We start from the raw sequence: 136,859 nt of genomic DNA, 5'->3' as shown, positions 1-136,859 counted from the left end.
TTAATGTTTCCTTAAATTTATTATCCAAATTTGTTACAACTTTCTTATCAACTTGTTAAAAAATTAAATAAGGAAAAACATTAGTTTTTTGTTTTCTTTTTTGAAAAACGCCAACAAATAAGACTTACCTAATTAATGGTTTAGAAAAAAAAAAAAAATCAATAATCAGACTTACCAAATTAATGGTTTGAAAATGCAATCAATGAACTTCCTTTTAAAACAGACTTCCTTAGAAGGACGTATTTTGTCTGAATATAAAAAGGATATATCTTTTGTGGATTTTTTAAAGGTCATTATTGGGTTTTTTTTTAACAAAAAAAAAAAACGTTTTTCCTCTAAAAAAAATAGACATTTTCTTTTTAAAAACATAATTTTTTAATTTTTTAATTTTTTACATATGGTAAGAGAGTTGTAAAAAAAATTTGGATAAATTGAAGGACAATACATTTAATAAGGGTAAACTTGGAAAACAAAAGGTGGTTTGTTTGATGTATTAATGTCATTATTTTAAGTATATGTCATGAGGAAAAGGGAGAAGGTCCAAAAGAGAAGATTGGAGAGAAGGTTTGCTATCATTCCCCATCATTCAATGAAACAAACGCAAATAATTAGTTCTTTCTCATGTGGAAATTTTTACATTTCTCACTTCTTCATATGCACACTGACTTTCCTTAACTGGTCTGTCAATTTTCTATTATGTCTGAACTTATTGATGTGTATGAGTTCCTATCGTGTATTGGGGGAACAAACAAAAAGGAAGACAGATTAGTCAATGAAATAATGTATGGAATTTCCATTCTTTCTCTATGTAATTTTCATATTAAATGATGAAGAAAATTCTAGGGGAAGACAGATTAGTCAATGAAATAATGTATGGAATTTCCGTTCTTTCTCTATGTAATTTTCATATTAAACGACGAAGAAAATTCTAGAGGAAGAGAGATTAGTCAATGAAATAATGTATGAAATTTTTGCTCTTTCTTTATGTAATTTTCATATTAAACGACGAAGAAAATTCTAGAGGAAGAGAGATTAGTCAATGAAATAATGTATGAAATTTCCTCTCTTTCTTTATGTAATTTTCATATTAAACGACGAAGAAAATTCTAGAGGAGGACAGATTAGTCAATGAAATAATGTTGTTGTATTGTTAACTGACACAAATTAATGTGCAAACAACCAATTAAAAATACCCGCAAGTGCACGAATCTATTGATGTATAGATTATGTAAGTACGTGGTTTATCCCACGAAGAACTGTCGGCTTCCTACAAGTTCTAATTTGAGTACGTAAAGAACACTTATTTAACACACCACAAAAGCACAATACAAATTGGAAACTAAAAATGAGTAAATAAAGGTAAAAGAAAAGAAACAAAACAAGAAACCAAAGAAAAACACAAACAACACTTTCTATCACCCTTTTATCACCATTTGGACAGATTCGTTTCTCTGTTTTTCAGCTTCGACCTCTGTCCAGTTTTTGACCTATAACTTTCCAACCGTTTGTCCAAATTTCAAGTTCTTTATATGGTTGGATTCAGCACAGAAAAAAAAAGAACACAACGCGGACCAAAAGTCAAAAACAGTTACGGAAATAAACAGAATTCAAAGAAGAACACAATGTTTCAAACACACACACACACACACACACACAAGGGGGGGGGGGGGATTTTGTTGATTTTAGTGACCTATTTCTAATGCATGAAAGTAAATGAAATTTAAATTTAAATGAGAATGGCAGAGATGAGTTATCAAAGTGTGAAAGTACAAAGTAACAAACACTAGGGTTTCAGAATCCACCCTAAACAATCCTACTCAAGTTCGTGAATACTCAAGTGATGAACTCTAAACGTGTTGATAAAGATGTTCGCAATCAAGACCGGGTTTAGTGGCTCAAGATGCATGATTCTCTCTAAAATAAGTAGAGTGCAGGGTTAGTGCTACAATACTCGTGCCCTCCCCATAACCGAACCTAGGTGTGATTAGTACTTCGATTCAATTACAAGGAAAACCCATTAAGTTCAAAGAGAATATGAACATCACAAGAATCCTAATAGCATGGTGTTTACATTAGGCATTCAAGAAACCAATTCACATGGATGGTTCTTACTTCATCCATTTGTTACTTAGGAAAATATGAAGAATTCACACAATCCCAACAACCTCAAGAAGCATGCTTTCAAAGGTGATCAATCAAAGAAGAACATACATCAAGGATAGATTATTTTAGTGAATAGGAATTCATCAACAATATCTATAAATTCACACTTAAAGCATCAAAACAAAAGTGTAATCATGTTTAGGGCTTCAACCTAAGCCCTAGAAAAATAAGAAGTTACATTGAAACTAAGAAATTACAAGAAACAAATAAAATGAAAGAAACTAAGAACAAAGAGGGGAACGAGAATTGCATCTTCAACCCCTTGGATCCTTGCCTCAAGGCTCCCCAAGGTTCTCTCCAATTGTTATGCCATTCTCCCCCCTCCTTGGTTGCTCCTTGCTCTCCTCCTTCTAGCTCTCTCTAGCTCTTAAAATCTCTGCCAAATCTGAATGAATGATGCGTTCCTCCTTCTTACAATCTGCCCAAGTCAATTGCCTAAAGGAAGATGCCTTCTCTATGCTCTCATCTCTCTCCTCCTTTCATCATGGTACTTTTGACTTTGTTTCCTCCTTGTCTCCTTGCCATGATGAGTTTTTGTCTTCACAAAGATGCTCTTTGTCTCAGAAATTACACTCAATCAAAGTAATTTCTTGTTACCAAATGGTATGGTAACAAGAAGAATCAACATAACATTATGGAGGTAAAACTGGCCCAAGACAAATTTCCAGAGCTGTTGTAACATGTAGGATCGGTTGGATGGGATATACTTGTCCAATTGAGCTCAAATTTGGATATGTTGTAGTTAACATCCATTGGAACAAGTTTCATGAAGATCTTCATCTCATCCGAGCAACGGACCATGCTAATCCAAGGCCAAGTAGTTGACCTACAAAAATGAACAAAAACAGAATTTATAACCAATAATGCACTTTTAGCTCATTTTCATTCTAACCAAGTTAAAATCTATGAAAACACAAAAAGAAATAAAAAGCTATAAAAAGTCAAGAACTAACTCAAAATAATGGGTGAATAACATGATAAATCATGTGTAAAAATGAACACAACAAATGTATAGAATTTCCGCTCTTTCTTTATGTAATTTTCATATTAAATGACTCAGAAAATTCTAGAGGAAGACAGATTAGTCAATGAAATAATGAAAGAGCGAAAATTTCATACATTATTTCGCCATTTAAAACATGTGAAATCCCCAATCGAAACTCATATTAATGTGGCTATGTGCATAAGGATTTCCCAAGTCTAATCACAAAAATAAGGCTAACACAAAGATAATGTAAAGAATTATTGTCATGCTCAACATTTCTTGAAAGTTAATTGCAAATAAAATTCAATCTCATCATAGAATTGGGAAGTGACTACCACAAACAAATAAAAACAAGACTCAAAGTAAAAGAAAATATTTTTGGGTTTTATGACATTTTTTAGATTTTTTTTTCTTTTAGAGAAAAACAAAATAAAAACTAAAAGTTGAAAGGAATTGAAAATCAATAAACAAAATTGCAGTTCTGACCCAGGTGCAAAAAATTACACGTATCTCACAAAATACTTGGCCAAAGTTCACGTTCTTTATATGGTTGGATTCAGAACGAAAAAAACAAAGAACATACCGCGGGCCAAAATACAAAAACAACAGCGGACAAGAACAGAATTTGAAACAAAGACAAAGGGCTGCTGCATACATTATGAAACCAAAGAACTCAATCACCCACAACTTAAAACAAACATTGTCCTCAATGTTTAAAACAAAGAAAACTAAGTCATGCAAAATCAATTAAAGAGAGAGAGAGGGTGTGAGAACTTCCCGGGTTTGTGTAGGTGTATGGATGAGCAAAGCGTAGAATATGTCGAAGTGAGAGAGAATAGACAATGCGACGAACTTAAACACCCACAACTTGCTTCTTGGAATGTCAACAGACCCGTAATAGCTCCTAAAAGTCTCGGAATGCAATGAAATTGGAACGAATTTGAGCTGGATATGTAATCATAAAAATCTGGAAATCCGACTTTTAGCGACGAAAAATGTGATGAACATCGCTGCTAAAACCTCTTTGGTGACGAAAAATCTTCAAATTTTGGGCAAAACAGCAATTGCCTTTTTTTGTGTTTTAGGTCCTTTTTTGAGCTTCAAATCGTCCTAAAACATGATGTAGGCCACCGGAGACCCTCAAACCTGGTCCAAAACATCATAATAACCATTCTAAACACATCAGTGGCTTTAGATTGACCTGAAAAACAACAAAAAAGACATTTGGCAGAAATTTTGATTTTGACCAAAATAAGAACCTACTAAGCTATTTTGCTATTTTCTGGCATTTAACTTCAAGCACTGACCAAAAAATTACTGTAACACATCTGAAACGTGCTGCAAACATCCTAGGTCTAGAAAAATGCGAAATTTTTTCTTTGGAACACAAAATCCTGTGTTTGATGATGCAAAACTTAACAAAAACTAAAACTAAAAACAAAAGCGAAAACAAAAGTTAAGAATGCTTGGGTTGCGTCCCAAGAAGCGCTTCTTTATAGTCATGAGTTAGACTTTTCGAATGTCTATGGTGGTGTAGAAGTAGCAAAGAATGCTACTTCTTCCATGAAGTGATTGGGCTGCTGTCCAAACTCCTTGCAAACAATAGCCTTGTCTTGCAATGTCTTGGTGTGATCCTTGGCAAGGAGATGCCACAAGAGTTGGCTCATCTTGGAAAAGCTATTGATAAAACATTGATAAATTCTGGCATGCCCAATAGAAGTGCGCATGCGTTTCATGTATGGAGGGGGTGGCGACTTGGCTTTCAAGACATTCGTAGAGGTGTTTTCCAAGTAGTTGACATGTACAATTGGGTCAAGGAGATCTATGTGGCTGCACTCTTCCAAGTCCTCGGGTTTTTTAACAGCCTCGAACACCTTAAACTTAATGGATTCACCTTGAACTCTCAAAGTTAAAGTTCCTTATTGCACATCAATCAATGTACCAGCAGTAGCAAGGAAGGGACAGCCTAGCGAGAGTGGGATGTCGTGGTCTTCCTCTATGTCAAGAATCAGGAAATCAGCCGGTAACACAAACTACTTCACTTTGATAAACACATCTTCAATGATTCCTTTAGTATATGTGACTGATCTGTCCGCAAGTTGAAGAGAAACGGAAGTACTCTTAAGCTCTCCAATACCTAATCGCTGAAAAATAGACAAAGGCATAAGGTTAATGCTTGAGCCTAAATCTAAAAATGCTTTATCAAATTGAAAATCACCAATAATACAAGGAATTGTAAAACTCCCTAGGTCCTTTAGTTTTGGAGGCAATTTCTTGAGCAACACTGCACTGCACTCTTAAGTTAACATCACTTTTTCATGAGCTGCGAATTTCCTCTTGTTTGTACATGCATCCTTCAAAAATTTTGCATAAGAGGGAAATTGTTTGACGGTGTCCAGCAATGGAATATTGATATGGACCTTTTTGAACATCTCCAAAATGTCCATTTAATCTTTCTTTTGTTTATGGACTCGTTCGGCTGCTGGAAACGGAAGTAGGGGAACATAAATCCTTTCTTTGACAGGGGCGATTTGATCATTATTAGAGGTTCTTTCAAAATCGCATGGTTTGCCTTGGGTAGGTGTTGGAAGTAGTCATTTAATTTCTTCTCTACCTTTATCTTCTATTCCAGCACTTGTCGTGGCTTCTTCTCGTCTATCATATGACTTGCCACTTCTCAGAGTTCTAATAGACTTGACGTGCTCAACATTTCGAGGATTAATTTGGGGTTGGCTTGGGAATTTACCTTGCACCCTCTCATGCACAATAGTAGCCAGCTGACCTACTTGAGTTTCTAACTTAGTGATGGACGCTTGCATAGTATTCTGATTTTGTTGAGAATTCTGTACAAACCAAGTGATTAAATCCTCCAACGTTGGTTTCTCAGGCTCACTCGAAGGCTGCATTTGCTGCTGGAAGGGATGGCTAGAACTAGCTTTTTGTTGCTGGTTGCTCCATGAAAAATTTGGGTGGTTACGCCACCCCTGATTATAGGTGTTCGAATATGGATCATTCCGAGGTCGCTGAAACGAATTAACTTGGAGAACTTGCTCAGAACCTCGAGTAGTAGATGGACAAAGCTCCATTGGATGAGTTGGGTCAGAACAAAGGGCAAAAACTTGTTGTGGGGAAGGTGGAATCACAGCACGCATAAGAGTTTCAAGTTTTTTCTCAAGGCTTGAAATTTGAGCAGCAACCGCAGTGTTGGTGTCAACTTCATGAACTCATGCCTTCTTTGTTCGCTCACTACCCCATTGTTGATTATTATTGGCAAGTAAATCAAATTGATCAAACACTTCTTGAGGTGTCTTCTCCATCAATGCCCCTCCACATGCAGGGTCAACCATTCGTTTGTTTGCAGTCGTAAGTCCTTCATAAAAGAAGTGCATCTGCATCCAATCAATAATGCCATGATGAGGGCATTTTTGCAGCTACTCTTTAAATCTCTCCCAAGCTTCATAGAATGGCTCATGCTCTCTTTGAGCAAAATGCATGATGTCTCTTCTAAGATGATTCGTTTTCTGCGCAGGGAAGAATTTCTGGAGAAATTTTTGAGCTAATCCCTCCCATGAATTAATGGATTCAGCTAGCAGTGAGTGAAGCCAAGCTTTGGCTCTATCCTTTAATGAAAACGGGAACAGTTTCAGCCTAACCACTTCATCAGAGACATTTAGGATCTTGATGGTGCCACAAATGTCGAAAAATTCTCGAATATGCATGTCAGGATCTTCGTTCGACTTGGCATAGAAAGATGGTAACAAGTGAATCATTCCAGACTTGAGTTCAAATGAATTTGCTTCAACTTCTGGTACTACAATACATGATGGAGTGTTGGAAAGAGTTGGGATGGAGTAGTCTTTCATAGCTCGAGCAGGTTGTGCTCGTTCCATTGCTTCCTCTTGCGCTAATTGTTGTTCCCCAATGTTCTTGTCACTCTTCTCGTTTATATTTTCAACGGAACCTCCGTATTCTTGATGTTCCAGTGAGTGAGTGGATTTGTCTTTTCGTTTCCTAACTGTTCTTTCAATCTCAGGATCACACGGTATGAGGTCTTGACCTTGAGAGCGTCTTCCAGTCATACACTAAGCCGAACCTAATAAACAAGACAAACAAGAAACACAAGTCAATTCCAATAATATGAAATTTTCCAATAAATTAAAAAATAAATAAAAATAAATAAAAACTAAGAGAACGAAAATTAACTATTAATAAATAAATAAATAAATTGAAATTTAGTAAAATAAAATAAAAACTGAAAAGCGAAATTAAGTTTGAACTAAATTGTAGTTGACGAAGCCAATCCTCGGCAACAGTGCCAAAAACTTGTTGTGAATTTTAGACAACCTGAAAAATGGAGATTATAAAGATTAGTCTAAACACAAATTATACTCGCAAGTGCACAAGGTCAATTGTAATATAGTATAGCAAATACGAGGTCGTTCCCACGAGGATTGAGTTCAACTTCCAATTAGTCTAACCTAATTTCCTTCACAAAATACTTTAACTACTCTAATTATATAAACAAGAAATTAAACACGTAGCATACTCACGTAAACACAAAAGGGGTTTTAAGAATGATTTAATTAACAACGAAATTAAAAGACAAAATAAGTAGAAAGTCACGAAACACAAGGATGAGAAATTCAAATTGATAAAAGCACTAGGACAATGAATCACCACTAGTAATCCGATCTAGCCTCTTATTCACCTACCTATTTACTAACCATTTGATGTCGCCGCTTAGTTTTCCTTTTTCATGAATTACCTATAGTATTTAGGCTAACTCGTATATTTCCTACATGCAATTTACCTATGGTATTTAGGTCAAATATCAACACATAGAAACTCATTAAGATCAGTGAAAACCTCGAACAAGCATGTAAACCCTAGGAGTATGGTATTTACCCTAGACGAATTACAAATCCTAATCACAAGAAGCAAGCCTCAAATTAAGTATGGTATTTACTCTAATTTGCATCCGATTAACTCAATTAAAAGTCTAGATGGTGATCAAGCATCAATATAATCAACCAAGTTATTAAGCACAGTGATTAAGAATCCAACATCAAACGGCAATCAATAGATAGGTAAAATAAGAAAACTAGATTATCATACTAGGGCTACATCATGCCCTAGCAAAAGAAAATTAGTTACACATAATCATAGAATTCGACATAAACAAAAACATAAGGAAGAAACAGTAAAACTTAGCCAATTGGGGTACTCTTCCAGTGTCTCCAATTTCTCCTAGTCTTTGTGTCTCCCTGAAAGGAGTTGTTTCTCATGCTTAAATAAAACACTCCATGTCTATTCTTACCCTAGCTGGGCTCTTACAGCAGCCCAACAATAAAGAAAAACCTAATTAAAACATAAATCCAAAATGGGTAAGTAATTGACTCCTCTTCCTACTTGGACTGGGATAACACATCAGTTACTTTGCATGTACGTTTGGGGTTGTTTCTCCTCCAAGAAAATTTGGGAAAAATATGTAAATTGTAGATTTTTGTCTTATCTTTCCATCCATATATCGCACATCTTGAGGAAAAATCAGGAAAGTCTTCAAATAGTCATTCTTCCATAGCAGCACAGTTTTGACGGGATTGCATTTTATGCTGACTTAACTTCAGAGAATGCTCTCAAAATTCTAGAAAAATTCCACAATTATCTTCAAGATCTTAGCTTTTATCTCCAATTGGTCTCGTACTAAAACTCCACCAAAAAGTTGTATTTCCGTTGAAAATAAATTACTTGCTCTAGAAAGCTGAAAATTGAGAAAATAAAGTAATAAGTCCTTTTAAAATCAAATTCTCCTACAAAAACTAAGCATAAAGAATAAATATGTAATTTTATGGACTTATCAATGGGTTAATGTAGAAGCAAAACTAGTTGGGCCTAGCAAGGCATTGCTGATTCTTATCAAGAATACCCATAGCCCAAACAAACAGCGGAAAGGTCCATAATATGCCGCAAAACTTTTTGGTTTTTTCGGTCGTATATGCCCAAAAACCTATCAAACATTTGGGAATCTAGTCTCTTGTGTTTTCTAGGCTTACATTAGGCCATCCCCAACAGGGGCTCTATTTGGGGCTCAACCTCCACAAAGCTCCAATATATACAAACTCTCTTTAAAAAGGCATCCCCAATGGTGCAAATTTGGGGCTCTAAAACTTAAAGCCCAACCGGAGTAGTAGCTAAATGTATGAGCTTGGTTGAAGCCCTTGAAACCGAGTGGGACCCACCAATTGAAAAAACTGCAGCCCACTTTTGTGCTATTTCTCACTTGCCTGCGAATGTACAAGGCATACTTGCCTTAAATTTGGTTGTTCATTTGCATGTTGGCCCACATTAACCAAATTTACAAAGCTCTGTCAACAGCTCTATTCCAACGGAAATAAACTGGAAAATTTATGTCCAACGGCTATATTCCAACGGATATAAACGGCCATTGTATCTTTTTATTTTATTTTTTTAATTTTATAAATAAATAGATTTGCAACTCAATTCTCCCTATAAATATCCATCATATCTCTCATAATTTTTACACACCACAACATCTTTATCACTCTTGCTCAATTTGTCAAATTTTTACACTCACTAGATTATTTAATTTTTTGTAATTTTTTTTTGTTAATCTCTTTTCCACCAATGGCCGAAAGTTCGAAGCAAAAAGGTGCAAATTACTCCATCGATGAAGATGTTGCTCTATGCCGAGCTTGGATAATCATTAGTGAAGATCCAAATATCGGGAATTGTCAATCAAGTGGCACAATTTGGAATCGAATAAGAGATCAATTCATACAATTTCATCCCGATGCCGAAGAAGTTAGATCATCAAAGAGCTTGAAATTGTTTGCCGCGCAAATCTCACGGCCTGGAGTTCCGGGCCGAGGGGATATGCGTTGACACGCGGTTTCCTGCTTTTGGGTGCGGTGCGGTTGGGCGCGGGCGTGCCAGCACGGTCTACCGTGCGTCGAGATGTTGATGAGTGTAGGATGGATAAGTGGTGCGCCTGTTTGAACTCGTCTTCTAATCAAACGATTGTAGCCGAGAGAGGAACTAGTCTCGGCTGTTAGGTTCACGGCCTGAACTACAAGGCCGTTGAGTGATGGTGTTGGTGGTGGGTTTTGGGTGGTGCTCCGGCGCGTCGCTCAGGGAGCAACGGTCATATGATATATGGGGTGAGGGAACGAACAACAGAGATGGTGCTCCGGCGCCTTGAAAATCAAGGGTCGTATGATATATTGATGAATGAATTTTCCTTACAGTTTAACACTACTCCTAGGAAAGCAAGTAAAGATATTGAAAGTGCATTACAGGAAAAAATAAGTTGCTCCGTAGGAGGCTTTGGTTTGGTGTTTGAACCCTTTGAATGTAGCTCGAGCCTTGTATTTATAGGAAGAGTTCCTGGATGAGTAATCGAGGCTGAATTTACGCATAGTGGAGTCTTATTAGCGCAAGTGGGTGTCCAATCGACATTTGGGATCGTGAAGCATGGTGGTGTGACCCCATAAATCCTGGTGAATCTCGGCTGCCGCCCTAATCGTGGTTTTTGCGCAGCTGGCCGTGGAGACGCATTTATTGCTCTGATAGCTGGTGACCTAATCTCTCAAGCTGCAAGAATTCTTGTGAGAATGTCTACGTCTAATCACTCTGTCTTCTGTCGCCAAAACCTAACTTCAGTCACTTCCCATATTCCCTCATGCATTAAATGCTTATTTGTGGCCAGTGGGTTTGCTGCATTAAACAGGCGCTACTTCATTAAATGAAGCATGGGTCCCTGCTATCACGTGATGATCTGACTTTAATATTTCTGGCCGCGATTTTGCTTGGCCTCGGCCTCGGCCTGCACTCGAGGCCGAGATGATCATGCCTTAGCATTTTTCTTTTTGTCTTCAGGAAGGCAAAGCACCTTGGCGAAACGCTGCGTTTCAGTTTTACGAGTAAGTGCCAGGGCCGAGAAAAGGGGCTCCTTCGGCCAGCTCATGGCCGTGATTTATTAGGCACAAACAGAAATTGCGTTGGATGAACATCTCCCAAATGTGCAACAAATTCTCCGAGTGTCTTACTCAAGTGGCAAGGTTGAACAAGAGTGGCCAAAATGAAAATGACAATGTGAGTTTTTAAAATTTTTAATTTTATTTTGCCAACTTAATATTTTGTCAACTAATTTAAATTCTTGCATATAATATGTGTAGATTATTGATGTAAAACGACTTTTTTACGAGAGGACCAAGAAAGCATTCCTCCTTGACCACTGTTGGAATGTTGTTCAGCATGCTCATAAGTGGCAACCCTTTGAAGGGTTCCAATCCTCCCCCTCTGTGAACGCTTCTCCAATGGGTGAATCTATTTATGTAGATGATGATTTACCGTATGAATCCGTTTCAGAAACTTAAACAACTCATGCCTCATGCGAAATCTATTACGAAAATCTGAAGGGGGATACAACGGATGGTTAGAGAAGTAATTTTGAAAAAGGTTTTCATGGGCACTTACTCGATCTCTTGGTATAGTACGTCGTCGTGATGATGTACCCCCATGGACAACCATCGAGGTCTTCTCCTTCTTCTTCGCTGCTTTTTTCCTTTGGTAGTTTTCGAACATTTCCAAAAACATTATGTTGGCACCTGTCTCATCACTAGAAGAGCTATCATATCCATTGTTGGCCATTCTAGTGCGGTGGTAGAAGAATGAATATTGAGAACACAAGAGTTGGGAAGTGGTGTGTTATGAAAATAAGATGGTTGGTCATTTATAGAGGATGCGATGGTTTAAGAGATAACAAATATACGGATGAGATTCATATGAGGTAATTCAATCCAATGGTTATTGTAAGATGTAATCTGAAGAGATTAGATTTTTTATCTAAAGCCATAACGAATGAGACCTACATCCATCTACCACTATTATTATCTGACAAAAGTAAAAGGCATAAGGATGGAAGGCCATAACGAAGGGGACATCACCATGCCTACCACAATTATTATCTGACAATGTAGATAAGAGAGGGGTGGAAAGCCACAATGCAAGGGACTCATATCCAACTTTGGGATGACCATCGTATCTATGAAATAAAATGTTGATTTCCAAATCTTGTCCAAATTTTGATTTTTTTTTTGTTGAAATGTTCACAAAAATAAAATAAAATAACATAACATGAACAAACATTAAAGTAAAATAGTTAACCAAAAAAAAAAAACCACATAAATCAAATTACATCATAAAAAAATATAGAGCCCGCCATGAATATAGAGCCTCCCATTGTGGGAGAGATTCCTTTAGAGCCCCAAAGATTCCATCGGAGCTCTAAATAGGGCTCTATAAACCCTTTTTAGAGCCCCAACCATTGGGGATGGCCTTAGGAGGATGATGTTTTCTAGGCATCAAAGTTGATGTCAAAAGCCTTCTACACGAACATTGAGTGAGCACTGGTAAATCTAGTGGTCGATCAACTAAAAAAGTTTTGAACTTGAATTCAGGATGATCAATCATGTTATGCATTGCATCTTATGTGGGTTGAAGGCGATGCAATTGATTTGCCATTTTCTGATGGTCACTTTGATGCCATCAAGATGGGTTATGGTCTGAGAAATGTAGTAGACAAACATAAGGCCATGCAGGAAATGTTTAGAGTTTCAAAAGCAGGTTCCATTCTCTCTCTCTCTCTCTCTCTCTCTCTCTCTCTCTCGCATTGTAGTTGTTGGTTGTGGTTTACTGTTTCTCATTCTTGCTGGTGTTTACAGGCTCAAGAGTATCTATGCTTGACTTTAATAAAAGCACCAATCCAGTTATTGCCTTTACTCAGGTATTCATAGCCAGAAATTTTGAGTTTTTGATAATTTGGTCAATGTTTTTGTATTGTTAGCAACATGACAAACTGAGAGTGCTGGATGTTTCAACCTTTGCTAGGAATTGATGATTGACAATGTTGTTGTACCTGTGGCTTCTGGCTTTGGCCTTGCAGAGGATTACAAATACTTAAAGAGTTCAATCAGGGAATTTCTGACAGGTGCATTCATCTTGATCAACACAGCATCATGCTTTTTGCTCTTTATTTTGGTTACCTGTTAGTTTTAAGGCACCTGCACTGAAGTTGTTTTGATAATTTAAAGCTCTCTTTGTACTACTGCGTTTATATAATCCATCTTCAAATGTAGTGAATTTGAATGCCTTGGCAAAATTTGGAGGCCATTGTGCATTGGCTTAATAAGATGGATAAGGAAAGGTACTAGTTTGTTGATTAAAAGTTCTCTATGAATACAGGTAAGGAGTTGGAAGAGCTGGCTTTAGATGTAGGTTTTTCCAATGCCAGATATTATGAGATTGGTGGAAGCCTCATGGGGAACCTAGCCACCCGTTAAATCTTGTGTATTATCTTTCAGATTGTGTTTTGTTGAACATGACATGTGCCTTTGGTAGAGAGGAATGATGTTGGACTTGAACATTTCCTTTCAATTATTCTCTCATAGCTGTGAATAACAATCTTTAAGAGCATTACTAATGATCAATTTTACTTCTAACAAGTGAGAATGGTAATATTGACTATATACTGCATGATTCTGAAAAATGAGAAAAAAAATTTCTTTATTTAAAAGTCTGGCTCAACCATTCTTGGTATATCTACAAATCCTCGAATGCCACTTTGCAATTTATCACAGTGGCTCAAAATATGCCCCCTCATTAGATGTGTCTTCCTATTGAGCTGAGCAGGGCCAAGTTGTTACTTGAGATTCCTGGGCTCCTTCACTGGAAAAACGAAGTGCGACTCTGGAATTTTGAGAAACCTTTCTTTTCCATCTCTTGTGGTCACCTGGGATAGAAAGAACTATGTGAAACACTAGCAACTGAAGAAGCACCATCTGCATTTAGAGGGTAACCCGGATCGTCGCCGGTGTCATTCAGTTCCATGGTCTTTTCATCTATAAAAGGTGGATTGGCGGGTGCAGGAAGGTGCTGCTCCTTCTTTGTTAGCATCTGCAGTGCCTTTGACATTGTGGGTCGTAAAGAGGGACTCTCTTGGGTGCATAGAAGTCCTATTTGCACCACTCTCAGTATCTCATCCTTAACATCGTCATTGCAATTCTGCAGCATTAAATTTGAGTCGTATAGTTCCTCTGTAGCCCCTGCTTGAAAGTGCTTCCAAGTCTGTTTAGCCAAATAAACACAGGAGTGATAAAGTAAGTACAAGGACAAAATCCAAATTGTTTTATGATTGGAAAAAAAAATTGAAGAATTTATTGCGAACTTTACAATTGTGACTATGCTGTCTGAGTACTCTGCAGATTTGCTCCTGTTGTTCTGCCTTCCAGTGACTATCTCCAATATAAGCACTCCAAAACTGTAGACATCTACCTTCTCTGTCAGCTGGCCATGGGCTAGGTACTCTGGAGCCATGTATCCCCTGAGATTAATTACAAAAACCAGTAAGCTAAACGTTTTTCATGGTGTGATATGTTTGTGTTCAAAGACAATTCCAAAATGAGTTTGTATGTATATATTTTTACAATGTTCCTGCAATGGCTGTGCTGATGTGGCTCTTATCTTCCTCGAAAGACCTAGCCAACCCGAAATCTGCAATCTTAGCTCGTAGCCTTGAATCCAAAAGGATGTTGCTGGCTTTTATGTCTCTGTGAATGATCCTTGTTTTCGAGTTGTCGTGAAGGTGGACTAAGCCTTCTGCTGTCCCAACAATGATCTCATATCTCTTGTCCCAGTTTAGCGTTTTGCCTCTTTCTTGATCTGTTCAAATTTGTTGAAAAAATTTAAGATAACATGCATTGCATGAAATATCACGTCATTAAGACTGGTTTAAATAACATAAAAGTTATGAAATTACCGAAGATGAAGCGGTCAAGACTCCTGTTGGGCAGGTATTCATAGACGAGAAGGCTTTCGGGTCCAGCGCAACTACAACCCAACAGCCTGACCAAGTTTTTGTGTTCCACGCTGCTTATAATGTTGATTTCATTATAGAAATCTGCTGCTCTGTGTCTGTTGTTAAAGAAAAGCCTCTTCACAGCAATCTCTCTCCCATCAGCCAGAACTCCCTGCAAGGAGAAAACCACTTAGTTTCTGACTATGTGTTTGATAATCCTAGATATGTTCTGTTGCAGTGAGAGAGAGAGAGGCATTGAAAGATATAGGATTAAAGAAAGGGTACCTTATAAACTGTTCCAAAACCTCCTTGTCCAAGCTTGTTGGCAATGTCGAAAGATCCCGTGGCCTTTTCAATTGTTGAGTACTTGAAGTTTAAGCTGCTGTCATTGAGGGTTTTTGCCCACTTTTCTGCATCATTTGATCCTGCAGAATTACCAATGCTCATGAGAACAGAGTTGGGGGTTGACCTTCATGTCCAATAAATTTACTTTCTGGAAGCAATAACATATGGGAAACAAAGCCTTTTTTTTTTACCTCTGCGTTTCTTTTGTATGTATCTGTGCTTCCAGATATAAAATCCAATAGCTACTCCAACTACCAAAACCACCAAGGAGCTGATAACTGACACTACTATCACAATTATGGTACCTGCAAAGTCATCAATGTAAAATTTATCATGATCAAGCCAAACTTTTCGCTATAACAGGTCAAGAAAAAAGGGCAGCATCCCTTTTTACCTCTAGAACTTCCATTCCCCACTTCCTTGTTGAGAAAATCTCTATCTGAGTACCTCATGAAGCACCCTGTGTATAATGCTCTCCCCTCAGACCAAGGCAAGCATCCCAACATTGATACAGACGCATTTTCCAGACATTTCCTGCAAGAGTTCTCATCTAAAGTTCTCCAGCAATCGGCCAACACATAAGCTGATTCGTTCCCCGTCCCACTAACACTCACCCCACCCCTTGCATACCCTCCGTTGCTTGGAGCAGATTCAACTGCACGCTGCACAACCTGCCTTGCTGATTCTTCGAACGCCGTACTCTTCCTCGTAGTGTTCCCGCACACAGCCCTGTCGTCTGATCCTCTAAACTCCTCATAAAACGTGTAGTTTTCTGACCTCATGAAGCAACCGTCTAGGTAAATCCGACCCCCATTGTAAGGAAAGCATTGGGGAAGCACCGTACGTGCCTCAGCGTAGCATAGCACACAGTCTAGAAGAGAAAGATCACCATAGCATTGAGCTAGGCCATAGTTGGTGTCAGGGCCTGAACCAGTCCTTGCCACTCCAAAACCAGAAGTTCGCATTTGTTCACTGATGTTTTCCATTGTGCTCACAAAGTTTGGAACATACACAGTTGTGTTGTGCTCCCGTTGGTTGCCGCACATGATTTGGACCGTCTGGGTTCTTGGATCTCCTAGAGCCATTCCTAGTAGCAGCAGGATCTTCAGGAGAAGAAGATGTTGGGAAATGACTGAGATGCTGCATTTCTTCATTTTTGAGATGAAATGGGAACTTTGAGTTAATGGGCAGCTACCTCCATCCACTTTATATGAAGCTGTTTGACAATTGGGCAAAATGGAATTAGAGTTATAACAGAGTGACAGATGGCATTACAACATAGACCCCCAGTAGATCAATCAAAACAGCAATTGTAATATTTCAGTGAAATATGCTTTGTCCAACTCCAACAAATGCCTTTTATACAATAATCTTTGAAATTCAATCCATATTTTGATCAAATAAGCATCTTTCTCATTGAGATGGGTGGTTAGTCCAGGAGGAAAGATGGGTTGGACCAAAATCATCATGATCAGGGTGTGAAAGTGAAAGGACATAGATAGCATTCATATTTATTTAGGCACCGTCTTTAAAGTTTTGAGCAGGTGGTTGGTTCATTTTGCTGGACATCTTAAGTCAAAAGGGCAGGTCTCTTGGATTGGATCTGTCACCATAAAATTGTTGCAGCCCCAAAGTTTTTATCTGGGTTCACACTTTCACGGCCAATTCTGGAAGATGAAACGTTTCTATCAGCCCCCTTTAATTGGCTTTTGGATGAAAATTGAAATCAATCATCGCTATAACAAGAACAAGAAGGGACCCCACAAGAATTTCAAGTTGGGTCCCAGAATTTTGGATGAAGGTGAAGATGACGATTCTAGAAATAAACGTCGGTATTAAATTATAGAGGGAACGTGAAGCTTGAGAACACCACAGCTCTCGGAGCTCAGCTAACCTACACAAATAAATGTCCAACAAGATGAGACCCTACCCATCCCCACCACACCGTTGCCATCAACAGCTAACGGTCAACGTCTAAACTGCTGACTTTCTATACCGGTCTCAGGTGACTGAACAGAAGGGCAAGATGTTAAGCAGCATCGGTTATTATGGCACAAAAGAAAAGAGAAGAGAAAAACAGAGACCAGCACAAAATATATATGAACTATATATATATCCTTAAATTGAATGTCTAATTAATGTAAAGTAAACAAAAAACTATGTTGAAGACATTGGAACTGGGATTCAACAAACTGCATGAACTGTAAGTAAAGTATAATTACAGATAGAAATATACCAAAGTATCAAGGATTTCGTATCACTCCATTGAAAGGCGACAAAAATGATAGCTTTGAATCCATGAAAATGGATTTCCAAAAACAACACATACATAAATGTGTACATACCTTTTGTTGTTGCATTGGATCGGTGAGCTGAAACTTGGAGTTCCGGGAGAGATGAAGCTAAGCGAAACAGATAGAAGGGCAATTTATATCACAAGTCAAGAGTGAGGGACAGCAAGTAGAGTCTAGAGAGACGAAAGATTTTCGTCTAAATTTGTTCAAGTTGAATTGAAACCTGAGAAGCAAAGACTAAAGACTGAGGAGGGGACAAAGTGGAAACGACGCGGTCTAGGACTGAAAATCCATCCAACTGGCGGCACACTTTAGAATAAATATTCAAAGTTTTTTGAGTTTTGTGTTTTGTTTTTGACCCTTGGCCATTGCAAAGAACCAACAGTTGCTAGAACAACATTCGAGAGATAACCATTCAGTCTTAAGTGATAAACAATGTCCAAGTGGGGAAGAATTAATGTTGTTAATAATATTGTTAGTGTTGTTGTTGTTACAATTGTTATTTTAAAAGAAAAAGAAAATAGCAACTAGGTGTTGTTTCAATTCATTCTTTGTTACCTGAAGGGCAAGTGGGCAAGCAACACTGCACATTTAAAATGTTGCGAGCCCTCCCATTTGTTATTTTAAATGTTCTTCTTTTGTTTCCGTGATCAACCCTGAAAATATGTTTGTTTGAAGAAGTCTTTTGTATATCAGACAAATGACATTGTACACCAAATTGTGTTTTACAAAGAAAAAGGGCAACGCGTTGCTTGAAAACGGTAGAGCTGCTGCCGCTTCTCCATGTGCCTATATTTAAACCAGAGCTGGCATCTATTGTTCTTTAGGTTACTTTTCTTTATTTTGACTTTAGGACGGTTGTTTCATTAAAATTATCACCGACATTTGAAAATATTGATCAAGCCAATTTTATATATATACAGATTTTCTCCAATCCGGACATCCACATAGGAGAACAACTATATAAATATATAAGAAGAAAAACAGAGGATTACTTTGGTAACTTCTGCCTGCATGGTAATATTAGTAATATATATACTCCCAAATATTTCTTTACAGCACATTTTACATATATAGGACATTCTGCTCTACCGATGTTGTAAAACATATACAAGGTACACAAAATTTGATTGCAATTTGACTGTTTCAGCTCCTACATCACTTGAACTTGCTCATCATCTCTCTTGAAGGAAACAAATAGGAGAAATACAAGTCCTGGAAAGTTGGAGATGAAATTCTGAAATGCTGGTTTGGTGAACTGGGTCTTGTGAGCTTAGGATGAACACTAACGCTGTGTGTAGAAAAAGTTCATCTGGGCTCAATCCAGCTTTGAGTCATGCTATTCCTTGAAGAGTGTGTGTTGTTAGAGTCGGGCAGAGTATTGAAAGTCCCTGAGGGAATTTGTCTGCCGAATTCTGCACTGCCAGAGTTGAGAAATGGTGGCTGTGTTGGTTGAGGAATCTCGGGATTTTCGATCAGCATTTTCACAACTAATGACATTGCTGGACGCAGCTCTGCAGAGGCTTGTACACAAAGTAGCCCAATTTGAAGTAATCTAGATGCCTCTTCTTCTTCAAACTTACCCTCTAGGAGTGGATCAACAGCACTGCATAGCCTACCCGTTCCATAAAGGTCCCAAGCCTTTTATGATACGAAAACATAAGAAATAGGTTAATATTTGCTTAAGTTTCATAAACTGTAAGTCGATTACAAGAGAACATATGCAAAATATATTCGTTTACCATGTGTAGAATTGAAACTGAATTTGGAATGTAGCAGTTGTTCCTCTTTCCACAAACGACTTCGATGACAAGAACTCCAAAACTGTAAACGTCTGCCTTCTCCGTCAACTTGCCACGAACGACATACTCTGGAGCCATATAGCCTCTAGAGAAGCAAATTTTAAATGCTCTACATTAGAAACCATAAGCACATCTATGAAGCAGCAAAGAAAAACAAAAGCAGGTGCTCAACTTACAATGTGCCAGCAATGGCAGTGCTGATGTGAGTTTTATCTTCAGGAAATAATCTAGCAAGTCCAAAATCACCAATCTTCGGCATGAAGTCCTCATCCAACAGAATGTTGCTCAGTTTTATATCCCTATGAATAATCCTCACTTTTGATTCTTCATGAAGATAGGCCAAACCCTCAGCTGTGCCCAATATGATTTTATACCTCAACTCCCACCTCAGCGGCTCGACATTATTTTTCACTAAAAATCATTCAAGGGATGAATAGCAAGAACAAGTAAATGGACTGATGACAAAAACCAATTGTCTTCCCCAAAACAGGACAGAGAAGAGAAAATTACCAGTAAAATAATCATGAAGGCTTTGATTTGGGACATACTCATAAACAAGAAGGCTTTCAGGGCCTGTAATGCTGCACCCCAATAGCTTTACAAGATTTTTATGATGGATCCCACTAATCAAATTGACTTCATTGAAGAAATGATCCACCCATTGCCTTGTATTGAAGAACAGCCTCTTTATGGCAACAACCTTCCCATCTGGCAAAACTCCCTGTGTTGTTCATAAAGAAATTCACCAAGTCAATTGAATCCATTCCACATTACTTATATCCAAATCCCTCCAACAGAAAGAAAATCCACGAAACTACCTTGTAAACGGAACCGGACCCTCCTTGTCCAAGCTTGTTAGAATCATGAAAGTAATTGGTGGCCCTTTCAAGAACTTCATATGAAAAATTGAGTTGGGACTTATTCACAGTGGCCAACAGAGGACCTAATTGCTTTTTCTCTGAAGCAAATGTGGCATTAAAATTAGAAAACAAAAATGAATTCAGTGCTTAAAGATGGAATCTATTAGAACTTCAAGCCAAACCTCGGTACCTTTCCTCCTCTTCAGTATTTTCTTCCTTGTAAAGAAAGCAACCGAAAAAATACTCAGCACAACAGCAAAAACAGCAGATGTTACAGCCAAAATTATGGCCAAGCCGCGGCGTCCTAACAAACATTTGCATGCCAACATTGAACATTATTACTCAGGAACAGATTTGGAGCATTCACAACAGAAAACCGAATTTCAAAAGTCTTTACAATTCAATACATGAAACTTCGAAATCGATTTACATTCGAAATCTCAATCCAATTCCAGTTCTTTGTATCAAAATAACACAGACAAAAAGTAAAAGCCAAGAAAACCAAACTAACCTCCATTTCCTGCAGTGCTTGTATTGTTACTATAAAACTTCTGAGTCGAATACCTCAAGTAGCAACCAGCATTCAAGACCCTCCCTTCTGCTTTTGGTGGGCACGACCCAATTCTCACAACTGTGTCAGCCAAACACTCTTCACAAGCAGACCCATTCACAAACTCCCAACACTGAGCCAACCCATAAACCGTCTCATTCCCCTGACCCACAAACCCAACAGAAAACCCATCATTCTTCGGCGCCACGAAACTCAAGTTCCTCACCAACCTCAAAGCATTGTCCTTGAAAACACTCTGGTTCCCACCAAAACCTGTGCCCCCGCAAACAGAGGTGTCTTGGGCGCTCAAGCTTTGGTTGAAGAAATTGAAGTCATCGTACCTCAAATAGCACCCATCGTAGAAAAGCCGGCCCCCACGAGTTGCTTTCTGAAATGGGAGGCACCTCAAAATCTGGGTCTTGCACTGAGCAAAGCAGACATCGCAGTCTTGTTTTGAGAGGTCCTTCATGCACTCGCCGAAAGCGTAGACGGTGTTATTCCCGGTTCCATTGACAACAGCTGCGTATCTTTGGACAGCAATCTGAGGAGTCACTGCATCCATGGTTGCCAAGAAGTTGGCTACGAAGGTTTGCCTATCTGCCATCAAAGCAGTCTCGTTGGTGCACATCAGCGCTGCCTCTGTGGCTCTTGGGTCAGAATGAGCAGTCTTTACAAGAAAAAACAGAGGAAGGAGCAAAAGCAGCACACAGTTCTTGGACATGTTGAAGTTTGGTGCAAAGTTGCGAAAATCATTCAAAATCTATTCTGGGGCCGTTTGGAATTGAAGAAGATGTCATGGAAATGGGGTCGTTCTTTTCTAAATGAGAAAACTGGTTAATCAACAGTAGCATCCACCAACCACAGGAAGAAGGAATGTGATTGTCAGTGATAGAATAACCACAGGAAGAAGGAATGTGATTGTCAGTGAGAGAATAACCAGTTGGTGATGGTGAATTGACTGTGGATGTGTGGAGCCAGGTGATGGCGTGGGGTCTGGTTATAGGAGCTTGTTGGGTGTAAATGACAGCTAGGTAATGGTATATCGCTACTGCTGCGTTTTCTGAGAAAGTCAAAGTCAACCGTCAATCGCTGCTGTTAGAAGACGAAGACGGGAGATCAACCCGCGCACGGAAGAAGAACGAAGAACTACGAAATGAGAAGGAGCTTTCCGGTCTTCTGAGCCTCGGATAAAGACAAAAGAGCTAGCTTTCGTCGTTGACAATTTGACAGTCAATGACTCAATGGGTATTCGACATGTCGTAGTAAGAGGCGTATTCGACATGTCGTATCCCAGCATTACCGGAACCGGATATCAAATGGCTAATGGATACGAGGCCCAATCTAAAATGAGTGTTTCCATAGTCATCAACATGGCTCAAGCTTCGTATTTGTTTTTTCAGGCCCAAACGAAAGAACGGCTTGTATTTCTCTTTGCGGTGTCAATTAACAATGACAAATGTTTTGGTGTCAATCTTGCACTTTAATCTTCTGATCAATTAGTAAGTTAACCACATGTTTTGGCGCACTCTACAATGTAATTCTATTGCATGATCTGAGCCCCCACTTACTTTTTGAATTATAAAATTATATTATGGAGCAAGTCTAAACGAGTGATTAACATCGTATTAACTTTATTAACTTTAGCGTTTGAGCATTATTACTTAAGTGATTTAGGATTTATGACTTATATGGAAAAAATATTTAATTAAATCTTAAAACAACCTAGTTTCTTTTACACATAAACACAATATCAATACAAAATAGATCAACTGAAGATTTGTACTTGTCATACAAATTAGTACACAAAACCAAAACAATGAAGAATGTTTGGATTAACGCGGATCAAAATCAATGGTGAGTTACGACTAACACAACAACAATGTCACAATCATAATTCTTAATTGCTCATAATGTTTGAAGTTAATGCTGCTAGCAACATTCTTATTTGAATATTCTCTTTTTCTTACAACATGTATCATTTTTCTTAATATTTGTGCAACCATGGTCTATGAATCTATTTTAAGTGTAAGACGATAATGACACATGATATGAGGAGAAGGGAAAAGAAGATTAAAAGAGAAAGTTGGATAACATACCCCTTAACATTTTGTGTTTAAGAGGAAGGGGAGGGAGAGGGGAAGCAGAAAAACCGGCCGCAATAATGATAGGAGCTGCATAAATTAATGGCACCGACCGGCCCCACGTGTGGCCCACGGCGTGCGAGAAGAAGACAGAGACAAAGGGTAGAGCTTCAGAAAAAAGCCCTAAACATTTCCTGCTTATATAACACACAGCCTTTTTCAGTTCTTTCCCTTTTTATACATGAACGTGCGAACCATGTTCTCTTAAACTAAAGGCATCAGAATTGTAATGGCCAATGGGGCCTCCATATTCTCCAACTTGTAACTAGAAAACCTGCCACTCCTTTTATTTGTTTTATGCATTCCAAAAACAAAAAGATATTAAGAATCCATCACTTTGCCAATCAAACTCTCCTTTTTTCCATCCTTGCTCTGCAATCTGGTTTGCTAGGTTTGGTTTGATGAACATTCTCTCTGTGCTCTATGTTATTTATATTACTCCAACAACAACAAAAACCTTGGACCACCAACCTTTTTACTCGAGTTCTATTTTAGAATTCTGATATAATATTCTGAAAGTTTAGGTGCTGCAGGTTATTCATAATATACTGCATGCCAGGGCTCAACGAGAATTAAATTGTGTTTTTAAATGGATGACAACCCCATTTATCAGCTGGAGGAATCCAGATCATTCATTTTCATACCTTTAAGGTTTCAGCACCTTCTTATGAACTAGTTAAATTAATACAATATTAATTAAGGCTTAATAATGTTATCCAAGTTCCTATCTGAAAATATATATATACTACTTTCCTCATCTAGCTTCCACTCAACTAAATGATGGATTTGTCCTTATATTAAGAAGCTCCAATTTCCAATTATGAGACACGCGTAGGACGACAGAGTAATTTTTGTATGTTCCCAGTACACCAGCTGATTTACACTCCAATACACATGAGACATGTGGAAATATTGTCCAATACACATAGGACATAAAAATAAAATATTTCCACATGTCCCATGTGTATTGAATTGGATGGTACACCAACCAGTTGGGGTATTCGAATCTACAAAAATTTATCGTACGTAAGCACACAAGAGAGAATATATCACCTAGGATTAATGGAAACCGAAATTGCATGATTAGTTATAGCAAAAAGATCAGGGGTAATAACTTGGAAGGCAGCTAATTTTGCTCAAGCTTGTAGGAATATATATAATGGATCACAGATGGATAATTAATTTTGAATCATAGTAAATCAAGCAGCTGAAACACATATAGTTTCTTCAGGACATAGTTCTTAAATGGCTCATCATTTTACACTAGTCTTATTGCTTGAAGATAGACAGATTTTAAATGGCAGAATATTTAAGCTGCATACTTGTAGATGACTCAGAGATCACTTAAAGATAATTATTAATCCAAATTCTATCATAAAATATTGTAACCCAAAAAAAAAAAAAAAAAAAAAGAAAAGAAAGGGCACCTAGTGCAGTAGAAGAGGCATATAGAACTCATAATTAAATTTAAAAGCTAGCTAGCTAGAAATGAAGGGTGTTCATGAATATTAGAATCCAAGCAAGGTTGTTTTCGTAAAAGACCCTTGTATAAAGTTTATAAACTGCCTATAACTACCTTACCCTCCCTGCTGCAAGCAGAGTGCTTCCTGAAACTTAGAGACAATATCTCTCTGCTCCAAGCATACATAGAAGCCTAAAACACAGATGAAGAGGAGCAAAAATTTATCTTCTCTACTTTTCTTGTTTTTTATTGCCTTTCTATCATTTCTTATAGCTTCAGTTGAGGCAAGAAAAAATCATACCAATAAGAGCAAACCACATAAACATCATCAAGGAAAGGGTGCCGCCAGTGGCAATAACACTCATAATTCACATTTGCCTGGCCCTGCTCCAGCCCCTCCTCACCCCCAACAGTCTACCATTTTCCCCGTATTGTCATTCGGTGCCAAGGGTGATGGAGTCTCCGATGATTCGAAGGTAAAACAACATTGGGAAGTGCATATATATGTTCTTGTGTGCTTGCATTAATTGTGTGTGTGTGTGTGTGTGTGTGTGTGCGTGTGCTGGAGAAAATAAATAGAATGAAATAACATATGTTCTAATTTGATTGAGCATTCCAATCCATCAGGCACTTGAAGCAGCATGGGAAGCTGCCTGCAGGGTTAAAGGGGCAACTGTGGAAATCCCTTCAGGATTCAAGTTCCTCATCCAGCCTATAACTCTTAATGGCAGCGGTTGTATGCCTGACCTTGTTCTTCAGGTTTATTTTGTTTTCTCTCTCTTTTTTTCTTGTCACTTTATCAGATTTCAGTAACTATATATTTCATGCTGCATTAGGAAATAATAAAGAAATGAAGAAGTGTAAGAAGTGAATATGCTTCTTTCACTTAACCATGCTTTAACATGCAAAGCTAACTAATAATATTAATGTGATTTTGGAATTCCAACAGATAGATGGAACTCTCTTGGCTCCTTCAAAAGCAAGTACCTGGCCAGAATCCAGTTTGTTGCAATGGATAAACTTCAAATACGCTCGTAACTTCACCGTCCAGGGCACTGGCATTGTTGATGGCCAGGGCTCTGACTGGTGGAATTCACAAGCGCAGAAGAGGTCCAAGCACACTCCGGATACGAAACCCACTGTAATTATTTCTCTTTCGAGCCTTTTCCTCCTTCTCATTATAAACTGTTTGAAAAGAAATCAAAAATCAGATGCAATGCAACATGGTTTTAAAGGCTCTCTCTCTTTTCTTATTTCTACATGCAGGCTTTGAGATTCTATTGTAGCTCAGAGGTCACAGTTCGAAACATCAAAATCATAAACAGCCCTCAGTGCCACTTAAAATTTGACAACTCTTCGTGGATCAAAGTGAACAACATTACCATCACTTCACCAGATTATAGCCCAAATACAGACGGCATTCACTTGCAGAACACACAAAACGTGGAAATTCACCATTCTACTATTGGCTGTGGTAAGTAAGAATAATCAAGCCATAATTAATATCCTTCTGTTTTTATAAATAATTGAAAAATAAAAATAAAAGTGGAAAATGTGTGCTAAAAAAAGTAGTCAGTGCCCAGTGCCTAGATGGTGCATTGCGCACTTGGAATTGTACTGAAAAAGATAGGTAGGTCACTGGTACGAGGAAGAAAATCATTTATAAACTGGTGCCTCATAAACTTTTTTAAACTGTAAACTGTCACTCAAGAATAACTTTTGAAGCAAGCAGGGATTTGCAGGTCACAAGAAAAACAATGTGCAACTTGCCAACTTGACTTCTGTATGCCTGATATTTGAGCTCCACATTAATAAAATCCTAAAATTTGTGGTTTCTCTCTTTATACAGGAGATGACTGTGTATCCATACAAACAGGATGCTCTAACGTTCATATTCATCATATTAAATGTGGCCCTGGCCATGGCATAAGGTATCCCATATACATATACATTGACCCTTTTTAGATCTTAGTTTAAATTTCAATAGAAAACATATGAGTTTTTTTTTTTATCGAGGATGCATAAAATTTTGTTTTCTTTCTTTCTTTCTTTCTCATATTACAGTCTAGGAGGACTCGGAAAAGCCGGAAGTGTAGCTTGTGTCTCAAACATCATCGTGAACAACATTTCATTTGAGAATACTCAATCAGGAGTTAGGATCAAGACTTGGCCGGTACGTATAATTAAAGTTGATAATTAATTACTTACTAATTAAATCCATATGTTATTAAATCCTTAATTTGGGCAGGGGGGAAAGGGGTCCGTGAAGAATGTATCATTCTCCAACATCCAGGTTTCCAATGTGGGCGTTCCTATAGTGATAGACCAAAACTATTGTGACAACATGAAGAAGCATTTGTGCCAGAACCAAATTAGAGGAGCTGTGGCAATCTCAGGTGTTAAATACGATAATATAATTGGGAATTATTCAAAGGAGCCTATTCGTCTAGCTTGTAGCAATGACACTCCATGCACAGATGTGGATCTTATTGATATCCAGCTTAAACCCACAACCGGGGACCCGAGATCACTTCGATCTGATTTGTGTCGAAACTCTTATGGGAAGTCAAAAGCTCCCTTGCTTCCTTCAGTCATAGACTACTGCTTGAGAAGGGATGGGGGTCAAGTCAAGCATATAGCAAGGTCACATGAGAAGATGTGTTAGAAAGATTTATTTGATTTAGTGGCTTCTTTGAGCTTCCCTTCTACAAAAATATTTACAATTATGTTTGAAGGTGATGGATGGTATAAAAAGATATTAAAAAAATTTATGTTTTCTGTGGTATTGTAGTGTAATTCAGTTCGAACTTTGTATGAAATAATAAATAAAATAGTTTCTTTGTTCTGAGTAAAAGGGTCTAAAAGCTTCCAAGCTTGAATTGTTTATTCAAATTTGTGTTGTGTCCACTTTAGAACGAGAAACCAGAACCAGATCGACCCGTTTGAGTGGGTGACTTAGGTTTTGATAGTGGAAGAGGAGGTGGGTGCTGGCACCGTCCAACGCAGCCTTTAGGCCTCAATGCACGCGCATGGCCTAAAAACTTTTGCACAGATAATAAAGATGATGTCTTTACTTTCTGTCTCTTGATCATTCATCAAATATAGTATTTGTTTACAGACTCACTTGTTCATCTCCACTCTTAGCCTACATCTTTCTCAAGTTTTATTTTATTTTCAATCGGAAAGTCATTGTTTATTAGCTGACAGAGATTTTGGTAACTTGTAGAGATATGCAACAGTTAAGTTTCTCTTAGAAGAGCTCAAAATCACAACGGATCAGAAAGATTTCTTCTGCTTCCTTGGGTTTCAATTTTCATCATGCACCTACTCATGATATGAGAAAAAGTGTGAACCGATCCAATTGGTTCCTCAAAATTCTTTGACATTGGTTCAAGCATATATAGCTAGCTACTCATGATATGATGCAGTCTGCTTAGTGATCACGTCCTTGAGTCTCTCCTCGCCATGTTACATGTTTTTCCATATTGGCTAAGAAGAGTTGTGATTTTGATGGGAAACTTTCCTCTTCTCGACTACAAAGTCTGGAATTTTATTGTTTGGCCGATGGCCATTTGGCAAAGAATGACTTAGATAAATGATGGGCTTGCAGTTGTATAAAACCGGAAGGCCATACCAAACAATAAGGGTCCGTTTGGTGAGTTGGATTATATACTTGGATAGGATTCATAATCCTCGTCAAATGTTTGATGGCCTAAAAACAACATGGATTGGATTATGTCTAATCCTACTACAAGCCAAATGTAGTATGATTATACCTACCAAAATGTTGGGATTAAGTCAGATTTGGAGTATGTCTAATCCTTCGTGTAATAGCACATTTCAATTAATTCAACCCCATAATCATGTATGGTATCAAACACATCATTGGATTAGTGTTATTATTTCCAATTCAATATGTAATCCAATGCAATCCAATTCTACCTCATAATCCAATCCAATCTCAGTCACCAAACATGTCCTCAACTATAAGTCAAGAATCACAACATTTTGTTCCCATTTCCTTGGAAAATATGGGAAAACATGTAAGATGGTGACTGAAAATGGAAATTGTAGAAAAGGAAAAGAAGACGAAGTGGGCAACAATTTATTACCATGTGGGCTGTATGTGGCAGCTTATATATGGTTGAACCAATGCGAAAAACGTTTGACGAAACCAAAGAGATGGCTTCACTTCATCTTGAAAAAATATTGTGGCTTGTCGATATGATGCTATGAAATTATTTATTTGAATCGTAGTAGCTTTGAATGTGATTTAATATTTAATATTATACAATATTGTATGTGTTAAATGAATGAAAATTCAATTGTTTCATTGGTTTAAAGTAAAATTTGTTATTACAATGGGTGTCACTGTCAACAAGCAGCTCATCTCTTTGTCACTGCTCTTTCTTGCCTTCCTCTCAGGCCACGCTGATGGACAGGGCATGGATCTATGCGCCGGAGCTAACTACGAAGCCCTCTGCCACTCAGTTGTGGGAAGAGAGAAAAGCCCATATGTCGCCGCGGAGGCAACTGTCAACCGACTGATTTCAGAGACAAAGCAAGCAATAAGTTCGGCTGCTAAGCTTCCCCAAAAGGACTCTCCAACTTGCACGTACGTGTATGACGAAGCCCTTTACAGCCTCAAGGAGAGCCTGCGGAGTCTCAAGAGTCATGACATAGGCAGCTTCAACGTCAAACTCTCTGCGGTTATGAGCTTCGTCGAGGCATGCAAAGACTCGTTTGCGGAAATGGAGAAGCCATTCCCCATTGCCAAGCAGAATGAACTCATCAAACACATTGCCAGCAATGCTTTGCATATAGCAACATTCATTCCCTGAAGACGCCGCTGTGATTATTCATGGATTAGCCTAAAATAATTTGTAATACATATATGAGATGAAGAAATTAAGTGAGGTTATCAAATAAAACTTTATCAATAATATAAAACTAAATAAGTTATGGTCACATCGATACGTGATGTTACTATTCATGTTATCAATTATGAAGTTCACCTTATACTCATACATTTTTCTCAAAGTACTCAAGCGCATATACCCATTTAATTATACAAAATCAAAGGTTTCGAGCACCTACATTTTTCAAAAAAATTCAAATTTTGCTTTTGAACCAAGAAGCTTATATTAATTTTAAGTTTTTATAAATTTTAATATTTTGATTAATAAGAAAGGGCTTAAATTTTGATTTCGTTGTGTAAAAAGAGTTGATGGGTTAATGAAGAAGCAAAACTAGCTGGGCCCAGCAAGGCATTGCTGATTCTTATCAAGAATACCCATAGCCCAAACAAACAGCGGAAAGGTCCATAATATGGCGCAAAACTTTTTGGTTTATTTGGTCGTATATGCCCAAAAACTGTCAAACATTTGGGAATCTAGTCTCTTGTGTTTTCTAGGCTTACATTAGGAGGATGATGGTCAAGGCTTTTGATGAGTAGAGTCTAGAGAGGTAGGTAAATTTCATGCCAAATTGAATGTTCAAGTCCAAATCATCATCAAGTTGTTTGGTGCATAATTCTAGCTCCTTATTGGACTTAAATTGCTTTGGTTTTGCTTTGGCTCTGTTAGGCAATATAAAAATCACCCATTTGAAACAAATGTTTGACACAATTAACCACATAAACTTTCTTGCTTTAACAAATATTGACACCTAAAGGAAACTTTTCATTTTGCTTAAACTAAAACAGTACTTGATCAACTTTAAAAGCTATAAACATGCAGAGATTTCCGAGCTTTTTGTGTCTGAAGCTTCACACATGCGGTGGTGAAGTCTCATCAGAGGGCCTGGTTACAGAGTCATGTTTTCCTCTTTCACTTCTGCTGTTCTCAGCAAACTTTACACTTGCCTGATGAAACCCTTTGTCCTTCTCCTTCGAACTCCACTCAGACACGTAGTAGTCTTCTTCTGTGAGCTTCTTTTCAGATGGACCAGAGAACATGCCACCCCATTGTGGGAAGTAAATCAAAGTCATTGGGAGGGTACAACAGATGATCATGATCCCCATTAGAGTTATGCCTGTTTCTTTTGAATATTTTGATCCTTTGAAGAATATCAGTTGGGTCAGAACCGCACCCACATTTCCACCTCCTCCTGTCATACCAGATATGACCCCTAATGATCTGAAAAAAAGTATGGAAATTGTGTCGCATGATTACACAATAATGTAGCTACTAAACAATGTAACGTGTCAAAGTTTTCATCTCTCCACTCTGACAGTTGAGGTAGAGGGGGTCAACATAAATTTCTTTCATGAAAACTAACACTTCGATCGATGTTTCTAACTTTCTGTGATCAATTAGCTATTCTCTGCTACATAATTAATATTGCTTGACTTGCTTTTAGTTAGCAAATCTTTCTCATGAAAAAAAAAACCTAGGGAAATTGAAAAACTTAAATTATCGAATAAATATTTGTGAAAAAAATTTACCTTCTCGAGACAAAAGGAACCACCCCAAATGTAAGCCCACAAGCACCTTGGACAAAGAAGGAGAACAAAATCATCACAGCAATGGATGCAGTCAAAGAATTCACCTGCCCAAGAATAACACAGAGGACACCTCCAAAGGTTTGTACAATCCACAACGTCCACAACCTGCCCCTCATCCCAAACCTCTTTGCCACTACATCTGACAGAATCCCTCCTCCAGGCCTAGAAACAATATTTGCCAATCCAAAAGTTGCTGCTATGATCCCTGCAGTATGGAGATTCAGATTGAATCTGTCATAAAAGTACTCTGCTATTATGTTGTCCACTGCCAGCTCAACCCCAAAGCAATATCCATAAGTCAAAGCCAAAATCCACCCTCTGTAATTTGTAACCCCATGATAGAAGACGCTTGAGAATTTGTCTTTTGGCTTCTCCCCAGATTTCTGCAGGCCATGGAAGTTCCCGTCTGGCATGTCCTCACCAAATATCAGAATAAGAAATGCTGAAAGCGCCTGAAACAGGGCAGGGATGAAGAAGGCGATCCTCCAAGCTGTGAACTTGGCAGCGCCAATGTTCTTGATGACGTCAAAAACAAGGGGCATGATCAGCTGCGTTGCTCCACCACCCAAGTTTCCCCATCCGCCTGCAACTCCATTGGCTGTGCCAACGACTGGAGGTGAGAACATGGAGCTCATCCAGAATTGGGTCGAGACGAAAGTGGCCAAAGAGAAGCCTGTGAAGAAACGCACGAGGAGGAAAGAGATTGGAGATGAGGCTATGGAAGTGAAAAAGACTGCTGGTGCAGTGAGGAGGATGAGCGAGGCAGAGGCAAGCCGCGGTCCAAATAAGTCACAGGCAGTTCCCATGGCTATTCTTGCAAACACTGCACCAGAAACTGAAGCTATCCCGGCATTACCGATGTCGGTAGCCGTTAGATTGAGGTTGTCACGTATGATAGGAATGAGAGGTGGCGCGGCGAAGCTGGAGACAAAGCAGAGGAAGAAGGAAAACCAGGACAAGTGAAACGCTCGCATGTGGGGTTTGGCTATGGAAAACAATCTGAACTCGGTGGCCTTGTGATCAGAGTCCACAGGCAGAGCAAATTTTGGAGACTGGGTTCCCATCACACTGCCCTCCACTTCCATTTTTTCTACCCTTTGATCGGAAACAAGAAAAGAGCTTGAAAAAAAAAAAGCAGGAACAAGAAATTGGTAACTGGTTCTGGATACTGGGTAAGGCCGGCTGTTGCCTTACAGAAGATACATACAAACAAAAGTTCCAAGCTTTTGCTTTTCTTGTGTTTTGACTATTACTTGTAAATAGTATTGACGACAAAAGGGAGGTGTGGCCTTCTGTAGGCCTCGAAAGGCATGGTTTTGGAGCTTGAAACTTTGTGAATCCGCCGAGTCCCACCCTTTCACTGTGGCTTGAAGTTGCAGGGGAATTAAAGTTGAATTGATCAAAAGACTTGGAGGGTAGTGGTTGGCAGGAAGTGTGTTTCAAGTTTTGAGTGTAACGTTTGGTGGAATTAAGATTCACAAATGCCAAGGATTTTGGAATTTGATGAACAAGTTGGGCTTGGCATTGACTTATTAATTTGGAGCCTTGGAGCGGTTGCCTTCTTACAGACACAGGGATGGAATCCAGTGCAGTTCCTTCCTGCCTGAGTAAGAGATTCCTCTTCTATCAAATTTTAATGTGCGTTTGACTTTGGAGCTTGATTTCACACATGGCATAGTGGGCGGTGAAGGATAGTATAGGGCCTTCAGGTCTTGAGCCCTTAACCATCCAAGCCACAGAAAGTCTAGGATGTGACGTACACAACAAATCAAATACCGACAATCAATTCATACAGAAGAATTTATATCAAATACGATTAAATTTAAAACTAAACTAAACTAAACTATAACCATTGATCCAGTGGCGGATCCAAACTTTCGTTCATTTAGGGGCTTAAAAAAATTCAACCAATATATAATCAAACAAAAAATATTTCAAACTTTGAATATTAATAGCATTGTTTAATAAGTAAATTTACAATTGTACTCAACTTTTCGTATTCTGAAAACGTTGCATAATAAGTTCATTATCAATACTATTAAATATGTCTTTTTCAATATATACTACCAAGCAATCATTCATCCATTAGTCTTCCATTCGACTACGCATTCTGTTCTTCACAATGTTCATAGCAAAGAATGTCATTTCTACTGAAGTTGTTGCAACTAAAAGTGTTAACACCAATTTTATGAGAAGATAAACTAGTAGATATGCCTTGTCCTTTTTTGTCTCAACTAGTTTTTTTGCAAGAGCAGCAATACCTTGTAATTCTGAAAAGTTGGTGTTGGAATGCATATCATCAATATAAGTTTGAAGTTGATCTTTAAGTACCTCAAATTCTTGTGTAGAAAAATCATTCGGGTAAAGTTGAGCAAGCCGAATATAATGAAATTAGTTTGTAAAAAACAACTAAGTACTAACCTGTAAAATCAATTGAAGTAGCGAGTTTGATTTGTTGGGCTGCAGACTTTTGTCAAATAACGAGTTTGGCGGCTGAGTTCTCCACAAAATTACAAAATGAGTGAACTTGGTGGGATCTCTATTCTTATTTTTTAACATAGGGTTTAGGGTTTTTCTTTTTTGATATAGGCTTTGAGCTTAAAGTGTATGTATTGAATGAGCTATGTGGGGGCTTTACTTGAGAATGACCTAAAAATAATTAAAAATAATGAATTTAAGTGGGATTATGCGGCTGAAGCTTTTTTTGTAAGGGTGGGCAGTTGCCCATAGTTGTCCTTGATTGGGTCCGCCAGTGCGTTGACCCAAAAAATAAAAAAAACTAAACTAAACTATAACCAGTTTTAACAACAAAGACAAAATCTAACTAACTACCTTATAGAATCACACCAAAAGTCATTAAGACGACCATCGCTAATCTTAATGGATAGTTTAAGCTCATCATAATAACCATTGTTCACCATATTCGTCAACTATTTAAGATTGTGTTCAAAGCAATCCATAGACTCCAAATTCCCTCCCTCAACTCGGTATCATCAAGCAATGTGGGAAATTGCTTTTGTTGGGAGAACAAATACGTCCACGGCCATAAAACAACACCATCAGTAACTGCACAATTCCTTTCAAATACTGTTTTTTGCATTTTGTCCAGCAACTTTTACAAACACCACATTTATAGGTGGCTCGTAAGGATCAAAATATAAATACTCCTCATATAATTTTTGAGAAATTTTATAATTAAACTTGAAACTATAAAAACAAATCGCAGAACCAATGACCCCATTTCGTTTATCATTTTTACGATGAAACGTTTCAACGAACTCAAACTTCTTTCTCTGGTCCTCCATTTACCGAAAAGAATTCTTAGCAATGAGAGTAATCTGCAAGAAAAGATAGAAACAAACAAACATATAATCCTTTTAATCACCTAGCCAGCAAGCAAACAAATTGCAATGCACTTTAGCCTTCCAAATCAGCGTCCTAAGTGATGTTGCATATCCCACATGATTAATACTTATATTAATAAATTTGTGACATGTTGTTTTAACATAAAAGCATTAAAAAGCAAGATTAATTTTACACTTATCAGCAATTGAATCATGATTCACATCTATTACCTTACCTTAGTAATGCTAGATTTGATTATATTCACGTATTTCAAATAGATTGTAAAACCTAAAATGGCTCACGATCACAATTAGGTTTTCATGTTTTAAGACTATTTGCTTTTAAGCTTTACTTTCTTTTTCACTCACTTCCCATCTATTGTCTTTCTTTCTCACGTCATGTTTATTTGAATATAATTTGATCGTCTTTTATATTTTGTCTCACGTTTTTGGAAATAAAACATAAAGCTAAAATAGCTCATATCATCATTGGTTTTGCATTTTAGTACCGCAGTTTCATTTTCACTCATCTGCTCACCTCTTATATTTCCTTCTTAGATCACCTTTTTGGAAACAGAATTGAAGCCTCTTGTCTATGTTATTCTCACATTTTGTCTTTAGAACCTAAATGTAAACCTAAAAATAGCTCACATCATCATTGGTTTTGCAGTTTAATACTGTCGTTTCTTTTTCACTCATCTTCTCACCTCTTTTCTATATTTCTCATGTCAGCTTTTTGGAAATATAATTTGAACCTCGTCTTTGTTCTTCTCACATTTTGTCTTTAGAAATCGAATATGAAGCTAAAAATAGCCCACATCATCACTGGTTTTGCAGTTTAATATCTTCGTTTCTTTTTCATTCATCTGTTCACCTATTGTCTTTCCTTCTCAAATCACCTTTTTGGAAATATAATTTGAACCTCATCTTTCTTCTTCTCACATTTTGTCTTTAGAAATTGAATATGAAGCAAAAAATAGCTCACATCATCATTGGTTTTGCAGTTTAATACTGTCGTTTCTTTTTTACTCATCTTCTCACCTCTTTTCTATCTTTCTCATGTCAGCTTTTTGGAAATATAATTTGAACCTCGTCTTTGTTCTTCTCACATTTTGTCTTTAGAAATCGAATATGAAGCTAAAAATAGCCCACATCATCATTGGTTTTGCAGTTTAATATCTTCGTTTCTTTTTCATTCATCTGTTCACCTATTGTCTTTCCTTTTCAAATCACCTTTTTGGAAATATAATTTGAACCTCATCTTTCTTCTTCTCACATTTTGTCTTTAGAAACTGAATATGAATTAAGCAAAAAATAGCCCATATCATCATTGGTTTTGCAGTTTAGTGCCACTGTTTATTTTTCACTTATCTGCTCACCTCTTGGCTTTCCTTCCCATATCACCTTTTTGGAAATAGAATTTGAACTTCATCTTTCTTCTTCTCACATTTTGTCTTTAGAAATTGAATATGAAGCTAAAAAATAGCCCATATCATCACTAGTTTTGTAGTTTAGTGCCACCGTTTCTTTCTAACTCATATGCTCACCTCTTGTCTTTCCTTCTCATATCACCTTTTTGGAAATAGGATTTGAACCTCTTGTTCTTCCCACATTTTTTCTTTAGAAATTGAATGTAAACCTAAAAAATAGCTCACATCATCACTGGTTTTGCAGTTTAATACTGTCGTTTCTTTTGCACTCATCTTCTCACCTCTTTTCTTTCTTTGTCATGTCAGTTTTTTGGAAATATAATTTGAACCTTATCTTTCTTCTTCTCACATGTTGTCTTTAGAAATTGATTATGAAGCAAAAAATAGCCCATATCATCATTGGTTTTGCAGTTTAGTGCCACTGTTTATTTTTCACTTATCTGCTCACCTCTTGTCTTTCCTTCCCATATCACCTTTTGGGAAATAGAATTTGAACTTCATCTTTCTTCCTCTCACATTTTGTCTTTAGAAATTGAATATGAAGCTAAAAATAGCCCATATCATTACTAGTTTTGCAGTTTAGTGCTACCGTTTCTTTCTAACTTATATGCTCACCTCTTGTCTTTCCTTTTCAGATCATCTTTTTGGAAATAGAATTTGAACCTCTTGTCTACTTTCTTCTCACATCTTTTCTTTAGAAATTGAATGTAAACCTAAAAATAGCTCACATCATTACTGGTTTTGCAGTTTAATATCTTTGTTTCTTTTTCACTCATCTTCTCATCTCTTTTCTTTCTTTCTCATGTCAGCTTTTTTGGAAATATAATTTGAACCTCATCTTTCTTCTTCTCACATTTTGTCTTTAGAAATTGAATATGAAGCAAAAAAAAATAGCCTATATCATCACTGGTTTTGCAGTTTAGTGCCAATTTTTATTTTTCACTCATCTGCCCACCTCTTGTCTTTCCTTCCATATCACCTTTTTGGAAATAGAACTTGAATTTCATCTTTCTTCTTCTCACATTTTGTCCTTAGAAATTGAATATGAAGCTAAAAATAGCCCATATCTTCAATAGTTTTGCATTTTAGTGCCACCCTTTCTTTCTAACTCATATGCTTCTCATATCACCTTTTTGGAAATATAATTTGAACGTCTTGTCTATTTTCTTCTCACATTTTTTATTTAGAAATTGAATGTGAAGCTAAACATATCCCACATCATCACAAATTTTTTAAGTTTAATACCTTCTCACACATATTCTCACCTCGTCTTTTCTTCTCACATTCTATCTTTAGAAATAGAATTTTGAAGGCTACAAATAACTCACATCTTCACACACAAGTTTCGAAGTTTAGACGAACTTTGAGTTTTAGCACCGCTTCTTTCCTTTTCATCTTCTCACCCTTTTAAGTCACTTAAATTAGAATATAAACGATGTGTCTTGCGTCGGTGCATAAGTAGCTAGTAAAAGTCAAAAGATTGTCGCATCAGTAAGTAGCTAGTAAAATCTGAAACATCAATTCTTTGCCAAAAGGGCATTCATCAAATCACACAACTTTCTGTTCCCATTTTCTTAGCAAATATGGAACATATGTATACATATATATATATATATAACATAACACACACACATGGATTTTTATTTGGTTGAACGAATGCGAAACTGGGAAATGTGAGGATTTGGGAGGGAAATCAATGATTCATCAATTGTAAAGCATGCTTTTAATTTTAACCTTTTTTCTTTTTTGGTTCTTTTGGTGAACAACTTTATTCTACTGGAGTCTCACCCTTTCAATGCCGCTTGAAGATGCAGGAGAAATTAAATTGAATTGATCAAAAGACGTGGAGGGTAGTGGTTGGCAAGGAGTGTGTTCCAAGTTTTGATTGTAACGTTTGGTGGAATTAAGCTTCACAAATGCCAAGGATTTTGGAATTTAACGAACAAGTTGTGTTTAGCATTGACTTCAAGTTTTTGCTTTGTTGTTTCTTTCTTTTGAGTTGTTGTCTTTGTTGGGACTCTCAGGGAAAATAAACATATCTGCACTCAATTAATCAAAATAACATGCAAGCCTACCAGAGATCTAAGTAACAATCTAGGCACTCGAAAGAGAGAGAGAGAGAGAGAGATTTTTGTGTGTTATTTTTATTTTCATCTTTTCATTTAATTTATTTTTTAAATTGAATTTATTTTTAAGTCTTTGTTGATATTTGATTCTAACTAAGCAGAAAAGTATGTAGGTCGTCCGTACGTGAAAAGTCATCACTTAACATAATTTTTTATATAGCCAAAGCTAACAGCAGACGCCAAAGCCACATTGCAAAAAAATTCCAAATATCAGGTACTTAATTGTTAAAAAAATAATCGGAGCTTTGGAGCAGTTGCCACAGAGGGATGGAATCCAGTACAATTCCTCTTTTTCAAGTTGTAATGGACATTTGACTTTGGAGCTTTGACTTATTTACACATGGCATAGTGTGGATGGTGAAGGATATGAATCGTTTGAGGGGCTTCTGGCGTTGATCCCTTAACCATCTCAACCACAGAAAATCTAAGTCATAGTGAGAAACTTAACAGCAATTGAATAAAATCTATTACCTCAGTAATGCTAGAGTCCAAGAAGTTGAAGATTCAATTATATTCACGTCTATCAATAGATTTTACAATCTAAAAATCTAAAAATGGCTGGCAATCCCAATTAGATTTTCAAGCTCTAATAATATTGCTTTTAAGCTTTACTTTCTTTGTCACTCACCGTCTTATTTATTGTCTTTTCTTCTCTTATTGCATTTATTGAAATAGAATGTGATCGTCTTGTCTTTTTCGTCTCACATTTCGTCTTTAGAAATAAAATATGAAGTTAAAATAGCTCACATTATCACTGGTTTTAAAGTTCAGTATCGTCGTTTCTTTTTCACTCATTTACTCACCTCTTATCTTTCCTTCTTAGATGACCTTTTTGAAAATAGAATTTGAACATCTTCTTTACTTTCTTCTCACATTTTTTTCTTTAGAAATTGAATGTGAAGCTAAACATATCTAGCATCATCACAATTTTTTTAACTTTAATAATGATATTTCTTTCTCACCTTGTATTTTCTTCTCAAATTCTATCTTTAGAAATAGAATTTGAAGACTACAAATAGCTCACATCTTCACACACAAGTTCCAATGTTTAGATAATGTGACCTTTGAGTTTTAGCGCCGCTTATTTTCTTTTCATCTTCTCACCTTTCTTTTTTCTTTCTCATGTCAACCTTTTGGAAATATAATTTGAACATCATCTTTGTTCTTCTAACATTTTGTCTTTAGAAATTGATTGTGAACCTAAAAATAGTCCACGTTATCATTGGTTTTGCAGTTTAATGCCACTGTGTCTTTTTAACTCATCTGCTCACCTCTTATCTTTCCTTCTCAGATCACCTTTTTGGAGATAGAATTTGAACTTCATCTTTCTTCTTCTTTCTTCTTCTCACATTTTTTTCTTTAGAAATTGAATATGAAGCTAAATATAGTCCATATCATCACTGATTTTGCAATTTAGTTTCACCGTTTTTTTCTAACGCATCATCACAAATTTGTTAAGTTTAATACTGATATTTCTTTCTCTCACATATTCTCACTTTGTCTTTTCTTCTCAGATTCTATCTTTAGAAATAGAATTTGAAGGCTGCAAATAGCTCACATCTTTACACACAAGTTTCGAAGTTCAGATATTCATCTTTACACACAAGTTTCAAAGTTCAGATAATGTGACCTTTGAGTTTTAGCGCCGCTTCTTTTCTTTTTATCTTTACACGCAAGTTTTGAAGTTTAGATAATGTTAGCTTTAAGTTTTAGCGCCACTTCTTTTCTTTTCATCTTCTCACCTCTTGTCTTTCCTCATCATTTTAAGTATCTTAAATTAGAATGTAAATTATGTGTCTTGCGTCATTACATAAAACTTTAAAAACTCTTGAAAATTGTAACTTCAAGAGTCTTAGCACCATTTCTTTCTCTCTCAATGTCTCACCCGATGCATCTAGCCAAGCCAACTCTCACCTCCAAAGCACCATCTTTCTGCACCCATAGCGAGCATCAAAGCCCATTCTATAAAACCTCATAAATTTATTACGGTAGGTCTTGGTAAAGTTAAGGGGTAGGTAGCTATGTTTGTCAAGCTGCCAATGAGTGGATATGTACCAATTCGGTAACCAATAGGAAGGCTGCTAAGGTTGATGTCCTTATTACTTGGAATTTTCCTCCTGTTGGTTGGTGGAAACTAAATACTGATGGCTGCAGGAAAGGTGAGGAAGGGATTATTGGTGCTGGTGGTGTAATCAGAAATGCCAATGGGGACTGGGTTGGTGGATTCTCTGCTAATATTGGGAGGGGGTCTGTTTTACAAGCTGAGTTATGGGCCATCCTCTATGGTCTGCGGCTTGCTAACCAAACCAATCTAACTATTTTCCCCTTATTGTGGAGTCTGATTCCTGTTTGGCGGTGGATCTTGTGAATGCGCTTAGTTGTGACCCTCTTCACCCATTGTTCACTCTTATCTCTAGTTGTAAAGCTATCATGACTGGTGGTGTTTGTCGTATTCATCATGTCTTCAGAGAAAGCAATTCTGTTGATGATATGCTTGCTTCTATTGGGGTCACCAAGCCTTTGGGTCTCCATAATTCGTTTACTGCTCCTGCTGCTGTGAATCAGTTAATCTTTAAGGATATGTGTAGGGTGTGCTTACCCCGACTTATTGTTCCTTAGTGTTTTGTTGGGCTTTGCCCTCCTCTTTATCCCAAAAAAAAAAAAAAAAAAGTTAAGGGGTAAGAAAGATGAATAATGTTCGTACACGCCAAAAAAATCTCAAAAGATATTTTGGCAATCTGACCAAGATGAATGATTATGTCATTTACTGGATGATCGTCTGGGTTGGAAAGAATTTTCAATGATCAATTCAATATGCATCTAGAATCTGGTTTAGAAAAATAAAAAAGAATCTGGTTTTGCCCATTTTTAAAGCTCTGCCACGTGACGTGGGTGTGCCTGATTCGTTGCTAGAATATCGGCCAGTAGGCTCCCTCACCTGCTCTGCTCTGATGCCTTCCACCTGTTTTTCAATATTTTTCTTAAAATTCTATTGGTCCTTCATTTAGACACATGGGTCCCACGCATAATTTGTTGTTTAGAAAAGGAAGAAATTTCTCTTTGGTCAGCACAAACTATCAAAGCGAATTGGCTGGTCAAATTATGAATACAAAGTTTGACAAGTAAGCCCCAAAAAAAAAAAAAAAAAGCAATTATTCTATGAAGAAATGGAGTGATGGTGGAGTGCTACTTACTTTCTCTTTGCAAATAAACCATAGGCCCCTAGTTTGTTGGAGTTGGTAATTGACACTTTGATTTGATTAAAAGATCAGTGGTGAGACATTGAAAGATCTGCTCCCAATAATTTTGAATTTAAGAAACTTTCTCATTCGCGCATCGTTTTTCTTTTGTAAATTGTGAATTGTGACATGAGAAACTCATCATTATGATAAAATGTCAATGCTTCGATAAAATATGAAAGTTTTTTTTGTACGTGGTTGGTAGAGTGCGCTGAACTTTCACACACATTTATGAGTGATACACTATTTAAGTGTTAGACTACAAAAAGAAAGAAAAATATAAACCAAGCAAGTACGAAAAGTTTAAAGCATAATTTCCAATAAGGAAAAGCAACTTGTATATTAAGGGGGTGCAAACTTTAGGTGGGCTCCCTGTTCACATTGAGTTTGAAAGGCCTTTAACCCATAGATTCATACATGCAAACTCGCCCTATGGGAATAAAATTTGAACATTATCTATGCTTCCCATCTCGACCCTAGAAATTAGTTTTTTAATTTTTTTGATAAAGTAACATTCTCGACTACTCTAATGTACGAAGATGTGGATTGAACTCGAATATAAGAAAGCTGGCATACTACTTTGGTCAACTGGCCTAATTAACATATGCACCTTATACATTAGTTAGCTTGACGATTTTGGGCAAAATATAAGATAATTCCTGATGCAACAATTAATTGAGTGCTAAAAACTGTATGTCAAAGCTCTGCATCGAAGTCATTGAATAGATTTCTTGGGATTAGCTTGGTTTTCGATTCCTATAGATTTATGGGTTATAACATGGGCTCATCTGCCAACCCTTCAAATAGCAAACACTTGGGCTTGGGCTAAAGTAGTAAAAGCTAGGCCCATATTTCATCCTTGGAATACATTGTAAGTATCATAGGCACAAAAAAAACCCATATTACATCAAAATTCCACCAAAGTCAAGGTCATGACATCTGTAAGAGCATCAACAATCATACTCTCTATTTTTTAGTTAAAATTTAACTTAAAACATATAAAGTTATTTTAGGAGCTTCCTATAAAATTTAAACTCCAATGATGCTCTTTAGTTTAGGGAGTCATAAATATTATAACTCTTTTTTAATTGGTGAATCTCTATTAAAAAATAATTTATAAAATAGTTAGCATTAATTAAAGGTTTGAAATACTCATTAAATAAAGCAGCATTAAATTATAGGGAGTTACTAAGGGCTAGTTTGGGATTACTATCACTTTTAAAAAAAAGTTGCTTTTGTTGTGCTTTGAAAATAATTAGTTGTAAAGTGAAGCAGCTCTATACTTGGGAAAACAATACTTTTAAAGTGTTGTTAATACAAAAAGCAGTGTTAAAACTGTTTAGTAAATTTTAATATAAAACTGCTGTACATGTGAATAGTGACTAAAATAGACATCATGTTGAAAGCGTTATGTGCTAATCATATGGTGGTAGTGGTGGTGGTTAGGGCAACCAGGGCCACCGCCCGAGGCCCACGATTGAGAAGGGCACAAAAAAAAATTATATTAGCTTATATATATGTATACGATCAGACAAAAAAATATATATGTATATGCAAAACAAAATTATAAGTGCTCATAAAAAAATGAAATAACTAAAAGTAATGGGTATGGCTAAATTATATTGCCTCTTTACTCAACTGGTGTACAATTTACCTTATTTCCATTTTCAGCATTTAAGTAAATGTCTTTGTCCTTTTACTTTCATTTATTTTTATATTATTCCATTTACTTAAGTTTACAATGTAAATAAGGAAGTACCCCCCATTTGGATTCAAATAAAAATACTAGAAAATCAAATTCCCGCCAAATAAAAATATGAAAAATCGGTTTTAGTGCAAAATACGATTTATGCTAAAAATGATGGCTCATTAAGTCAATATATATTTCATACTGAAATCCCATAAAATCAAGTTTTCTTATTTGATGTGTAAGGAATAAAAGCCGCCAAAAATTATCTTGAGAAAATGATTATTTCGAAAAACCATTTTTCATACTTAGTCAATATTGCACCTCCGCTAAAAAAATTCTAGGTCCGCCAATGGTGGCAGGCATAAGAATTCTCTCTCTCTCTCTCTCTCTCTCTCTCTCTCTCTCTCTCTCTCTCTCTCACCCAAAGCACGCATCTCCTCTCTGGGTTTCTCTAAACAAGGATTTGCTTATCAGGCTTTTGGTTTTGTCTCAAATGGTGAGGAAGGCTATTTCAATCGATTCTCATACTTGCAAATTGCAATACACTAGTTAATGAGTTTTGTCAAATTGGGTCGGTAATTATTTAGAATGGGTTATGGATAATTTAGTTTGATGGGGATTAGGTGTCTTGAGAGCTAGCTGGGCGGGTGGGTGCTGTTGGGCGTAGATGGTGGTTGCTAGGTGGCTGGTGGTGTTTGGGTGGTGGCTTGTTTGGTGCGGGCTGGGAAGGAAGTGATGAAGTTTTTAATATTTTTTTAATATTCTAAAATAATTTTTTTAAATTGTTAACATCCACGCTGGATTTACACTTAGATGAGTTACATAAGTCCTTATAAGTTATTTTACAAAAAGATAAACTTGTCTTTAAAATTTTAAAGATATAGTGGGTGAGAAAATATAACAAGATGATGGAAATAGCAGCACTCAATTAATTATTTGATTAAAAAAAAAAAAATTTATGAATAAAGGGCACACTCTTAGAGTTTTGCCTTGGGCCTTCAATCACCCAGGGCCGACCCTAGTGGTGGTGGGGGTGGTGGTGAGGATGGTGGTTGTGGAAGTGGAGGTGGCGGAGGTTGAAGAGGAGGTGGTGGTGGTGGTGGTGGTAGTGGTGAAGGTGGAGGAGGAGTTCGTGGTTGTGGTGGTGGTGGTGGCAAAGAAGGAGGAGGAGGTGGCAGTGGCGGTGGCGGTGGAGGTGGTGGCAAAGGTGGTAGAAGTAGAAGTGGTGTCATTTTTAAAAATTAATGATGGTATTTTGGGAATTAAAAAAATTCATTAAAGACGAGCTTCAAAGTCCACTCAAGAAAAATGAATAATGTTCGTACACGCCCAAAAAATCTCAAAAGATATTTTGGCAATCTGACCAAGATGAATGATTATGTCATTCAATGACTAAATCGTCTGGGTTGGAAAGAATATTCTATGAGGATTCTGAATTCAATTCGATATGCATCTATATTTTGGTTTAGGAAAATGAAAAAGAACCTGGTTTTGCCGATTTTTCAAGCTTTGCCACATGATGTGGGCGTGCCTGATTCGTCTCTAGAATATCGGCCAGTCAGGCATTTAGGCTCCCTCACCTGCTCTTATGCCTTCCACGCATGATTTGTTGTTTAAAAAAGGAAAGTTTTTTTTTTAATCTGTGGTCAGCACAAGCTATCTATAAGGGGTCGTTTGGTACGGCGGACTGTCATGGACTGGACTAAATCCTGGGACTGTCTTGGATTAGCTCGGATTGGACTAAGCTGGATTAAGTACTGACCTACGTTTGGTGCTGCGTCGGACTAAGAAGCTGGATTGTAAAAATAGTGAAGACCTATGTTTGGTGCTGTGTCGGACTAAAAAATAATTCTTGTAATATTTAAATTTAATTTGAAATTTTGACCTAAAAATAAATAAATGCTACAAAGAAACACAATTCAAAGATTTAAAACAATAAAGCAAATAAAATTATGATTGTTTATGAAGAATAAAATTTTGATTTTTTTTTTTTTTTGGCTTCTCAAGATTTATCTTAGTTGCTCCTTAGCCTTGCCCCAAGACTACTACAAATCTTCTATTTTTTGTTGGTCGAAACATTACTAAGGAGCTAAACTCACTCTATATAATTCTACGTCTTTCATGGAAGACCAAGTAAAAAATAATTTTAAAAAAATATATATATATATATGTATAATTTTTGTATATTTGACTTTTGACTTTAAACTGAAAAATATAATTTAACAAGGTAATACTTGCTTGCGATAAAGAAAGCAACACATCATGAATTATTAAACTTGTTTCAATATAAAAAGAATATCAAGCATTTGTCAATTATTATAGTTTGATTTTCCAGCACATCATGAATTATTAAACTTGTTTCAATATAAAAAGAATATCAAGCATTTGTCAATTATTATAGTTTGATTTTCCAAATACAAATGTGGTCAAATGCAATATCAAAATAATTCTTGTAATATTTAAATTTAATTACGGATTTTGACCTAATAAATAAATAAATGTTAAAAATCCCAATTAAAAATTTAAAACAATAATAAAAAGAAAACAAATAAAATCCTAATATTTTTTAAAGAGAGGAGTCGGACTAGCGTGTTCTATTTAGGAACGTGCTATTTAGTGAACCACTTTTCGGGCTCACTATATTAGACGGGCGAGTGAGGCCTTTTTTTCACTATTGGACTATATAGTCTCATTTAAGTTAGTCCCGTCTGTTACCAAACATGGGTTTCGAGTGCTATTTAGCCTAGTCCAGTCCAGTCCAGTCCAGTGAAGCGTACCAAACATACCCTATTGGCTGGTCAAATTGTGAATACAAAGTTTAACAAGTAAAAAAAAAAAGCAATTATTCTATGAAGAAGTAGAGTGATGTGGAATGCTTTGCTACTTTACTTTCTCTTCGCAAATAAACTATACGTTTCTAATTTTTTGGAGTTGGCAATTGACACACTGATTTGATTGAAAGATCAGTGATGACACATTGAAGGGTCCTTGTACATCGCTTTTAGTTTAGGAAATTCTTACATCGCTTTTTCTTTTGTTGATTGTGAATTGTGAATTTGGAAATTATCATCCTAATGAAACGTTAATGCTTTGATAAAAAAATAAAAAATTCTTTGCACGTGTTTTGTGGATTGCATTGATCTTTCATACACATTATGAGTGATCATACTATAAAAAAGAAAGGAGAAGAAATATTAGCCAATTAAGCATGAGTTATCCGCATTAAAAGAAATTAAAAAAACTAAGTACCGAGTTACTATGATCTTAAATGAGAAAAGATAGCTTATTAGATCTTCTTTCTCTCCTCCGTGAGAGCATCCCTCTCCTTCGTGAGAGTTCTCTCTCCTTAGTGAGAGCCTCCCTCTTCTTCGTAAGAGTCCCTGTGTTTTTTTAAAGATGTTCCCTGTTTTGGGGCTTCCTCCTTTCTCCTAATTTTACTTCCCTCCACCCTCTCAACGACCCACTTTTTTCACTCACTTTCGCCATCTCAACAACCCACAACCTCCTCCCTGTTCTACACCACCAGCCCCTCCCCGTCCCATTCCCTTAGATCCCCCACTTTGAATCCAAACCCCAGTTCCTATCTTCAATAACCCACAGCTGGTTTTCTCTCTGTGCCACTTTGTGAAATCTTGTCAATTCCCAGAGGGTTCCTATTTACTCTGACCAAAAGTCCGAGGGAGGCCATGGAGTTGCTCAACCCCAATTCCAATTGGACTTGCTGAATTGTTGTGAGTATCCTTTGAGTTTGTTGTGGGTTTTATTGGGTCTGTTGTGGACCTTTATGGCTTTCTATGGGAGTTTTTAGTTGTTCTTTTTGTTTAGTTCTCCTTTGTTTTAAGGTTCTAATGAATTTGTTATGCTGGAATGCTAGAGGTGCTGGTAGCACCAAGTTTCGTTCTAACATGATGGAGTTAATTGCTAATCACCGTCTTGACATTCTATTTGTTTGTGAACCCCGGATTAGTGGTCAAAAAGCTGTAAAAATGGTGAAGTCTCTTGGATTTTCTGGTTTTGAGATTGTTGACCCGATTGGGTTTTCTGGGGGTTTATGGCTGCTTTGGAACGAAACTAAAGTTAAAGTAGATATCATTGGAACAACTGATCAGGTCATCTCAGCTTGTATCACTGAGCATGGTCAAGCCCCTTGGCTATTTTCAGCAATTTATGCTAAACCTTGTGCTGTGAAAAGAGCAAACCTGTGGGAGTATCTATGCTTTGTTGCGGACTGTCACAACTTGCCTTGGATGTTAGCGGGAGACTTTAATGAATTGCTTGCTGCTGATGATAAATTGGGTGGTGTGCAGGTTTCTAGGCTGAGGGGTTTTCGAAATTGGTTTGATGCTCACAATATGGTGGATTTAGGCTACTCTGGGCCTAAATTTACTTGGACAAATAAAAGAGTTCTTGAAAGGCTTGATAGAGCAATATGTAACTTGCAGTGGAGGGGGCTGTTTGCTGAAGCTAATGTGATACATCTGCCAAGAACCAAATCTGATCATAGCCCCATAAAAATTTGTTTGAAGTCCAGTCTTACTACTTCTCCTACTAATAGGCCCTTCAGATTTGAAGCAATGTGGTTGAAACATGATGAGTTCAAGGAGTTTATCACTCAACGGTGGGAGCAAGCAACTGGTGATGCGTTGAAGAAATCTTGCTGTTTAATTGAGCCTCTGAAACAATGGAATACTACTGTTTTTGGGCATCTTCGACAGAAGAAAGCTATCATTTTAGCCAGGCTGGCTGGAATACAGAAAGCTTTGTGTATAGGGCCAAATTTGGATTTGAGCAATCTTGAAGATGTTCTGATTGGGGAGTACAATGGCATTCTTGATCAAGAAGCTTTATTCTGGCAACAAAAGTCTAGATTGAAATGGTTGCAAGAAGGGGATAGAAATACCAAATTTTTTCATATGACTACAATTATTAGGCGAAGGCGCAATAAGATTGAGAGACTGAAGAATTGTGATGGGGTATGGGTGGAAGATGCTGATGGTCTTAAAGAGCTGGCAATCACTTATTTTTCAGCTCTGTTTTCACAATCTGTTTCTCTTGACTCCACTCAAGATATACCCAACCTTTATCCTTCTGTTCAGGAGGCTGATTTGAACTACCTGGTTAAGAGTGTTGAGCTGGTTGAAGTCAAGGAGAGTTTGTTTAAAATTGGAGGGCTTAAGGCACCAGGTGTGGATGGGTTCCCTGCCTCCTTTTATCAGAAGAATTGGGATCTCTGTGCTGATGACATCTTCGCCATGGTTCGTACGGCTTTTCATGAATGTTCTGTCCCTGAGCAACTCAATGATACCCTAATCACTCTGATCCCCAAGGTTGAGAACCCCCAATCCATGGTGCAGTTCAGACCCATCAGTCTTTGTTGCACTCTTTATAAGGTAATTTCTAAATTACTGGTTGCTCGATTAAGGCCTATGCTGCCTAAAATCATCAGTCCTAATCAGGTTAGTTTCATCTCTGGAAGACAAATCACAGATAACATCCTCATTGCTCAGGAATTGATGCATAAGTTCAAATGTTCTAAGGGTAAGAAGGGCTTCATTGCCTGGAAAATTGATCTATCTAAAGCCTATGATAGATTAAATTGGAAGTTTATTGAAAAGGTCCTTGGTGAAATAGGCTTGCCCAGTAATTTCATCCAGCTGGTTATGAGTTGTGTTTCTTCTGTCAAATATCAAGTTTGTGTTAACGGCGAGCTTTCCCAACCTTTTATTCCAAAGAATGGTATTCGACAAGGAGATCCCCTATCTCCCTACCTCTTTGTGGTTTGCATAGAAAAGCTATCTCATATCATCTTTGATGCTATCAATAAGGGGAAATGGAAACCTGTTAAATCCTCCCAAACTGGGCCTGCTGTATCGCATTTGTTTTTTGCTGATGACTTAATCCTTTTCGCTGAAGCTAGTAAGCAACAAGCTAGGGTGATGAAAGGATGCTTGGATTTATTTTGTCAAGCCTCTGGTCAAATTGTCAACTTTGACAAGTCTGCTGTATTTTGTTCTCCTAATACCAGCAGGGCGTTGGCTCAAGAGATCAGTTTCATTTGTGGCTCCCCTTCAACAGACAACCTAGGAAAATACTTGGGGATGCCCATCTTGCACTCTAGGGTAACTCGATCCACTTACAGCAGTTTGCTTAGTAAGGTTCATTGCAGGCTTGCCAATTGGAAAAGTAAGTTGCTTTCTTCAGCTGGGAGGGCCACTCTAATCCATGCTGTCACATCTGCTATTCCCATATATTCTATGCAGACCACAAAATTGCCTGTTAGTATTTGTGAAGATTTGGACAGGTTAAATAGGAACTTCTTCTGGGGAGGAAGTGATAGGAAGATGAAAGTCCACCTCTGCCAATGGAATCTACTGTGTAGACCTAAAAACAAAGGTGGTTTGGGTTTCAAGAAGGCTAGGGACATGAATCAAGCTTTGTTGGCTAAAATCGGTTGGAGGATGCACAACAAAGATAATGGCTTATGGGCTCAGATTTTTGAAAAGAAATACCTCAAGGGTCATTCTATTATTGATCCTAATTTGAAAACAAGAAATTTGTGCTCCTCAACTTGGAACAGTATTCTTTTTGGAGCTGAGCTGCTGGCAAAGGGAATGATCTGGAGGGTTGGAAAGGGTGATTTGGCCAAATTTTGGACAGATAAATGGCTATTTGATACACCTCTAATGCAACATAATGGGGTGTTGAATATCCAAGATTTGAATTGCAACGTTGACAACTTTTTTAGGAATGGTTGGTGGAATGTGGACCAGCTGAGGAATGCTCTTTCTGAAGATTTGGTTCAAAAGATCACTGCTGTCCCTGTTGGGTTTGGGAACTCTGTACATGATGCTCAAATCTGGGGTATGTCTTCAAATGGCTTATTCTCTGTTAAATCTGCATACTCTATTTTTTTTAGAGAATTGGGAGATGTTGATCCCTTTTGGAATGACTTGTGGAGAATGAAAATCCCTCCCAAAATTCACATATTCATTTGGTTGGCTTATCAAGGGACTGTCCCAGGGCTAAGATGGTATGGAATTCTGTTGTTAATTTACATTCCTCTCCTCACTTCTTCCTATCTGAGCTAAAACCTTGGTTCCTAGGCAACTTGCTCTCTAAGGTTAATGGACCTGATGTGGATTTTCCTTTTAATCCTAGGAAAACCATCTTTACTGCGGTTGTTGAGTGGGTTAAAGCCGCTATTGGCTCTGGCAAGAAACCTGATAGAGTACTTGTCTTTTTGGCTTGGGAACCTCCTACAATTGGTCAACTTAAGCTGAATGTGGATGGTTCTAGAAGGGCTGCCACTAATATTATTGGAGCAGGAGGTGTTATCCGTGACTCCTCAGGTGACTGGATTGCCGGGTTTGCTGTGAATTTGGGCCAAGGTCATATCTTGGAGGCTGAGGTTTGGGGCCTATATTTTGGGCTAAAACTTGCTGTTGAAAAAGGTGTCACTAACCTTGCTATTGAAATGGATGCTGCTGTTGCTGTCTCACTTGTTCAACAAATCAATTCATTGCAATGCCATCCTCTTGCTGCTTTGGTGCATAGTTGTTGTGATCTCATGCGACAAATTGGAACTTGTCACCTTGTCCACATTTACAGGGAAAAGAATTGTGTTGCCGATTGTTTGGCAAACTGGAGTTATAATCTGGATTTGGGAATTTGCTTCTTTGATGAGGCTCCTGTCTGGGTTAGCTATCTGTTGATGGATGACTTACTTGGTCTTGCTAGGCCTCGACTCATGTGCGGGGCTTAGTTGTTTTCTGGGGGTTTCCCTTATTTCACCAAAAAAAAAAATGAGAAAAGATTTCATGGGATTAGCGTGGTTTTTGAGTCCCAGATAAACATGGGCTCATCTGCGAAAGTTTCAAATAGCATGAAACTTGGGCTTGTGCTGAAATAGTAAAAGCTATTTCATCCTTGGCTTGGATTACAAACTGAACTGACATTTATAACAAAAGCCCATATTGCATCATGAATTCCATCAAGGACAAGAAGATCACATCACAAACATCAATTCTTTGCCAAATGAAAAGTTTTCCCATCAAATCACACACTACTTTCGATTCTAAACTGTGAAATGTGGGATTTGGGAGTGAAGTTAAGATCAACCATCAATTTTAAAGCTCATGCTTTTAATTTTAATCTTCTTTTGGTGAACAATTTTATTCTACTTGGGATCGAACTAACTAATGTGTTTGTCTGCTCTGCTTCCCAAAGTTGCTTGCCATCATCTTCCATGTTCCAACTTGCATGGATTTGTATGCACATCTCACAAGTTTCCAGCCTAAAGGCCAAAAGTGATATGGATTGCTTGCCGGTGTGGTTAGGCAAATGCCGACCTCAATTTCAGTGCATTTTCACATGTCCCCCAACTTTCTTTGATTGAGTCAGATGTTTAATTTCATGGGTTCCTTGCGTTATCTTTCTCTACACTCAACGTGGTGTGGTGTGTGTTTTCTTTTTTCTCTTTATGTTATGTCCACCTGAAAGTGACCATTTGTTTTCTCATCCTCTTTTTTTCTAGACGTGAACGGTTTGAATTTCACACTTTTATAATAAAAACAAAAACCCAAAAAGGGACGCTAGATATTTAAGACTCAGTGACCGACCTGCTTATAATAGTGTATCCTCCTAGCTACTGTTATATAATATCTGCCCTTCATAAAATAAAATATCTTTGTGCTTTGGATCCGTCAATGAGTGCAGTGTGGACTATAAATGGACGGACTGCATCTAGAGTTGCTCTGATATGATTTTGCAGAAATGGTACACTCGCAAGTTGGCATTGTGGTTGTGGGGCACATCTTATAATTCCAGAAAAAAAGAGAGACCCAATTGTAATAACATTCAACTTTTAACGATAATGAGAGGATACTGGTTAAAAACATTTATCTATTTATCCGTGCATTTGAGAAACCGACTTATTATTATAGAAACTTTCATTTGTTTTTTGTATGTCCTATTTTGTATCTTATTTTTCAAATAATCTCTTCATACTAATTGGTATGTGGTAGTCATTTTCGTTCAGTCCATAGCGAGCTCATTATTAAAAGATTTGATTCTTTGTAATAAGCTTAGCGACAAACAATTCCAACAAATATCAAAAGGAGGAAGGTCAGTAATGAAATTTGGGTTAACATCGAGGGCAAATATGTAGTGTGATGTCCCCCTTCTCTCTCCAGTCATCAGATCTCTCTCTCATTCAACTTAACTTAACGAGACAAGAAAATGTGGCCACGCGTCCATCGGCGGAGATAAAGCGCCATGTCACTTACGTAGACTCGCTCTCTTTGATTTCCAGAAGAATAACTACTGGTTACAAATCCCACCAATCACAAGAATTCGCGGACTGGCTTCAAAACCAAAGCCTTCGTCTTCGACCTCCACCTTTTTGTTTCTCTCTCTTCACCCTTCTTCACTCACTCACCACCCTCTTTCTTTCTCTTTCAAGAATCTGATCGTATATTCATTCTCTCCCTCTAAACTCTCAGAGCTTGAATCAATTTCCAGAGGTAGCTTCTTCAATTTCTGTTTTATTTATTCAAACAGTTTGATCAATTATTCATCGAATTTTACTGGCATTTATGGTTTCTGAACTAAAACGAATGGGAATGTTGCATTGCTGCTTGTTTTTCGCTTAATTTTCTACCCATTTTCCGTTTGGTTCCTGAGAAAATGCTTATAACAAAGAAGAAAAGCAGCGAAAGATATGTCGTGCACCTCTTGAGATTTTGAATTCCTTTTGCCAAAGTAAAAAGATATAAGCTTTAAATAGATGTATTTAAATAGGTGGCGATTTCTCAAAAATCAGAACAACGTTCAAAATAAGAAACTAGTAAAGTGATTTCCTTTTCCTTTTTCCCTTTTATTTTCCTCAGCTTTCGCGGCAACCAAACACAGAATCAGTAAGAATTACATGTTTGTGTATGTATGTGTAAGAACTTAATTTACTTGATAATTCATGAATGCTTTTAAATGGCGTAGCTTGCTCTAATTTCTTCTCCTTCGGATGGATTCTTTGGTTTCTTCAGAATTGAGGAGGGTATCAACGAACATGAGCAATTCGGTAGGCCATAGCTTGCTTCAAAGCAAGATAAATTCTTCTGGTATTCCTGCTAACACATTATTTCAAGCCAAGAGTGTCCACCAAGTGGCAGCACAGGCACGGAAGTCACCCATATCCAAGAAATTTTGTGGGAACAATTTGAACGTCCAGAAACCCAAGTTAGCCATGGGGTCACGCCGCCCTGCTACAGCCGTTCCTCGCGCTGTATTAACCACAGATCTGCCTTCCGATGTATGGAAATTTCTGTTCATATTGATCAGTTTTGAATTATAGCATTTGAGTAGTTTTCAATAATTTGTTTAATTATCCATTGGAAAACCTAGTAGAAAATAGCTTGATAATGCTAGGGTTAGGGAGGTGGTGTAATGGACAATGTGTCCAGTTCCCATTTGTCCGCATTAAGGCTTTGTTAAGAATTGAGCTTGAATGTTGGCCACTGGTTAAATTTCCAAATTCAATTCCTCCAGTGTCTCCAAATTTATACAATAAACCCTTCTTTTTTTCTTTTCTTTTTTTCCAGATAATTGTTACTCTTTGCTTGTCTGAAACATTTTTAAGATGAGGTTCCGTAATTCTAAATCAAGTGCAATATAAATAATACATGAAATCTTATTCAAGAGTGGACTAGAAAAATTATTTTAAAGTTGAGATTTGAATGAAATCTTATTCTGATTTGTCTGGTTTGTTGGCTTGGAATGTATTAATGTTAACTGACTTTTGCCTTGTAGCAGCAGCTTGCAGGGAAATTCAATCTTGGTGGGAATATTGAATTGCAGGTACATGTAGTGTAAGTGTTAGGTTCTTAGACCAATGTTATCTATTTGGATAAGCCTTTGTTGAGTTCAGCTGAGCCAAGATATGCCACAAGGGACTATACTAACAGAAGCCATACCTAAATGGGCAGGTTTATGTGAATGCATCGTCTCCAGGGTCTGCCACTCAAGTAGACATTCGGGTAACATACAGCGGTCACTCTTTGACTCTTCACTGGGGTGGGATACAAGATAGAAAAGAGTAAGTTTCCCTGTAATTGCTTCTTTAGTTGAGTCAGATACTCAAGATGTCTACCTTATAATCTGAGATGTCTTCTTTCCTTTTTATCATTTTCTATTTTCAGAAAGTGGGTGCTTCCTTCTCAGCGCCCAGATGGGACCAAAGTATATAAGAACAAAGCTCTTAGAACTCCTTTTCAAAAAGTAAGGTTTTAAAGCAGCACAAATATGATATTTGTTTATTCCTGGGCTAACTGAAGATTTATTTGTCTATCAATTGATTTTTTTCTAGTCTGGCTCCATTTCCTTGCTCAAAATTGAGATTGATGATCCTGCAATACAAGCAATCGAGTTTCTTATAGTTGATGAAAGCCAGAACAGATGGTAGGCTTTCATTTGTTCTGTTTTTTCTTGGCCTAGTAACTTTGATGTAAATGGGATGAAGAGTTTTATTCTTCCTTAATCTTCTTTGGCAGGTTTAAGAACAATGGTGATAACTTTCATGTTAAGTTACCTGCGAAAGAGAAGCTGATATCCAATGCTTCAGTTCCTGAAGAACTTGTACAAATTCAAGCATATTTGAGATGGGAAAGAAAGGGTAAACAGATGTATACACCAGAGCAAGAAAAGGCATGTGAATTGTGCTCTAATTTTACAAATATCCTATTGTCATCATTACTGGATCACCAACTGTAATTCTTTTTCTCCTTTTGCTTATTACTTCCCCCGGGAAGAAAGAAACACCAGAGCAAGAGAAGGCATGTAAAATGTGCCATCTAAGTTTACAAATTTCCTGTCATCATTGTTACTGCATCTCCAACTGTAATTCTTTCTTTCCTTTTCATTTTTTACTTCCCATGGAGAGAGAAATCCAGTTGTGTTAGGATTTCTCTGTGTTGCAGAATCTCATCCATCCTCACCCTTATACCATGGTGCTCATGTGTAATGTATCTCTTACAGAATAAGGATTGGTTTAGTATAATTTCATATGGATTATGAAATGTAGTTTCCTTTAGGTGGAATTTTCCTAAAGATTAGTGTTGAACTTCCTTTCAAGGGACAGAGTTCTCTATGTATATGATTTCATGCTATATAAAGTCTGGCTAATGAAAATTCATTAGTCATTTAGCTTCCTTGTAGAACATTTGACAAGAGAAACTTGTGAAGTTGATTTAAAGACTTTTTATGCTATTTTGGTTTGCTTTTAATGAATATTTACTGTTTATAGGTGGAGTATGAAGCAGCCCGAAGTGAGCTATTGGAGGAAGTAGCTAGGGGTACGTCCATACAAGATCTCAAAGTGAGGCTGACTAAGAAAAATGATGGTGGTAAAATTGAAGAACCATCTCTTTCTGAGACAGAGAGGATTCCTGAGGATCTTGTACAAATACAATCTTATATACGCTGGGAGAAAGCTGGGAAACCCAACTACTCCCCAGAAGAGCAACTTGTAAATTCCAAATCTCCTTTGAGCTTCTTGGTTCTTGTTTCTATTTTTCCCCTCTTTTTCCTTTTAGGTATCTCCTTTCAAGCAAATGGAGACTAACTGTTTGCTTCCTTGGTGTGTTCAATGAGTTGTATCTCCTGTTTTTGCTTAGAGTTGATCTTGATTGGTGTGATTTTCTGAAAACAGAGGGAATTTGAGGAAGCAAGACAAGAGTTGCAGAGGGAACTAGAGAAAGGTTCCTCTCTTGATGAGATAAGGAAGAAGATTACCAAAGGAGAGATACAAACAAAGGTTGCAAAGAAATTTGAGAGTAAACAGGTTTTTAGAACCGCCAGAATACAGCGCAAGAAGAGGGACTTTATGCAGATTATCAATAAACATGCTGCTAAAATTGTAGATGAAGCTAAAATTGTAGATAAAGAACATTCAGTCAAACCAAAACCTTTGACAGCAGTTGAGCTTTTCGCCAAGGCAAAGAAAGAACAGGATGGTGGTTCTGTTCTGAGGAAATATACTTTCAGGCTCAATGATAAGGACCTCCTGGTGAGACAATTATGCGTATTGATTCTTGGTTCTTCTGGTTTTTTTTTTTTTTTTTTTTTTTCTGCAAGGCAATTTTCTTGTAGGGAGTAAACTGAATTTTAGAATCCTGAAACATTTTTAAGGTACTTGTAACCAAGCCTGCTGGAAAGACAAAGGTTCATCTTGCAACAGATTTCAAAGAACCACTTACCCTTCACTGGGCTTTATCTGAAAACAAGGCTGGAGAGTGGTCGGTAATATTTTTAAATCTGTTAATTAAAAATATGGTCTTCACGAATATGTTAAATATTTTCGTTCTTTCACATTTCTCTTTTTAATTTTCCATGCATTGCTTGTTAATCACAGAGCACGAAAGAGTTAAGTAAGCTATATTGTCATTTTCAGGAACCACCTCCAAATGCACTTCCCCAGGGTTCAGTTTCTCTAAAGGGGGCCGCTGAAACACAATTTCAAAGTTCTGCTGACCCTACTTATGAGGTATGCCAAGGGAAACATGAATTGGTCCATGGGCCTTGGTACTTTAGACTAGTAAATATATTTCTGTAGAAAATTGTCTTGATATATTGCCAGTAACTTTACAGGTTCAATATTTAGAAATAGAAATCGAAGAGGAGAGTTTCAAAGGAATGCCATTCGTTCTTTGTTCTGCTGGAAATTGGATTAAGAATCAAGGCTCGGATTTCTATGTTGACTTTGGTGTTGAACTCAAGAAAGTTCAGAAGGTTGCTCCTTGTTTTTGGTCATAATGTCTATTTCTACGAGTGCCTTATCTAGATTCTACTCCAGGTTCCATTACCTTTACAATTTTAATCACTGAACTTTTCCCATTCAAGGATGCTGGTGATGGCAAAGGTACTGCGAAGGGTTTGTTGGATAAAATAGCAGAGAAGGAGAGTGAGGCACAGAAATCCTTTATGCATCGGTCAGTAATCTCTTTGGAATTAGATAATATATAGATTCATTGACTTTGGTATTTCTTGTTCCATTTTATACCATTCTACTTTATTTGTCCCCCAATATATTAAGTGTAAATGAATGCTCTAGTTACTACTATATTTGTGATGAATTCAACTTGGAGAAAGTTATGGGTGCTCTAATTGGTTCATTTCGTTTTCTTTTCTGAATCTCATATTTTCCTTTTCTCAGATTTAACATTGCAGCAGACTTAATCAATCAAGCAAAAGATTCTGGTGAATTAGGTCTTGCAGGTATTTTGGTGTGGATGAGGTTTATGGCTACGAGACAGCTCATTTGGAATAAAAATTACAACGTGAAACCACGGTACAATTCTTTTGATCTCTAGAGTATGCTTTGTTAATACTTTCTATTTGGGGAATATGGACATGGAGATATGTGGATATCATCTTAAATGGCTCCCATGTATGATTAGTTACAAGGACCAAGTCTAGTTTCCATGACTTCTGTTTCTCTGCACATCTCACTTCTCCTAATATGTCAAACCCAGGTCTTCCTTTAAACTCAACAGTATTTTTATTTTCCTCGTGGTGCAGTGAGATTAGTAAAGCACAGGACAGGCTCACAGACTTGCTCCAGAGCATTTATGCAAGTCATCCACAGTATCGAGAACTTCTACGTATGATTATGTCTACTGTTGGCCGTGGAGGAGAAGGGGATGTGGGACAGCGAATTCGAGATGAGATCCTTGTCATCCAGGTGGAGATTATTATTTTTACTTTACTTCATGTGGTCCAATATTCACTTCCCTCATTTCTGGACAAGTTTCAGATTTAATGTAATTTATTGAATGATGTCAGAGAAACAATGAGTGCAAGGGCGGAATGATGGAGGAATGGCATCAAAAGTTGCATAATAACACTAGTCCAGATGATGTTGTTATTTGTCAGGTATTGGAGCCGAAGCTTGTTAGGGTCTATTCAGTGGTTTTTTTTTAAATTTAAAAAATTATCATTAACATTGTCACTTGTCACTGCAGGCATTATTGGATTACATAAAAAATGACTTTGATATTGGTGTTTACTGGAAAACATTGAATGATAATGGAATCACAAAAGAACGTCTTCTAAGCTATGATCGGGGAATCCATAATGAACCCAATTTCAGGAGAGATCAGAAAGAGAGTCTTCTGCGGGATTTGGGGCACTACATGAGAACTTTGAAGGTTGGATTCCTAAACATTTGACGTCTAAGTTTTATGTTTGACTAGTTTTTTATTATTATTATAAACATCTGCATCACATAAATTTGCATGATTTATGGCATCCATCATGAAGAGTTTGTCATGTTGTATATGGTATGGTATAGTGGTACTACACCTATTCTTTCAGTTGTTTCTTCTGTAAAATAGATGATATCCATATCACAGGAGGAATTTCATGATACATTTTCTTCCTTTTATGATGAAAAGAGGTTTTGTGCAAATTTGTTTTCTGATTATGTGGACTTCTTTTGACCCGTATTGCGTGCTGTGCATTATGTTGTAGCTTTCTTTTCTACCAATATTGACTGATCAATATTTACATGCAGGCAGTTCATTCAGGTGCAGATCTTGAATCTGCCATTCAAAATTGTATGGGCTACAAATCTGAGGTAATATCAATAGTTAATTGGAGTAGCTCAACATAATGCACTGTTACTTGTTAGCAATAATAGGACCTTTCATTCTTTCCAGGGTCAAGGATTCATGGTTGGAGTAAAAATAAACCCTATATCTGGCTTGCCATCTGAGTTTCCAGTAATGTTCTCAACTTCATTTCAATTTCTTATGATGGGTGAACTAAATGAGATAACTAATAAGATTTTGCATCTTGACATTTATCCAGGACCTCCTGCGATTTGTACTAGAACATGTTGAAGACAGAAATGTGGAAGTCCTTATTGAGGTTTGTGAAATTTTGATATTGGAATTTATTTTTCCAGTCATTCTCTTACGCTCTAACTCTGATTTTCAATGTTTAAAAAAAAAAAATTAATTCAGGGTTTGCTTGAGGCTCGCCAGGCGCTTTGGCCATTGCTCTCTAAGCCTCATGATCGTCTGAGGGATCTATTATTTTTGGACATTGCCCTTGATTCTACTGTCAGGACTGCTATTGAGAGGGGATATGAAGAACTGAACAATGCTGGGCCAGAGGTATTTCTTATCTCTAAGAAAATATCTATATGTCTCAGAATCAATCTCGGTTTACTTTTTCTCCTTTTTCTTCTCCACCAATGTTGCGTCATTTTGAGTCTAATACGATCAGTTGCAATGATAAAGTCCAAAATTTATGTTTTGATCGGCTGATTTATGCATTATGCAGAAAATTATGTACTTCATCTCTTTGGTTCTAGAAAACCTGGCACTATCGTCAGATGATAATGAGGACCTTGTTTACTGTTTGAAGGTAAATATCGAATCATAAATTTAACACTTTTTCTTTTTCCAGTTCTTGCTTCATGCAGATGGGTTTTGTAATAAGGATTATTAAACCTATGTTTGGATATGGAATTCTTTTTCTTTTGTTTTATAAGAATTCAAGTCAATTGGAAGAATAGGATAAGAGTAGGGGACTTCTTCTTTTGTTTACATTTCCAAGATGCTGGCTAAATATTGCAGTACCGCCAGTTGTTTAGGTCAGTGGGTAATGTTCTACTTCAAACCCATTACCTTTGTGTTTGTCTTCAGGAGGCATAAAGATAGCCTATACATGTACTTCCTGGTGCTAATAAAGTGTAAAATGTCTTACAAAATTTCAATTTATTTTTTTCTTTCTTAAAGTATAGTGATTTGATTTCTTTCGTTTCTTATGAAGGGGTGGGATCGTGCTATAAACATGTTAAACAGTAACAGCGATGACTGGGCATTATGTGCAAAATCAGTCCTAGACAGAACCCGCCTTGCACTTGCAAACAAGGCAGAATCGTATCTCAGTGTTTTACAGCCATCAGCAGAGTACCTTGGATCACAGCTTGGAGTGGACCAATCAGCTGTATGTATTATCTGTCTTCAAAACTAAAGCATTTTGTTTCATATATGTATCATATAGCTTTGTTGTTTCTGTGCTCATAATTATTTCTTGCAGGTGAACATATTTACTGAAGAAATTATCCGTGCTGGATCAGCTGCCTCTTTGTCCTCGCTCCTTAATCGACTGGATCCAGTTCTTCGAAAGACTGCTCATCTGGGAAGGTTGATTGTACTTCCATTGTTTAGCCAATCATATCATGTCTAATCTCAAATAGTTAGAGATTGAATGGTAATATAAAGGAATAAATGCACTCTGATGTGTTATAAAACTAAGAAGATTTAACAGCAACATTATTTAACATATATCACTTACATGGGGTGATAATTTTCTGATGTTACTTTGGTTAACCTGGACAGCTGGCAGGTTATCAGCCCACTGGAAGTGGTTGGATATGTGGTCGTTGTGGATGAATTACTCACTGTTCAGAATAAAGTTTACAGCAAGCCCACAATTTTGGTGGCAAAAAGTGTAAAAGGTGAGGAAGAAATTCCAGATGGTACTGTTGCTGTGCTGACACCTGATATGCCAGACGTCCTATCTCATGTCTCTGTCCGAGCAAGAAATAGCAAGGTAATCACTCATCAATCATAATTTTCTTTCCATAATAGTTGACATGTTTGGTAAAATAACCAACTTTTTATTTGCAGGTTTGTTTTGCAACATGCTTTGACCCCAATATTCTGGCTGACCTCCAAGCTAGTGAAGGGAAGTTACTACGTATAAAGCCAACACCTGCTGATATAACTTATAGGTACTTTTTTTCTTTGTAGCTTGATCATGAAAAATGTTCATATGTTGTCTCCTATTATGTGCTGACAAAATGGTTTCAGGTGCCACTCGATAAAAGTTTCAATGCGTTATAATTTCCATTATTGAATGACTTGTCTCTCAAATACGTTATTTACTTTTGTTTCATGTATAATTTCAGTGAGGTTAATGAGGGTGAGCTAGAAGATGCAAGTTTAACTCATTCAACAGAAGACACTCCATCTCTGACATTGGTCAGGAAACAATTTACTGGTAGATATGCCATATCATCTGATGAGTTCACAAGTGAAATGGTAAGCTTGAATTTTTTTTCAACTTACAGCTATGGAGTTATTTTCTGTTTCCTTCATTTTTTTTTGTTTTTCACTATTGACTGGGTTTTAATCCCTTTATAAAAGACAAATTCTTAGACTATGCAATTTCCTAATTTTTGATATTTTGTATAACTTCTGTGGTGATGGCAGGTTGGAGCTAAATCACGTAATATTTCTTATATAAAAGGAAAACTGCCGTCTTGGATTGGAATTCCTACATCAGTTGCCCTACCATTTGGAGTATTTGAGAAGGTTCTTTCAGAAGATTCAAATAAGGTTTTCTTCACCACAAATCTTATAATGTCGGGTATATTTGTTAGAATTTTCATTGTAACTCAATTGTTGTCTCTTGATTACGATCAAATTTACTACGGAAGGGGTTCCAGATTGTGAAGATGAGTTTACTTGATACTGAAATTAATGTCTAACAATTTATGAGGTGGAACTCTGTTACTCTTCAAAAAATTTAATGAACGCAGTGATGGAAATGCAACTGTATTTGATGTAGCTTCAGTACTGTATGGTTGATATAGAAAGAGGAATTTTTTTATTCGTCGACTGAAAAAGGAAAAAACAAGAAGCAATGTTTAAGGAAGCCACATGACTAAGATGTTACTCAATCACCGAGATCAATTATATAAGATATATAAACTTAAAATGAATTTGGTTACTTGTGTTTTGCATTGTTCTTGTCTAATGTTATAATAACACTACCTTATGAGGACAAACGAGGGTTCCATTCCATCTGCTTGCAATCCATTATGTATTTAGTCAAGTTTCATATTTATTGTATAATGCTCTAGTCTGACACTCTCGTGTCTGTTTACTTTATAGGCAGTGGCTGAAAAGTTGGGAACTCTAAAGAAAAAGTTAAAAGGTGAAGATTTTGATTCGCTTAGGGAGATTCGGGAGACCGTTTTACAGCTGGCAGCACCACCCCAGTTGGTATGTTTTTGCTACTAGCAGGTTTTAAAAGTTTTATTTTTTGTCAAAACAACTCATAATAGGTTGCAAAGCATGCAATTTCCATTTCATAGTCTACAATCACATGAACGCTGCAGGGGTATTCCAATCTCTAAAGTGTTATGTATGGCATCCCATCACCCGTTTTCCAACATAAATTGTAAAGAAACAAAGACTAAAAATGACATTTCTGATTGGTGACCAAGCAAGAAATTTCATATTTCTATGTATGGGTTTTGTAGACCTTTCCTTTACTCTCATAAACTAAAATTCAAGTGTGAATTACAGGTTACCGGTTTGCTTCTTTTGTTATCTTGATATAACATAAAATCCAGTATTGCTAGTTATAAGGGAAATTAACTCTATGGAGCCTCCAGGCAGAATGATACAGTTTAAGTGAACGATACTAGCTCATGTGGCAAGTTATTTTCAGGTCCAAGAGCTGAGGACTAAGATGCAAAGTTCAGGAATGCCTTGGCCTGGTGATGAAGGTGAACAAAGGTGGGAACAAGCATGGATGGCTATAAAAAAGGTAAGACTGCTTTGCTAACATTGTGAGTTGCCAGTAGAGCTAGGAATTTAACCATCCCTAATATTATTGTTGGGGAAATAGTACCTTTAAGTAGTAATATATATGGGCCAGCCAGCATTGTGAGTTGACTCTCTGCTGTTTTTTAGTTCTCTTTGCTTATCACAAATTACATTACATGATATCCGAGTTCAAGTCGTCTGCTAACTAATGCTGATCAAATTGTTCTATCCAAAACTTTCTGATATATTGGGGCATTCTCATCTGTTATAATCCAGGTCTGGGCTTCAAAGTGGAATGAGAGAGCATACTTCAGCACAAGAAAAGTGAAATTAGATCATGATTATCTCTGCATGGCTGTCCTTGTTCAAGAAATCATAAATGCTGACTATGCATTCGTTATTCACACGACTAACCCATCATCAGGAGACTCATCAGAGATATATGCTGAGGTATTTGGTGGTTTTTAAGCAAGATATATTTTCAACTAGTATCAGTGACATTGATTTGGGTCGTTTTTTCTGTGATAGGTTGTTAAGGGACTTGGGGAAACCCTGGTTGGAGCTTATCCTGGACGTGCTCTAAGTTTTATTAGCAAGAAGAATGATCTGGACTCACCCCAGGTAATACATTTTTGTGCATCTCTCACCAAAAGTGACATAAGAGTCCATGGAGGGCAATGAATTGCGTTGTTAATTTCTTGAGTGATGACGACTTGGTTATAGGCTTTCACAGACCCTACTAATCCTATCACAACCATGTAATTGGGGAATGTGCATCTTTTTTTCTTGGACCTGCCATTGTTTGCACTCATGAGTATGTGGACATTTTCAGGTGTTGGGTTACCCTAGCAAACCCATTGGCCTCTTTATAAGACGATCCATAATCTTTCGATCTGATTCCAATGGTGAAGATCTTGAAGGTTATGCAGGTGCAGGCCTTTATGACAGGTAGACTCCCATACAACTCTCCCAGGCAATAAGCTTCCATCAATAGATGATCGACTAATTGTAAACTAATCGCTACACTCAGCCAGATTCATTGTCGGGCATTTTATGTTTGCATAGATAATGTATGCACTTAAGAATTCAATTAAATATATATATTTTTAAAATCTAATATCGTTGCTTGCTATTGACAGTGTTCCTATGGATGAGGAAGAGAAAGTTGTGCTTGACTATTCATCTGACCCACTGATGGTTGACGGAAACTTTCGCAAGTCAATCCTCTCTAGCATTGCTCGTGCCGGAAGTGCAATTGAGGAGCTGTATGGGTCTCCACAAGACATTGAAGGTGTGATCAGGGATGGGAAACTCTATGTTGTCCAGACAAGACCCCAAATGTGATCTATTTTTGTATTAAATTCTTTATAGGATTTGGGCTATAGACATTGTTTTGTGTAGAAGGAAAAAAAGAAAGAATAATGAAACAAATAATGAGGAGGACATGTCCGTGGCAATATGAACAATTTACACGAGGCTTCATTTGTATTGTATTTACTGGAAGTAATATATAAATGTTTATTATATATAATAGCATAATATTTACATGAAAGATGTCATCTTTATTTATTTCAAATATCAACATCTCTTGCTTTGCTAATTGCTGCGATAAATTATAAAATAGCCAGATCAACTTGCATGTCTGTCTGTCTCTCAGCAGTCGGAAGTAAATCCAGAGAGATCCATCCACACTTCATTTAAGCGCCCAGAAAGGTGATATGAAGCATTGTACTGGGCAATCGCATAGGAGCTCTTGTCTTCCAAAATTGCAGGCTTTCCATTCAAGTGTTTATTTAGGCTGTTCACAAGAGTTTCAAATTCTTTCTGAAAATGGTCATCCCTGGCAAACCCTGTAAACTTTCTGACTGCTATGCAATGGCTTCTCCACTTATCAAACTGCAGATTCAGATCACCGGAGGGCTGAGGAGGTGTTCTTTCATATTTGGCAGGCAGATACAGCCTTACATAATATTCTGCTGGCCCATGCACTGATGGGACAATGCTTGTTAAGACAGGGGCAGTCATGGTAATTTCTGAAGTGTTAAGGTTAGCTCCGTGAATATACTGATACAACCTGATCAAATTCAAACCATATTCATCCAAAAAAATTATATAAAAAAAACAATTTGAGAAAAATGAATAATGAAGTGTTGGTAAATTGACCTGTGAAAGCCATCTTTGGTGGCTTTTTCAAAGGAGGTTGTTTCTCTGACGAGAGCAGACATCCATGAGGATTCTCTGTACTGTCTGAGCTCAAAATCTGATTCTGAGTGCACCACCTTGTACTGAGGTGATTCAATAGACTGACCAGAGAGTACAAGTTTACAATTGTAAAGGTAACAACACATTACTATCAAGATTAACAATGGCCTCTCCATTTTGTGAAGTATGTGATGCCTTGTGCTCTGTCCCCCTAGGGGGCCTCTGGCTTTATAAGCAGCAAAGCAGGACAGGTTTCATGTTGTGACTTGTGTTGAGACTTCAGAGTCGCATCAATGATTTAAATGATCTTGAACCTCTTCACCTATTGTCAATTAATTTTAAATTGAATGCTCGTATATGCACACATGTTTTTAGTGGCTCTAGTTCTTCCCACCATCTCCTTTTGCTGTTCACCACTTGTAAAATATGAACCAAAATCAAATGATGTTTGCCACTTCACTGTACTATTACATAGAATAATTTGACCACTAACAAAAATAGACTGGAAGCAAAAGGGTATCTCTCTCACTCACCCCTCACCACTACTGATTAGAGCCTTACCAACCCCAAAAAGTCTCTATGGAATCTTGAGTGGAACCAATATAAGACAATACTAATCAGCAACAATCAAAACTTTGTTATTTATCTTCCAATGAGTTCCTTCGAGTCAAATATTTATTCCACATTGCGTATCATGAAATTTATTTACTTATCTTGCTTAGTGGATTGGAATCGGTAATGGCTGGATAGAAAGGAATCTCTTTTATAAAAGCTTAACGTTTAATATGCATTTTAACCCATTCTCAAACATAAACACTCGACAGCAGGAACATAATCTATGCATTTCATCATATCACAACCCTCCTTCAAAGTAAGGTTTGCAATTTGGCAAATAAGCCCACACTTTCTTTCAAGTTGGGTTGGGCTAACATTCGGATCCAAATGCAAGGTAATGGGCATTAATTGCCTCGAGTTTATCAATTTGGGCCGAGGCAATCAATTAAACCAAAGAGCCTACTAAATGCACCCAAAAGATTGAACAGTGCACTCAATTTCAAAATTTTGGGTGCATTAAACACCTTTAAACTAGGTAGATACCAGTTAGGTCAGTTGGTCCGTTGCACTCAAGTTCGGACCCCCTTCCCTTAGGTTAGAAAAATTTAGACTATCACATGTATTCAATAATAATAATAATAATAAACCCTCTAAATTGTCATGAATGTTATTTTGAGACATTTTCACTTTTACCACTCACTGATTGAACAAATGTATGTTTGCTCTGGGTCATTTTCCGCAGTTCCAATCATATAACACAAAAGTCCAAAGTTCAAAATAGTTCGTATTTGCTACAGTTATGACAAGGTTAAACCCTTAAAGCTCTTCTGTGCATGCTGGCTGCATAGATGGGCCATGGCCATGTAACAGCCAGCAAGATCATGATCAAACTACATGTGCAGTGCAGGGTGAATCAAGATATATGATTAATCATGATCCTCGTGTTCTCTCCTTAGCAAGCAATGCCAAGAGACTCCCCTTAAGATTATGTACTTGGTTCCAGCAACACAATCATGATGTGTTTTATGGCCCATGATATGATGGCCAAAGCATGCCCCCCAACCCAAAAAAAAAAAAAAAAAAAAGAGTTGGTAGAGAAGAAACATTCTTTTTCTAACAGTCAGTGTGTGGGCATGCAGTCGGCGACATTGTTCATCAATGGCTTCTTCTATGTTCGTTTGCTCATTAAGTTTTTTTTTTTTGAAGGATTAACTTCTTGTTGTTGTATATATCTTGGAAAGCTGGCCAAACTTGTTAGACAAAATCATTGCTTAACACTACTGTTCCACGCTTGGCAAAGCCTTTTCAATCTTCTCTTTTCCCACTTTCAAGAGCTTTTTTTTCATTTAAAATACTATATTATCTATATATATATACACACACCTACCCTACCCACTGAGGCAAGGCAAGGCAAGGCAAGAGTATCAATCTACAGTATGAATTCCAAGATAGATAAATACACATTTGCATAAAAAAAACAATCACTTCTTCTTCAAAAACAGAAAAAAAGAATGGTCGGCAGATAACTACACTTAAAAAAGAATTTAGTGTTGGGTGGTTGGTTGGTTCTAAATTCATTATTCTCAACTCTGTAAAACTGCCACCATTCTTTCTCACGATTCTATCCTTTTCATTTTATGTGGTTCAATTCTAAATTCAATTTCACTTTACAATTATTCCCCCTTTTAAGTAGAATGGTAAGGTTTGGTTGTTTGATGCATTCAGAGAAGAGAATAGATGCAGTGAACAGTTTTCTTCTGATACAAGATACTTAGATACCTACCCTATATATAATTGGTTGGTTCCCAGGAAGATGGAGGAAAACAAAAGTAATGTGTTAGATTCTACAATTATATCATTAACTCAAGTATATTAGTGGTATTTATTAATTGGAACTGTTAATAATAAGTTCTTAACACATTCTTAATGACCAAGTAAAGCATTGCATAAAGCTGTTCATTGAGGTCTAACTTAGTTATATTCCCCCCATATCCTAAAACTTCATGAACATGCTCTTTTTCAAGTGGGATCGGATAATTATGCAAAGTTGTGCGAAGGAGCTTTTGGACTTTGAATTCAAGCCCCCCATTGGATTCAGAAGATTGACCAACACAAAGAGAGAGAGAGAGAGAGAGAGAGAGAGAGAGAGGCTCATAAGACATAAAATAAGTCAAGGAATTATAACTATGTCATCATGACATGACCAAACTTGGAACTTTCATCTATTCCTTTGGGAGGGCTTTGATTACAATCCCACACCACACATATGATATGAAATTGGGCCACTCACTCCCGCAAAATGTGGCAATGGAATTCATTTTCATTCACAATTTCTAAGCCGCTCATGTTGTTGTTGTTGTTAAAGGTTTCTTCTAGGAATCGATACTCAAAAAGCTCACCTTTGGTTGCTTGTGGGGTTCTCAATCCATGTCAAGAAGCTGCTCATAGTCATGTTGTCGCTAAGTCACTTTCATTTTTCAAATGGCTTTGAGGCCAATGGGTCTTGGTCAATTCTATCACCGCCTTTTCCTCTGGGGTTGAATTTTAATTGAGAGAATTTTTTTTTTTTCCCACATAATTCACGAAGGAAATCTGCAAATTCCCATAATCAAGCACACAATCAAGCGGATCACTTACTTGACAACCAAGCACAATCTGGCTGATTATTTTCCTTAAATTCAAGGCCTTTGATTTAGGATCTAGACTTGTATAATTGTCAATCACTCCTGTTGTCTAGCAATTCTCGCATTCTTACTGCAGTACTTGTATATATTTGTATGAAAACATTGTGAAATATATACAATGATACTAATTCTTTCAGCAAACCATAGTTACACACAATAATAAGGATCAAACCAACATGCCACTTCACAAAATCAAAGAAAAAGTATTATCAAAATCACATCACGAAATCGCTAAACTAATTACTAATTCTTAATTCAGTGGTATTTCACTTTTCATTGTTCCATGTAACATCACAAAATCATATTGGTTAATGTTGAACACTGAATTGGGAAAAAAGATTATTATTATTATTATTATTTTGTTTTGAAAAGGGAAAAATGGTAAGTTGTTGAAGTGACCTTACTCATGTCATGCAACTCTTCTAGAGTCAATGCAAGTATGTAGTGCAGTACTGAAATGTCAAAAAGGTGAACTTTGGCTCCCATTCTGAGATGTCAAATAATATGCACACATAGTGGCCCTTGTTTGTGTGACTGTCACCAAAACATTCTCCTTTTCCTTTTTCCAGATGCCTCATAGCCTCTTACCAATATCATTGCCCCAAGGTGGAGACACCATCATTATATCTACTTATTATAAATAACTCCAATTAAAATTTTAAAATGAGGTTTAGGAAGAAATGACTAGTTATGGATAATAATATATGGCCTAGCCATAAGCCGCAAGGGCCCTCTGAAAGTATGGCACTGCAAAAGTTTTTTGGGATGTGCATAAATATTCTCTATGCAAATTCAACTATTATGAGCATTGATATATATACTCTGGACATATACTCATCAATTTAGCTGCTGCTGCTGTGTTTTTAATTAAATTATCTCAGATTTTCAGCTTTTCTTCTCTAAGGTCGATGAAAAGGGAAACACTGAATTTTATTGTATGCATAACATCACATGGTTTCATCCGACAATACTAATTCAACCCTCCCAAAAGGACCAGGGACTATAAGCTTTTTTTTTTCTTCTTTTCTTTCTTTTTGATACAAGCGATATTAGAAAAGGGAGTTTTCTCATACACACAGCTAAAGTGTCATGATGTTCGAACATGAGACTGATAATCTGGAAATAAAAGTTTTTTTTTTTTTTTTTTTCCCACTGAACTATACCCTATTGGTTTTTTCTTTCTTTCTTTGCTACAGGATTCAGTCTTTTTTTTGCTACTGTACTACACTGTTGATATAAGTTGGATTTATTTATTTACTTGAAGCAGATTTTTTATTAATAAAAAAGGACACAATAATATTTAAGAGGATCCAAACCCCTTCTTATTTCCCATGCATGCACATATAAAATGGTCACGGAACATACGGTCATATTTGGTAATTAATAATTAATTGACTGGAACTTGTATTTTTACCTTGATTCTTCTGTGGCAGTAGTAAGAAACATTTATACTTTTAACGCACACGCATAGGTGATATCACTCGATGACTTGGGCTCTTTTATTTTATTTTCATTTTTGTGTATATATATATATTCCTTTAAGACCCATAATTATTAAACCCGACCTTTTTCTTTTCAAAATATTGCCTTTGTTCCCCTTCAAAAGCAACTGCACATTACTTTAGCAGCCTTTCAATCAGCTTTAAGTTTAAAGGAATTTTGCCATAGACTGGCCTCAAATTAATTAATTATTTAACCAAATTTGGTCCAAAACATTACGTTATTAAGCCTCGTTAAGGAGATTTATGCAATTGCTAAATGTATTATTACTATTTTTTTTTTTTTTTGTCTTAAACCATGAGGTGGTTCTGGATGGACCCCAACTATAGGTGGCACCTTTAAGCCTTAACCACAACCCAGACTAATTCTCACTCACACCGGGTCGGCCCATAAGGGGTAAAGTGTTGGCCAAAGTGGTGACTCCGTACGAGAGCAGGGATCTAAATGTATTATTCGATGACATACAAGCATGCACACAACACAGGACCAAACTACCGACTCCTCTATGCATCCATTTCTACGTATTAAATTCTCTATCCGAATTCCAAAACCACCCTACCATAATAATGCCAAAGCGTACAAGAAGGGTGTAATTGCCGATATTTGATAAACTCAAACCAAAATATAGTTTCTGCACCCGAGTTCAAATTCCCCTCCCTCTAGTTTAGATTAAATTAAAGTAAATTATCGCTTAGTAGATAGGATCATAGGAGGGTTTGGTTTGACTAATTAAGATATCTTTTAATTGTTTGTTTTGTGCCAACTTATCTGTATTCTGCAATGAGAATGATACGGCTTGGTGGGCCATTGCCTAGATGCTTTGTATTTGATATGTAAGTTGTAGAGTTGGGTGAGAGCGTAAGTAGGGCTCTCGTAAGATATAGAAAAAGAATTCGATTTAAAGTACAAAAATGAGATAAAGGAATTGCTGAGGAAGTGGCAGGCATCATTGCCACAGCCCTAAAAAGAGAACGAAGAAGGGATCTCGTATATATATACCCCACGAAAAAAAAGAACTTAAATATATATTACTGAAAAATTATATATTAATTGCATTAATATTAGCTAGTAAAATAGACAGCACACGTCATTAGATCATATGCTTACAAAGATGGTTTAATGCTACTGATTTGCATAGTAGACTCTAATTCTCCAATAAGATATTAATGAAATAGTACAAGTCAATTAGAAGGAACTGATAGCAATATTAAATATTCCACAGCTTGAACAGAATCTAATTCCAAGACAAGTTAATTTCAATTGTAATATATATATATATAAAGAACATATATCGGTTAGTATACGTGGGTTAGGCCAGTTGACCATAGATCATGTCTCCCAGAGTTGAATGCTGACCAGTGGAAGTTGGCTAGTCACTGTGTTTGTTTTTTATGTGTTGTTTTTCAGTAATTATAGCTACAGATAATAAACTTGAAAATAAAAACCCAAAAAGAAAATGAAGAGCCATAACATGGAGATGGGATGGGATCCTTCTATTTAGGGTGATAATTAGCAACAACTTTTAAATTAAACACCAATGTCTCCATCATCTAATTGAGTAAGTCAACTATGAAATTACATGCCAAAAGAAGTCAACTATGAGATTAATATTATTCTCCAGCAAGTAAAACAAAATATATATATATATATATATATATAGAGCTTCCATAGAGGGATATTTCAAATTAACTTATTTGAGGGACATCTTTGTAGGGCCCATTATGCATTGTATTTCACTAATCTAAACCGTCTAATTATTCAAAGATGATTTCTACAAAAAATCACTTGAATCCGATATTATTTGACCACTCAATTGTATTATTGGAATTTTAATACTTTCTTAAAGCATCATGTTCATTAATTTTGTAGGATACAATTGGATGTTGAAACGGTTTCCGATTTGTCTAATTTTTTGCAAGGATGATCTATGAATGTAGATTTAAAAAATAAATGGTTTGGATCGTTAAAAAAATTCATAGGGTACCCAAAAGGCGTCCTTCAAATAAAATATTTGAGGGATCCCTTAATAGAAGGGAATTGTATATATATAATATTAATGATAATGATAATCTACTAAGAAACCCATTTATGGAGATAATTTTAATCAAACGCAAAATCAAGATTGAGCCCCTAAACGCAAAGGAACCATAATGTAATGCGCATGAAAATGCATGGGTGAGTGTACAAGCATGCAGTGACTGCACATAACCAGGTAGGCATGCCGACTGCCAGCTCAGCATACCCAACACAGTGATGCTTCAGAAAATTGGTTCACTCCCATAAAACGACAGCTTCAAAAGGTAGCTATGGTTCTCATCTCAGATGAAATTTACATAAAAAATAATGATAAAAAATTAGACGGCAAGTTTATATATATAAAAAATTAATGATACCCAAAAATAATAATAACTGTATGAAAATTAAATGTGTTAACTTATGGACTGTAAAACAAATTAAAATTTCCTATCAAAAAAATAAAAAATAAAAATGGAGATGGCCATGATATATAAACAGAGCAGCTGACACAAAGAACATCTAGGGAAGTGAGAAAGGGAACACCCAAAGCAAAGAACTTTGGAAACCCAGACTCAAGTGTAATTCCAATCTCTCTCTCCTTGGAGCAAGAAGTAAAGAATAACAGAAATCAGTCCCATTTTCCCCTATATAATTAACACAAAAGCTAAAGTTTCAGTCTTTGTATTGGAGACTGGAAACACACATTACACAACCTCTCTCTCTCTCTCTCTCTCTCTCTCTCTCTCTCTCTCTCTCTCTCTCTCCTCTCCTCTCCTCTCCTTTTTTTTTTAAATTTATTTTTTCCAAATTTAAAATTTTGAGCATGATTTCATCACTACCCAGCAGCATTTATAACTCCACACCCACATGGCCAAAACTTTAAGAAAACACAACCCATTTGCTTGTTATTTTAATCAGCTCGTGCCCAGAAGCTCATTTTGTCAGAACATAAAACTAAGCCTTGTTTTAGTCTTGGAGAGAGAGGAATAGAAGGAAAGTTTTCTCTCATTCTCATATTTTGGGGTTTCAAAAGCTTTGGAAATGGTGAGAGAGTGAGTCGGGTTTCTTAGAAGAATGGTCATCATGTATTGGATACTGGATTTGGTGGGAGCTGTGTTACCATGGACAAAAACTAGAAGCAATATTATATGGTGCTGTTTGGATGACAACAGAAGAAGACAATACCAACAACAACAACAAACGGATTCAACAAAAGCAACAAAACAAGAAAACTTCTCAGGCATGGCTTGTAGCTGGTCTAAGATTTCCCCAATCATTCCCATTCTTGTCTGCTTCCTTCTTGTAGCTTCTTCAATATGTCCAGTTGCCCATGCCTCCAAAATCAGCGGCGACCGCACCGCCAACCAGACTTTCAACCCGGAGCAAGAATTAAAAAAGCTGAAGATCATAAGGGCTCGTCTCAAGAAGATAAACAAGCCTGCTGTCAAGACAATTCAGGCATTTCTCGACTCTTAAACTTTGCTCTGTTTTGTTCTGTTTTTGCTCTGTTTTTGACTTAAAATGTGTTGTGTTCTTGTTTGCTGTTGCTGCAGAGTCCAGATGGGGATCTCATAGATTGTGTTCTATCTCATCGTCAACCAGCTTTCGATCATCCTCTATTAAAAGGGCAGAAGCCATTGGTATTAACTTAACCTCTTCTATAAGCTTATTCATATTTTTCATGGGGTTCTTAGAAATTGTAATTCTAAGCAGAGCAAGTAAAGGAGAACTCCTTAGAAGTTTACAACTTTTTTTCCTTGAACTTGAATTTTCAGGATCCACCTGAGAGACCCAAAGGCCAAACTCCTCCCGGTATGGTCACTGAGAATTTTCAGCGATGGACCATGTCTGGTACTCTCTGCCCGGAAGGAACAATTCCAATTAGAAGAACAAGAGAGCAAGATATGATGAGGGCTAGCTCTGTCAAAAGATTTGGAAGAAAATTGAGAAGGCATGTCAGAAGAGATTCATCCAGCAATGGCCATGAGGTTAGTGCTTGTAAAATGAACATGTACCAGAGCAAATCCCAGAATTTGTCTCCAAGAGTCACTATCATATAATTTATTTCAGTCAATTAGTTCTTTATCAGACTAAATTAAAGAAATGAATGAAAGCGTGTAGGTACAACAAACTGCTTTTTTTTATTTTCCATTTTTTCTCAATTAAGCCATCTTCTTTTTTATATGAGACCAAAGTCAGTGATCCACTGCTTTTGTCCACTACCTTTTTTTTTTTGTTTTTTTTTCCCATTTGAACTGACATGTAATTTCATAAAAAACAAACACAAATTTCTCTCGGTATCTACAGAGAAACTGGGTTTCCAATTCCCATACTTGTCTGCTACTTAAAGCAACATAGAAAACGTGGTGCAGCTGATGTTCTACATCCTATTAGTAGTAATTACAGACTTTCATGGCTGCTTTTGCTACTGGAACTTGCACTAATTTTCAAGGAAGTTGCACTCACCAAGTTTTCCTGTCCTGCAGAATTTCTTTAAACACATGAAAATCAAATTAGAAAAAGGAAAATTATTATAAACCCAACAAAGTAAATAATACTTTACACTACTCATTTTGGTTTTTGTGTTTATGGTTATTGGGTTGCTTGCAGCATGCAGTTGGGTATGTGAGTGGAGATCAATATTATGGAGCAAAAGCTAGCATCAATGTGTGGGCGCCCCGCGTTGTCAATCAATATGAATTCAGCTTGTCTCAAATGTGGGTCATCTCTGGTTCATTTGGTGATGACCTCAACACCATTGAAGCTGGTTGGCAGGCATGTTTATATCTCATTTACTAAATGTTCCCTCTAATTAAATTAAGCTTGAAGTTTCTCGATTTTATTCTTCCAACTTCATTTAGGCCAGTGAAAAAGGGTCTTGACTCGTAGACTAAATTAGTAGTCTCAAGTTCGAACCACCCCTCTCTATTATAGTTTAGACTATCTCGCTTGTATTCAAAAAACTATAATCTAAATTGGGTTGAGTTTATTTTTTACAAAAGTATTATAAAACCAATAATTGAATTGATGAAAGCCACTGTCTAATGCTTAATATCATGGAGACAGAGTAATTGAACACATTTAAGACCAAAACTTATTTTCACATTTAAAGCAGTAATCACAGCTCAACCACCTCTCTTTCTTTTCTCTTGTGTACTTTTAACCATGGAGGCTAATTCATTTAATTTTTCTGCAGGTCAGCCCAGAGCTATATGGGGACAACTATCCAAGATTCTTTACTTATTGGACTGTGAGTAAACAAAATCACCTTGCCTTCAACTTCAAGCATAAGATATTGTTAGTTTATAGAACATAAAATGATTCTCTTATTAATTGCCAGACGGATGCATATCAAGCAACTGGGTGCTACAATCTGCTGTGTTCAGGTTTTGTTCAGACCAATAGCAGAATTGCCATTGGAGCTGCAATTTCTCCAACTTCATCCTACAGTGGTGGACAGTTTGATATTAGCTTATTGATTTGGAAGGTAAATTACTTTTAACCTTAATTAAAAACCTTTAAACCTGCATTTTGTTTTTTCCCAAAATTTTATGTCTTCTGCTTAGATTTGCACCTTACTAGTTAATTATATCAGCATAGATGACACTTGACCGTGCGATTTGTATAGTTTCCTCCAACCATTGAAAAGTTAAAAAGTCAACAAATCTGACGGTCAGTGACAGGCCCTCCACAAATTTACAAGTGTCCCATGTGCTAGAGAAGCCATGTTTAAGGGTCCTAGCCAAAATGCCTACACTGCAACAAGCCAAAAAAAAATTTACCCAGAAATGACAAAAAGAGAGAAAAAGAAACAAATATTTTATAATATACATACGTATATTGTATAGAATATAAAATCATGATTGGCTTATAAGACTGGTTAGTCTACAGGCGTGCCTGCTACACTGGTAAATTCCAAAATAATGGACTGTAATTTCGTCGTGCTTTTCCTGCTTTACCAGATTCTCTTCTTTTACAAGAGAAAGAGCTTCTTGGCTTTTCTTTTTTCGGTTTTACTCTCCTTTTACTTCACAAAAAGAATTGCTTTGTCCATAATTCTCACTGCCCACAAGCTTTTTTGTAATCACCATGCAAATGGGTTGTAATTAATTAGTATAATTAACAAACAACTAATCATTTTCATTTATGAAATTATGAGCACTCAGAGTGAAGAAGAAGATATATTAAAAGTGTATTAATTATTGTGCATAAATACGCAGGATCCAAAGCATGGAAATTGGTGGCTGGAATTCGGGTCCGGGGTCCTAGTTGGATACTGGCCATCATTCTTGTTCACTCATCTTCAAAACCACGCAAGCATGGTGCAATTTGGTGGAGAAGTTGTGAACTCGAGGCCTTCTGGTTCTCACACCGCCACACAAATGGGAAGTGGGCATTTTGCAGGTGAAGGTTTTGGAAAAGCTTCCTATTTTCGAAACATGCAAGTTGTGGATTGGGACAATAGCTTAATCCCATTATCAAACCTTAAAGTTTTGGCTGATCATCCAAATTGCTACGACATACAAGGAGGGATTAATAACTTTTGGGGGAATTATTTTTACTATGGTGGTCCTGGAAGAAATGTGAGGTGTCCCTAAGGGAAAAAAGGTATAGAGCTAGGGTTTTATATATTTACATAATATTCAATATTTCCTTCTTTTTTTAAAAAAAAATTTCTTGGGTGATTTGGGTTAATCCATTGGCAATTAAGTTTGGGGTATTCTTGTATTTGTCTTCCTTGTTAATCCTTTCTCTCTCTCTCTCTCTCTCTTTCTTTTTTTTTTTCCTCCCAACTAACAGGTGATCCATTCATTATACCACCCTTTAGTGACTTATGTAAATTTTGGGGAAGAAAAAAAAAATAGTGAATATACTACGGTTTGTCATTTTTTATTTTCTCTCTACCTTTTTTTAGAAGATCTTTCTTATTGAGAGATGCGATAATCTACAACACTCACTCACACACACTAAATGGATATTAGGACTCGAACCCAGGATCGTGATGGAGAAGCTTAATAGCTATGATTACATTAACATGTAGGTCCACTTAAAGGAAGATACATTAATTAGTCTTATTAAAAAAAGATAATTAAAAGTTGGTGTCCCATGCGTAGCCAAGGTTACAACTGTGAAGCTGAAGCTGAAGCTTTATCTATGGCAATGGCATCATTAGAAAGAGAAAGGATGTTGGCCAAAATTACAGGTCGTGTGAAACTGCGTTCAGAGATTATAAGTGAGCTTCCTTGCCTTCAAAGACAGCACTGTTTCACACACACACAAAATCAATAAACTAATACAAAAACGTACTTAACCAGAAACCTTCCGAAGATTAAGTTATAATTATGACATAGATATATAGTACCAATGCAGCATATTTTTCTGAGTCAGTCACCACCTTGTTTCGTGTTCCCACATGAATTTGTCGAGACTGCCTCTGCCTCCTCCATCTCCATCTCCATCCCCATGCATGATTTGGGTTTCAGTCTTTTTATTAAAGTTTACTTTATTTATTAATAGTCATAATTAAGCTTCATCTAATTAAAGAAAAAAAGAAAAAAGGTGTCGACACTATCATATAACCCAAGATTCCCTTCAAATCAAAATCGAGTCTAAACCACAACAATAACAATGAATGATGCCTTGCAGGCTGCACGCTGCAGCACGTAAACAACATAGAAAAGAAAAGAAAAGAGCTAAAGAAGCCCCAAAAAAAATATAGTCAAATATATTTTTGCATGAATAAGACTTGTTTCTTAAACTAGAGAATGCGTGGTGGAAACACGATATAATCAAACATGACATGATGTCACATGAGGTGGGTCTTTTATTTTATTTGCGCATTGACTTTCAAAAAAGTAGATTCAAATGATCAAATCTAAGTGCCTATCTATCTATCTATCTATCTATGATGATGTGAATGTGATGATCCAAGTGCGGCCTGCTCTTCGTTCTGCTATTTCTCATCTAATCAGCTCACTAACCGTACAGGTGGTGACAGACAGTCACTGACATCAAGGACACGTCGCTGATGCAATAGATTGACATGTGGCATAGCAAAAAGCTATATCCATACGAGAAAATACTTCTTTACCTCCGTTTCATTGCTCAATTCTCTCCATTCATCTTCTCATGTCACTTACCATAAAGAACATATAGAAGGTGAGAAGAAATAAAGAGTGGCAAAATGAAACAGGAATACGAAAGTATTTCTTATATGCACAAACAGCTATGCTCATTTTACAAGAGTTCTCTTTTGTAAGTACGGGTCAAAATCAAATCCAGCATAGGAGAGCTCAGATAGGGTTCTGGCTTTTCTTGGACTTGAGTTGACTGTAAATTGGGCTTTTATGGAAAGTGGGCTGATGCTAGAAATGTTTTTCCAAAAGTGTTTTTCATAGAACTCAGCATTATTAGTGCAAGCCTCCGACAACCGGGAGCTTCTATAATGAGGGTTTATAATGAGGAGGCTATTTGAGGAGGCCCATCTCACCATCAAAAGGGAGCTTGTATAATGAGGAGCTAATTTGAGGAGGTTAAGTGAGGAGGCCCATCTCACCATCAAAAGGGGTGTGGACCCCCCAATGCACACCCCATGCACTTTGTTTTTGGTTATTGATGGTGAGATTTCACCTCCTCAAATAACCTCCTCAAATTAGCTCCTCATTCTAGCATTTCCGCCATCAAAAGGGGTGTGGACCCCCCAATGCAACCCCCCCCCCTCCCCCCATGTACTTTGTTTTTAGTTGTTGATGGTGAGATTTCACCTCCTCAAATAACCTCCTCATTCTAGCCTCTCCACCAACAACCACATTGAGTTGTTGTATCAAATACCACACAAACCATATCTATGGTCTTCTGTTTAGATGAGAAAAAATAACTCAAAATTTTAGCTAAAAGTTAAGAATTTAAAAAGAGAAATTGACAATTTCCTTGTTTGATAACTTAAGCATGGAATTTATTAGATGACACACGAAAAAAAATCATGGAAATTGGGGCATCAAATTCTCGAGTTTAATTTCCACCAAAATAGGCGTCATTTCACAATTTTCATAGTGCCATTTACAAGATTCGAAGTACATAAATCCAAACACTGAAATCTTCAATTGTCAGAAATTGAAATGATAGAAATCTAATTTTCGTTATTTTCGAGTTCTATGTAATTTTCAATTCCTTAGTCCAAACAGAGGGGGGAAGTAGAGTTTGATTGGCCCTTAAGCCACTAAACATTTTGATTCGCAAAGCCCACTTTGGAACTGTAAAACACAGAATAAACTAAGAATTGAACCCAAGTATCGAATTACAACTACAATCCTTCGATTACTTGTTACGGTGTAGAAAGGAAAATTTTATTGTGAGAACAAAAACCCCCCCAAGACCGTTCAAACTTGTTTCCTAAAAATTGAAATTCTGAAGAAATGCATATGGGAGATCAACAAAACTCATTCCACACAGACGGCCTCAAGCAACTTTTTAGTGGCTTCGCTCACCTCCAATTTCTCCATTTTCAACCGAGCGCGCATCGAAGGGGTTGTTTTTCCAGCAGCAGCATAAGTTCTAATCAATGACTCAAACACCTCAACCCCTAGGGAATCTACAGACTTCTTCAAAATCTCCAAGAAACCTTCTGCACCATCAACATCCTTCTCTTGCTCAAAATGCTCCATCAAGGTTTTGACAATCTTACGTGATGGACTCCACTTCCCGCCATCCCCTCTACCAATGGACGTCGCATTGGCAACACAATCAACAGCCAACTGATATTCTCTGGTCTCCAAATAATAATCCAGAAAGATCTCCCAAGTTTTTGCATTAGGCTTGGCACCTCTCCTACGGGCCTGCTCCTTGAGCTCCTTAGCCTTCTCTAGCATACCCTCTTTAGCATAAGCTCCAATCAAAGAATTTGCTACTCGAATATCATAGGTTGAGCACCGCGATTCCCATTCCCTGAAACATTTCTCTGCACCTGGTAGATCATTCAAGTTAACCAAAACCTGGATTATATTCAGATAACTTATATTTGCAGTTTTAGGGAAAGCCAGCCTCAAGGAACGCCATATCCGATAAACTTCACGCAGATTCCCCGTTTTACCGTACAATGTAATAAGGAATTGGAAAGCCAAAAGATCACGGCGTGCATTTTTTTTCTCCAATTCATTAAGTGTCTTTTCTGCCTTCTCAAACATGCCAGCCTCAACATAAATCGAAGCTAAGTTGCTATACGTGGTCCAATCACTAGAAACTCGACCATCCCTCTTCATCTCATCAATAACCCTTTCAACCCCAGAAATATCATTGACAGCAGCAAGAGCACGCATCCAGACATTGTAAGAACAGGAATCGAGCATGACACTGCCAGCCTTCATTTCTTGAATGATGGCTGGGATTTTTTCTGGATGCCCAGTTTTTGAGTAAAGGGTCATAAGGCTGTTATAAGGCATGGAGGTTAAAGAAAGGTTAAGTGCCTTCATCTTTTCCATGAGAGCTTCGGCTTTTTCAGTCATCAATTCCTTACAGTAACAATTGAGCAGGGCACCATATGAGTGATGGGTCTTTGCTGATTCAGGAAGATCAATGAAATAATTTTCTGCAGCAGGAATACCTCGGGTTTTAGCTATAAGATCAAGATGTATTGCCTGATCACTGACTGTCTTGTTCATTCCTCTTCTATCCATAGCTTCCGAGAGCTGTAATGTGAAACACACTTAGCATCTATCTCTTCCAGTTCAGATTAGAACAGGGAAAACAAGGAAACATAACATTTAACATACAAAAATGTTACAGGATTAAGCTTTAACTTATTGTAATATCAACCTACTTCCCCCCATATACCATACATCCTTCCGAAAAGAAAAATATGGTTAAAAAGCCAACAAGAGGTACTAGTCTGAATAAATTCAAAGTGGCAACGATCGAGAATAATTGACAACAAAAGAAAATGTTATATAAAGAATTGACAAATACACATATGGGTAAGCTGACATTGGTGATTAGACAAATATTCTTACATTCTAACCTCAATACAGAAAGAAAGATCTCACATTTCTTGAAAAATACTATCCAATTTACAATAGACACTTCCAACCATTTTATTAAATTGTGAAAACCATACACATTAAAGAATAATCAATCACATAAGCTCTGCATAAGAATATGTGAATTACCTAAGTTCCACAAATCAAGTAGCTAGAAACAATGCTCTTTAAATTCATAATTTGAGGAACTTTTGATGAAGAACAAAAAACGTGGCAAATCATAACCAGTAAAAATTTAAGAAAGTGGAATTGCGGACCTTGAGAGCGGGGTAGTAGAGCTTGCATTCGCGAAGCTTCTTGAGGGTCTCGCCGACCTCCCATTTGTAAACTCGCTTGCGGCTCTTGAGGACTTCATTGAGCTGCTGACGAACGCTCACCTCGGAGCCACCATCCTTGAACAGCCTCAAGTACAGAGCTTGCTCCACATACTTAGTTGACCGCTTCGTCACGCTCTTAGTGCGCCCAAACTGTTGCAGCGCCATTGGATCTATGAAATTAGGGTTTTGCGAGAGTGAGGAGAGTGACAGAGAGGGGTTTTGCTGAACAAAAAAAAGAAAATGAAAATGAATCGGGAAAGTTAATTTTGGGCTTGGAATGTAATTTGGGCCTTCCACGTGGTGGGCTAAGTAGGAGCAATTTTGGGCCAGGGACAGTTGGGCCGTACTTTTGCATTCTCAAGAATCATTAACGCGAGACGACGACGTTCTGGAAATTGGATTAGGAATTTTTAATCATGAATTGCGTCACGTGATTAACCTGGTAAATGAGGCGCTAGAAGTATCTAGGATAAAGTGGATTCTTCTTCTCTGGCGACTCGTCATTTGGCCTTTACTTTCCGACTTTCAGATTTGACGCGGGACTTTCACGTGGCCCACGTATCATAAAAGCAAACCCGTCGTCGCTTTCCCGTATCCGTTTCTGGTAATTCAATTTTTAAATTTTGCGACCTAAAAAAAAAGAAAGAAAAAGAGTTTAATTAATTTCATCCACAGAATTATTAGCTGGTTTATATCTCTCGTCTCGATAAAGGAGGTTGCTCAAGTACTCATAATTAAATACAACTACTCCTAACTCGTGGCTCTGATTTGGTTGGTTGGTGAGATTATATTGAGTAAAAATATGTATTAAAAATTGAATTTTTATATTGATGGTATGATTTTATCACAATAATTTAGATTACTTGTGGAATTAAGTTGTATTTAAATGTTGAACACAATAGCGAAACATTGTCAAAAGATCCTAACACTCAAATGACGAACACAAAATTTGATCAACAAATCCTAATCTCATGAACATGAGTCATGTTACTCATATTTAGATTTTGTGGTATAAGTCTTTGATTTAAGGGGGATGATGAATTTTGTTTTTGGTTTAAAAAAATCCAATCCAAAAATTTAGTTTAACTGCCAAACACGAAATTAGACTAATACCTTTTTGGGCAATAGCGAATGCCATTAATAGGAAGTTTAGTGATGGATGGGAGTTCCCTACCGCCCACCAGATGTATTGGTGCAACGCTCCAATGAAAACGAAACTTTAAAAATGATTTTAATTATTTGAAAGTTTTGGTGGCGTATGCATCAAATGATCCAAATCGACCCCCTTTGGACAACAAACAACAGCGCCAGTGTGACAGATGGGTCACCGTCCACCACCAACGTCTCTCGCGTCTGCTCTGCTGGCCGCAGGGCCCAACTTGGTTTATTTATTTATCTAAAATACAGTGTCATAGCCAACAATGAATTTGCATGTGCACCAAACCATTACTTTACTCTTTCGAAAACCCCACCACGTTTAGATAAGACGTGCAAGATACGTCCCAATAATTCCGTCAACATATATCATTTTTTAGCTTCTTGCATACTATACTAATCCTTATAGATGCAGGTGTTTGATAAAATGCCTCAAAGAGAATCAGCTAAGGTAAACTTAATCTTGCCTCAGAAGAAAATTTTATAAATCCAACACTTAATTTTGTGCAGTAGCATCGTCATTGATTATTTTATGGTGAAGACTAAGCAAGTCAAAACTTGATCGGTATATAAAGAAGTTAAGAAGTATTGACGACGAGAGAAGTTAGTAGCTAGCAGATGTGTACGTGCGTGGGCAACAATAAATAGTGGACACCAAATTGAATCCTTCAATCAATAAATATTCTTTGCTGCAAAAAGTGGTTGCCCAAATGCCCACACTCTAGGCCAATATAAATACTAGTAGAACCATCAAGATCAATATGAAACAAGTTTCTCATGTGTCATCATCCACCTTACGTTTTGAAAGCGCGTTGATTCAAAATATGGGTCTTTTTTGGGTATTGAATTGAAGATGGCATTAATATTATTAGATTACACGGTTTATGGTTGGTCCGCTAGAGAGAGAGAGATAAATAGCCTATCCAGCCTTAGGTCCAGCGCACACACATACACAGTACACTCACACTTTTTTTGTTTTTTTGTGAAAACCAAGGTATCCCCCGCGCGATTGCGGGGACTAACCCTCGAAGTACTGTCGGGCGCAAAACGGGGACATCTCCCAACAAAGTCTGCTCTATTCGCAAGCACCTGGGATCGAACCCAGGACCTCTTGTTTAAAGGATCCAAACCCCTTCCACTTGGACCAACTCCTGTTGGTAGTACACTCACACTTGGACCTCAATAGAAACGCCTAGAAATTTGTTGTATATAATTTGTAGGGTAAGTTAGAACAAAAGACCTTATCTAAAATTCAGAATCTTTATTATTAGATAATAGATATTACCTGTTTTGTTTATTTTTAGCTATATCAGAGGAGCAAATGTTGCTGTCCACTTAGAGGGCTCCACCTGGATTTTTATAATTTCTTGGAGCGAGTTTCTCTAGGACACGTTGCACCAGTCCAAACCAAACAAGGCCTCTCTCTCTCTCTCTCTCTCTACAAGCTTTCGCTTTTTCTGGCCTCTCTTGCTGTCTGCCTCCAAACGACAAAATAAGGAATGAAACAGTAAGGCTTTTTGATTGGTTGTGGGTCTTGTGACTCGCGTGAGACGAATATAGGTGGGAAACGAGAGAATTGTGGTGGCAATTTGGCGAGCGGAAGGAAAGCCAAAACCCATTTTTCCCAAGACCTCAAGAATAGAAAAATTAGTCCTTTCCTTTCTTTCCTTTTCTTTTTTCCCATTTGTTGGATAACAAAACAAAGACCCGCGGAGTTTCATAGACTTTGTTTTGGGATTTTTCCCCTTCTATTGATTTTTCATAGAAGGGGGCTTCAAGCTATTTAAAAAAGCTTGAGGCTTTCATTCTGCACAAGGAGCCTTCTTGGTTGTTTTTGTTTTCTGGGTTGGAGAAGAAGAAGGCTTTGTTTTTGGGAGGAACAAGAAGAAGCAGCAAAAACGGATAAATGTTTTCCAGTTTGGACAAAATGATTAGATTATGGATAGCTGCACTGCAGTTTTCGGAGCTGATTGTGAGCAGTATCGTTCATATGCTATATGGGTTTTACATATTCAGCACAGCTGTGGCTGGTGATCTATCGCAGGCTTTGAATGAATTGCTCTCTAAGCCTAACATGAACATTGAGGTGAAAGAGGAGGTGGTGCCTAGAGACACATCAACCAATGAAAGTCTACCTCCTATTGTTTTGGTTCATGGAATATTTGGATTTGGCAAAGGGGTATGTTGCTTTTTTTTTTTTCTGAAATGGGTTTTGATTCCTTAACCAAGTGGAGCATTTTGGGTTTTCAAATCGATTTTGTTCCATTTTTGTGTAACTGGGTTTTTCATTTCGTCTGTTTGTCAGAGATTGGGAGCTTTATCGTATTTCGCCGGGGCAGAGAAGAAAGACGAAAGGGTTCTCGTGCCTGATTTGGGATCTCTAACCAGCGTTTATGATAGGTTTGTGCTCGGAGCCTCAAAGCCTTTTCCTTTGAAATTCATCCATAGCTTTTCTTTTATCCAATATTAGCTGTTTTTGTTTTGTACCCTTTGGAGCTAACAAGGTTTTATGGGGGTTTTGGGGTTTCAGGGCTCGTGAATTGTTCTATTATTTGAAGGGTGGGAGAGTCGATTATGGTGAAGAACACAGCAAGGCTTGTGGGCATTCACAGTTCGGTCGTCTTTATGAACAAGGTTCTGGCTTTCCCCATTCATTTTTTTCCCTTCTGTTATTTGATAAAAATTGTTTGTGTTGTAAGCCTCATAGTCTTAGCAAGTTTCTCATGGTTTGTTGTAACTGGGATGCAGGGCACTACCCTGAATGGGATGAGGATCATCCTATACACTTTGTTGGGCATTCTGCCGGAGCACAGGTCGTTCGTGTGTTGCAGCAAATGCTTGCTGATAAGGTTAGTCCTAATTGCATCACCAAACTAATGAAGAAGCTATGAAATTGGCTTAGACAGTAGTTTTAAATTTTGACTGAAATGTTTCCTTTTGTTTTCAGGCTTTCAAGGGGTATGAGAGCACCAATGAGAATTGGGTATTAAGCTTAACATCATTGTCGGGAGCATTCAATGGGACAACAAGAACTTACTTGGATGGGATGCAGTGAGTTTCATTTGAGCTTATTCTAGATGTTCAAAACTTTTTAGCTAAATTATTGCAAATTTTAACTGTGACGGATGCAATGCTTGATAAGACAATTGGCTGGCCGAAAGGGCAAAGTAGATAGAAACTTCTGTATGACCTCATATTTTTTGTCTCTTTGTTTTATGTTTATAATAAGCCATAATAGCATATGCAGCAGAAAAGGAAACGAAGTAACCAAAAACTTACATTACATTAACTTATATCACTCTGAAGAGGCAAACACACATCATCTTTGGAGTTTATTTTGTCAAAAGCCAACCAGTCACATGCTACAAGAGTTGAACTGTGAAATTGTACTTGATATTTTCGGATTTAAAAAAAAAAAACTTTTGTTATTCAACAGAAAGACTTTTGAGTGCTAAAATACTTACTGTGGTTTCCGTATGTCTCAGGCCAGAAGATGGAAGAACCATGAAACCTATATGTCTGCTGCAGTTATGCCGCATAGGAGTGATCATTTATGATTGGCTTGACATTCCCTGGCTGAAGGCTTATTACAACTTTGGGTTTGATCACTTTAACATCTCATGGAAGAAAGTGGGTGTATGGGGTCTTGTTGATTGCCTGCTGGGAAACTCAGGCCCATTCGCTTCCGATGATTGGATCCTCCCGGACCTTACAATTCAAGGGTCTTTAAGGCTCAACAGCCATTTACATTCCTTTCCCAACACATACTACTTCAGCTATGCCACTAAGCGCACAAAGAAGATATTGGGTGTTACGGTACCTTCTAGCATATTTGGAATTCACCCTTTGCTCTTCATTAGAGTATTGCAGATGAGCCAATGGCGTCACCCTCCTGATGTCTCTTCCCCATATAAAGGCTACAGGTGTGTTTTTAAGTGCATGTTATGCTTTGGTTTTCTAAGCATCAGTAGTTTCACCACAATCCATATTTTGCATGTGGTTACTCAAGCCTTGTGTGAATAATGTATGTGCAGGGATGAGGATTGGCAGGACAATGATGGAGCTCTCAATACCATCTCCATGACTCACCCGCTTATACCAGTTGAACACCCAAGCCGTTTTGTGAAAGATGATTCAGATTGCCACCCCTTGCAACCAGGCATCTGGTTAGTAATGCCTCTTGTTTGAGCATCCCTACCTATTCTTCCTTGTTTCTCTGTGAGGAAAAAGATAAGTTGGAAGCTGATCGCATCGATTAATTAATGCAGGTACTACAAGATTGTGGAAGCTGATCACATATTCTTCATTGTGAATAGAGAGAGAGCAGGAGTTCAATTTGATCTGATATATGACAGCATTTTTGAACGATGCAGAAAGCATGTATTTAGAAAAACTCCACAGACTTTACCAAACGAAACTCACCATTAGTTCAGCAGCATCCCTTTACTCTCATGCAGTATTGCTACAACTAGAATCTAGAATCACAAAGCAAGCTATTGAATTAGCACCTGTACCCTTTCTTCACCTTCCCTCAACTGATGTAGATGTTTTTTCCTTCCTTTTTATTTTCCCACCCACCCACCCCTCCTGCCTCCCTGCTGGTACAAATTTTCTAGTTTGTTGTGTTGTGTAGTGTAGTGAGAGATGTTAGAGGCTTTAGCTTGTTCATCAGAACTCTCTGGCATTTCCAAAGTTAGATGATAAACAACTTGTTTTTCGTTTTTTTAGTAAAAAGGAAAAACTCATGATACGATATCTCAACATGTTATAATTATATCCAAAGTCAAAAATCAGACTTTAATCTCAACAAAAAATTTGTTGTTGGGTCTAGTTAGCAAACATTACGGTCCCCATGCAAGTATTGTCCCATTCCTCTCTTTCTAAACTCCTACGTACGTGGATCATACAAATGCTACGACACCTTTTAGGCCCAAGCCTCCTAATGCTCTTCACACTGACATAATTATGTTTATCTTTTTGGTTAATTTACATGCTAATAGGGGTTTACAGTGTGGGATCCCGCAGGTCTAGTTTTCCAAGAAATAAAAGTGTCATCCCTAAATATGGGAGATACATATAAATGGTTTTAGAAATTAAAAATAATTTCAAATTAATTAGTTTTAAAAATCATTTCAGCTATTATTTTTCTTCTCATATCAACTAAAACAACCGTGTATATATATATATATATATATATTTAAATTTTTTTAAAATGGTGATCGGTATTCGGTAGTTGAATATATCACTGGAGTTTTCCCCATTTCTCAATTATATTTTATTGCAATGGAATCATGCAGTTAAGGATTGAACATATATAGGGTTCCTTAAATTAATTTCGAGCTCAAAATGTGATCATCAATTAGCACGTGCCACATGCATCATCATTGGTTGCACATGGGATTATATACGCATGTTTTGTTGATGCAATGCATCCCCATGCATGTGGCGGGACCAAACTTAATATTTCTTAAACAAAACTAAAGTCTAATTGAATAAGGAAAATCCCCTTTTATACATGTTTAAACAAAGTAAGAAGCCACTTTGAAGACCAGAAAACTTTGACCCCAATCAATGATAGGAATCTAAATATAGTAATCTGAGGGCACTTCAGATGTTTATATATGGAAGATTCAAGTCAAAATCCGATCAAAAAAACAACTTCAACCGACCTGATATAGAGAGATGATGCATCGTGCATTAATTCGTTTATGTGACAGTACAAACTAAAAGAGTCAGATGGTTTTTGTTTCTTGTGAAGCATGAATATAAGTCAACGATAATTGTCCTTGGCTCAAAGCTTCACCTTTGTATTTTATAATTTGAATTTTTCACCTGAACTTATACTTTAATTTTAATTTGTCATTTTAAAAAAAAAAATTAAGAGAAATGTAATCTTAATTTTTCAAAATCCATGATTTGTCATTTGACTTTAACATCATCTAATTTTCCATCAATTTTAAGGGTATTTAGTCTTTCTATTTTCAAGGACATTTTAAAAATGGAAAAATTATTATAAAACAAATTGTATATCTTCTAAACAATCAAAAATTTTGTGTAGGCCCATGCCAAATTTTTGTGTAGGCCCAGCGCATGTGCTTTCCAAGAAAAGAAAGTATCACGAGTGGGCGTGAGCACTTAACAACTTGTGCAACTAAAGATCCAAAGGCTAATATTAAAGGCGCGCTGACGTCAACTAGCCTTTAGTTTTTTTTAATAACATTTTCAAATGTATTTAAATCTGTTTTGTTTTAAATATATATATATATATTGGATTTGAAACGTTACATTTTTTGGTTCCATATTTCTTACAAATACTATCACATTCTCTACTTCTTCACAACTTTCCACTCTTTCTTTTTGTCAAATATTTTTCACACTCATTTCATCCAAACATTTCCTACAAATTTATTCTCTTTAATTATTTTGTTATTCACATTGTTTGAAAAATGTCCTGGACTTCGAGGGGAGGAAATTGGTCACGAGTGGAAGATGAACATCTTTGCAAGGCTTTCATAAGTCTCTGAAGATAGCGTAGTGGTATATTGTCTCTAAATAGTAGTTTAATTAAATTAAACAATACATAGTAGTGGAATGTATGAGTGTTGTACCATAGTTTTTCTCAAAATAATAAAATATGAAGGGCCGTAAAATATAGCCCTACATGGCTGGAGATGGAAAAATTTAGCCCTACACTATTCTTTAAAAAATTAATATTTTGGAGTGCTAAATTTATAGCTCTGGACTACATTTAGCCCTATGACTGGAGATGATCTAAGAACTTAAGGGGAAAAACCTCAACTCATGTAACCTACCTATTCTACCGTTTGACAAAAAGCAAAAAGAGGAAAGAAGTGTAGGACTCCTTAATTGCTCGCTACTCTTTTTATGCACAAACAAAATAGAAAATTGCCCATAAAAAAAATTGGCATGATTAAACATGATAGGAGTTGAAAAGAAACTTGAGGTGATTAGATAAGAGTAATTTTGAGTTAGGATAATGTCTAATTACCAGATTATCTTTATTTTTTTTTAGATGTATTAAAAAAAAAAAAAGAAAAAAAAAGAAGAGAGGTACTAGACCAACCCTAACATGAACACCCGGAGGGGATATTCTAGAGTAGAAATTCTTTGGGGGGTCGAACCCGGTGGGGATACATCAACGCTTGAAAATTCTTTCTCGATTGCTTTGCATCTTATTGATTATCAACATATTTCCAAGATATTTGTTTAACAGCATATTTCAATAAAAATCTACAAAGTAATTACCATAATTGTTAAAATCTCCAAAATAATTACCAAAAATGTGTATACAAAAACATAATAGAGATCAATTTGAACTCAACTTTATGTTGCCTGGTGGTATAATTGTTAAAAATACTTGGTGCACATACATCGTCTGAGGGAAAGTAAAATTATAAAGTGGGCAGATACAAAACTTCCTCCAAAATGGAAAGATAAATATAGAAAATATTATCCCCGCCCAAACTTGTTTAGGTAATCAATATCCCGTCATAGTTATTATTGAGATTTCCATGCGTTAAGAAAGGAACGAACGCCTGCTTGATACGAGATCAGATTTTATATGACCAAACAAGACACAAAAAAAAGAATTAGGGTGCATGCATCAACCTCTCTCAACATGTTTCCCGATGCCCCGAAGGTGTTCACATTTTCTTCTTATATGTGAAGAGAAACACAGACGAGGAGAGAGAGAGAGAGAGAGAGAGAGAGAGAGAGCAACACCAAAAACTTAGACAACAATAATTAAGCGTGTTGTTAGAGAAACAGAGAAGAAGAAAAATGTGCGACACAGAGAGCCCTGCTTCCATTAACAAAGGCTCTTTGCCCTCTGCCAATGGCAATGGCACTAGAAGCCCTACTTGCTCATCTGACCGTGTACTCAATCTTGAACAGTAATTTCTCTCCTCTCTCTAGCCAGCCTTCCTTTTCTTTCCTTACCAATGCTGCCATCTTTCTTATTGCAAACATTAAGTAATTATAATTGTGGGTTTTGTATCCTTAATCAAATCCATCAAGTGGGTTTAGTTAAAATTGTGTGATCAACAATTGAACATGCATGATGTTGGTGTTTTGGATTTGATGATGACAGGGGTGACCCATCAGTGTTCCAATCATACTGGAACAAGATGGAGGACAAGTGTACGATGGTGATATCTGGGAGCCAATTGATGAGCTATATCAGCGATTTCACCACCGTCTGCTGGTTTATGGAGCCAGAATTTCAGGAGGCAGTTAGGAGGCTTCATCGTGTGGTTGGAAATGCAGTGGTGGATGATCGGTATATTGTAGTGGGGACAGGCTCCACCCAGCTTTATCAGGCTGCGTTGTATGCTCTCACTTCCCCTGGTGGTCCTGAGCCCGTCAGCGTTGTGTCTGCTGCCCCTTACTACTCAGTAAGCCTCCTACTCATTCACATTTCATCACAGCCGTTGATTACTTGGGTTTCTTGGTCAATATACAGATCTAAAATCATGTAGGCTTTCTTTTCTTAAGTCAACTGAACAAGCTCATCAATAGAATGCTACTTCAGCTTCACTTCTTATATAAATGATATCAAATCAAGCGTGGTTTTAGCGCTTGTGTTAGCTATGTCCAAGGCCCCATTAAAATGAGACCATCAAGCCTTTTGCTGTCGAGCTATAAGCTGTGGTGAATCAAATTCACAGTCTGACAATAAAAATATGTTATCCGAGTTTGTGAGTTGTGGGTGACATTATTAAATGAGAAGAGTGTTGTGGAACATGCAGATGTTTGCATGTGACAAAGAGGCAAGCATAATCATGTTTGGGAACATGCAACAAACATATGCACGTATAACTGTGTTTTGAATCCTTGGCAATAAAACATAGTAACATGGGCATGTCTAGTTTATTAGTAGCCACCTCCTCCAGTTCAACCTTAGATTCTGTGTTATTACTTCTTTTCCTTTTGATTCGAACTCAAGTTGTGTCAAAAACAAAAGATGAATTGTTTTGCTGCTTGCAGGCATATCCGGAGGAGACGGACTACCTCCGTTCAGGGCTATACAAATGGGCAGGTGATGCTTATGAGTTTGATAAGAATGGAACTGGACCTTACATTGAGGTGGTCAACTCCCCAAATAACCCCGACGGCACTCTCCGGGAGGCCGTCGTGACAAACAGAGGTGATGAAGGGAAGCTCATTCATGACCTTGCCTACTACTGGCCACAGTACACACCCATTATTCGTCCGGCTGATCATGGCATTATGACCTTCACATTTTCTAAAAGCACGGGCCATGCTGGCTCACGCATTGGGTAATATGATCAATCTGTACTATTTGATCCACTTGAAAATTGCACGTATAAAGTGTCAAATTAAGTTTTTCGACTTGCGTTTGTGTTTTTTTTTTTTCGTTTGATCAGATGGGCTGTTGTTAAGGACAAAGAGGTTGCTCGAAAGATGTCTAAATTCATAGAGATGAGTACACTTGGTGTGTCCAAAGATTCCCAGCAACGAGCTGCAAAGATAATGGGAGTAATTTGCGATGGCTATAAGAACTTCAAATCTGATGAGCTCTTTTTTGAGCACACCCGCCGAGTCATGGCTGAGAGATGGGAGAGGCTGAGGCAAGTGGTTGATCGCAATCAAGTTTTCAGTCTGCCCAAGTACCCCAAACAGTACTGCCTTTTCTCTGGAGAGTTGATTGAACCATATCCAGGTAATGATGATGATTAAGATTAAGTTAATTAAAACATAATCAGGAGGAGGATGATTAAGATAGAACCTTTTTCTAATAATAAATGTTTTGTGCATACAGGATTTGCATGGTTGGAGGCCAAGGAGGAGGAGGAGGAGGAGATAGACTCACAGAAGGTTTTACGAGGATGCATAAAGGTACAGGGAAGAACAGGGAGCCGCTTTGGGGTTGCTCAGAAGTATATTAGGGTCAGCTTGCTCAGCAATGAAGAGGTGTTTAACCAGTTCTTGGAGAGATTATCAACTATTAAATCCATGAGCAGCAATGGCCATTAAATAATAGTTATTTGTACTACACACAAAGGAAAATGGAATTACCAAAACAACTGTAGGAAACTTTTTTTTTCCTTTGGTTTTTTTCTTCTTAATGGTGATCGGTACTTGAGTTTTCCCCCATTTCTCAATTATAGTTTGGCACTTCAACCACTTTTGACCCTGTAGTTTCAATTCCGTCAATTTTGACCATGCAGTTTTATATTTGTAGCAATTCAAGGACAAATTAATATTCCGATCAATTTGTTTGACAATGCAAGGGGCAAATTTGTCAGCCCAAAATCCTTGAGCATAAAAACTCGTCTGAAACTCCCTTAATTTCATATTAGGTTTTGAAATTGGTCATTTGGGTTTAGGGTTCTTCAAAAATTGGGATTAGTGGTTAAATTTCGAGCCCTAATATGAAATAGGGAGAATTTCAAACAAGCTTTTATGCTCAAGGGTTTTGGGTTGACGAAATTGCCCCTTGCATTGTTAAAGAAATTGATAAGAATACTAACATGTTCTTGAATTGCTACAAATACGAAACTATAATGGCAAAATTGACGAAATTGAAACTACAGGGTCAATAGTGGTTGAAGTGCCAAACTACAGGGACCAAAAGTGACTTTTGGCCAAAATTAAATTGTGCGATACATTAATGACATTTTTTTTTAAATGTAAAGAAAGTGACACATGTCATGAGTTGAAGGGAGAAGGTTTAAAAAAGAAGGTTAGGCCTGTTTGGTTCATGGAAAAGGAGGTTTGGGGATGGGAAATCAATTGCTTTCCCATGTTTGGTAAGTCCAGGCATGGGAAATCGTTGCCTTGAATATGGGAAAGTAGGGAGAAAGGGAAGCTCCCCTCCCCCTCGGGAAAGTTTGGGAAAATGAGCTAACGTTAAATACACATTTTTCATGACCATATTGTCCACATTAAAAATTTAGAATTACAATATAGTATTAAATGCATTCTTTTTTTATTTAATTTCAATGGGTATAATTGAAAAATTAAACTAATTTTGTTTTATATTCCTACACAAAGCAAACATGTGAAAAGAAATAAAGTGGTATTTCTTGGTTATTTTCCTAGGATTATCAAACATGGGAAATGAATTTCCATTTCCCATCCCTTGGGAAATGACATGGGAAGTGGTTTCCCCTCAAATCCGTTATGTGAACCAAACGAGACCTAGAGAAAGATTGCTAATATTCCCCTAAAAAAAATAGTAATATGTGGGTACTTATATTCATATGTACATGGAAGATTCAAGTTAAAATCTGAACCAAAAAAAAAAAAAAATCATGCCAAAAAAATTATACTCGATCAACCAACCTGATATATGGAGATGATGCATTAATTTGTTTATGTGCCAGTGCAAACTAATGCATTCAAATTAAAATTTTATTGGATTTTAAAGTAGTTAGAATTCCATGAACTTTATTTGACTTTCTTAAACTCCACATATACTTTTGATTGAATTTCATAAGAATTTTGATGAAATTTGTTGGAATGTTATCAGAGTTTTCTTATAAACTTCTATAAATTGTAAATAGTGGTAGGCCATAGTGGTGGTGGGGATGGTAGAGGCATTAATGGTGGCAACGAGAGTGGTGGCAATGACATGTCAAGTGGTGGTGGTGGTGGCGGTAATGGTGGGTGATGGTAGTGGTGCTGGGGTGGCGGCAGTGGCCGATATGCTTTTTTTTTTGGTTCAGGTGTGCCTTCTTCCAAGCCTTAGTTGTGGGCTTCGGTTGACTTTGTTTGGGTGTGAGTTGTTTGGTGTTGAATAAGCACATCAACTCCTTCAAGTTTGATGAGTGCTTGTAGTCTTTCTGCAGGAGAGTTTGCTTTGCGGGTGCTACTTGGCTTTTCTAGACAGATGTTTATGTCAAACTATCTTTGACCCTATGTGGCTTTAAGTGGAGGTATATTGTATGAGTTTGATTTTGCCGATGAATCCCTCTGTATTGGTTTGTAACCCCTTTGTGGGTGATGATTTTAACCCTTTTATGGGTAGTCGTAGTGTCTCTTATGACTATTATATTTGTATTATCCTTAGTGGCGTAATTTATGAATACAATTTTTCTATCGTTTGAAAAAAAAATTAAAAAATTGAACTAAACTCTATGTTGCATGGAATTTACTCTTTCTGCCACTTAAATAGTACTTAAACTAAAAAACATAGACTTGTTCTTTAATTATAATTTATATATGTCTATAGCATCTTGATGCACATCTACATTGTGTCCAACACATGACAAATATATATTCAGTAAACGAGTATTGATCTTAACATAAATCAAAATTTAAAAAAAGAAAGGTTGTTTTCGAGTTCAATTATCAATGTAATTTTTATCTTGGAATGTTTATATCCGTGTCACCATTCTATATACTTCTTACTTGAATATTACTAGAGGAAAGTAATCTGAATATTATAAGAGGAAAATAAAATTATAAAGTGGCCACATACAAAACTTCCTCCAGAATTGGAAGTTATATATTTATTTTGTTGCCAAAGTTACGAAGGGTAGGGGGCTTGAACCTATGACCACTTGGGTGCACATTAAAGATCCAGGCCAATTCAAGTACCACTCTATTGGTAAGTTGGAAGACATATTTAGAATTTGTTTAGGTATATCTGTGAAAATTATTGAGATTTTTTGCCTATTAGTTTGGAGGTTCTTAGATTTCCATGACTTAGAAAAAGAATGAACATGCTTGATATGGTAATATTTAATATGACCAAACATGACAGAAAACCCCCCAAAAAATTATAATTAAGGGGCATGAACCTCTCTCGACATGTTACCCGATGCACCGAAGATGTTTACATTTTGTTCTTATATATAAAGAGAAACACAAACGAGGAGAACCAACATTGACAGAGAGAGAGAGAGAGAGAGACCAAAAACTTGGACAACAATTAAGTGTGTTGTTAGAGAAACAGAGAAGAAGAAAAATGTGCGGCACAGACAGCCCTGCTTCCATTAACAAAAGCTCTTTGCCCTCTGCCAACGGCAATGACACTCGAAGCCCTACTTGCTCAGCTGACCATGTCCTCAATCTTGAACAGTAAGTTTTCTCTACCGTTCTTTTGCCTGCCAATGCCATCTTTCTTGCACAAATTTAAGTAATTATTATTGTGGGTTTTGTATCCTTAATCAAAAACTCCATCAAGTGGGTTTAGTTAAAATTGGGTCATTAAGAATTGAACATGCATGAGATTAATCATTAGTGTTGGTGTTTTGGATTTGGTGATGACAGGGGTGACCCAGCAGTGTTCGAATCATACTGGAGAAAGATGGGGGACAGGTGTACGATGGTGATCTCTGGGAGCCAATTGATGAGCTATATCAGCGATTTCACCAACATTTGCTGGTTTATGGAGCCAGAATTTGAGGAGGCAGTTAGGAGGCTTCATCGTGTGGTTGGAAATGCAGTGGTGGATGATCGGTATATTGTAGTTGGGACAGGCTCCACCCAGCTCTATCAGGCTGCGCTGTATGCTCTCACTTCCCCTGGTGGGCCCGAGCCCGTCAGCGTTGTGTCTGCTGCACCTTACTACTCAGTAAGCCTCCTCTTACTCATTTACATTTCATCACAGCCGTTGGTTACTTGGTGTTTGTTGGTCAATACTCAATATATAGATCATGATCATGTAGGCTATCTTTTCTTAAGTCAACTGAACAAGATCATCAATAGAATGCTGCTTCAGCTTCACTCATAAATTATATCAAATTAAGCGTGTTTTCAGCCCTTGTGTTAGCTATGCAATTACTACCTGGTTAATTCAATTCGCAGTATGACAATTATAAGTATGTTATATTTCTCCGAGTATGTGAAGGGGCCGACATTATTATATGAGAAGAGTGTCGTGGAACATGCAGATGTTTGCATGGGAGATGCGAAAGAGGCAAACATATGTGTCTTTTTGGAAACATAATCATGTTTGGGAACATGCAACAAACATATGCACGTATATCTGTGTTTTGAAACCTTGGCAATTAAATATAGTAACATGGGCATGTCTAGTTTATTAGTAGCCACCTCATACAGTTGTGTGAAAAAAAAGAAGATGAAATATTGTTTGCTGCTTGGTGCTTGCAGTCATATCCGGACGAGACAGACTACCTTTGTTCAAGGCTATACAAATGGGCAGGGGATGCTTATGAGTTTGATAAGAATGGAACTGGACCTTACATTGAGGTTGTCAACTCCCCAAACAACCCCGACGGCACCCTCCGGGAGGCCGTCGTGAAAAACAGAGGTGATGAAGGGAAGCTCATTCATGACCTTGCCTACTACTGGCCACAGTACACACCCATTATTCGTCCGGCTGATCATGACATTATGACCTTCACATTTTCCAAAAGCACAGGCCATGCTGGCTCACGCATTGGGTAATATGATCAATCTTTGCTGTTTGATCCACTTGAAAATTGCAGGTATGAGATGCAAATTAATTTTTTCAACTTGGGTTTGTGTTTTTTTTTTCTCCTTTGATCAGATGGGCTGTTGTTAAGGACAAAGAGATTGCTAGAAAGATGTCTAAATTCATAGAGATGTGTACACTTGGCGTGTCCAAAGATTCCCAGCAACGAGCTGCAAAGATAATGGGGGTGCTTTGTGATGGCTATCAGAATTGCAAGTCTGCTAACAAATCTGATGATCTCTTCTTTGAGCACACCCGCCAAATCATGGCTGAGAGATGGGAGAGGCTGAGGCAAGTGGTTGAGCGCAATCAAGTTTTCTGTCTGCCCAATTACCCCAAACAGTATTGCCTCTTCTCTGGAGAGTTGATTGAACCATATCCTGGTAATGATGATGATTAAGATTAAGATTAAGATTAAGCTAATTAAAACATAATTAAGAGCTTAATTTAGTTGGCCTTTTTCTAATTAATACATGTTTTGTGCATACAGGATTTGCATGGTTGGAGGCAAAGGAGGAGGAGATAGACTCACAGAAGGTTTTACGAGGAAGCATAAAGGTACAGGGAAGAACAGGGAGGCGGTTTGGGGTTGCTGAGAAGTATGTTAGGATCAGCTTGCTGAGCAACGAAGAAGTGTTTAAGGAGTTCTTGGAGAGATTATCAACTATTAAATCCATGACCAGCAATGGCCATTAAATTTAGCCACATCTATGATCTATCTATTAGTAGTAAGTAATGGGCAATAATAATAGTTTATATGTACTCAGACAGTCACTACACACAGTTTGATCGCACTCAGTGCCTAGCTGCTGAGGGTGATGACGTTTGTATCGTCATACAGAGCAAATAGGAATTCCATAATTATTATTTCTATTTGCTTAATAAGGTTTGTATCGTCATAATTATGATTTACATATATAATATATGAGTGTTGCTAAACGAACCTAAAATTAACTGAGTACACCTTATGATTTAAGTTTACTTTAATATTTTTAATCAAAATATAAAATTAACTAAGTACACCCTATTTAATTACCAAAAATTACCCCTAATACACCCTATTTAACTACTAAAAATTACCCCGATACACCCTAATACACTCTATCACACAACACTCTAATACCAATGCTAAACCAAGTTTCTCTTTTTCCTACACAACCCCACTCCATAAGCAAGGGAAAAAGGATAATCGTCTACCATATTGAAGCAACTACTCAACCATCACTAACTTCGTTAAGATATAGGAAAAAAGCATCAATCCATTTAGTCATAAAATTCACAGGAGCTCAAATATATAAAAACTAGAATAAATAAACCAAATTAGTTAAAACAAAGACTGGGTGATTGCGAAAGTGGCTACATCTGACTTTTAAATGTCACTCCACAATTTGGAACAAGTGCCCCTTTAACAAAACTGGATTTACAAGTTGGTAACAAACCAAATCGAAACTACTTGGTTTGCTTTTTTCTTTTGTGAAATCATCCCAAGTTTACACATTGAAAACTCAAAACGGATTCAACCAGAAATACAAAATACGAATAGAAACCTTTTGAAACTTGGAAAAAAGAAGCCTTAAGAAAATAAAGGTGCTAAAAGAAAATAATACAAAGAGCAACACCAAAGGATTGGTAGTTACATTGACAACACAAGATGCATATATGCAACATATGGATATATACACAGAGACGACTTCTTCTAATGAGTAGCAGGACTGAGGACATTCGAACTATGTCTGGCTCTTCTAAAAGAGCGCATTGAGATGCCTTTCCTTGCTCCTTCGCCAATGCTCGCTGCGTTGTTCGCCGTGTGCACCAAGCAATTAGAAAACTTCTTTACGTTTGATTAGAATTGAATATGGTAAGTAGGGTGTACTTATTAAAGTTATATTTGTTTCACAATTTCATATATCTTTTTTGGTCATTTTATATTAGGATAAATTAGTAATTCAATAAATACTATAGAGTGTAGTCAATTAATTTTAGGGTTTGTTTAGTATCACTCATACCATGTTCACATCTTTATAGAGTCCATTATGCATTGTATTTCAATAATTCAATAATTCAAACTATCTTTTTATCAGCACTTAGTTATCACAATAAAATAAATAAATATGAGGATTCAAAAATACACTTTTTTTTTTGGCAGTCTTTGATGGAGGACCTAAAAGTAACGGTTCAGATTAAATACAATGCGAAGCGGGCACCACAATAACGTCCCTATTGAGGGATCCCAAAATTGAAAAATTAAGAATTGAAGAAAAAAAAACATGGCAGCCAAAATCCATAACAATAACCAATTCTCAATTCAACGTATAGACCAAATCTACCTTCCGGTAACCATCAACTTACAACATCGTTAGATGAACATTCATTATACAGAGACAAAAGCAACAGAACCATTCTCAACAAACCACAGATCTCAGGCAACTGGTTTTCCAAGAGGGTCTTTAATGTATCCACCAGTTTTGAGTTTGAACCATTCAAGACCATCAGCAAATCCGGAGGATGGGGAAACTTTATATAAGCCTTAATTCATACTCGCCAGCCATGGTTATGTATCTCACCCATGGAAGAGCTTGGTATCCGCTTTTTTCAATAATCTTCAGGTAACGAACCTACAAAACCCCACCCAATTTACATAAATGTCAAACTTATCTGCTTCGGTTGGTTCTGCATCCCAGAGATAGAGCAAGCAATCAGGTGCATACCTGTATTCCAGAAACGGTAAAATATGGTATCTCGAACTTCACACGTATAGGAGCTTTTCTCTCAGGAGTTGCTTCTTCAGCTGTTATACTTGGAAGACGAAACTCTGCTCTCAACATATACTCCTAAGCAATTTGGATTAAAGACAGTCAATAAAAAGAGGATGAAGTGTACAGCACGGGGACAACATAATAATCTTCTTAAACTATATATAATTTTGGAAATGAGTGCAAAGATATTTAAAATGAATCCGCACCTTGCCACCAGGAAAAGATCTTATTTTCCAGACAAGTGCATCACTTTCAGGTGCATATGCTGCAGATCCTAATGATGTCCGAACCTCAGGGTTGGTGGCATCAGATAACACAGGGACCTCAATCTCCACATTTGTTGCAGTGCTGTGCAGTTAAGTTTTCATGAGAACTAAGGGAATAAACATTAAGGTACCCAGAGAACAAAGCAGTTGACTTGACTAGAGACATGATTCGGCAGCAGTAACTAGACCCAACCGTCTCAGTCTCCATAAAAATAAAAGAAACTTTTCTAATACCTACGCTCCTTGAACTGACTTCTGGCTTTTACCAGAATCTCAATACGACTTTTTGAATGCCTTTCAATTTGAGCTTCAACCCAAATTAGAGGCTTAACCTAAAAGGGGAAATAACGAAAATCATTAAATGGCATGGGGCAGGCAATTAACAAACACCACACACAAAGAAAAATAAAAGAGAGCATCAATAGAGCATGAGGGATACCTGTGTACTCAGCCTATATGTCATGAGATCAAAAGCTCCATCAGGTGGTACAAAGGATATTGTCCGGTCATTTTCAAACCGGGCCAAACGCACACACCTAAACCAAATTTTATGATTTAGTGCGAGGACTTGCAGGAATATTAATGATGTAAAATCTCAAACAATTGTAAGACAAGCGCAAGAATTCAGATAAATCAGAGAAAGCTACATACTGATGAAATTTGATGTCTTCCAAATCAATGGCCTTCCCCTTTGTTGCTCGGCCTTGTGCCTCCAACAGAACTCTATCATTTAAGCCCAGCTTACACTCTGGCATACCACTGCAACAGGAATTCAGTAAATACTATAGTTCCCAGATGATACTCTCGGTACATTAATGAGAAGGCTAAATAGTTAAAATGTAATTGGAATTATAAAAATTCACTAGAGCACACCATTCTCTTCTGGTGAAGAAAAAGTATACTGTACTATTGTTGAGTGCACGCATACAACTTGAGGCTGTACTTCTCAGATCTATAAGAGCTTAGGTGTTTGTATGAACAGAGTCGAACATCACAGTCAGAACATGCTAAGGAAGTCCCAAGTAATTTAGCGAGGGTGCAGTAAACACTCGATTGACATCGTTTAAATTATGAAATTATTTATAAATTTCCAACACATAATTTAAATTTTCAAACAAAAAACTTTAATTTCTTGAAGGGTCAAATTGTTGTTGAAGTTGAGACAGTCTGCCGCCGCTCAATAAAATGCAAGCCCATGCCAGCCCTAGAATACAATAGATTAAATGGGAAAATAACCCATGAGTGTAACGTTTCGTTGATCAGTCACTTTACTGCATCGACTAGTTTTCCATGGTGAACCAAGGGTTTAGTTAGTGGCTTTCACAACGATAATAACAGAGTACTCCAAAGAGCAATATTAACTAGAATTTACACCATTGTCCTCTTAATATTGTTTCTTCCTAAAATGGATTGAAATACTAGCATACACCAAACAAACTAGAAAATCCTAAACTGATATCTCCATATGGAATAGTTGTATTCAGTTGGCATTTGGCTAGCATATGAATCTACTGCCAAGTTCAGTGAAAGAAGCACAAGTTAGACTACTCAAGCATAGATAGAAATTCACTGGGTTAGGATGGAAACACACCTCAAATAAGTTCTCATCTTCAACGCACCAACAACATCAGACCTAATGATTTGTCCATTGCTGTTGACAAGTATGTTAACACTCTCCACCACATCCAGGAAAACCTGAAAAATAAAAGAGAGAAAGGAAATTCATTTAGTGGTAGTTCCAAAAAAGAATAAATAATCTTCTTTTTTCCTACCTCATTCTTCTTGTAGCGTATCCCTTCACTGCGCCAAGACACTGCATTTGTTACAGCCATGGGAGGTCTCTGTGTAACTTCCATCCTGTAAGCATCAGTCTTGATAAATTCACTGAGAATCTTGGCTTCAGTATACTGAGGGTAACCAAAGTCCATCATCTCATCAAGCAACTCATACTACAAAGAAAGGGCACAAAGATCGCATCAAATCACAAAATTTCATGATCAAACATAAGCCAAATAAATGGTACAAATATCTTCTTACCACAACCACAAAATTATCCCTAAGTGATTCCTCTTCTAACTCTTCAAAGTAATGCTTGAAAACCTGTGGCCCAAGCATGGATCACCATAAAGTTAAAAAAATTCCCAATCATGCCGGCGGAAACAATACAACTACGAAAGATGAATGCAACTTATTATTACCGAAAGAGCTTACATCAACTATGCGGTGTAGAAAGAAGAGAAGACTAGCGGCATTGCAGTTCTGCCTGGACGCAGTCATCAAGTAAACATTGTTATGCTGTATAAACAAGTAGCTTACGCCATTATCATGCACAACTGGATCATGGGATTCCGGATCAACCTGAAGCACATTGCGCAACCACAAAATGAAAAACAAAATGCCGCTTTCAAGTTCTACTCTTACAAAATAGATCAAAGAAAACTTCGTTGTCGCTAATTTCAGAATCAAACGACACAAAAGGGAATAATTTATAAATAAACGATAATTCAGTTTTGTTTTCCTTCGTTCTCTCAGCAACCAATCAGTTCCTCAAACAATTAAGATACAGAAAGCGCAGAAGCTGTGGAAATTGAGCAAGTGAAAGTAAGAAGAAGCTTCGAACCTCTTTCTCGATGAGCTTAGTGAAGAAGCGCTCGGCTTGAACGGCGGAGACGTCGCCACGATAGTCGCGCCAGATGAGAACGCGGCCTTTGATGTCTAGGAGGAACAGCGCCGAGACTGCCCCTGCCATGAGGTCACTGGTTTCTGCGTAGGATCAGATCGGCGTTGCAGAAATTGGATGCGATCTGGTTCTGATTTAGTAGCAGAGTCAATTAGCTAGAAGGAGAAGGAGAAGGAGAGATCACGTAGTACGCAGTAGATCTGAATCTGAAGCTTTGGGTTTTAGGGCTTAGGGCTCGGTTCGCCATCTACTATTTCTCTTCCAACATTAACCGTCATCTTCAATCTCCCTCTCTGAAGAGTCTGAGTTTGGAAATGGAGCTGTTCGCGGTGAATATTTGCCTCTTCCAGACGTTAGAGACCCGCGACTCTCTCCTTCTTACGACGCCGTTTTAGGTTCAATTCTTAAATAATAATTAATTACGACTCAAGATTTTCCCTTTCCTATATTAATTGAAATCGAAAATGGGTATATAGTGACTTTATTAATTAAGTACATACAAAAATTATAGGATTATGATAGAAAGCTGTTTAAATTTATAACTTGAGTAGAAGAGGAGTTATTTCTGCAATCAAGGTCCTGTGTTCCCTCACTTAATGTTGCTTGTATAAAAAATAGGCTTATTTACTGTAGTACCCTTGAAACTTCGGTCAAATCTTCCTCTACCTCCCCCTCCCCCTCTCCCCCCCCCACCCACCCAAAAGTTAAAGTGGCCCACTTAAACCCCTTGACCATGATTTTGTGTTCCACTTTACCCCCCACAGTTAACGCCAAAAGACCATCAAAAATCCTAACGTGGCAAGGTCATTATAATAAAAGCAACCACCGTGGCCAATTGCTGAGCATAGTCAGCATCTTACGTGGCACAATGGACCACACATGCTTTTAAAATCCAAATCTAAGCAGCTCAAGGGTTTCTGAATCTAGAAAAATTACTTACCACCATTTCAAGGATGTAAGGTTCTATATCCAAAGAAAAATTTCTCCATCTTTCTTCGATTAAAGGGTGTGAAGATGAGGAAAGAACCTTTATGAGGAGAAGAGCCGGTCGTTGCTGCACCTCATTGCTATTGTGGCAGGCTTGCTTGGTGTTGCATTCCTAAAAGGACACAAATTAATGTGCAAACAACCAATTAAAAATACCCGCAAGTGCACGAATCTAATGAAGTATAGATTATGTAAGTACGGGGTCGATCCCACGAAGAACTTGTCGGCTTCCTATGAGTTCTAATTTGAGTACGTAAAGAACACTAATTTAACACACCACAAATGCACAAATGCAAAATGGAAACTAAAAATGAGTAAAGAAGTGTAAAAGAAATGAAACAACACAAGAAAACTAAAGAAAAACACAAACAACATTTTCTATCACCATTTTATCACCACTGTATCACCTGTGAACAGTGCGTGAATAGTGCGTGAACAGTGTCTGGCGACCGGTCGTGAGAAAAGGGCGACCGGGCGTTTTAGCACAGAGTCGAAACTTAATTTTTGCGTGATGAGCGAGCGGTCGTTTTTGCACAGAGTTGTTTTCTCTGTTTTTCAGTTTCGACCTCTGTCCAGTTTTTGACCTATAACTTTCCAACCGTTTGTCCAAAATTCACGTTCTTTATACGGTTGGATTCAGCACACAAAAACGAAGAACACAGCGCGGACCAAAAGTCCAAAACAGTTACGAAAATAAACAGAATTCAGTAAACAAGACACACAACGTATCAAACACACAACTCACACACACATTGGGGGGGGGGGGGGTTTGGTTTGGTTCAAGTGACCTATTTCTATTGCATGAAAGTAAATGGACTTTGAATTTAAATGAGAATGGCAGAGATGAATTATCACAATGTGAAATTAAAATGTAACAAACACTAGGGTTTCGGAATCTACCCTAAACAATTCTACCTATGTTCATGAATACTCAAGTGATGAACTCTAAACGTGTTAATGAAGATGTTCGCAATCAAGACCATGGGTCGTGGCTCAAGACGCATTGATTCTCTCTAATGTACGTAAAGTGCATGGTTCGTGCTACAATACTTGTGCCCTCCCCATAACCGAACCTAGGTATGGTTCGTACTTCGATTCAATTACAAGGAGAACCCATTAAGTTCAAAGAGAATATGAACATCACAAGAATCCTAATAGCATGGTGTTTACATTAGGTATTCAAGAAACCAATTCACATGGATGATTCTTACTTCATCCATTTATTGCTTAGGATAACATGAAGATACATATAATCTCAACAATCTCAAGAAGCATGCTTTCAAAGATGGCCAACCAAGGAAAAAAACACATCAAGGATAGATTAATTTGGTGAATTGGAATTCATCAACAATGTCTAGAAATTCATACACTCAAGCATCAAAACAATATGGTAATCATGTTTAGGGCTTCAACCTAAGCCCTAGCTATGGAGTTTAGTTGCTCATACTTATTCCAAATACAAGCTCAAAATAAAATTAGAAAGAGTTTACAGATTTTGAGAAAATGATGAAAGCTTCAAGGTCATCAATGGTGGAAGCTTTCTTCTCCACTTTGCTTGGCTGCACCTTGGCTTTCTCCTAGCTCCCAGCTCTCCAAAATCTGCTCTCTATGTCTAGAATGATAGAATGAATTCATTCCCCACGTTCAAAACCTCTCCCACTTCAGATTGCACTCCCTTTGCTTCTTTTCCCATCATTTCCAGCTCACACTTTTAATATAAAACTCATTCTTTCCTCTAAAGCCTTTGCCCTTGTCCCCTTTGTCATGATGAAGCCTTGACTTCACAAAGATGCCAAATGCTTCAGAAAATATCTCTTTTACAAAGGTAATTCCTTGTTACCAAGAGTTATGGTAACAAGAAATTAAGATCACACAAAGGAGGTGAAAGCTGGCCAAAATCGGATTTCCAGAGCTGTGGTAACATGCTGGATTGGTTGGATAGGCAATACTTGTCAAATAGAGCTCAAATTTGGATATGTTGTAGTTAACATCCATTGGAACAAGTCTCATGAAGATCATGACCTCATCCGAGTACCAGAGCATGTTGATCCCAGGCCAAGAAGTTGACCTACGAAAATGAACAAAAACAAAATTTATAACTAATAATGCACTTTTAGCTCATTTTCATTCCAACCAAGGTAAAATCTAAGAAAACACAAAAAGGAAGTAAAAAGCTATAAAATGTCAAGAACTAACTCAAAATAGTGGGTGAATAATATGAAAAATCATGTGTAAAAATGAACCGAACAAACTTCCCAAACTTATCTTTTGCTAGTCCTCGAGCAAAACAGAAACTAAAACAAGACTCGAAACAAACTTTCCGAACACTTTCCAAAGAGAGAGCAACTCATGCAAACGACTCAAAAGTTTTCACAAGAAAAACTCAGTTTAGACATTAGTCACAAGGCGGCAAAGTTCAGAACACAACATGCTCAAGTGTAGTAGTGTGATGGCCAAATGGAACTCATTCTCCAATTTCAGTTTTCACACAACTTCAAAAATCATACCAAGCACAAATGTAACTTCAAATCTCACCAAAGTTGTCCTCTCACAAATGAATCACTCGGAAGAGGGTTACAATGCAACACTCAATAGTAAATATGAGAATAGAATTAAACCATAAGGGACTTAACTCAAAATTAGCAAGATGAAAAACATGCATGAATATGATCTCAAGAAGGATGCTAAACACTTAAAAGCTGAAAAATGTGTGCAAATCAACCACATGACATTTAGGATCAATTTAGGTCTTTATTATAAGTTGTAATGGGGCTAAGGGTGTAAGGTGAGTAAGAAATGAAGGATATGGATACAACAAAGTCCAAGGAACTCACAATGTAAGAGCATACAATCGTTGACTAAAAGACTTTGAAACATCACGCTTGAGATTTTCACTCATTTTTTTTATGTGATCAAATAGACCACAAAGCCTTATACCTCCACTAATTATGATTCACACTCCTTCCTTCCATTCGAACAACCAAGAAACATAGAATTGAATTTGAGACCATTGCCACTTAACCACAACTTTTCTCTTTTCTTTCACCCTTTGAGTGAAGTACTCTTTGTTTTTTTTGTTTTTTTTGTTTTTTTGTATATATTTTTTTTTAGAATGTAATATCCCTTCCCAAACTTAGCATGAAAAACACATCTAAATTAAAGCTCACTAGTTCCTTAGAAAGGTAAATTCTTGTTTTTCAGGCTAAGGCTAGAAGTAATAATTGGTTACTTGAAAGAAAAGGCATACATATAGGCTCAAGGTGGTTAACAATGGAAAATCATGCTTAAGCATGCATATGGTTAGCTTGAAAGGCACAAACGGTCCAAAGAGGGCCTTAATATCATTTCTCAAATGTCATGTAATCAAATTGCACAAGAATGAGTGACTTTTAAGTGTTCAACCAAATCAATGAATAATGAGATCAAACAACAACTCAGATGACAAGAAAAGTAAGAATATGTGTATAACACTCATGAATTGAAGCACAAGGCTCAAAGCTCACATTATATGGTTATACAAGTCTAATTCATGCTTGATACAATTCTTTGGATCATGCAAGTCCCTCAACTGGAGAATTATGAAACAAATGGCAAGTGCATAGAGGGTTTCAAACATATCATGCTAGAACGATGCCATTTAGTGAATAATAAATTTTTTTTTAGCATTTTCAATCAAGTCATGTAAACATTCATCACAATCTCATCATATATGTCCGGAAAGTGACTTGAAAACAACAAGACTCAAAACAGAAAAGAAAACAAAATAAAAGAAAGCAAGAATTTAAGAGAAACGAAAAAGACTTGCTATCCCTTCCCAAACTTAGAAACAAACATTGTCCCCAATGTTAAAGAATTCAGGCATTAACAACGTTATAACAAGAAATAAAGGGAATAAAGCAAGTAAATACAAGAACAAACAAGAAAAACAACTACAACACGGTTGCAAAACAAAACAAAACAAAACAAAACCAAACAGTAAGCCCTAACAATAGTCCTACGCACGTAGAAATCAAACCCAAAGAAACGTACAAACCAAAATGAAAGCCCAACCCAAACGAAAGCCCAAAAGCAAAGAAAGTATATAAAACAAAGAAACCAAGTCAGAAGCACAAAGAGCGAGAACTCAGAAAAATAGAAAAAGTGGGCCCTGATGTCTCGGCACCTGTGAGCCACGGGATACAAAGTGAGAGACGTGTCGACAAGCAGAGGTCTCTCTCACGTTCCCAAGCCAGAATTATTGGCTTCATAGGAAGGTGTGACGACTTTTGTTTCTTGAAAGCGCTGAAAGGCAGAAATGCAATTAAAGGGGTTGGGGAACAGGTGAGGTGACCTAAGGGGATAGGCCTTAAGGGCCGCGCAAAACGCAGAAGCGCAGTGGCTAGGGTTACGTAGAAACTAACTCTATAAAAGAAGAAGAAAAAAGAGTTGGGGAAAAACACACAAACGCAGAAACACACAAAAGAGAAAAGAAAGACAAAAGAAAAGAAAGTTCAAATGACCTCTTCCTACCCATTCTCGTTGGATCTCAACCTAGCTCCACCGACTCAGACTCGGGGCCAAGCAGTGGCACCAGTATGGATGCCCTACTTTGCCTCCGCACGGGGGCCCGTGACAGTGAATGACTCGATACTGCTGGACAACGATGTTGCCCTCGGAGTTGCTAGAAATCTAGTGACCCCCAAGGATATACGGGTGCTGGGAGCAAGGGATGACAACCGGGTCGTGATCGATGCTCTGGCACTAAGCGTGCAAAGCACGGCAACAGTCACAAGTGTGGGTCATCGCCTAATTGCAAAGTTCCATGAGGTGGAGGTGCTAAGAGGTCAGTTGGCGGCAGAGCGAAGTATGGTTGAAGAGTGCCAGAGTATTATTAAAAGTTTAAAAAGGGAAAGGGCAAGGATAGTGGAGGTGAATCGACACCAGCTGGAGGCGTTGCGGGAAGAGAATAAAAATCTCTCAAAGATGGTAAGTGTTTACGCCCAGGACATGAGAAAGCAGCTGGAGGATCTAGACCGACCGGGTAAGCGCAAGAAAACAGATCGCGAAAGTGGTTACGCTCAAGCTAAGAGTGCAATCTTTGGGAGCTCGAGTGATGAGCCCCAAGAGACTGCACCTGAAACCCCGGAAGAGGATAGCCATAGGGCTAAACTCAAAGGTCCTATGGTCGAGACACCGAGTACTGTGAAAAAGTGATTATAGTGTATTATTAGTGTGCCTGTTTGTCTTTGCCCTTCCCGTGTAATTTTTTTTAAAATTTTTATTTTCTCGTTTTCGGAAATAAAATAAAAGAAAGTTGCAAAAGACAAAGAAGAAAAACAAAACGCATTTCCCAAACTGGAATAAAGGGAATGCGACAAACGAACAAGAAACAAATCACACTTTCCCAACTGAAATAAAACAAAAACGACAAACTAAAAAGAAATCAAAACACAATGCACCAGAAAACAGGAAGGAAAAGAAAGTAAAGTGAAAGTAGAAATGCTTCCCTTTTAACGGGACGCAACCGCAAATTGCTCATGAAATGCAAAGTGGTGTCGGCTCCCTTATGAGCATATGTCTATTTAAACTACCTCTCGGTTGAAAGAAGGAGTACCCTGCATTTCATCCTGCAAACTCAAGAAAAACCATCAAATAGTCCAGACATAAAAATCAATGGCATCCCCAGATATGCTTATTGATGACCTTAACCTTGAGTTGTCGTTTGCACTACCAAATGCCCAGATACGGGCTCCTCCAAACCCTATCTTCCCAAACTCCTCATACCATCATGGCTCGGCCTCAAACTTTTCTAAGGCGGTGCCGTGGAGGGCAGTATTGCCGGAAGGCATGACTGTCAGCAGACTTTCAGTTGCAGATCATCTGCATGTGGCGCAGAAGTCTGACAAGATGGCAGTGGACGAGTCCCACAATTTAACCGTGCTCAACGCGGTCTCGGCCACAAATTTGGGCATGCGCCTACTGGCGAGAACACGAGAGTGCGGGGCACTAAGTGAGGAGGTGGCGGCCCTGAAAGCTCAGGTGGCGGACCTGCAGAAGCGGCTCTACAGTGCCACCCAGCATGTAGAGATGCTGCACAAAAGGAATGAAGATCATGTAGAGCTGCTGCAGATTCTACAAGCAAAAACAAACAGAGGCAATTAGCAGAAGCCTCAGGTGGCACAGAATGCAACAAAGAACATGGGATTAGGAATATATGTACGCATTTTCACGTTTGTGTATGTAATCACATGTTAAGAAATGAAAAAGCATTCACGCCCAATTTCTGATTGTGCATTAATGAATTGAAAACACTTCCCAAACTTATATGAAACACTGTTTATAACTGATGGAGATTTAAGATTAAACAATGCCATATAGAGAAATTGGGATTGATAATCACATAATAAAAGGAAGGGTAAACAAACAAAAGTTGAACTAACAGTAAAAGTTGAAATAAACAAACTAACAACCGTCTGAAAATAAAACCAAAAAACAAAATAAACGAAAAGTTCAAAAGGGTACAATACTCAAAGTACTACTGATCATCATCAGCATCATGTGCAGAGGTCCCGGGTTGACCTGACATCTGGAGGTGGGTCCAAATGGCGTCAATGGAGGTGCTCATATGCTGATACTGGAGCATCTGAAAGCCCCACATCGCTTGGAGACATGGGTCCCAAGCAGAGGTGTCGACACTGGGAGCTGGTGGGAATGGCTGTGATGAGGCCGGCCTGTGTGGCGGTGGTGGTGGCACATGGGGCGGCACTGGAGCTGGTGCGGGTGCATTGCGTCTCTGAGAAATACTCTTGGACACAGAAGTGTCCGAAATGGGACCCATGGGCTCAGCAATTATATCAATAGAGCGAGCCCGATCACCTGAGCGTAAGCAAATCATGCTAACAAGGCAAGGATAATAAATGATGCTTTTCTTACGTGCACAAGCCTTTAAGCGTTCAAAAATAATGTCAACAATAGGTAGGGAAAAAGTTCCCTCATGCAAAACTTTCAGGATCTTTACCCCTACTGTGGGAATTTCCGACTGTTGGCCGGATGGGTAGATGTTATGGCGCACAAAGCTCCACAGGATGGCAAAGTAGGGTGTCAACTTACCCTGAATGAGGACATTCTTTTTGGTTTGAGATGCAAAGGCAGCAGGGTTAGCATAAAAAAGTCTTTCAGCTGCGTTTTGCAAATCAAAATCTCTATTTACATATTGGTTCCACGCATCAGTATCCCCCTCAGGCAAGTGAAGAATATCATAGATAATGGAGGGGGATAGGTCAACATTTTTGGCCCGAACTTTAATGGGCACAGCTTGATTATCTCTAAACTCCTCCCTAGGGAAAGCAGCATAAAACTCTCGCACAATTGATTCATTGTATTTTTTATAGATACGAGCTAAAGGTAAGAGATTTCGGTCCCTAGGAAGGTGCTGGACTTGAATAAGTCCAGCGGTTTGGATGGAGGGATTAAGATCTAGGTTACGCTCAGTAACCACAGTGGCAGTGAGAATTGCCTCTTCCGGTTGAGCTGCACTTCCGGAAGAAGATGCACCCCCTTTGGTACCCTTTCTAGCTCTAGACATCTAAGGAAAATAAACCAAAAGGCACAAAGCAAGACAACAACAAAATTCATGCCACAAAGCCACAATAAAAAACAAAAACAAAGAAAAACAAGTTAGAAACAATAATAAACAATAAGAAAAGCAATTAGAGTAAGAAAATCAAAGAGAAGACACCAAAGAAAAATCGAAAATTACCTTGGGTGAACAGTAACCCTAACTGAAAATCCTCCAAAATTGATGAAAACACTTGAAATTTCAAGGAATAGATGCCAAAAATGGATTCTACTCGAAAAATCAAGTGAGAAAAGTGTGATTTGAGTTAAGATTAAGGTGGGTTTTGAGGGATTTAGAGGGAGGGAGAAGAGAAAAAAGAAAGAAAAAGAACCGGTGTTTTAAAAAAATCGCGACAAGCGACCGGTCGCAAGTGAAAAGCGACCGGTCGCTTTGAAACAGATTCAAAATAAGAGAATTGCGCGAAGAGCGACCGGTCGCAAGGCAAACGCGACCGGTCGTTTTGAAACAGAATCAATTTTTCTAAACCCTAAATCCTATGGTGCAGTTGAAATCCGACCAATAGGCATAGGAAAGGAATTCAAAGTTAATGGGCATAGGTTGAAAATCTACCACGAAAATGTTTTGCATCAAGAAGATGAAGTGCTCCACTTCATTGATGTACCTGCTGGGATGCAAAACTGAGTTGGGAAGGTAAGTCCTTAATAAAGTTTTTAATCTGAAAAAAAAAAAAAAAAAAAAAGAGAAAAAGGGGGATAGAGAACGACTGGTCGCTTGTCGCGATTTTTTTAAAACACCGGTTCTTTTTCTTTCTTTTCTCTCTTCTCTCTCCTCACTTCTTCTTCTTCCCAGCGACAGCCTCTCTCTCCCCCTTCGTTTATTTTCTCTTCTCCCTCCCTCTAAATCCCTCAAAACCCACCCTAATCTTAACTCAAATCACACTTTTCTCACTTGATTTTTCGAGTAGAATCCATTTTTGGCATCTATTCCTTGAAATTTCAAGTGTTTTCATCAATTTTGGAGGATTTTCAATTAGGGTTACTGTTCACCCAAGGTAATTTTCGATTTTTCTTTGGTGTTTTCTCTTTGATTTTCTTACTCTAATTGTTTTTCTTATTGTTTATTATTGTTTCTAACCTGTTTTTCTTTGTTTTTGTTTTTGATTGTGGCTTTGTGGCATGAATTTTGTTGTTGTCTTGCTTTGTGCATATTGGTTTATTTTCCTTAGATGTCTAGAGCTAGAAAGGGTACCAGAGGGTGCATCTTCTTCCGGAAGTGCAGCTCAACCGGAAGAGGCAATTCTCACTGCCACTGTGGTTACTGAGCGTAACCTAGATCTTAATCCCTCCATCCAAACCGCTGGACTTATTCAAGTCCAGCACCTTCTTAGGGACCGAAACCTCTTACCTTTAGCTCGTATCTATAAAAAATACAATGAATCAATTGTGCGAGAGTTTTATGCTGCTTTCCCTAGGGAGGAGTTTAGAGATAATCAAGCTGTGCCCATTAAGGTTCGGGCCAAAAATGTTGACCTATCCCCCTCCATTATCTCTGATGTTCTTCACTTGCCTGAGGGGGATACTGATGCGTAGAACCAACATGTAAATAGAGATTTTGATTTGCAAAGCGCAGCTGAAAGACTTTTTTATGTTGACCCTGCTGCCTTTGCATCTCAAACAAAAAAGAATGTCCTCATTCAGGGTAAGTTGACACCCTACTTTGCCATCCTGTGGAGCTTTGTGCGCCACAACATCTACCCATCCGGCCAACAGTCGGAAATTCCCACAGTAGGGGTAAAGATCCTGAAAGTTTTGCATGAGGGAACTTTTTCCCTACCTATTGTTGACATTATTTTTGAACGCTTAAAGGCTTGTGCACGTAAGAAAAACATCATTTATTATCCTTGCCTTGTTAGCATGATTTGCCTACGCTCAGGTGATCGGGCTCGCTCTATTGATATAATTGCTGAGCCCATGGGTCCCATTTCGAACACTTCTGTGTCCAAGAGTATTTCTCAGAGACGCAATGCACCCGCACCAGCTCCAGTGCCGCCCCATGTGCCACCACCACCGCCACACAGGCCGGCCTCATCACAGCCATTCCCACCTGCTCCCAGTGTCGACACCTCTGCTTGGGACCCATGTCTCCAAGCCATGTGGGGCTTTCAGATGCTCCAGTATCAGCAGATGCAGCATATGAGCACCTCCATTGACGCCATTTGGACCCACCTCCAGATGCCAGGTCAACCCGGGACCTCTGCACATGATGATGATGTTTTTGATGATGATAATGGTGATGATGGTGATGATAATCAGTAGTACTTTGAGTCTTGTACCCTTTTGAACTTTTAGTTTATTTTGTTTTTGGGTTTTATTTTCAGACGATTGTTAGTTTGTTTATTTCAACTTTTACTGTTAGTTCAACCTTTGTTTGTTTACCCTTCCTTTTATTATGTGATTATCAATCCCAATTTCTCTATATGGCATTGTTTAATCTTAAATTTCCATCAGTTATAAACAGTGTTTCATATAAGTTTGGGAAGTGTTTTCAATTCATTAATGCACAATCAGAAATTGGGCGTGAATGCTTTTTCATTTCTTAACATGTGATTACATACACAAACGTGAAAATGCGTACATATATTCATAATCCCATGTTCTTTGTTGCATTCTGCGTCACCTGAGGCTTCTGCTAATTGCCTCTGTTTGTTCTTGCTTGTAGAATCTGCAGCAGCTCTACATGATCTTCATTCCTTTTGTGCAGCATCTCTACATGCTGGGTGGCACTGTAGAGCCGCTTCTGCAGGTCCGCCACCTGAGCTTTCAGGGCCGCCACCTCCTCACTCAGTGCCCCGCACTCTCGTGTTCTCGCCAGTAGGCGCATGCCCAAATTTGTGGCCGAGACCGCGTTGAGCACGGTTAAATTGTGGGACTCGTCCACTGCCATCTTGTCAGACTTCTGCGCCACATGCAGATGATCTGCAACTGTAAGTCTGCTGACAGTCATGCCTTCCGGCAATACTGCCCTCCACGGCACCGCCTTAGAAAAGTTTGAGGCCGAGCCATGATGGTATGAGGAGTTTGGGAAGATAGGATTTGGAGGAGCCCGTATCTGGGCATTTGGTGGTGCAAGCGACAACTCAAGGTTAAGGTCATCAATAAGCATATCTGGGGATGCCATTGATTTTTATGTCTGGACTATTTGATGGTTTTTCTTGAGTTTGCAGGATGAAATGCAGGGTACTCCTTTCAACCGAGAGGTAGTTTAAATAGACATATGCTCATAAGAGAGCCGACACCACTTTGCATTTCTTGAGCAATTTGCGATTGCGTCCAGTTAAAAAGGAAGCATTTCTACTTTCACTTTACTTTCTTTTCCTTCCTGTTTTATGGTGCATTGTGTTTTGATTTCTTTTTAGTTTGTCGTTTTTGTTTTATTTCAGTTGGGGAAGTGTGATTTGTTTCTTTTTCGTTTGTCGCATTCCCTTTATTCCAGTTTGGGAAGTGCGTTTTGTTTTTCTTCTTTGTCTTTTGCAACTTTCTTTTATTTTACACGGGAAGGGCAAAGACAAACAGGCACACTAATAATACACTAGAATCACTTTTTCACAGTACTCGGTGTCTCGACCACAGGACCTTTGAGTTTAGCCCTATGGCTATCCTCTTCCGGGGCTTCAGGTGCAGTCTCTTGGGGCTCATCACTCGAGCTCCCAAAGATTGCACTCTTAGCTTGAGCGTAACCACTCTCGCGATCTGTTTTCTTGCGCTTACCCGGTCGGTCTAGGTCCTCCAGCTGCTTTCTCATGTCCTGGGCGTAAACACTTACCATCTTTGAGAGATTTTTATTCTCTTCCCGCAACGCCTCCAGCTGGTGTCGATTCACCTCCACTATCCTTGCCCTTTCCCTTTTTAAACTTTTAATAATACTCTGGCACTCTTCAACCATACTTCGCTCTGCCGCCAACTGACCTCTTAGCACCTCCACCTCATGGGACTTTGCAATTAGGCGATGACCCACACTTGCGACTGTTGCCGTGCTTTGCACGCTTAGTGCCAGAGCATCGCTCACGACCCGGTTGTCATCCCTTGCTCCCAGCACCCGTATATCCTTGGGGGTCACTAGATTTCTAGCAACTCCAAGGGCAACATCGTTGTCCAGCAGTATCGACGATGAAGTGTACAGCACGGGGACAACATAATAATCTTCTTAAACTATATATAATTTTGGAAATGAGTGCAAAGATATTTAAAATGAATCCGCACCTTGCCACCAGGAAAAGATCTTATTTTCCAGACAAGTGCATCACTTTCAGGTGCATATGCTGCAGATCCTAATGTTGTCCGAACCTCAGGGTTGGTGGCATCAGATAACACAGGGACCTCAATCTCCACATTTGTTGCAGTGCTGTGCAGTTAAGTTTTCATGAGAACTAAGGGAATAAACATTAAGGTACCCAGAGAACAAAGCAGTTGACTTGACTAGAGACATGATTCGGCAGCAGTAACTAGACCCAACCGTCTCAGTCTCCATAAAAATAAAAGAAACTTTTCTAATACCTACGCTCCTTGAACTGACTTCTGGCTTTTACCAGAATCTCAATACGACTTTTTGAATGCCTTTCAATTTGAGCTTCAACCCAAATTAGAGGCTTAACCTAAAAGGGGAAATAACGAAAATCATTAAATGGCATGGGGCAGGCAATTAACAAACACCACACACAAAGAAAAATAAAAGAGAGCATCAATAGAGCATGAGGGATACCTGTGTACTCAGCCTATATGTCATGAGATCAAAAGCTCCATCAGGTGGTACAAAGGATATTGTCCGGTCATTTTCAAACCGGGCCAAACGCACACACCTAAACCAAATTTTATGATTTAGTGCGAGGACTTGCAGGAATATTAATGATGTAAAATCTCAAACAATTGTAAGACAAGCGCAAGAATTCAGATAAATCAGAGAAAGCTACATACTGATGAAATTTGATGTCTTCCAAATCAATGGCCTTCCCCTTTGTTGCTCGGCCTTGTGCCTCCAACAGAACTCTATCATTTAAGCCCAGCTTACACTCTGGCATACCACTGCAACAGGAATTCAGTAAATACTATAATTCCCAGATGATACTCTCGGTACATTAATGAGAAGGCTAAATAGTTAAAATGTAATTGGAATTATAAAAATTCACTAGAGCACACCATTCTCTTCTGGTGAAGAAAAAGTATACTGTACTATTGTTGAGTGCACGCATACAACTTGAGGCTGTACTTCTCAGATCTATAAGAGCTTAGGTGTTTGTATGAACAGAGTCGAACATCACAGTCAGAACATGCTAAGGAAGTCCCAAGTAATTTAGCGAGGGTGCAGTAAACACTCGATTGACATCGTTTAAATTATGAAATTATTTATAAATTTCCAACACATAATTTAAATTTTCAAACAAAAAACTTTAATTTCTTGAAGGGTCAAATTGTTGTTGAAGTTGAGACAGTCTGCCGCCGCTCAATAAAATGCAAGCCCATGCCAGCCCTAGAATACAATAGATTAAATGGGAAAATAACCCATGAGTGTAACGTTTCGTTGATCAGTCACTTTACTGCATCGACTAGTTTTCCATGGTGAACCAAGGGTTTAGTTAGTGGCTTTCACAACGATAATAACAGAGTACTCCAAAGAGCAATATTAACTAGAATTTACACCATTGTCCTCTTAATATTGTTTCTTCCTAAAATGGATTGAAATACTAGCATACACCAAACAAACTAGAAAATCCTAAACTGATATCTCCATATGGAATAGTTGTATTCAGTTGGCATTTGGCTAGCATATGAATCTACTGCCAAGTTCAGTGAAAGAAGCACAAGTTAGACTACTCAAGCATAGATAGAAATTCACTGGGTTAGGATGGAAACACACCTCAAATAAGTTCTCATCTTCAACGCACCAACAACATCAGACCTAATGATTTGTCCATTGCTGTTGACAAGTATGTTAACACTCTCCACCACATCCAGGAAAACCTGAAAAATAAAAGAGAGAAAGGAAATTCATTTAGTGGTAGTTCCAAAAAAGAATAAATAATCTTCTTTTTTCCTACCTCATTCTTCTTGTAGCGTATCCCTTCACTGCGCCAAGACACTGCATTTGTTACAGCCATGGGAGGTCTCTGTGTAACTTCCATCCTGTAAGCATCAGTCTTGATAAATTCACTGAGAATCTTGGCTTCAGTATACTGAGGGTAACCAAAGTCCATCATCTCATCAAGCAACTCATACTACAAAGAAAGGGCACAAAGATCGCATCAAATCACAAAATTTCATGATCAAACATAAGCCAAATAAATGGTACAAATATCTTCTTACCACAACCACAAAATTATCCCTAAGTGATTCCTCTTCTAACTCTTCAAAGTAATGCTTGAAAACCTGTGGCCCAAGCATGGATCACCATAAAGTTAAAAAAATTCCCAATCATGCCGGCGGAAACAATACAACTACGAAAGATGAATGCAACTTATTATTACCGAAAGAGCTTACATCAACTATGCGGTGTAGAAAGAAGAGAAGACTAGCGGCATTGCAGTTCTGCCTGGACGCAGTCATCAAGTAAACATTGTTATGCTGTATAAACAAGTAGCTTACGCCATTATCATGCACAACTGGATCATGGGATTCCGGATCAACCTGAAGCACATTGCGCAACCACAAAATGAAAAACAAAATGCCGCTTTCAAGTTCTACTCTTACAAAATAGATCAAAGAAAACTTCGTTGTCGCTAATTTCAGAATCAAACGACACAAAAGGGAATAATTTATAAATAAACGATAATTCAGTTTTGTTTTCCTTCGTTCTCTCAGCAACCAATCAGTTCCTCAAACAATTAAGATACAGAAAGCGCAGAAGCTGTGGAAATTGAGCAAGTGAAAGTAAGAAGAAGCTTCGAACCTCTTTCTCGATGAGCTTAGTGAAGAAGCGCTCGGCTTGAACGGCGGAGACGTCGCCACGATAGTCGCGCCAGATGAGAACGCGGCCTTTGATGTCTAGGAGGAACAGCGCCGAGACTGCCCCTGCCATGAGGTCACTGGTTTCTGCGTAGGATCAGATCGGCGTTGCAGAAATTGGATGCGATCTGGTTCTGATTTAGTAGCAGAGTCAATTAGCTAGAAGGAGAAGGAGAAGGAGAGATCACGTAGTACGCAGTAGATCTGAATCTGAAGCTTTGGGTTTTAGGGCTTAGGGCTCGGTTCGCCATCTACTATTTCTCTTCCAACATTAACCGTCATCTTCAATCTCCCTCTCTGAAGAGTCTGAGTTTGGAAATGGAGCTGTTCGCGGTGAATATTTGCCTCTTCCAGACGTTAGAGACCCGCGACTCTCTCCTTCTTACGACGCCGTTTTAGGTTCAATTCTTAAATAATAATTAATTACGACTCAAGATTTTCCCTTTCCTATATTAATTGAAATCGAAAATGGGTATATAGTGACTTTATTAATTAAGTACATACAAAAATTATAGGATTATGATAGAAAGCTGTTTAAATTTATAACTTGAGTAGAAGAGGAGTTATTTCTGCAATCAAGGTCCTGTTCCCTCACTTAATGTTGCTTGTATAAAAAATAGGCTTATTTACTGTAGTACCCTTGAAACTTCGGTCAAATCTTCCTCTACCTCCCCCTCCCCCTCCCCCCCCCACCCAAAAGTTAAAGTGGCCCACTTAAACCCCTTGACCATGATTTTGTGTTCCACTTTACCCCCCACAGTTAACGCCAAAAGACCATCAAAAATCCTAACGTGGCAAGGTCATTATAATAAAAGCAACCACCGTGGCCAATTGCTGAGCATAGTCAGCATCTTACGTGGCACAATGGACCACACATGCTTTTAAAATCCAAATCTAAGCAGCTCAAGGGTTTCTGAATCTAGAAAAATTACTTACCACCATTTCAAGGATGTAAGGTTCTATATCCAAAGAAAAATTTCTCCATCTTTCTTCGATTAAAGGGTGTGAAGATGAGGAAAGAACCTTTATGAGGAGAAGAGCCGGTCGTTGCTGCACCTCATTGCTATTGTGGCAGGCTTGCTTGGTGTTGCATTCCTAAAAGGACACAAATTAATGTGCAAACAACCAATTAAAAATACCCGCAAGTGCACGAATCTAATGAAGTATAGATTATGTAAGTACGGGGTCGATCCCACGAAGAACTTGTCGGCTTCCTATGAGTTCTAATTTGAGTACGTAAAGAACACTAATTTAACACACCACAAATGCACAAATGCAAAATGGAAACTAAAAATGAGTAAAGAAGTGTAAAAGAAATGAAACAACACAAGAAAACTAAAGAAAAACACAAACAACATTTTCTATCACCATTTTATCACCACTGTATCACCTGTGAACAGTGCGTGAATAGTGCGTGAACAGTGTCTGGCGACCGGTCGTGAGAAAAGGGCGACCGGTCGTTTGAGCACAGAGTCGAAACTTAATTTTTGCGTGATGAGCGAGCGGTCGTTTTTGCACAGAGTCGTTTTCTCTGTTTTTCAGTTTCGACCTCTGTCTAGTTTTTGACCTATAACTTTCCAACCGTATGTCCAAAATTCACGTTCTTTATACGGTTCGATTCAGCACACAAAAACGAAGAACACAGCGCGGACCAAAAGTCCAAAACAGTTACGAAAATAAACAGAATTCAGTAAACAAGACACACAACTTATCAAACACACAACTCACACACACATTTGGGGGGGGGGGGGGGGGTTTGGTTTGGTTCAAGTGACCTATTTCTAATCCAAGCTGTCACCTCTGCTATTCCTATTTATGCTATGCAAACTGTCAAATTGCCTATGAGTATTTGTGGGGATCTTGATAGATTAAATCGGAATTTTTTTTGGGGAGGCAGTGACAAGAAACAGAAAATTCATCTATGTCAGTGGGACATTGCAAGTAGACCTAAGAGCCATGGTGGTCTTGGCTTCAAGAAAACTCATCATATGAACCAAGCCCTTCTAGCTAAAAGTGCCTGGAGATTATTGAAGAAGGAGGAAGGCTTGTGGTCTCAGATTTTTGAGAAAAAATACTTAAAGGATCATTCCTTTTGTGAACCTCCTTTGACTCCTACGAAAAACTGCTCTCCCACGTGGAAGGGGATTTTATTTGGTGCTCAAATTCTTGATAAAGGATTGACCTGGAGGCTTGGAAAAGGAGATCGTGTCAACTTTTGGAAAGACAAATGGTTATGCGATGAAGCTCTTATCTACCATGTGGATGCTACTCCTGATAGAGATTTGAATGTTGCTGTCTCAGATTTCTTTACTAATGGCTGGTGGGATGTAGAAAAGCTACAAAGTGTGCTACCTGAGGATTGGGTCCAAAAAATTATAAATTGTCCTGCTGACTTTGGGGGGCGGTTAAAGGACTGCCAAATCTGGAAACCTACTCCTAATGGGTTGTTCTCTGTCAAGTCGGCGTACAACTTACTTTTCAAAGGGACAGAGTGGTTACATCCTTGGTGGAAAGTGCTATGGAAACTCAGAGTCCCTCCCAAGATTCAAATTTTCTTCTGGTTGGTTTTCCAGGAAAAAATTTTGTCGAATGATCAGCGTACTCACAGGCATTTAACTGCAAATCCGGATTGTAACATTTGTGAGTGGCCTATTGAATCAACCATGCATATCCTGCGGGACTGCCCTAGAGCAAGAAGAGTGTGGAATTTATTTATTGTTAATACTCTTGACTCCTCCTTCTACCAAGCTGAGTTACACCCTTGGCTTTTAAACAACCTGTGCTCTAAGGTACAATCCTCTCAGATCCCTTGGAAAATTTTATTTGTGTTCATCTGCTGGCACATATGGAAATGGAGGAATGAGTTTATCTTTAAAAATGAAGCACCGCTACCTTATAATATGCGAGAAATAATTTTGTCTGATGCTAAGGAATGGATTAAAGCTACTGCTGCCATCCAGAATAATATTGATAGGGTGCATGTCATGCTGGCTTGGATTCCCCCTGTTTTGGGGGTGGTTAAACTAAATGTGGACGGATCCCGCAAAGAAAGTATTGGAGCTATTGGTGCTGGAGGAGTTCTCAGAGACCACCTAGGACAATGGCTTGGTGGGTTTGCTGTCAATTTGGGGAAAGGAAAAATTCTTGAAGCTGAGTTATGGGGCTTGTTTTTTGGCCTAAAGCTTGCTGTGGAAAAACATGTTGATGATGTTGTTATTGAAATGGACTCAGCTATTGCTGTGAAGCTCATACAGAATGCTGAGGTGGATAATTTTCATCCTACTGCTGGCCTGGTTAGTAATTACAAGAGGATCATGAACCAGTTTAGAAGGGTTGACATTCAACACATTTATAGAGAGAGGAATTCTGTTGCAGATGGTTTAGCTACTTGGAGTCACAACCTTGACATGGGGTATTGGTACCTTGATGATAGCCCTGTTTGGATTGGCAACCTGTTGACTGATGATTCGCTGGGGGTTGCTAAGACCCGTTTGATAAATGTTGTGTAATCTGTGTGTTTTTTCCTTTGGGGTTCTTTAACCCCCTTTTCTCATCAAAAAAAAAAAAGTAAATGGACTTTGAATTTAAATGAGAATGGCAGAGATGAATTATCACAATGTGAAATTAAAATGTAACAAACACTAGGGTTTCGGAATCCACCCTAAACAATTCTACCTATGTTCATGAATACTCAAGTGATGAACTCTAAACGTGTTAATGAAGATGTTCGCAATCAAGACCATAGGTCGTGGCTCAAGACGCATTGATTCTCTCTAATGTACGTAAAGTGCATGGTTCGTGCTACAATACTTGTGCCCTCCCCATAACCGAACCTAGGTATGGTTCGTACTTCGATTCAATTACAAGGAGAACCCATTAAGTTCAAAGAGAATATGAACATCACAAGAATCCTAATAGCATGGTGTTTACATTAGGTATTCAAGAAACCAATTCACATGGATGATTCTTACTTCATCCATTTATTGCTTAGGATAACATGAAGATACACATAATCCCAACAATCTCAAGAAGCATGCTTTCAAAGATGGCCAACCAAGGAAAAAAACACATTAAGGATAGATTAATTTGGTGAATTGGAATTCATCAACAATGTCTAGAAATTCATACACTCAAGCATCAAAATAATAAGGTAATCATGTTTAGGGCTTCAACCTAAGCCCTAGCTATGGAGTTTAGTTGCTCATACTTATTCCAAATACAAGCTCAAAATAAAATTAGAAAGAGTTTACAGATTTTGAGAAAATGATGAAAGCTTCAAGGTCATCAATGGTGGAAGCTTTCTTCTCCACTTTGCTTGGCTACACCTTGGCTTTCTCCTAGCTCCCAGCTCTCCAAAATCTGCTCTCTATGTCTAGAATGATAGAATGAATTCATTCCCCACGTTCAAAACCTCTCCCACTTCAGATTGCACTCCCTTTGCTCATTTTCCCATCATTTCCAGCTCACACTTTTAATATAAAACTCATTCTTTCCTCTAAAGCCTTTGCCCTTGTCCCCTTTGTCATGATGAAGCCTTGACTTCACAAAGATGCCAAATACTTCAGAAAATATCTCTTTTACAAAGGTAATTCCTTGTTACCAAGAGTTATGGTAACAAGAAATTAAGATGACACAAAGGAGGTGAAAGCTGGCCAAAATCGGATTTCCAGAGCTGTGGTAACATGCTGGATTGGTTGGATAGGCAATACTTGTCCAATGGAGCTCAAATTTGGATATGTTGTAGTTAACATCCATTGGAACAAGTCTCATGAAGATCATGACCTCATCCGAGCACCAGAGCATGTTGATCCCAGGCCAAGAAGTTGACCTACGAAAATGAACAAAAACAAAATTTATAACTAATAATGCACTTTTAGCTCATTTTCATTCCAACCAAGGTAAAATCTAAGAAAACACAAAAAGGAAGTAAAAAGCTATAAAATGTCAAGAACTAACTCAAAATAGTGGGTGAATAATATGAAAAATCATGTGTAAAAATGAACCGAACACTTGGCTGTAGACTTCTTGAACAGAGTCCAATCCACTTCGAGGGTTCTTTGTGTGTCCAAAGTCAGAGGTAGGTTTTGGATTTACTATTTTATCGAAATTTGGACAATAAATTGTTAGAATGTGATGGAACTTTTGTTTGAATGTAGAGGGGGAAAAACGATTGTGGTTTTTATTTATTTATGGATTGATATTGAAATGCCTCCCCGTGAGAAAGCTCTGGTGGCTTGGCTGCTGAGGACAATGAGAGAAGTTGAAGATCAGATTGGGCGCGCGAGAGCAAGAGAGAAGAAGTTGTGGATTGCTTTGTTTATTTCTTGGGCCTTTGTGTTTATGGTTTGGTTTGGCAATGTTATGTAATGTAAGTTAGGCAATGTGGTATGTTTGAAAGTTAGGTAATGTGTATGTTGTAGAATGACAATTTAGTGAGATGAGAGGCTTATGTAATGGTTGTAGCATTTTGCAAATGTAATGGTTTCAAAGACCTTTTGTAATAGTTAAAACTAAACACTTTTGTATATACCAAGAATTCTTGAAACCTTTCAGAGCTTTTGAACTTCCATTTATTAATAACTTGTACATAGTCTTGTATATAAATTGTACATAGTCTTGTACATAACTCGAAAGAAAGAATTTGTAAGCACATGTTCAATCCATGGCAATGCCAAAACAAAATACAAAAGACTAAATATGCACCTGTGATATCCATGATAATGCCAAACAGTTTGTATCCAAAAACAAAATAGAAAACAAAAGATCAAACAGACAATTTCTACCCAAAAACACGTGTTCACCAAGACACAACAAAACATAAAACCAACATTCAACCCATCAAAACACATTCAGATGTTTTCTCTTACCTAAAACACATGTGATAACCAAAACAGAGCAGAGCATTTTATTCAAGAGAATGTCACACCTTGAGTGTGTTTTGAAGTGAGATCTACACTACTGCATTGGATCAAGCTTTGCCAACCAATTAAAAGCTGGTCCTAACAAATCTTGGAGCTTTTTCATCTCTGCTTGAAACCAAGGTATAGTTGTACTTCTTGCAGCAACCTCCATATGTTGTTTCAGAACTAATCCTCTATAGCCAGCAATTATAAAATTGGCATGCAAATGTTTAAGGCAGTACCTATGCTCATAGTTTGGGAACATGTCACCCACTGCATCAATTAAGCCCTTTTGTGTATATGTAATGAACACATACCCATTAGTATTTTCAATGCCAAAATCATCATCTAAGAGTTCCAAAAACCAAGTCCAAGTTTCATAATTCTCAGCCTCTGCCATTGCATAAGCTATTGGATACATACCATTGTTAGGATCAACACCAACAGCAGGGAGTAATTGGCCAGGGTGTTGCCCTTTGATGTGACAAGCATCCAAACCAACAACTGGCCTCAAAGCATCAATAAACCCTTTCTTTGTAGTTGCCAAGCATATATAAATCCTTTGAAATCTAGATTTGTCACCCTCCAAATTGGACTTAATGATTACAATACTTCCCACATTTGTCCATTTTAGCTCCTGAACATAATCACAAAGAAACTCAATTTGTTTTGTGTAAGTCCCCTCACTTACAGTAGTTGCCTTTTGCCTTGCTTTGTATATTTGTAATCTTGAAGCTATGACACATAGATCTTCATTCACCATTTGCTTAAAAGCTCTTACATCCCAATTTATTATTCTAGACAACTGTGTAGATTATCTCTCTGCTAACCATGATGAGTGTTATGTTCATTTTGACACATGATTTATCATGTTATTCACCCAATATTTTGAGTTAGTTCTTGACATTTTATAGCTTTTTACTTCTTTTTTGTGTTTTAATAAGTTTTACTTTGGTTAGAATGAAAATGAACTAAAAATGCATTATTGGTTATAAATTCTGTTTTTGTTCATTTTCGTAGGTCATCTTCTTGGCCTTGGATCAGCATGCTCCGTTGCTCGGATGAGGTGAAGATCTTCATGAAACTTGTTCCAATGGATGTTGACTAGAACATATCCAAATTTGAGCTCCATTGAACAAGTGTAGCCTATCCAACTGATCTGCATGTTACAACAGCTCACCAATGATGCAATGTGAAGTGAGAAAACTAGTTGCAGCAAAGGAGTTGCTGGAACAACTGTCAAGATATCTTCAGGTTGTGAGATATTTGTAGATACTTTGCCACCCCAATCTTTCATAAAGATAGAACTCATTAAAGAATTAAAAGTTGGCTGCCAAACTTGGTTGAACTCACGTGATGGAGTTGGAAGGTGGAAACCAATTCAAGTTGGAATTGAGTTACCACTTTGGAAACAAATGGAGGTGGCAGCCAGCACTTGTTGGCACTTGTAGGCTATATATATTTTCAGATTGTTCTCAAGAGAAGGGTGGTGTGGAGAAATTCAAGAGAGATACACGGCAAAGAGAGAAAGAGTGAGGAAGAGAGAGAACAATGATGGAAAGGAAAGAACCAAGAGCTAATAACTCTTTTAAACTTGTTCTTCCTTTCCCAGTTCTCATGTAAATTATGTATTTTAGTTTCTTTGTTTTGTTTTAAATATTAATTATGTCTATTTAAATTACCTAACTAAGGTTGGATGAAACACCATTATTAAATAGAGTTCTAGTTTTTATTTTCAATTCTCAAATATTGTGGTGTTCAATGATTATAATTTTCACTTCACATGATTAATAGATTAATCTTCTTTTCACCACTTCTATCATGTATTGTGACATATAACATGTATTTGTGGTAGTTAAGAGTTTGGATTAATCTATTAATTCACCCTTGGTTTTTATTTCTAATTTACAAATTTCTTTGATATTTTGTTATTCAAATAATGAACTTTTTCACATAGGATGCTTAGGAAACTTTGATCCTTTGTAGTTAAATAATTTTGTTTACATATTATGCTTAGAATTTGTACTTATGAAGGGAAGGAAAATTTACTTATGATCTAAATTACAAGCTTAATTGATAAATCTTGAGAAAGCAGTAGATTGATTTCTAGATTGCTACTCCATGGGAATTGAAAGATAAATAATTAGGATCTTATGGAATAATGGTGTGGATTCTAATACCTTAGTTATTTTTCTTATAAATGTAAATCTTAATTTCAGTTTATTGTCATTTCCGTATTTGTTTTATGCTTTAATTAATTTTCTTTATGAACAAACAAATCACCATTTAAATCAACTAGGTTGGCAATGAAATTAACTTGGGTGAAATTGGTTTTCCATCTTTACACGCAATCCCTTGGGTACGATCTCGCTCTTACACGCTTATGCTATATTCGATTCGTGCGCTTGCGAGTTTATAAATTTTAAAAGAAACCTCTTTTGAGGCACAACAATGAGTTAGCATGGACATTGCGTTCAACACTCCCACAAGTGTGCTCATCTTCATAACTCTTAATTTGAACCATGCTACTTCCATTTACAACTGAAGCATAAACAAACTATGGACATTTTCCATTATGGATCCCATCACAAACTGCTCAAACCTTATCTTTATCATTCTTGGTCCTAATCTTCATTTTGTTAAATATTGAATAGTTTCTCACTGCTTTCCTAAATACATAGACACTAGGAAATCTTAAACCAAACTTAAAGATTGGGATAGTCAAATCTGTGTCATGCCTAAAATCATCAAACTTGGGCAGTTTACTCTTCCTCTTTCTCATAAGCATATCAACCTCATCACATAAGCTAATATCCAAGCTATTAACATCACTTACATCCAAATCATCTGACTTCTCTCCTTCATCTGCAGTTGGACCAATATATGTAGCATTGTGGTCAACATAGTTATCAAATGCTTTATTATCTTTCTCCAGCAAGCATTGTTCATCTTCACTTTGCTCATAAGCATGATCATAAAATTCAGGGTCTTCCTCATGTTCTTCACTGTCTTCATTCTTATTTTCAGCCATTTTGTCATTCTCAGCCTCTTCATCATCCTCAACTTCCTCATTTATAGCCTTATCAACAGCAATGTCATCACCCTCATCCTCCACATTTATAGCCTCTTCATCACCCTTATCCTCCACATTTATAGCTTCTTCAACAGCCTCTTCAACAGCCTCTTCATCATCCTCATCTTCCTCATACATACCCTCATAACCAGACTGTTCATCACTCTCATCTTCTTGTTCAAATTCAGCAGTTAGGTTTCTTGCAATAGGATCCCTCTCCCTCCAAGCCACTGCAGTTTCAACCACATAAATAACAGTGGGGTGTTCCAAGTTCCAAGTCAATTACGATCACTCTTTCAAAGCTAGGAGGCACCAAATGACACCATTCAAATAGCTGAGCATCAATATCTATACACACTTTTTTACCATTTTGTATCCATATCACAACCACTGGGTCATGGTAGTCAAGCTCTTTTGCATAATCATATATCTCTAACAAATTTATATAGTCCAAAAGACACCAATCCAAATAATTAACAAATCCCCCCCACATAAAACCACCACTCATTGAGGTTTAGGGACTTTACCACTCTACCTTCATGGTGTACTTCGAAGGTGACTATTCTTTTGTCATCTGCACAACAAAACATAAAAAAACACACTTTAACCACTGCTATCAGTGGCGGATCCAGGATTATGTGGCCAAGGGGTCACAGTGTAAAAGTTCCAAATTTTTTTTATAAAGAAAATAATACTAAAATGATAGAAAGATAGTACTTCCATTCATAGTTTATAACAAAACCAATAATACAAGTTACAATTGTCCACGACGAGGTCCCTTTTGTAGATATGCTCTTCGGATCTTATCTCGAATATTAGGACTATAATCCGTCATTCGAGTTCTTAGTCCAAGGTCTGCCTGAAGATTAGCAAATATCTCATCTACTTCAATTGGTCTTGCATTTGAACTACCCGGATTAGACGGAGAAGGACTATCTGTAGATAATTTTCTTTTAAAGAATCGTTCCATAAATCTACAAATCAATTAATTCAATCAATCATTAATTTTTATCCAAATTCAATATACCCTAAACCCAAATCAATTAATTCAATCAATCATTAATTTCTATCAATATTCAATGTACCCCTAAACCCATATCAATCTATATTCCATATACCAAATTATCATATCAAATATCAATCAATATTCAATATATACTCAATCAATCCACATTATCAATCAAGCATAAACTCAATTAATCTACGTTATCATATTCATATCCATAAATTTCATTACATAAAAAAAATATAAATATCAACAATATATATTATCACTATAAATTTATTAATATAAATTTTGCTTACTTGTTGAAAAAAAGGGCAGTGGATGACGGCAAGGTGGTGGACAACGGCAAGGTGGTGGTATCGGCACTAGGTCACTAGTGGCGAGGAGTTGTGATGGAGGTTGGGAGGTTAGGGTTTGAGAGGCTGGGAAGAGAAGTGAAATTGGGAATGAAAAGGGTTTGGAGCTGCTGTGCAGAGTCGGGTGGGTAAGTGCTGAAGTTTTTTTTTTTTTTTTTTTTTTTTCAAAACCTGGCTCAAAACGACGTCGTTTTGAGGCCATGTCAATTATAAAAAAAAATTGACTGAGCCTTGGACCAAACAACGTCGTTTGGCAAGGCTCGTTTAAGAAAAAAAAAAAAAGAAGGCAGCGCACACACAGCTGCGCAGCAGATGGCCTGGGACTTTCATCGAGCACTTGGTGTGCTTACAAGGGGTCGTCCATGGAGTCCCTAGCCAAATTTCCATCATTCCAAGGGGTCATCCGACCCCTCTTGTCCCAACGTGCATCCGGCCCTGACTGTTATATGTATAGTTTAAAAAGGACAACACAACCACCAAACTACCAATAAACAGACATGGAGCAAGATTCACACGCAACTAACATTTTTAAAGCACTAAAAGAACCTTAAATAACTAGTAAACAGGAAAACATAACAGCAAGACATAGGGGACCACAACAACTTTTTATTCCAAGCTTTTCAAACTCAACACTTTTGGACTCGACCCAACAAAGCAAGCATATAATAAATAAGCTTAAACCTGGACCACACTTTGTAAATCTCTCACTTTCATCGATTCCATTTCAAAAGAGAAGGGCCACTTACAGTACTTGGGTTGAGAACCTTTTTTCTCTCTCGGCACCGTCATTGTCTTTTTCAATCTATCCAATATTCGCGCTTCTCCCAAGATTTCGATTTTTTTGCTTTGATTCTTCTGCAATATTCGCTCCTTCTCAGATTTTCGAATCTCTCTCTCTCTCTCTTCGATTATACACTCCAAACCCTAATCCCCAAATTATTTCGATTAAGAAGCTTCTTCTTTTGGCCAAATCTACGAACTTAGTTGCTTCAATTTGAATTTTAAAAGCATATGGGGTCCACTATGCCATGTATGATGCTGAATTGGCCACCGTGGGTGCTTTTATCATAATGACCATGCCACGTCAGCATTTTTGACGGTCTTTTGAATGGTGTTAACGGTGGGGGGGTAAAATGGAACACAAAACCACGATCAAGGGATTAAGGCCTAGTTTGGGATTGCTATCACTTTTTAAAAAAGTTGCTTCTGCTGTGCTTTGAAAATAATTAGCCGTAAAGTAAAGCAGCTCCATGTTTGGTAAACAATATTTTTAAAGTGCTATTAGTACAAAAAGCAATGTAAAAGCGTTAGGTAAATTTTAATATAAAATTATTGTAACTGTGAATAATGACTAAAATAGACATGATGTTAAAAGTGTTATGTACTAATCATGTGGTGGTAGTTGTAGTGATGGAGTGGAGGTGGTGGTAGTGATGAAGGTGGAGTTGGTAGTTGTGGGGATGGCGGTTGTGGAGGTGGTGGTGGTGGTGGCAGTGGCAGCATGGTGGTAGTTGTAGTGATGGAGTGGAGGTGGTGGTGGTGATGAAGGTGGAGTTGGTGGTGGTGGGGATGGCGGTTGTGGAGGTGGTGGCAGTGGCAGCATGGTGGTGGTGGTGGTGTTGGTTGTGGAGGTGGTGGTGGTAGATTTGGAGGTTTTGGAGGAGGTGGTGGTGGTGGTGGTGGAGGAGGAGGTGGTGGTGAAGGTGGTGGTGGCGGAGGATGAGGAGGAGGATGTGGTGGTGGTGGTGGTGGAGGTGGTGGTGATGTTGGTTGTGGAGGTGGTGGTGGATTTGGAGGAGGTGGTGGTTGTGGTGGTGGTGGTGGTCGTTGTGGAGGTGGAGGTGGAGGTGAAGGAGGAGGTGGTGGTGGTGGTGGAGGATGAGGAGGAAGAGGATGTGGTGGCGGTGGTTGTGGAGGTAGTGAATGTGGTGGTGCAAGTCGTGGAGTTGGATGTGAAAGTGGAGGTGGTGTCATTTTTTAAAATGAATTATGGTATTTTGGGAATTAAAAAAATTCATTAAATGTTCATCTCTGCTTCTTTTGAAAGCAGCTTTGAAAAGCAACCCAGAGCCTGCTTTTAAAAGCTGCTGTCAAAAAGTCATTGCTTTTAAAATAATCGAGATATTTTCTTTTTACCAAACATATTAAACTGCTTAACTTTAAAGTGAAGCAAGTTTTTGGCCAAAAAAAGCAATCCCAAACGGGGCCTAAGTGGGTCACTTTAACTTTCGGGACGTAAAGTGAGATTTGACCAAAGTTTTAGAAGGTACTACAGCAAATAAGCCTAAAACACACACACACAAAAGTGTCAATTGAAAAACCCCAAGTTGAGGCCAAAAGTTGTGGGTGGGATGGGATCAAAGCATATAAAGGGTTACTACATTTGGTTTTGATCAAAAGGTTCGTTTCTTTTACTTCTTTTTTTTCCATATCAATCTTATTATTGCATTAAAACAAGAATCAAACTAATAACTTTATACATGTCTTTTTATTTATTTGTCTTACTTTATATGCCAAATGTTGAAAAATTACAAATTGGTTACGAGCTACTAGAGCTGCATTTGACTACAACACAAAATTAGTTAGAGACTTAAAATGGGAAAGAAAATACAACAAATTATCTAGAAACTCACTTGATTGATATAAGATGAAAATACATGTAACAAAATTACACCCAAAAAAGAAGAAGATCATTTAGCAGAAAACAAGCAATCACTGTGTGAACAAGTGTTTTAGGATCATCTTCCATTAAATATACCACTGAAAACCTGGCTATTCCCACCAAGCGATGCTTCCCATTCAATTGAAGATACCACAATCTGCGAGAGCATCACAACAATCTCCCGCATCTCTGGCCTCTCCACTGCTTCTTCACTCAAACACCACTCAGCAATCTCTGCCATCTGCAACACGTATATATATATGATCTGACTCTTTTTTTTCTATCTTCGAAGTAATAAAAATGAAAGATAAAAGGATATATAATTAATAAAGCAAACCTTGAATATGTCTTCCATGGGATAGTTGCTCCGAAGATTTCCATCTGTGGCAGCCTCTAAAGCTGATTCTGGATCCTCGTCTTGGAATATCTTTTTAATCTGACGATGTGTTGAAAATTAAATTTAGATTGTACTGTTGTGACATGCATGAATTGATATTTGTTAAAGTACACTCATTGGACAAACATAGATATCTGTTCACTTTCATGTTTCATGTGTGGTTTTGATAAACTCTATTTTAACATGTAAATATATGTCAAAGTCTGTGGAAACTTACAACTGTAATTAAAGATTTCATCTTCTCAGGCTCACGGTTGTCACGGAAAAGTGCACGTTGCCCTGTGATCAGCTCCGCTAGCACCACACCGAATGCAAATACATCAGTTTTGTGAGTCACCTGGAGCTCCTTGACAGATCTTTCAGAAACACATACTAGGTCAGGTCAGATACACCAACAACTAAGACAAACTTGTTTCTGTGTGAAGGTTTACCTTAGTGTTCTTTGTGATAGTTGTATAAAAGGCAAAGACATAAAACTTACTCTGGGGGAAGATAGCCTGGTGTTCCAACCAGCCTTGTTGCTATAATGTTTTCTTCATTGGTTCTTCCAACTAGCTTTGCCAAACCAAAATCTGCTACCTACATAAATGAATTTTAACCTACTAACTTTTAACAGAAGTTGTACAATAAAATTCAGGAAAACTTTAATCAAACATGGCTGCATTAAAAAGATCCCCATGGTGAAGAATGAAATCATTTTTTAGATACCTTTGCCCTGAGCCCCTCATCAAGTAGAATGTTGCTTGTCTTTATATCACGGTGCACGTATCGAGCTTTTGTGTGGTCGTGAATGTATTCAATACCTTTTGCAGCATCCAGTGCAATTTGTGTTCTTGCAGTCCAAGAGAGTGGCTGGTGACCTGATTTAATAGCCTATTATAGTGAAGTTCCTAACAATGCTTTGTAGGTTAAGGATCCAAGCACACAAAAAACTCCAGAATTATTAGATATATGACCTAAGTTTGAAAACATATAGTCTTTGTTGCAGCTGAGCACTAGTATAAAGCCTGTTCTGATACTTAAGTTTGGTTAGCTTCATCTCATTTAGCTGCAAGTTAATTATTAGCTCTCCATGTAAGAGGTCCTTTAAGAGGTGTGTGGCTGTGAAATGATTTGAATACCTTTAAGTAATGGATCATGAAGATGTTCACTCAGTGATCCATTCTGAACATACTCATACACCAGGTAGAGGTGGTCATCTCCACTTGCATACCCCAAAAGCTCCACCTAAAACAGAGAATTCACAAGTGATCATTCTGCTAAAGCCTTTCTTTCACACCATGTTAGAACTCAGAGGAGGTCATTTATTTAGAAATGATTACTCACCACATTAATGTGATGGATCTTGCATAAGACCTTCAGCTCTGCAAAGAACTCTTTGGTACTATTCGATCTCATCTTCTTTACGGCAACCTCCTGAAAGTTGAAGCAGCTGTTATCTTCTGAAACTTAATGTAACAACATATATGTGGCTTAGTTTTGTAACTTTTGTCAGGTAGAAATGGAGAAAAACTTGTGGGGTCTTTCCATACCTTCTCCCCTATTACTCCAAAGTACACACTACCATATCCACCCTCTCCAATTTTCTTAGTTTCATCAAAGTAACAGGTAGCCTCTTCAATCTGCTCAACACCAAATATTACCGGTCCATCTGATTCAAAAACTGGCCCATCTATAAAACCAACAATGTAGGTTAACTGTAATGAGCAATTTTCTCCCTCTCCAGGCATATTGGCATAGCTAATCCAACATGCACAAATTATTAAATTCTAGAGATGGTTGGAGTTTAAATCTGACCTTCCATGTTTTCTTTATGAAGTAACTGATTATGCAAGGAAAAAGATCTATGGACAGCCAAGCTTTTGGAGCTTCTGGACACAGATTTAGTTGGAACTTCCACATTTTTTTCTGGTGTTCTTCTCCTATAAAGGAGAAGGATCAGTGTGCTGATTGAAAGTAATGTCACAGCTAATATTATGCCAATCAGTATTATCCACTTGTGTCTGATTCCTGATGATAAAAAACAAAGCAATGACCGTCATCTCCCATAGAAAACTATCTGTGAATTTTCTGAAATGCTTGTATAAACTTGTCTATGTAAGAATACATAAATCGGCAGTATTGGAAGATTGAAAGAAAACAAAGCAAAATGAAATGAAGTTACATCATATCAAATAATTATCAAACCCTTGTAGTAATCTGATTTCCAGTAAATTTCGATTTGATTCAGAACTTCTTTTTTTGTGGTAAAAATTGTTGACCAACAAATTCATTCATGTTGGTTGTGAAACATTTTTTTGTTTTTTTCAACTGTGGACATAGAGTCTTAGATATTTCAAGCACATGAAATTTAGTCAAGAAGTCTAAAACAGAACTCACCTGTTTTTGATGTTTTAAGTCCATTCTTTTCCATGGGAACAAACAACACCCAACCCACAACTATGAATGAAGGGTTCTCAGTCATATTTTTGTTCATGTTTTCTATGCTATCAATCTCGGCAGACAGCAGATTTCCAATATCTGACAGTGTATCATGCTCCTGGACTGTGTATGTTACCACAATCTGAGAGTCACTTTCTACGCAACCACACGGAAGATGTATGGGAAAGCTGGCTTCTGGAACGAATTTCTTTAGCTCTTCTTTGACAGACAAAGGTTGGCCGCTGTAAATTTGATTGGAGACATCATAAAATGTGTCTGATGGCTTCACTTTGTAGGTTGTATCATAGAAATATCCAACAGTGCCAGATATGTTTTTGCAAGAACAAGGCACACTTACGAGGTAATCTTGTTTGCTGTTGTGTTTTATAGGATTGACCTCCGATGGATAGACAGAGTAGAAAGAGGCAATTTGTTCTTTGTTCAGACTGATGTTGATGTGGTACAGTGAGGCATTACATGTCATGATTTTTGCAGAGCAACTCAAAGGGTTTATGAGAGTGGCGTTAATAGATGCATCGGAGGCAAAACCTGCAGGAAATTGAGTGAACCACAGAGAAAGGAGAAGACAAGGAAGATGATGAAGGGATGCCATGGTTGTGGTGGGGACTTGTTCCTTCCTATGCAGGAAAGAAAGAGCTGAAAATGTAGGAGTTTCAAAGCATTGTTTTTTGTTTGTTTCTCAAGCAACACCAAAAGAAGTGATTGGTATGAATACCCTTGTTTATTTGGAAACTGCTTAGGTTTTCCATAGGTTATTACAAAGAGAGTTGAATTCATATATTACTCAATAGTACAGATGAAATTTTTATATGACCTTTTTGTAAGCATCGACGAAAATCTAATCTACAACTTTCTAATCTTGATCATATTTTTGTACGGGGTAAGATCAACTCCCAACTTAAATGGACGAAAGTGACCCTCAATTTGACTGAATAACTGACATAACTAAATGCAGGAGGACATGGCACGAGCCATAAGTTTACGAGAACTAATTGAAAGTTCATGAGGCAAAGTGGAACACGACCTATAATTCAGAGACATTGCTAAATTTTTCCTTTTGTCTGGTATAGCAGGGGCCTTTGTGGCAGCAAGAGAGCAGAAGTAGATCGAACGGCTCAAGATCAATTATTAAATTTATGCACTTACTGGGGTCTATTGATATAGACAGATAAAAACGCTAGTGTGCTACGTCAGTGGAACATATGACATTAATCATTATTAAAAGGCATTCTGGACTGGTCCAGTTTTTTTATATATTTTTCTTATTATTGTCATTAGTAGAGCAGACACGAGCTTTGTTTTTGCCGTTTGTAATGCATGGTTGGCTATTTGGAGCTTCTTCCTTTGTTTTTAATCAAGGGGCGGCTGGAAACATATTTTTTTTCTATCTGAACACGTAGAATAGGATTATGGGATGCTTCCTTCCTTGGTGAGAAAAAAAAGACTGCAGCCTTGGTTCCTCATTTAGCTAAAATAATCATTATATTGGAAAAGAAAAAAAAAGTGTCCTCAGATGGCAACGAAGAGCTAATCAAGATTAAATTGTGGTTACAATATTAATCAGGGAGTTAGACATTATTGGTTTTTGGTACGTACGTAGGTTGCTTCTTCATTTGAACTCTGTGCTGCCGGCTGAGAAAACCCATATTTTAGAAGTTGATGCAGTAAAGTCAAATATATAAGACTTTTGATCTTGTTATTTTTTTTATTGGAGCATGCTGAGGTGTTCCTTCCAGTTAAGGTTGTGATTGATTACAGTCTCTCCAATTGAACAAGAGCAAAAAAGGAATCATAGGTATTTTTTATGCCCAGCAAAGCAAGCATGGTGTTTAATGATCTAATAAGCCCACAGTTTATTTTTTGTCTTTTCTTCATGGATTGAATCAAAGCTCAAGCAATTCACAAAGGTTTCTTTCCTCTCTCTAAAGACAGGTTTTTTTTTAAAATTTTTTTATTTATACAAACGATATTGGAGAAAGGAAATTCAAACATAGGACCTCGAGTGCAGAGATAACTACTCTTAACTTACAAGCCCCTTGCCTCTAAGCAGAGGCTTGAGTGGACAAAATAATTTCAACCTTTAAAATAATATTTTTTTATTACATTATGTTACATGTTTTATCAGAATTCGTTTTGGGCTATGCTTATTGCAGACACTATAATAAAATTAGAAAGATCACAGCACAAAATTCCTACCGCTCTTACCCCTCTCTCTCCCTCTCCAAGGAAGGCAATCACTCACAATTCATTGGTACGCAATTTGTTACACCACACAGGAAATCAAAACTTCAAACCGAGTTTATTAGAAGAAGAAGAAGAGCCTAACAACCTATTTCTCAAGACTATGTATTTACAACGGCCAACAGACAAAACATCAAGAGAAACATATAGAGGCAAGGCAAAAGCACCTGCTATCTTAATATAACACTAATCATTAATCATGTCTAGGTAATTGTGACAGTTTAGTACACATCATTAATCATTAATCATTGATTAATTAACATGGACCCCATGGGTCGTCTAATGATCACCACAGCAAACCTTCTTCAGGAGAGTTCTGACCAAGGAACGATGATAGTGATGATGATGCACAAGGTGAAGAAGGTTTCTGGAATGAATTTCGGTAGCTCTTCTTTGACAGACAAAGGTTGGCCGCTGTAAATTTGAGTGGAGACATTATAAAATGTGTCTGATGGCTTCACTTTGTAGGTTGTTTCATAGAAATATCCAACAGTCCCAGATATGTTCTTGCAAGAACAAGGCACACTTATGAGGTAATCTTGTTTGCTGTTGTGCTTTATAGGTTTGATTTCGGATGGATAGACAGAATAGAAAGAGGCAATTTTTTCTTTCTTCGGGCCGCTGTTGATGTGGTACAGTGAGGCATTACATGTCATGATTTTTGCAGAACAACAAATGGGATTTAGGAGTGGCTTTGATAGATGCACCAGCCGAAAAACCTGCCGAAAATCTAGTTAGAAATAGAGGGAGGAGAAGCAAAGTAAGGAGATGAATGGATGCCATGGTTGTGGTATGGACTTGTTCCTTCTTATGCAGGAAAGAAAAGGCCGAAAATGTAGGAGTTTCAACGTGAGAATGTGAAGGTGAAAATGTCCCACATTAGAAAGTTAGAAAACCTTGTAAGGGCTTATAAGGTGTTGGGCTACTCCCCCCATTGCCAATTGGTTTTGCCGTAGAACCTCATCTTCCCTTCACTCTGTCATAGCAGGTTGCCCACTTGTGAAAGCCCAACAACCATACGTGCTCCACGTCACCAAATATGTGTTTTCCATGTGTTAGCCTTGAAAATTCGCCACCCGTGTAGGTGAAAATGTCTCACATTAGAAAGTTAGAGCGTTGCATTCATGTATTACTCAATAGTACAAATGAAGTTTTTATAAGTTCATAAGGCAAAGTAGAACGTGACTTATAATTTAGAGACATTGCTAAATTTAATTTTCC

The 136,859-nt window shown here is 37.6% G+C and overlaps 18 protein-coding genes and 1 non-coding gene across 28 annotated transcripts; 9 read left to right on the top strand and 10 right to left on the bottom strand.

Moving 5' to 3' along the window:
• Nucleotides 1-6,553: 6,553 nt before the first annotated feature.
• Nucleotides 6,554-6,659, top strand: LOC148297805 (small nucleolar RNA R71). Its single transcript, XR_015833254.1, has one exon. It is a non-coding gene; the product is annotated as a small nucleolar RNA R71 (small nucleolar RNA).
• Nucleotides 6,660-12,516: 5,857 nt separating this feature from the next.
• LOC110745193 (2-phytyl-1,4-beta-naphthoquinone methyltransferase, chloroplastic-like) lies at nucleotides 12,517-13,888 on the top strand. Its single transcript, XM_088247098.1, has 4 exons — nucleotides 12,517-12,793; nucleotides 12,892-12,953; nucleotides 13,058-13,157; nucleotides 13,412-13,888. Exons 1-4 carry the CDS (start codon nucleotides 12,658-12,660, stop codon nucleotides 13,507-13,509), a joined length of 396 nt encoding a protein of 131 aa, XP_088103224.1. The 5' UTR covers nucleotides 12,517-12,657; the 3' UTR covers nucleotides 13,510-13,888.
• On the bottom strand, nucleotides 13,716-17,935 carry LOC110773596 (cysteine-rich receptor-like protein kinase 2). Of its 2 annotated transcripts, none has more exons than XM_088247097.1 (8): nucleotides 17,714-17,926; nucleotides 15,763-16,584; nucleotides 15,560-15,673; nucleotides 15,309-15,448; nucleotides 14,985-15,195; nucleotides 14,653-14,887; nucleotides 14,399-14,549; nucleotides 13,716-14,293 (listed from the first exon to the last, which is right to left on the bottom strand). In XM_088247097.1, the coding sequence occupies exons 2-8, from the start codon at nucleotides 16,520-16,522 to the stop codon at nucleotides 13,955-13,957; spliced, it is 1,950 nt and encodes a 649-aa protein (XP_088103223.1). In that variant the 5' UTR covers nucleotides 16,523-16,584; nucleotides 17,714-17,926; the 3' UTR covers nucleotides 13,716-13,954. The 2 variants fall into 2 exon arrangements, with proteins under 2 accessions (XP_088103223.1, XP_021833813.2); XM_021978121.2 differs by having other exon boundaries at nucleotides 14,097-14,293; nucleotides 14,394-14,549; nucleotides 17,714-17,935.
• Nucleotides 17,936-18,657: 722 nt separating this feature from the next.
• LOC110773574 (cysteine-rich RLK (RECEPTOR-like protein kinase) 3) lies at nucleotides 18,658-21,898 on the bottom strand. The gene is made up of 7 exons (XM_021978095.2): nucleotides 20,836-21,898; nucleotides 20,515-20,628; nucleotides 20,283-20,422; nucleotides 19,975-20,185; nucleotides 19,641-19,875; nucleotides 19,405-19,549; nucleotides 18,658-19,303 (listed from the first exon to the last, which is right to left on the bottom strand). Exons 1-7 carry the CDS (start codon nucleotides 21,593-21,595, stop codon nucleotides 18,971-18,973), a joined length of 1,938 nt encoding a protein of 645 aa, XP_021833787.1. The 5' UTR covers nucleotides 21,596-21,898; the 3' UTR covers nucleotides 18,658-18,970.
• A 2,736-nt stretch (nucleotides 21,899-24,634) lies between these two features.
• Nucleotides 24,635-27,271, top strand: LOC110773594 (Pectin lyase-like superfamily protein). Its single transcript, XM_021978119.2, has 7 exons — nucleotides 24,635-24,953; nucleotides 25,105-25,236; nucleotides 25,427-25,618; nucleotides 25,744-25,951; nucleotides 26,327-26,408; nucleotides 26,542-26,650; nucleotides 26,726-27,271. The coding sequence occupies exons 1-7, from the start codon at nucleotides 24,681-24,683 to the stop codon at nucleotides 27,140-27,142; spliced, it is 1,413 nt and encodes a 470-aa protein (XP_021833811.1). The 5' UTR covers nucleotides 24,635-24,680; the 3' UTR covers nucleotides 27,143-27,271.
• Nucleotides 27,272-28,838: 1,567 nt separating this feature from the next.
• On the top strand, nucleotides 28,839-29,318 carry LOC110773583 (uncharacterized). The gene has a single exon (XM_021978104.1). The coding sequence runs from the start codon at nucleotides 28,839-28,841 to the stop codon at nucleotides 29,316-29,318; it is 480 nt and encodes a 159-aa protein (XP_021833796.1).
• A 746-nt stretch (nucleotides 29,319-30,064) lies between these two features.
• Nucleotides 30,065-32,595, bottom strand: NRT2.5 (nitrate transporter2.5). The gene is made up of 2 exons (XM_021947068.2): nucleotides 30,923-32,595; nucleotides 30,065-30,614 (listed from the first exon to the last, which is right to left on the bottom strand). Exons 1-2 carry the CDS (start codon nucleotides 32,065-32,067, stop codon nucleotides 30,245-30,247), a joined length of 1,515 nt encoding a protein of 504 aa, XP_021802760.1. The 5' UTR covers nucleotides 32,068-32,595; the 3' UTR covers nucleotides 30,065-30,244.
• A 19,464-nt stretch (nucleotides 32,596-52,059) lies between these two features.
• Nucleotides 52,060-63,982, top strand: SEX1 (Pyruvate phosphate dikinase, PEP/pyruvate binding domain-containing protein). Of its 4 annotated transcripts, none has more exons than XM_021978109.2 (34): nucleotides 52,060-52,332; nucleotides 52,852-53,117; nucleotides 53,621-53,662; nucleotides 53,791-53,900; nucleotides 54,004-54,082; nucleotides 54,171-54,262; nucleotides 54,355-54,508; nucleotides 55,107-55,328; nucleotides 55,512-55,868; nucleotides 55,991-56,101; nucleotides 56,253-56,345; nucleotides 56,450-56,590; nucleotides 56,702-56,790; nucleotides 57,015-57,149; nucleotides 57,380-57,542; nucleotides 57,644-57,733; nucleotides 57,823-58,008; nucleotides 58,374-58,436; nucleotides 58,519-58,581; nucleotides 58,670-58,729; nucleotides 58,825-58,977; nucleotides 59,147-59,230; nucleotides 59,639-59,815; nucleotides 59,909-60,015; nucleotides 60,211-60,424; nucleotides 60,502-60,605; nucleotides 60,783-60,915; nucleotides 61,087-61,212; nucleotides 61,771-61,881; nucleotides 62,333-62,431; nucleotides 62,707-62,880; nucleotides 62,959-63,051; nucleotides 63,263-63,378; nucleotides 63,570-63,982. In XM_021978109.2, exons 2-34 carry the CDS (start codon nucleotides 52,875-52,877, stop codon nucleotides 63,772-63,774), a joined length of 4,389 nt encoding a protein of 1,462 aa, XP_021833801.1. In that variant the 5' UTR covers nucleotides 52,060-52,332; nucleotides 52,852-52,874; the 3' UTR covers nucleotides 63,775-63,982. The 4 variants fall into 4 exon arrangements, with proteins under 4 accessions (XP_021833801.1, XP_088106777.1, XP_021833799.1 ...); XM_088250651.1 differs by having other exon boundaries at nucleotides 53,615-53,662; nucleotides 55,113-55,328; XM_021978107.2 differs by having other exon boundaries at nucleotides 53,615-53,662.
• LOC110773587 (uncharacterized) lies at nucleotides 63,915-64,910 on the bottom strand. Its single transcript, XM_021978110.2, has 2 exons — nucleotides 64,594-64,910; nucleotides 63,915-64,504 (listed from the first exon to the last, which is right to left on the bottom strand). Exons 1-2 carry the CDS (start codon nucleotides 64,806-64,808, stop codon nucleotides 64,084-64,086), a joined length of 636 nt encoding a protein of 211 aa, XP_021833802.1. The 5' UTR covers nucleotides 64,809-64,910; the 3' UTR covers nucleotides 63,915-64,083.
• A 6,992-nt stretch (nucleotides 64,911-71,902) lies between these two features.
• LOC110773576 (protein neprosin-like) lies at nucleotides 71,903-76,273 on the top strand. The gene is made up of 7 exons (XM_021978098.2): nucleotides 71,903-72,845; nucleotides 72,941-73,027; nucleotides 73,163-73,375; nucleotides 73,998-74,162; nucleotides 74,584-74,637; nucleotides 74,728-74,874; nucleotides 75,608-76,273. Exons 1-7 carry the CDS (start codon nucleotides 72,462-72,464, stop codon nucleotides 75,983-75,985), a joined length of 1,428 nt encoding a protein of 475 aa, XP_021833790.1. The 5' UTR covers nucleotides 71,903-72,461; the 3' UTR covers nucleotides 75,986-76,273.
• A 2,212-nt stretch (nucleotides 76,274-78,485) lies between these two features.
• LOC110748478 (Tetratricopeptide repeat (TPR)-like superfamily protein) lies at nucleotides 78,486-80,964 on the bottom strand. Its single transcript, XM_088250033.1, has 2 exons — nucleotides 80,677-80,964; nucleotides 78,486-80,071 (listed from the first exon to the last, which is right to left on the bottom strand). The coding sequence occupies exons 1-2, from the start codon at nucleotides 80,899-80,901 to the stop codon at nucleotides 78,827-78,829; spliced, it is 1,470 nt and encodes a 489-aa protein (XP_088106159.1). The 5' UTR covers nucleotides 80,902-80,964; the 3' UTR covers nucleotides 78,486-78,826.
• Nucleotides 80,965-83,464: 2,500 nt separating this feature from the next.
• LOC110773589 (alpha/beta-Hydrolases superfamily protein) lies at nucleotides 83,465-86,646 on the top strand. The gene is made up of 8 exons (XM_021978112.2): nucleotides 83,465-84,070; nucleotides 84,197-84,291; nucleotides 84,422-84,525; nucleotides 84,640-84,740; nucleotides 84,839-84,942; nucleotides 85,377-85,814; nucleotides 85,926-86,057; nucleotides 86,160-86,646. The coding sequence occupies exons 1-8, from the start codon at nucleotides 83,798-83,800 to the stop codon at nucleotides 86,317-86,319; spliced, it is 1,407 nt and encodes a 468-aa protein (XP_021833804.1). The 5' UTR covers nucleotides 83,465-83,797; the 3' UTR covers nucleotides 86,320-86,646.
• Nucleotides 86,647-89,691: 3,045 nt separating this feature from the next.
• On the top strand, nucleotides 89,692-92,018 carry LOC110773575 (L-tryptophan--pyruvate aminotransferase 1-like). Its single transcript, XM_088247604.1, has 5 exons — nucleotides 89,692-89,804; nucleotides 90,002-90,305; nucleotides 90,898-91,190; nucleotides 91,299-91,594; nucleotides 91,694-92,018. The coding sequence occupies exons 1-5, from the start codon at nucleotides 89,692-89,694 to the stop codon at nucleotides 91,906-91,908; spliced, it is 1,221 nt and encodes a 406-aa protein (XP_088103730.1). The 3' UTR covers nucleotides 91,909-92,018.
• A 2,773-nt stretch (nucleotides 92,019-94,791) lies between these two features.
• LOC110773598 (L-tryptophan--pyruvate aminotransferase 1-like) lies at nucleotides 94,792-97,127 on the top strand. Its single transcript, XM_021978122.2, has 5 exons — nucleotides 94,792-94,959; nucleotides 95,152-95,455; nucleotides 95,995-96,287; nucleotides 96,395-96,702; nucleotides 96,810-97,127. Exons 1-5 carry the CDS (start codon nucleotides 94,847-94,849, stop codon nucleotides 97,013-97,015), a joined length of 1,224 nt encoding a protein of 407 aa, XP_021833814.1. The 5' UTR covers nucleotides 94,792-94,846; the 3' UTR covers nucleotides 97,016-97,127.
• A 1,394-nt stretch (nucleotides 97,128-98,521) lies between these two features.
• On the bottom strand, nucleotides 98,522-102,418 carry LOC110748762 (AP-1 complex subunit mu-2). Its single transcript, XM_088247016.1, has 11 exons — nucleotides 101,962-102,418; nucleotides 101,553-101,699; nucleotides 101,379-101,441; nucleotides 101,114-101,290; nucleotides 100,933-101,036; nucleotides 99,993-100,100; nucleotides 99,781-99,877; nucleotides 99,576-99,673; nucleotides 99,282-99,423; nucleotides 99,028-99,150; nucleotides 98,522-98,934 (listed from the first exon to the last, which is right to left on the bottom strand). The coding sequence occupies exons 1-11, from the start codon at nucleotides 102,088-102,090 to the stop codon at nucleotides 98,836-98,838; spliced, it is 1,287 nt and encodes a 428-aa protein (XP_088103142.1). The 5' UTR covers nucleotides 102,091-102,418; the 3' UTR covers nucleotides 98,522-98,835.
• A 387-nt stretch (nucleotides 102,419-102,805) lies between these two features.
• On the bottom strand, nucleotides 102,806-117,965 carry LOC110773584 (AP-1 complex subunit mu-2). 6 transcript variants are annotated; one of them, XR_015832936.1, is made up of 11 exons: nucleotides 117,506-117,962; nucleotides 117,097-117,243; nucleotides 116,923-116,985; nucleotides 116,658-116,834; nucleotides 116,477-116,580; nucleotides 115,537-115,644; nucleotides 115,325-115,421; nucleotides 115,120-115,217; nucleotides 114,826-114,967; nucleotides 108,697-109,119; nucleotides 107,430-108,614 (listed from the first exon to the last, which is right to left on the bottom strand). XR_015832936.1 is itself a non-coding variant. In XM_088247017.1 (10 exons), exons 1-10 carry the CDS (start codon nucleotides 117,632-117,634, stop codon nucleotides 102,929-102,931), a joined length of 1,257 nt encoding a protein of 418 aa, XP_088103143.1. In that variant the 5' UTR covers nucleotides 117,635-117,965; the 3' UTR covers nucleotides 102,806-102,928. The 6 variants fall into 6 exon arrangements, 5 of the variants coding, with proteins under 5 accessions (XP_088103143.1, XP_088103145.1, XP_088103147.1 ...); XM_088247017.1 differs by lacking the exons at nucleotides 107,430-108,614; nucleotides 108,697-109,119 and adding an exon at nucleotides 102,806-103,120 and having other exon boundaries at nucleotides 117,506-117,965; XM_088247021.1 differs by lacking the exons at nucleotides 107,430-108,614; nucleotides 108,697-109,119 and adding an exon at nucleotides 104,889-105,076 and having other exon boundaries at nucleotides 117,506-117,957.
• On the bottom strand, nucleotides 109,162-113,986 carry LOC110773577 (uncharacterized). The gene has a single exon (XM_088247022.1). It carries the CDS (start codon nucleotides 110,570-110,572, stop codon nucleotides 109,523-109,525), a length of 1,050 nt encoding a protein of 349 aa, XP_088103148.1. The 5' UTR covers nucleotides 110,573-113,986; the 3' UTR covers nucleotides 109,162-109,522.
• Nucleotides 117,966-123,516: 5,551 nt separating the features above from the next.
• LOC148297804 (uncharacterized) lies at nucleotides 123,517-124,224 on the bottom strand. The gene has a single exon (XM_088248386.1). It carries the CDS (start codon nucleotides 124,222-124,224, stop codon nucleotides 123,517-123,519), a length of 708 nt encoding a protein of 235 aa, XP_088104512.1.
• Nucleotides 124,225-130,425: 6,201 nt separating this feature from the next.
• LOC110773591 (lysM domain receptor-like kinase 3) lies at nucleotides 130,426-134,154 on the bottom strand. The gene is made up of 10 exons (XM_021978115.2): nucleotides 133,335-134,154; nucleotides 132,753-132,965; nucleotides 132,488-132,627; nucleotides 132,282-132,371; nucleotides 132,077-132,182; nucleotides 131,664-131,815; nucleotides 131,437-131,534; nucleotides 131,173-131,311; nucleotides 130,896-130,994; nucleotides 130,426-130,799 (listed from the first exon to the last, which is right to left on the bottom strand). The coding sequence occupies exons 1-10, from the start codon at nucleotides 133,987-133,989 to the stop codon at nucleotides 130,635-130,637; spliced, it is 1,857 nt and encodes a 618-aa protein (XP_021833807.1). The 5' UTR covers nucleotides 133,990-134,154; the 3' UTR covers nucleotides 130,426-130,634.
• Between the last annotated feature and the right edge of the window lie 2,705 nt (nucleotides 134,155-136,859).

The sequence above is a fragment of the Prunus avium genome, chromosome 1, assembly GCF_965620075.1.
Source record: "Prunus avium chromosome 1, drPruAviu1.hap1.1, whole genome shotgun sequence".
NCBI classification, from domain to species: domain Eukaryota; kingdom Viridiplantae; phylum Streptophyta; class Magnoliopsida; order Rosales; family Rosaceae; genus Prunus; species Prunus avium.
Note: the sequence above shows the minus strand (reverse complement) of the source record. Positions and strands in the feature narration are given on the sequence as shown.

Excerpts from the sequence above, each read along its gene's own strand:
- LOC110745193 (XM_088247098.1), top strand. The coding sequence starts at position 12,658 with ATGTGGGTTGAAGGCGATGCAATTGATTTGCCATTTTCTGATGGTCAC. Across the intron at positions 12,794-12,891 it reads GTTTAGAGTTTCAAAAGCAG|GCTCAAGAGTATCTATGCTT; the intron begins GTTCCATTCTCT and ends TGGTGTTTACAG. Across the intron at positions 12,954-13,057 it reads CAGTTATTGCCTTTACTCAG|GAATTGATGATTGACAATGT; the intron begins GTATTCATAGCC and ends AACCTTTGCTAG.
- LOC110773596 (XM_088247097.1), bottom strand. The coding sequence starts at position 16,522 with ATGAAGAAATGCAGCATCTCAGTCATTTCCCAACATCTTCTTCTCCTG. Across the intron at positions 15,674-15,762 it reads GGGGAATGGAAGTTCTAGAG|GTACCATAATTGTGATAGTA; the intron begins GTAAAAAGGGAT and ends ATGACTTTGCAG. Across the intron at positions 15,196-15,308 it reads GTTTTGGAACAGTTTATAAG|GGAGTTCTGGCTGATGGGAG; the intron begins GTACCCTTTCTT and ends TTCTCCTTGCAG.
- LOC110773574 (XM_021978095.2), bottom strand. The coding sequence starts at position 21,595 with ATGTCCAAGAACTGTGTGCTGCTTTTGCTCCTTCCTCTGTTTTTTCTT. Across the intron at positions 20,423-20,514 it reads AATACTGAAGAGGAGGAAAG|AGAAAAAGCAATTAGGTCCT; the intron begins GTACCGAGGTTT and ends CATTTGCTTCAG. Across the intron at positions 19,550-19,640 it reads ACTGCCATTGCTGGCACATT|AGGCTATATGGCTCCAGAGT; the intron begins GTAAGTTGAGCA and ends TTGCTTCTCTAG.
- LOC110773594 (XM_021978119.2), top strand. The coding sequence starts at position 24,681 with ATGAAGAGGAGCAAAAATTTATCTTCTCTACTTTTCTTGTTTTTTATT. Across the intron at positions 24,954-25,104 it reads GAGTCTCCGATGATTCGAAG|GCACTTGAAGCAGCATGGGA; the intron begins GTAAAACAACAT and ends CCAATCCATCAG. Across the intron at positions 25,952-26,326 it reads CCATTCTACTATTGGCTGTG|GAGATGACTGTGTATCCATA; the intron begins GTAAGTAAGAAT and ends CTCTTTATACAG.
- LOC110773583 (XM_021978104.1), top strand. The coding sequence starts at position 28,839 with ATGGGTGTCACTGTCAACAAGCAGCTCATCTCTTTGTCACTGCTCTTT.
- NRT2.5 (XM_021947068.2), bottom strand. The coding sequence starts at position 32,067 with ATGGAAGTGGAGGGCAGTGTGATGGGAACCCAGTCTCCAAAATTTGCT. Across the intron at positions 30,615-30,922 it reads GTTCCTTTTGTCTCGAGAAG|ATCATTAGGGGTCATATCTG; the intron begins GTAAATTTTTTT and ends ACTTTTTTTCAG.
- SEX1 (XM_021978107.2), top strand. The coding sequence starts at position 52,875 with ATGAGCAATTCGGTAGGCCATAGCTTGCTTCAAAGCAAGATAAATTCT. Across the intron at positions 56,346-56,449 it reads CTGCTGACCCTACTTATGAG|GTTCAATATTTAGAAATAGA; the intron begins GTATGCCAAGGG and ends GTAACTTTACAG. Across the intron at positions 62,432-62,706 it reads CATGGATGGCTATAAAAAAG|GTCTGGGCTTCAAAGTGGAA; the intron begins GTAAGACTGCTT and ends GTTATAATCCAG.
- LOC110773587 (XM_021978110.2), bottom strand. The coding sequence starts at position 64,808 with ATGGAGAGGCCATTGTTAATCTTGATAGTAATGTGTTGTTACCTTTAC. Across the intron at positions 64,505-64,593 it reads ACCAAAGATGGCTTTCACAG|GTTGTATCAGTATATTCACG; the intron begins GTCAATTTACCA and ends GAATTTGATCAG.
- LOC110773576 (XM_021978098.2), top strand. The coding sequence starts at position 72,462 with ATGGTCATCATGTATTGGATACTGGATTTGGTGGGAGCTGTGTTACCA. Across the intron at positions 73,028-73,162 it reads TAAAAGGGCAGAAGCCATTG|GATCCACCTGAGAGACCCAA; the intron begins GTATTAACTTAA and ends TTGAATTTTCAG. Across the intron at positions 74,163-74,583 it reads CCATTGAAGCTGGTTGGCAG|GTCAGCCCAGAGCTATATGG; the intron begins GCATGTTTATAT and ends ATTTTTCTGCAG.
- LOC110748478 (XM_088250033.1), bottom strand. The coding sequence starts at position 80,901 with ATGGCGCTGCAACAGTTTGGGCGCACTAAGAGCGTGACGAAGCGGTCA. Across the intron at positions 80,072-80,676 it reads TCTACTACCCCGCTCTCAAG|CTCTCGGAAGCTATGGATAG; the intron begins GTCCGCAATTCC and ends TTCACATTACAG.
- LOC110773589 (XM_021978112.2), top strand. The coding sequence starts at position 83,798 with ATGTTTTCCAGTTTGGACAAAATGATTAGATTATGGATAGCTGCACTG. Across the intron at positions 84,071-84,196 it reads TATTTGGATTTGGCAAAGGG|AGATTGGGAGCTTTATCGTA; the intron begins GTATGTTGCTTT and ends TCTGTTTGTCAG. Across the intron at positions 84,943-85,376 it reads ACTTACTTGGATGGGATGCA|GCCAGAAGATGGAAGAACCA; the intron begins GTGAGTTTCATT and ends CGTATGTCTCAG.
- LOC110773575 (XM_088247604.1), top strand. The coding sequence starts at position 89,692 with ATGTGCGACACAGAGAGCCCTGCTTCCATTAACAAAGGCTCTTTGCCC. Across the intron at positions 89,805-90,001 it reads CGTGTACTCAATCTTGAACA|GGGTGACCCATCAGTGTTCC; the intron begins GTAATTTCTCTC and ends TGATGATGACAG. Across the intron at positions 91,191-91,298 it reads CATGCTGGCTCACGCATTGG|ATGGGCTGTTGTTAAGGACA; the intron begins GTAATATGATCA and ends TCGTTTGATCAG.
- LOC110773598 (XM_021978122.2), top strand. The coding sequence starts at position 94,847 with ATGTGCGGCACAGACAGCCCTGCTTCCATTAACAAAAGCTCTTTGCCC. Across the intron at positions 96,288-96,394 it reads CATGCTGGCTCACGCATTGG|ATGGGCTGTTGTTAAGGACA; the intron begins GTAATATGATCA and ends TCCTTTGATCAG. Across the intron at positions 96,703-96,809 it reads GTTGATTGAACCATATCCTG|GATTTGCATGGTTGGAGGCA; the intron begins GTAATGATGATG and ends TTGTGCATACAG.
- LOC110748762 (XM_088247016.1), bottom strand. The coding sequence starts at position 102,090 with ATGGCAGGGGCAGTCTCGGCGCTGTTCCTCCTAGACATCAAAGGCCGC. Across the intron at positions 101,291-101,378 it reads GGGATAATTTTGTGGTTGTG|TATGAGTTGCTTGATGAGAT; the intron begins GTAAGAAGATAT and ends CTTTCTTTGTAG. Across the intron at positions 100,101-100,932 it reads AAGATGAGAACTTATTTGAG|TGGTATGCCAGAGTGTAAGC; the intron begins GTGTGTTTCCAT and ends TTCCTGTTGCAG.
- LOC110773577 (XM_088247022.1), bottom strand. The coding sequence starts at position 110,572 with ATGTCTAGAGCTAGAAAGGGTACCAAAGGGGGTGCATCTTCTTCCGGA.
- LOC110773584 (XM_088247017.1), bottom strand. The coding sequence starts at position 117,634 with ATGGCAGGGGCAGTCTCGGCGCTGTTCCTCCTAGACATCAAAGGCCGC. Across the intron at positions 116,835-116,922 it reads GGGATAATTTTGTGGTTGTG|TATGAGTTGCTTGATGAGAT; the intron begins GTAAGAAGATAT and ends CTTTCTTTGTAG. Across the intron at positions 115,422-115,536 it reads GAAGACATCAAATTTCATCA|GTGTGTGCGTTTGGCCCGGT; the intron begins GTATGTAGCTTT and ends AATTTGGTTTAG.
- LOC148297804 (XM_088248386.1), bottom strand. The coding sequence starts at position 124,224 with ATGGTGAATGAAGATCTATGTGTCATAGCTTCAAGATTACAAATATAC.
- LOC110773591 (XM_021978115.2), bottom strand. The coding sequence starts at position 133,989 with ATGGCATCCCTTCATCATCTTCCTTGTCTTCTCCTTTCTCTGTGGTTC. Across the intron at positions 132,966-133,334 it reads ACTTAAAACATCAAAAACAG|GAATCAGACACAAGTGGATA; the intron begins GTGAGTTCTGTT and ends TTTTATCATCAG. Across the intron at positions 131,816-132,076 it reads TCATGATCCATTACTTAAAG|GTCACCAGCCACTCTCTTGG; the intron begins GTATTCAAATCA and ends CTATTAAATCAG.